The sequence below is a fragment of the Sturnus vulgaris genome, chromosome 1 (assembly GCF_052056855.1).
Source record: "Sturnus vulgaris isolate bStuVul1 chromosome 1, bStuVul1.hap1, whole genome shotgun sequence".
In the NCBI taxonomy this organism is placed as follows: domain Eukaryota; kingdom Metazoa; phylum Chordata; class Aves; order Passeriformes; family Sturnidae; genus Sturnus; species Sturnus vulgaris.
In genome coordinates this window covers 98,062,759-98,206,937 of record NC_142243.1, presented here as the reverse complement: position 1 = coordinate 98,206,937, position 144,179 = coordinate 98,062,759, and the positions used below count along the sequence as shown (strand labels likewise).

Below are 144,179 nucleotides of genomic sequence, written 5' to 3'. Positions count from 1 at the left end.
GATAGTAAAACTTTTAATCGCCTCTTTACTGCAGTGCAAGACTGCTGCTGTCAGAGTCCTGCAGTCAAGCCATGGCCAGCCTGAGCAGGTTTTTTAGAGTTTCATTCTTCATTTGCAGATTTCAGGAATGAAAGGATTGTTCCTAAGAGAGGAAGTTAAAATTTAAATTGCCCAATTTCTTCCTTAGGCTGGCATAAATCAGAGGTATCAATTGAGTTAGGCTGGTGGGAAGAGATGAAAATCTGGTCTGCAGTCTTTAAAAGAAAATGCATTTCTATTGCACATTATTAGAAAATTATTTTTTGTTGCCTTTATAAGACAACAATAAGAAAGAGAGGGAAAATAAAATGTTTTAAGTACTGTACTATGTCCTATGGACTCTTTTTGGAGTACAGTCAGTCACCAGTCCCAAAACAAGGTTCTCCAAGGCTGCAACAGATTCCAGGTATGCAGGAATCCTGAACTCGTGGCCAGAAGCCCAGGGTCCCGACAAGTGACCAGGAAAAAATGGCAGACTTCCACCACAAATCTGTCAAATTTGAAACATTTCCGTGAAGCATTTCAAGTTAAACTAATCATACCTTTTTGAGTTTTGTCCTGGCTCTACTCAGGGGACCTGTAGTTGTGCCAAAAGGTTTCTGTAAGAGAACAGGAAAGTCTGAACCAAACCCATCCAATTTTAGATAAATGTGATCTGTGAAGTCCTGTTCTGAGTCTGGCCTGAGGGGTGTTGCAGCTCTTCCTTTACTGTTTACATTTTTCCCCCTACATTTATTTCAAAAACACAATCTTCTCTTCTAGTCTTGGACTTATTTCATTAACTGAAGGCTGTCTGCCACTCCTGATGACTGACTGATGAAGTATGCTTCTATTTCTAAAATAAAGCCAGTAGCAGACTAAAGCATGCCTGAGCCAGGCTAGGATGAGAGGGATGTTTGAATGAGAGGGATGGTTGCAGTAGAGAAGGGACAAGTCAGACATTCAGGTTCTGTGTTTCTTCTTGGGCTGATTCTGCTCTTTACCAATAAAAGAGGAACAAAACTACCACTGTCCCTGCTGTTCTGCTGCTTTATGGCACAGGAAGAGAGGAAAGAGAAGAATGTATTTGTTTGGAGCATCCATCCACTGTTTAGATCCTGGAACCCACAACCCAGTGTTATGCCCTGGCCACACTGCTACATCCCAGGAACAGCCCTCCTGGGAGAACAAGGCGCTCCTGGCTGCTGCAGTATGTCTGACAGAGTTGGTAGGCAAACTAAGATGGATTTGAACTTTCTCTGAGAACAGGAGGGAAAAAGATTTTAAAAAATGGGCAACAGGATGTCTAATGGTGCTGGTACAATCACTGGCAATATCAGCTGTAATAGAGTCAGCCTTGAAGCGAGCTGCAGAGTAGTGATGTTACTTTATTCTTTGTAATGATCATCGTTAACTAATATTTGTCTGCTGAATGCCCACAGGTCTTTGTCAAGAATCAGGCCCCCACTATGGCTGGCCCTGAATACAACCTAATAAAAAGCTGCCATCCTCCAGAGCTTGAAATTGAAGCACAAGTCAAAAGACAATAAGTGAATTCTGCAAAGAAACAGGTGGACCCCAGGGTAACAACGAGACAAATGTGTCATGACATGGCCTGAAAGTGGCCAAACAGTTACATGCAAGAGAATGAGAAATGCTGCTATTTCTGTTAATTTGAAGAGTCTCCTGGACAGTCTATCTAAGTTAAAGTTGCCAGGTCTTTTGATGCCTTTTCAGAGTTGAAGTCCGCCTCCTGGTAAGCAGCTGTCAGCAAGGCAGGGAAGAGGTATCCTCTCTCTCAAGGTGACATGAAGTGAATGTAGGAGCAGTAATGTTGATACCTAAGGCTAATTCTCTGCACAGAGTCCATTTGAACTGCATCTTCCAGAAGCCAAACTGGACTTCCCAGGCAGCTAATAAAAGGGATTTGTCTTCTGTACAAACTGGCTGCTTCCAAACGGCCGCTGCAGAGTGAGCAGCCAGTCCTTCCCCAGGCTCGCACTCTTCAGAAAATAATGATGGCTTTGCTGTCTCTGCTGACCAGATCTGTACTGAAATGGGAAAGATTCCATACGTGTAATAGGAGCTCAGAGACCATGGTAATGAGTATGGTGTAAAAAATGATAGATAGGTGGATGGACAGATACCTCTTTATCATTTTTCTGAGCCATCCAATTTCCCCAGGCACAGAGTACACCCTGGAGATTTGGGTTTAAGGCAGAGAAAGCTTTACACGATGGATTGAGTGTTGTGTAAATATGTAAATAAAGAATAGCTCTTTAATTTTTTATGAGGAGTGCATTTTAAAGCCCTGCTTTGGTCTTCTTACTCAGGCAAAATTGCCACCTAACAAAATGGCAGTCATACCTGAACAAACATAACTATGTTCTGCACATAAAACACCTGTATTAAAAATTAACTAATGAAAAAATATTTGGATAATTTTAAGAAAAGCAAAAAGCTTGTGCATCAGACAAAAGCTTCCTGGGGTATGAAGTGCATTTGGCTATCAAGATGCTCTTTGTAGGCCACATGCTGCTTGCTGACATGCTTGAATCCTAAATAAAAAGACTTTATACAGGGAAGCTAACAGAGTTCAGGGGCAAGTGGAATGTCACAGCCACCCTACTGCCATGTGTGACGTGTCTGGAGGCGGTCTGTGCACAGCAGCGTGTAGTGGTGGCACCGTACAGGACTGAACTGTTCAGCAGCAAGACTGGCACCTGAGCACCCAAAGATGCCAGGTCCTCAGTATGACTCCTGCAGGACTGTCAAGAAAGACTGCAATGGGATTTAAGCACACCAGCTCCCAAACTGGAAGCTGGCAGAGAGAAGTGAAGGGCTAATCAGTGCCCTCTGGCACCATCTGAGCTGGCTGCAGGGTTCTGGGTCCCAGGCAGGCACATCTGCACCCCACATCTCAAACATACACCCTGTGCCTCAGCATGTCAGCTCAGGGATCTCTGATGTGACCCCAGTTTTTGTGGCTTCCTTTGTCCCCACACAATCCCTCTCTCAGTACTGCAGTAAGGAGGCCTGCATGGCTCGGTTCCCAACTGCACAAAGGAACTGGCATGCTCTTGCCTGCCTGCCTGCCTGCCTTCCCTTGTCCTGGTCTGCCCTTACACATGGAAACCAGGAAGGGAGAGGAAGCGAGCCCCCAGAGCAATGCATTGCAAGTGATTTACATGGAGAATGGCTAAACCAAAGCAAAGTGTGCGTCTGGGAACAATCTTGAGCTGGTAGAAGAGCAGACAACACGTCCAGTCATAATTGCTCCATTCCCCCTCCAGGATCTCCATCAAGATGTGAAAGGTTTCAGCAACTGATCACTATCATTCAAAGGGAAAAAGTAATTTTCAGAGCTCTGGTTCTGCTTGCATGTAAGAAAAAAATCTTAGAACTGTTTTACTGCTAGAAGTCCAAGTGTAAATATCATCCACGAGAACAGACTCTGCCATTAAAACCATCCTTGCTTTGTTCATACCACCAAAGACACAGTGTTCTGCCTAACTAAAGGTCACAAAACAGCAGAAATTTGAATGCTTCCATCAATGCTTCTAGCAATCCAGGAGATTTCACATGAAGCCTGTAATCCATCCAGTAAACATATCTACATACATACATACGTACAAACGTTTATATACACACACATGCACACAATGAAGGAGGAAATATTCCCTTTAATAACATGACCTTGTTGTTTTGTACTACTGCTTAAGAAAGGGATTATTAATGAAGCCAGAAGAAGTGCAGCATTGTTTGTTAAGGCAGCAATTCCTCCTTTTTTTCAGCTGAACTGAAACCCTCACATACATCCACACTCTTGCAGTGTTTAGGTGTAAATAACACCCGGTGTGTACAAAGCTCCCCCTTTCATATTCATTACTGTCATAGCTTTGAAAGGAAAAAAGCAGAGGTCATTTATTAGAGGTTACTTTTCATGCAAAACACCCTGTGGTTGCTGTCATTCAGAACTACTTAGTCTACGCCCTCAGTCATCTATTAGCAGGGCTTCAGGTCATAACCTTTAGTGGCATTTGGAATCCCAGAACCTCTGATTAGTGCAGGATTTACATATCCTTCAGTAAAAAATGCTCAGCTATAGAAATGCATGAAGTGTTGTAAATTTGTTTGGCCTTTTGTCTGGAATACATATGAACTCTGCATTCAAAGTAGGGTGCATTAAACTATATTTGTTTATCGTGTTGTATCTCCTCCGTTAATGTGGTGTCCATTAACCCATTAAAGACAAACTGTCCTTTCAAAATGCGCTCATAATTGAACACAAAGAGGAGGTAGATGCCAGTGCAATTAATAGGTTCAGATCCCACAAACCAAATATTGGTGCTTCTTTGGGCCTGTTCTGTTTTTTTCAGAGAAGTAGCCATGCCTGTACGAAGTTTGATTTAATGGTCTCTGCTGGGATCCATATCACGAAATTTTACTGGAAGGAGTGAAAGTACTACCGAGTTGCTGTCTTGGCAGATGGTAGCAAGGTGTAACCAATGACACATTTTTGAGTTTCAATAGCACAGAAGCATCATTCATTTGCTATATAGGATCAATACATGTTGGGGCTTTTTGTTGCTAGAATTTAGAAATAAAGCCAAATTACACCGTTCTTCTAACAGAAATGCCATTAACAAGCATTAGAATGACTAATTGGCTGGTTTAGTTCAGCAGAGAGGATTTGTCAAACGATACTAAGCCAGTTTCCCAGATATTTGAGTACTTGGGGTGCTCTTCTACATTCGGATGCATTTCAAAGAAGACATATTTAAAGGGCATTCACAGCACATGGCTGGAATCAGTCAGTTGTGCTTTTGGGAGGACCTCAGCTGAACTTAAGTTCTCTAAGCCTTACACAGTGAGAGACCATCTATGTTTTATTTAGGTTGGTTTTGACTTTCTTGCCTGGATGTGAATTCTAATAGTGATAACAAAAATGGTACCCTGTGCAGTGGGGGCTTCCCTGTACCACCACAGAGCTTCACCTGGACATTTCAACCTTTGAGTCAAATGAAAATTCCAGCCAGAAGATCATTTAGCCTGCAGTCTTCCTCCTTGGAAAGCTAATTCAGATGTCAGTGAGTGCCAGTGAGAGCACAGCAAACAGAATACTTGCCAGGAGTATTTTTTTATATATCCATTATGACTTCGTGTGGCTATACATCCCCTCTAGGTAAAGCTGGAGATATTTTCATCAAAAATTTACCAAAATAAATATTATTTTTAAATAATACTAACACCTCCTTATACCAAATGAATACATGACCATGAATACAGGCTGGTGGACATCTCAGGCCTCCAGGTTTTTTTCCATTTATAATCCAACTGAGAGGTGACACTTAAAAATCAGTCTTGAAATTTTTTGTTGAAAGAGCAAGCTCAGCTGCCTCTCTGCTCCATCCTTTTTTCTGCATGCCTTGGTGTTTTATAAACTCAGATATGAGAGGAACTTCTTGATGTCCTGAAAATATCAATGGGAAATACAGCCTGAAGGGATGCTCCCTGCATGGATGGAGCCTTAGCAGACTGATACATGGTCAGCAAGGAAGACATCACCTTTGCATATCAATCACACGTCAACATCCAAATGACTCTCCAGTTCTGCAGATACTCTTTGACTTACTTGCAACAAATTGAGAATGTCAGAATGGCCTACACTCTGAGTATGAAACTTGACTTTTGAGGTTACATCTGTGCATTGCTTCATTCAGAGGCTGCATCTCTGGAAGAGTGAGGTCAGGCCTTTAAAAATATTTCCTGGCTTAAACGAAACTCAGTTATAAGAGGCAGAGAGACTCCACATTGGGAGGATTTGCTGAATGGCTTGGAACCAACCCACATCCCAGGGGAGCAGAAGGACACAAGCTCACCTTTAAATTGGCAGCAATGAGGAAAGACTCAACCTGTTAGCTGCATCTCAGGTGATTATAGTAAACATGACTTTTTCAATTCAGGAAAGTATTTCAAGGCATACAGGCTGAAACCGAGAGCACAGATCTAGACACAGCCCAACAAGAAAACCTGGCCCTTTGTCTCTCTCTTACCGTAGAAAAGCAATACCTTTTCAATTATAAGAGACATCAAAAGGTCTACCTGTGACAGACAGAAGGCTAAAATACTTACCTAGAAAATGTCATTTTCCTGCAACAACAAGTTCTGGCATGGGTATCTTCACTGATCAGGCTTTATAACTCCTCAAGGCTACCAAACTCTTCAGGGTGGAATCATGTGTGCCCATCTGATTTTGCCTTTCATAGTTCCCAGCAGAACCAGATGAAAGGCAGACTGCAATTTTCCATCCTGCAGGATCAGAAAAGAACCTACAATTATGTGAGCTTATGAGCAAAGCTGAGGACATTTCCTGTGGGAATGTGAGGTGGAGAATGATCAACCCCAAGACAAAATGAAAATACTGTCAAAGGTCAAGCCATATCTTCCATTCATTTTTTGAAAGCCTGAAATACTGATTCTTCAAGGCTGTACTCAGAAGTTGTAGGAGGCAAGATACTGCCAGGGGAACGTGACATCTGATACACCTGATCCACACACACACAGAGCCTGAAATGCACTGGAGAAGCTCTCTGCCTCTCTTACCTAGATGTGTTACTGCCCTGGTGCACATTAATACCTGGAGTAAACAACACATTTAAAAGTTCATTAGTAGGTGTCAAGGTTGTTCTACAGGGACACACATGAGAGATAGTTTTCTGAGCTTTCATGGGATTTCAGAAAAAAACCCATCAGTCAGCCTCTGATGAAGTTTCATGCATGGGACAGTGCTCACCACCCACAGAATAAGAGCCCTGGGGGGCATATCAAGGGTAAGGAAGGATTAATAATGGGAAACAACAAAAAGTAATAGAGAATGGAAAGTAAGAAGCAGTAAAAGACATGGAGGAATGGGATCAAAGAAGTAAAATCACTTTGAAAGCAAACTTTCTCACATGATTGGTTGAAAAGAAGAGATGGCACATGGACTTAACTTATTACAGCTTCTTGTCAGCACAACTAAGAAGGCAAGCCTACAGATACCTCTGAGCCCAACAACTTGTGCCTGCCCGTGACATGCACGTTTATTCAAAGTTAAAATGGTTAAAGTAGCACTGTAAAACAGAGATTTTTCTGGTAATATGAAGAAAGAAAACTGGAAACCTCTGTTCCACAGTGATAGAAAAGGTGACCAGCTCCAGCAATTCATAGGAGAATTTGCTTTCTTCTACTATTTACGCTGTTAATCTTCATTCATCAAAGCTTTTACACCAACTTTTAGGCTGTTTAATAACAATAGGACTCTAGCCCACCTTTAATTAAGATGGAACACAGATGTTTTGCTAAAATGACATCCAAGTAAACCATTGCTTATATAGAAGTCAGGGAATGCTTTGTGGCCACCTTCAGTGAAAGAAGACTGAATTCCATGTTGCACAGTTACAAATTGTGTTTTAAAAAATGAGTTTAATTTAGAAATAATTTCATTAAGATAAATACCATTTTTCTTCAGATAAATCCTATATCCTTCATTTTCCTCAAAACCTGGTTATATGAAAGTACAATATTCAGGAAAATATTTTAAATACTGCTATTGTTTAAACTGAAGATTAAATAAATTCAAGTGTTGATCTGTCCCTGCTACTGAACAGGAGGAGCTGCTGTTGAGGTCAGCACAGAGAAGAGCTGTCACCAGATCCCTGCCATGTCCCATCAGTTACTCATGCACTTTTGATGTACCAGACACCCACTGTGGTTTAGTTAAATTAGATGGGTTTAGCTTCTGTTGGACCTCGAATGTGAATCACATATTCTCAACTAAAAAAATAAGGAAATAAAATTAAGTACAATTTTGGTCAACCCTCTAACGGAAGTGAAAGTTTTATGTTTGTATATACAGATTATTAAATCTCCATACATGCATACAATTTTTAGTGGATTATTCTGATTGTCTGTCTTACAGATGCATCACATTTGCTGTGTTTAAGAACACTGTGACCTTCCCCTCCATAGGAGACTGTGACTGCAAGAGAAGACACATCCATATGTTCTCCCCTCTGCTTCTCCCTCCTCTGCTTCCATACTCCCCCACATCCTGACACTTGCTCAGACAAGAAGGTCTGATAATTTTCCCACTTCGCAGGTTAACTCATTACTCTGCCATTCTTCAAAATTCTCCACTGCTGCCCATGTTTGCAGTGTCTGTGCACTGCAGCACCTCCAAATGTAACTCTCCTCTGTCTTAGGGGCTTGTGCACTGACCTAATCAACTTCTCTTGGAACGATAGCCATAAACAGCACTTTAAACATCAGATTTATTAAAAAGCTAAGTGATCAGGACAACCAGAGCTCAGGGAATATGATTTTTCCCTCTGGCTCTCCCACTGACTGGCTATTAAGACTTCATGCAAGTTACTGGGTTCCTCTGTGCTTAAGTTCATTGCTCAGACACGTTTGCTTCTAAACTTCACAGTCTCACAGAGTGACAAGGCCTGTCTTTTGCTCCAGATTTGTAAAATGACTGGCACAGTAAGGCCTTGTTAGTAGCTGGGGTCTGTGGCTATTTTGGCAATACCACAAATGCTGTTAACATTTCAAAATCAAATACTGCACTGCAAATGCATTTAGCACCCGACAGTCAAATAATGTAACGGGTCCCTGCCACATAATCAAGGTTAGATTTCACTTAACAACACTAAAGAAGTCATCTGAGCAGACTTCAGATAGAGCTCTCTCTGACATTTCCCTGGCTTACACAAGTGGTTTTTGCCTTCCATCTGAGCTGCCAAGGCCTGCCTTGTTTGTTCTCATAAGAGAAGGGGTGGTGGGCTTACGGCCACAGTGTCCACAGGGATTTTTTTCAGCCAAACACGTGGGCAGCATGGGTGCTTCTGCCTGAAAAAGGTGTTATGTAGAAATATCCTTACTCAGCAGATGACTGAGAGTGAAGGTGCTCAGCAGAACACAAGGTGAACAAATGGAAATGGGGAAATGGAGGGGGGAGGAAATCACCATCTCCTAAACGACCCTGCAACACCCTGTGCCCAGCCAGGACTCTGCTGTCCCCTCCTGCAAAGAGGAGGTTGCAGTAGCTGTGCAAACATCTACTGACCTCACTGAAACACGTGGCAGAGATGAAGTAGGTGACAAACAGCAAAGGCATGATTTCCTAGACAGCCATATTTATAATTTGTAGGCATACACACACACTGTAGAGCAAAACTGGGACCTAAACAATTTGTGTGCATTGATTTTTGTACTAGACTCAAGCTGTTCAGTTCACCTCTGACATCTCTTAGCTGATTTTTTTTTTAAACTACCATGTGACACGAAGTGAAAAATCCCTGTTGAGCTGTCTCCATCACAAGTGTCTTCACCTCAGTGAACTTTGCCAGTAAAGCATCCAGGAAACACAATGATGCCACTTTTAGTCACTGTCTCATTTCCCAGCTGTTGGTAATGGACACACTGTGCCTTAGCCGATAATGATAAAACTGAAACCACACTCCCTGTGTTTTATAAACCTCTGCTCTTTTGAATTTGTGACATCTATGCTAAAATAGGTCTTTTTTGACTACAACTGGAAAATGCACCAGTAAGACACTAAGCTGAAACATACTTTATCACAAAAAGGTGAGAAGGATTATTTTTAACGAATTTCATAAACAGAATGGTGTATTTTTATGATTTTTAAATACTAGAGATCTATAAAGAAAAACAAAATACAGTTCTATATGGGTTTTGTCTTTCTGTATCATAGGGAAAAATCCTTTGAAATGTTTTAGTTGTAGATGCTGCTCAGTGAAATATCTCCTAAAGTGGTCAGGTTGAGGATTTTTTTGGAGAGGAGAAGTACGAAGCCAGCAAATCCAGTCAGAACAATGTATTTATGTATTGTGTGTAAGCAAACCACAGTGAGTTGGGAATAAGACTGCCTGGTCAAGACCAAGGAAAAAGCTGTGGCCTAGAGTAGGGATGATCCCTCTTTCTGTTCCTGGGAGTCTTGTGCATTGCCATAAAAGATAATCTGAAGGTTTTTCAGAAAGACAGACAGCCGAGGTAGCAAGTGGCATCTTAAAATCAGGTTGTGGCACAGTCCCAGCTTGAGGGACTCCAGCAACAAGGGGCTGATGAGAGAACCCCCTGGATGACTGGGTCACACTTGTGACTACATTAAATTATAGCAGTAATGAACTCTCATTTACAGTGGTCTAAGATTTGGGGGACCTCAAAAATATAATGAAGTGGCCAGTGCCATGCAGCCCCCTGCCCCAGGCTGTGTCAAATGGCCCTTGGGCTGGAATTCCCCAGCAGAATTCTTTTCAAGGCATGCTACCCACCAGAATTACCCCCCATAAACACTGTTCTACATTTATCCCTCTTCTTCCACTACCCACAAGAGCAAATGCAATGCCTGCAAAGGAAAACTTCCAGCTTCTATTCAAAAGCTACCTGTGATAGTATCTAGGAATTACTCCTTTTGTTTTCCTGTTATTATATGCATCAGAGAGGATAACCAGGAGGTGGGGATGGGAGAAGAGAAGAGAAGAGAAGAGAAGAGAAGAGAAGAGAAGAGAAGAGAAGAGAAGAGAAGAGAAGAGAAGAGAAGAGAAGAGAAGAGAAGAGAAGAGAAGAGAAGAGAAGAGAAGAGAAGAGAAGAGAAGAGAAGAGAAGAGAAGAGAAGAGAAGAGAAGAGAAGAGAAGAGAAAGCACCAGTTGTTTCCAAAACTCCCAGCTGATCTTTCTGGAAGATGTCTCACACCTGGGAGAGAAACTGCTGGTGTGTGAATGGCAGTAGTTACTTAATCCCTACACCCTCGGAGAATGAGAGGAGAACAAAAAGGCTGAGATAGTTCTGTTTGTTCCTATTGCCAGACCCTGTTTTAGCAGCCCAGCACCATTCCTCCTTACCTTGCCTCTCCCTCCCCTCTCTCACCCCAATTTCAACTGGAAACCAGTCAAATGTTTTCCTTAGGCCTGCAAGTCTAATGCTTCGTAGGTTTGGATTGTTGGTTTGTGTTGGAGGTTTTTTTTCGGATGAAAATGCCTAGTTATGTTTAACATATGGATTTTATAAAGGTGGTTATGTATTAAAGGTAAAACAGAAAAAGAAAGAACGAAGTTTATTATTTTACACAGTGGAGTAGACACCTCATATGGCTAATTCTTGAGTTAAATGAGTTTTCCAAAAAAATGTTTAGTCTTTCATTGAACAATTATTTTTAAATACTTTGCCACCAAGAAGCAAGGCAGTGGAAGTTTTATGAACATATATATTTTTTTTTTCCTTTCACGGAAACATTTGCCTGACTGATCCCTTATAGTTCCAGAAACAAATACGAGTGCATTTGCTTAAAATAACAAAGCCACACACAATACTTAACTCATTAGGATGATTTACTGGCGGTTCAGTATTTCTTTTGGCTGAATGCTCTGGATGAAATCCCATGTACACAGTCTTGTATTTTATGCTAATACTTTTACTTCAGGTTACACAGTAATCTCTGTCAGGCGCTGTGCCCCAAGTACAGTATTAAAAGCTATCTGCTGGTGGAATGTCTCTGTCAAAAGGGCATGTGCAAAATAGATTCTAAAAATTAAACTTGTTTAATGCATTACACTTCATGGGTGTTAGAGTGGAGAATTAACTGAGATAGTAAACCCATACTCACCACCACTTAAAAGATAAACACAATCACTGAGTGAGGGATATATTTGTAACTATGAGAAAAAAAATTGCCTCAGTTCTAGAAAAACTGTCTCGAACTGTCCTCTTTCCTTTTCATGCCTGACACATATAGAAATTAAACCTGTTAAGTTGTAAATTTATTAAAAGAAACCTCATAAAATATATTAATACAATCTCTAGGAGTACTCCTCTGTACAAAACTTTTATTGGCTTCCCTTTTTTATATGCCAGAATAATCCTTTGTGAAATTCTCCTTAAATATATTTAAGTTATATCTCTCTGGCTGGTGACAGTCACACTTAACATCCCTGCAGTAGGGAGGCAGCTGGCTGTACCCTACACCCTGTTTTGAGTGTGTGGCACAAGTTTTTCCAGATAGAAGTTGCCAAATGCTGTCCTGTGACCCCACAATCCACTGCCTGCTGCTCGTGACAATTTAGGTACCAAAAAGTTACTTTGAGGAAGGGTGATGGAATCCTGACCTAAAGAAGACCATGTAGGCACCTGAAGAATACCACAGGCACCATTCTACCATCCTTCCACAGTTTCCTACTGGCTTAATTAGAGCTGCAGAGGAACTTCTAATTTTTCTGGTCACACTTTATTAACTTCTGATTATTAACCATTAGTCTTCAAGTTTCTCTAGCACTTCGGTTTTTGGACTTTTTATTTTTTTTGGGGGGGGACAACTTGGCACTTTAGGGTTTCTTCGCTTTTTAAAAAATATATATATATTTTTTTTTAATGGCCAGGAATGAGATATATGTTGAAAATCAATTTCCTCTTGACAAAGGAATTGCTAGCTGGGGATGATAACTTCTTTGTTCGGAGCAGATACAGAACTATTGTCTTGGCCTCCTAAATTGGTACGCCATACCCCATGCTGTCTGCAAGCATCACTGTGGAGCCATGCACAGCAGATGCTGAATATCCAATATAACGGTGCTGTCCCTGTCTAACAAAAACTAACTCCTTCTCTTTCTTTATTTTTTTTAATGGAAGAGAAATAATGAGACAACTGCACAGCATTTTAGTCCACATTTCTCTATTTCCTTCTCATAAAAGGTCTCAAAGAAATGCAAAGCACCATTGAAGAGTTCAAAGACATACCTCAGAATGTGACTGCACATTCAAGGCACACTGACATATTCAAGACTGGATAGCTCTATTGGAGGGGGAAAAAAAAGGAAAGAAAGAGAGAAAGAGAAAAGAAAGAAAAAGGCTCAGCATACAAAACACAATACACAATATCTACTTCTACTGTGTGAAACTCACTGCATTCATTTTGCTCACTGAGCAAACTAGGTCCCAGAGTATAACACACACAATAAATCGAGCCTTTTTTTTTCCATAGGAGCTGATTTCAAGAGAAGCTAAAAATTACCCAGTGTAAATGATGCAGAGGCTGATGCAGCTGAATTTATAAATTGGGTTGAAAAGTTTGACGTGTTGAATTAGATTATACTATATAATGCATCACTAAATAATTGATATGTACATTACGTGCAAAGAAAGCCCCGCTAACTCATGTGTAACTTTCTTTTTTTTCCCACATTATTGTGTAACTTGGCCATTGGCTCATTGTCAGTTGAACAAATTTTCAAAGGAGATTTGGTCCGTTATGAGCTGAATAAAAATTTTGTTACATTCAGGATAAAGATACATTTTTAAAAGTAGAAAATAGATGGGAATGCATCAGAGCATCTAAAGCCTCTTTTGTGGCCTTTTTTCCACTTTTAGGGAAGTTTCCCTTACTTTTGCTCAAGAAATGTAAAAGAAAGATGTGCTGTACCAGCACCAACTGGAGAGGTCATCAGAAACTTAAGGGAATGGGGAATATACCATTTCCTCAGCTAAATAATGTAACACAGATTTCTGTCTTCTGGGAGTACACCAGAATTTTTATTGTTAAATCATACCAGAAAGAAATTTCAGTTTGATACTGGCTGTTCAGTATATTTACAGTCTTCTACTGATGATTTGCATTTATTTCAAGTAGATGAGAGCATTTCCCTCTGCAATTACTAGCATTTCTGCTCTGATCCAATGCTGATTGCAGCACAGGGCCTTAAATCTCTGTAATCTGTCTGAAATGTTATTAAATATTAGATTTCACTGTGATTTGTTTTCTTATCACTTTACTTGTAACTTTACTGCCATTCACCGCGAAGAGACCTTGAACTAGAGCCTATGGCTTTAATCTCAATTTGTTATACTAAAATGCAAAATTAAAGAAGAATGAAAAAGTTGAATATTACCAAGGAATGTAATTGATTACACTGTGTCAGTTTTGAGTTTTAATATTATAAACTGAATTTTATTATACTCTACCCTAATAGTGACATATTTAACATTTTAAGACTGGATATAATAATTTTATGGGACAAAATGGGTATTGTTAGAAGGTTATACAGTAGTACTTTATCAAGTCCTTGTATATTAAATACCAAAACACTATGATAAAATAATAGTAAGTCTCACTTCTCCTTGGAGAAGAAAATCTGTCTTTAATATCTCATCTCTGGTTCAAGACCTCCTGGAGGTCTCTGGTCAGGAAGCAGTGCAGTGCAGTACGTGCCACCAAAGCTCTGTGCACAAGGGTATGGACAGAGAGCATTTAGAGTTCTGGCAGTTTTCATTTGAAAATGCAAACCAGGGACATTTTTATATCCTGACAAATTCTGCTTTGCTTCCAGGAAATCCTAGTTTGGTAGGTGCCCAAAGGACATATACGAAAGGGAACAGGCATGAACATGCTTTCAAAGAGTAGAGGAGCAGCCAGGAATGGATGATTTTGTTTTTCCTCCCCTGTTTGACCACTCCCCAAAACAGAGGTTCTTTCTTCCATATCACTGGCCAGACTCAAATTTCCTTACATCCAAGTCCCTCTAATGCATCTCTAAGCATGTTGCTGGTTATGATGCTTGTTGATTTGCATCACATTTTCTTTCCAATCTTCTCTTCCCCTGACCTCCATCTACCTCCCTCTCAGCCCATCCTTAAACTATGGAGAACTTGTTAAAAAAAAAAAAAGTAGAAATCCCAAATCTGTGCTTCAAGTGAGTTACCTTGCCAGAATGTGGCAGGATGTCATCATTTGTAACATTGGTACACATCTGTCATGGCAATTTTCTGGACTGGGAAAAGGGAATAATTCCCTCTTGCCAGGAGTCTGCAATTCAGACAGTGTCCAAATGTAAAATATAACTAAAAAAAAAATTGATAGAAATATTAGATGTTATGACTGCAGTATGGCAGCAGCTCTGGAGATGAGGTATAATATGTGAGGGTACAGATGTATAAAGAGGGAGGATAGCACAGGACTTTCAAACAGGGAAATATCCAGATCAGGATACTAAGCCAGCAGTTCCATTCTCCAGCAGTTCCATTCTGCTTTGTCTGTCTGAATCACCCAAGCAATGTTCCTCCTTAGCAGTTTATCTTTAAAGTGCATATAATAAAACGAGGCCACTGAGACTCGTACATGGCTGGCTCTCTCCACTGATTTTAATTCACTAACTAGAAATGCTGCACAAGGACAGTTTATATGGAAAAATCTGTATCAGCAGAGGCTGACATTGACCCTTCTTTCAGAAGAAAATGGTAGGATTTGAAATTGAGGTTTTATATAGATTGGGAAAAGTGTCCACAGAAAAGAATGGTGACAGCGATTTTATACGGACACATATAAAAATTTTGAAGAGGTGTGCCATGCTTTTAGGGCTCTTTCATGATCCACAAAGATCAAAACAATTCGAAACTGCCAAATAAAAGATGTCTGGGGAAGTTTTCAAGAGGAAGGGAGGGAGGGAGGGAGGGAGGGAGGGAAGGAAGGAAGGAAGGAAGGAAGGAAGGAAGGAAGGAAGGAAGGAAGGAAGGAAGGAAGGAAGGAAGGAAGGAAGGAAGGAAGGAAGGAAGGAAGGAAGGAAGGAAGGAAGGAAGGAAGGAAGGAAGGAAGGAAGGAAGGAAGGAAGGAAGGAAGGAAGGAAGGAAGGAAGGAAGGAAGGAAGGAAGGAAGGAAGGAAGGAAGGAAGGAAGGAAGGAAGGAAGGAAGGAAGGAAGGAAGGAAGGAAGGAAGGAAGGAAGGAAGGAAGAAGGAAGGAAGGAAGGAAGGAAGGAAGGAAGGAAGGAAGGAAGGAAGGAAGGAAGGAAGGAAGGAAGGAAGGAAATCACTAAATATGAAAAGACAATGAACATTTGATGTTCATGAATGGGTTAATATTAGAGTTGGCTGCTCTAGAAAGTTCTGTCCAACAAGTTCAGGTGTCCCTGATGTAGAGTTGCAAGCACAACACTTTACTGCTTATATTTGTCATCTCTTACTGCGATTGCGATTTAGGGACAGATTTAGGGTAAGATTTAGGGACAGAGCTCTTTTCCCAATTCATCTCCACAAAATACAGGTCAACAAAGGTCTTGTTAGCTGCTGTATTTTCATGGTTTGCTTTCAGATTCACATCACAGATGAATACCCTAACACTTGCACTGTCTTTGTCTCTCTCTCCTTCTTCGTGTGCATTTACACACAAAGTGAAACATTCTTCCTTTTAGTCCATCAGAGATATATATTATTTTCAATTTTATTTTTTAATTCTAGAGTATCAGAGGATTGGAAAATGTTAAGAGTAAAATAGGGATGGATGGCTATCTATAGCAAGAGAAAGCCTACTAAAACCTTCAAAAATACAAAGGACAACATTCACCCAAAACAGGATCCAACCAGATTCAGCCTCCATCCATGGACAGTCCTGGAAAAAAAGGTCATAATCATCATCCTCTTGGAAGAGGATCACAAAATAATTTCTGAGATGTTAGTTTCAAACAGACTTCAATCACTCTCCCTGCAATATTATCCCAGGGCTCAGTAGAGAAGAGAAACATTTATTTAAACATGCCAGCTGTGTTCAAAGTGAAAGAAAATTCCCTTAAAAATACTTTCAAAACAGAAATGAACATCAATTAAAAAAAAAAAAAAATAAAAATCAGCCCATATTTATAAAACAAGGGGAGAAATAAAACCTGTCTGATTGCACTGCAGAAGTATGTGCACATTTTGTAGTACAAGCAAAGGAAGTGAAGCTAAAGCTAATTTGCTCTGAGTTTTGTTTCTTTTTATTCTCAGAAAAGAAAGACACCAAAAAAAAGTAAATAAAAAGTGGGTTCAGAAATGCACAGGGAAAAGGAAATGCTCACTCACAAGATGGCTCTCTCTAATTCCACCTTTGGAGGTGTCAGCAAACATAAAAAGCTGTGCCAGCAGTGGGACAGGTCGTTACAAAGATGAGGAGCCACATTTTGCACCAGGCTGAAGTCCCAGGGGAAGTGTGACACCCAAGCAGGAGCAGCTGGAGCTCCCCCAAGGCTTTTGTGCCCGGAGCCAGGAGGGCAGAGCTGGCACTGGAAGGGGCTGGGGCCAGCACCAGGCTGGATTGACTGTCCCAGCATCAGGGCACTGCAGCAAAAGGAAGGGCAGTCTGTGTGCTTGCACACTGTGGGGTGCTGTTCTAAAAATGACTCTTCCTGACACACGCTTGCTGTGGTTTGGCTCGCTGCTCTATCAGAATAAAAACCCAAAATAACCCCCAAAAACCCAATAAACAAAAAAACCAAGGAAAACAAATAAAAAAAAATCCAAAGTCAATCTCGTAGAATAATTCTGTTTACGTTCAACCTGGAGACAAAAACAGAAACACCCAAGAGGTGCACCCCAGAGCTGTAACACCCCAGCAATAATTAAAGGGAACATTTTTGTATTATGGCACAATATAGTCACGGTGTTTGGACTTGTCAAAACAAACAAACCATATTCAGGGAAATCTGTGGTACAAAAGAGCTAAACAAATTATGGGGTAGAGGCAAACATGGCCACACCATCAGCATTCAAGACCTGAAGAAAAGAGTGGAAACTTTCAGGGTCTGAATGCGGGAGTGGAAAAGCTAATTGAGCACAAATGAAAGGATCTATTACGGCTGAAAGAATAAGTGAGAGTACAGGCAGGACAATACTCTCATTTATGATTCAAATATCCATGGATAGTGCAGTACAGCTTTAAATACAATTTACAGCCTTGATTACAAATGACTATGTGCATCAACTTGGAAGCAATGCAAAGACTGTGAGCGGGAGAAAGAGCCTGCCTTGTCAGAAAGGAAGGAGAGGGGGATAAGTGACGGCAGAGCTGGGCTGGACACTCAGAAGCAATTGGAATGTGCAGAATTATGAAATAGGGCTTTTAAAAACCTGAAGATGAACTGATTAGTGGGCAAGAAGGCTCACATTTAGAATAACCGAATTGCCCAGTGATAAGATTATAAAGGGAGATTTATGTTAGATAATCACAGTGAGATCAGGGGCAAAGGACTATCATTCTGTCCCTGTGTCTTCCAAAAGCAAAATATAAATATATGAATGTGGTAAAGATAATAAGTACTGGAAATGAAGAGCAAGGACAGGCTCTTATTTTTATGGAAAGCAGCAGCAGCTTTTTTTCTCAGCCTGCATGAGACCCAAAACTGACCTGAAACCACCCAGGTTGTGGATTACTTTCTACCGAGAAACTGCCTGTATCCTCACTGCATTGTTTTGGGTTTTTTTAAAAGGTATGTTATATTTTATGAACCAAACATTAGTTCTGTTAAATTTCTAAGAGTTGGAAAATTCTAAAAATCTTATGGAAAGCATAAAATTATTTGGGATGTGTAGCAACAAAATTAGCACTGGATGGACATTGGCACCAAAGACAGTGCACCCTGAGGTTCCACACGCTGTATATTTTCATATTTTTTCTATTCCACATCCATTCTGAGCTCCAGCCATTGTGTACCACAGCAGCTAAGAAAAGTCAGGAAAATGCCATCAACCCTCCACAGGTCCCACTTTCTCAGTTCTCTCAGAGCCTGTTTGAAACCAGGAATTCACTAAAAAGCTAATGGTGGGAGTAGACCTCAGTGACAAGGAGACAAGCAGAAGCAAACATCTGAGTGAAGGTGTGACCTTCACACCTGAAGGAGAACATCAGTACCTGAGAACTCAGCCCTGCCACACTTTTCACTAGGACTGGCTAAACCTCTTTCCCTAGGTGGTCCTGAGACGTAGTTTCTTCCAAGTGGAAATCACTCACTCGAAGTGATTTGTGCATCCAGGACTGTCAGTCTTAATCACAGGCAGTACACCACGTTCTCAGAGTGAAACCCAAATTTAAAATGCCTTCATGCCTTGTGCAATATGCAGCAGTCCCTTGACTAAACCAAATTAAGGGGTGGCTAAATGAAATTAAGGAGAGCTGTACATCCCTGCAACATCCCAACCCATTCCCACTGAACACTTGTCAGAATCAGTTTTCAAAATTTACAAGTAGTGAGAACAACCAAACATCAGGAATTACCCCTCCTCTCATAACCAAAAGATCTCAGTAATTATGTACACGGGAGACTGGAACTGTGTAATGAGGAGGAAGAAAATGAGAGGCTTCTGATGGCTGATCCAAGACAATGGAGCCCTCATCTCTGAGCCCAAAGAGAAACCACACAAAGGATAAACCCAAAGTCTCTTCTGTTTCCCTCATAACCATTCACTGCAGAGCACAATAATGCTGGGCCAACTGTGTGTATTTTTTACTTCTTTTGTAAGGATTCAGGTGGCACTTTTCTTAAGCAGGGCAGTTAGCATGAGTAGCCCCACACAGCACCCTTTCTCCACAGTTACTCATTTTTTTAAGGACACTGTTTTTGAAATGAAAAGAGAATGAAACTACATGGCATGCACTCCCAGTCTCAGATCAGGCGTGGAAGAAAATAATGGCCACACACTGCTATACAATTAGGTCTGTCTTGGAAAGAAATTATACTCATGTATTTCTAAGCAATGCCAGGTGGTTTATCCACCACATAATGAGACATTAAATGAATCTAAAAATTCTTGGTGACTGGTAAATGCTTACCTTGGACTCCCTATTCCTCTTTTCAAGAAATGGTTTGCTTTGCCCAGGAGTTTTCTTAAGTAGCTCCTCAGCTGTGATTAAAAGTAACTAACAGTGGTCTGAAGGCTGGTTAACTTACACTTATTTAATGATGCAGCTCAGGGAACTGCAAGTGCACCTCAGATGCCTCATTGATTTAGTAAACAGCTTCAGCCATCACTTGTTTTTAAAGTCCATAATTCCCTTCCAGAAACAGGAAAAAAAATCCCAAACTGTTGTTAACTTTTCTCTTCTTGATCACTGCCCAAAATCCTATTAGAAAAAAATAATTTAATCTTAGCTTCATTACTTGCAAAGGCAACAAAAACATGGGATCTTTTCCCTGACAGTGCAGAAGGAGGGAACACAAGCTCTGGGAACAGGAGGTGGCCAGGTGTGGGCAGCAGCACAGCAAGGACTGGTGGTGTCCACAGCCCAGCAGGGAGCAGGACCAAAGGAGCCAGGCTGGCTCCAGAGCCAAGCAAAGAAGGGTGAGACCATATGTCAGCAGGCTTGTGCAGCCTCTGGGCTCTGCAAATCTGAGGACAAAGAAGGACTTGAGCAGAGCTGCCTCCAGCTCTTGCCCAAGTAAAAGCTGGTGAGGCAGCCAAGGACCTCAGAGCCAACACAGCAATAACTCCCAGGGTCATCCCGTGCCCCAGGGGCCAGAGAAAACCAGCTGAATGATCCCACTGATCACTGGGAAACTCCATGTTCCAACAACAGCTGTCCCATGGTACGACCCCCACCGTGTGCTGCTTCATCTTTGAGAACCAGAGAGTGCTCCAGCTCCAAACAAAACTGACCTTGGGACAGGACCCCTCCTGTACAGGTACAAAGCAATTTAAAGAAACCTGGGGCTCCTAAAGGCAGGCTTAGGTGCAGGCTGATCACTTTTCCCCCTGCTGCACTGGCAGGGGTGGACACCAGCACCCAGCAGGTGACAGCGCTGGAATGTCACTCAGGAAAAAGGCTTTGAAGGAACAAGCCATTTCAGAACTATCAGCAGACAGCAAATAGAGCAGCCGATGGATTTTGCTTCCCTTTCTTTTTGTCAATTTAGGCAGAGAAGCACATTATAAAAATATTAATAATGAAAAAAAATGCTGTGAATAATTCTTCGCTTATGGTTTCTCCTCCAAATATTCAGAATTAGTATTGCTTTGACCATCTTTGTCCGAAGATCGCTCCCATTTCAAAAGATGACTGTTCACAGCCAGAGATTTGGAATTTCGTTTATGTGAATACAAATTGATATTTATGAAAAATCCTACATCTAAAGTACATCTGCTAGAGTAATTTTCTAGAATATTCCACAAAACTCTAAACATACTGAACATCGCAAGGCTTCTCAAGAAGAACTAATTACAATGCCCAAATTAATATTTGAAGAAAATCTTGAAGCAGTGGCTCTGTTCTCATTTAAATATGTGACTACTCTCTTTATAATGTGCAAAGCATTATAACCATTAATATATGTTCCAAGTGATATATTACAGAGTTGAACCTAGATTCCCCTTCTTTTGTTCTGGGTTCATAACCTTGCTGTATTATCTTCCATAACTCTATAGCTTGCTAATGCATAATTCAAGCTTCTCTTATTGACAAAAGGCAGCAGAAAGAAAGAATATTTCAATGCCACTTTCCCACGTAGATAGTATTGCTTTCACTTCAGCTGGTATCATTTCCATACTAAAGCCAAATCTTTTAAAGTACATTAAGTATCATTTTCATAGCTTATTCACAATTGGTTCACTGGGACAACTACATCTGTTTACCTCCATCTTCTGAGACTACTTTATTGCAAGTTTTTTGTTGGGTTTTACTGGGGTGTTTTTTTGAAGTGGGTTTCTTGCCAAAAGAAGAAAATTCGGTTAAAACATTATGCACTAAAGTATGACATCAGCTTCACACTAATCTCTTGATTCAACTAGAGCTTTGCTTTAGGACTAGTGTCACAGTTTCCCCAGATGCAAGTGTGGAGCAGAACCATTTTGCTATCATCCTGAAAACTTTCTTCTAATCCCTTCCCTGTAAACAGGCAAGTATCATGTTCCCATGCATCTCTGAGTAGAGGCCAAATTTGTCCTTACAGTCAGACATGCATCTGTGCAAAAATCCCACTGATGTTAATGCAGTTCCTTCAAATACACACAGGTGGGAAGGAGAAGATAGTTTGCCCCTTTTCCATGTTGGTGATGGAAACAGAGAGCTCCAGTGCTTTTCAGTCTCCTCTGAGAAACAGATTGCCTCCTTCCAATAGTACAAAAGTGACACAGGCCCACAGATAGACAGAATAATTAAAGACAATTAAAGGCTCCAAGAAACAGCCAAGTAATCAACCTTTCCTCATCATTACCTGGGTGGGTTAAGACTGTCAAGTTGTCGTGCTCTCACTAGAGCATTCTTTGGAAGCCTAAAAAAGGACACATCTTCCTTTACAGACCGCTGTAGGGCAGCGAGCAGCCACTCTCCCAGCAGAGACACTGTCACCACCCTCTGTGCATGGAGCTGTGCGAGGCGAGGCTCCTCTGCAGCCTTCCTCCCTACCTGTGCATTTCTCTGAGCTGTGAAACCCTGCTCTCACCTCATCTAACCTGCCTGGGCTCAGACTGCAGCCAGACTGCCTGCACATGGCACCTGCCTTTGCCCACCACCCGGCCACCATTATTTGTGCCATCTCTTGGCTGCTCTAAGAGCAGAGGTTGGGGCAGATCAGCCGAATCCAGGGGTGCCAGGGCCCATTCCCACAGCAGGAAACACCTTTAGAGCACAGCATGTGTGCCCTGTGTGCTGCACCTCGTTTGCCTCAGAGGCAGCTGAAAGGCATTCAAGCAGGTAAGTGCCGTGGTCACAGGGAGAATTTGCCCCCAAGGCTGGTGCAGCATCACTTCTGCATGGCAGCCCACACGCAGCTTTAGCATCAGGAAATGTCTCTTACCATACAGTGCCCAGCAGAGATGGACACCTACCTAAGATTTACCTACTTTATATAAGGAAACTGTAATCTTACAAATTATTCTGCCAAAAGTGGCATGGAGAAGTATCAGGGGAGGCCCTACAAGGCACCTGGACTCCCTGGAATCATATTTACCAAACCAGTCTCAGTAATAACACTATCTAGCTAGGTTTACAGCTCTGGTGCTTCTTTCTGTGCCACATCAGCCACTCACCTGTTTATTCCAAGTTCAGCTTCCTGAAGCACTGAAATTCTGGCTACAGTCAAAATGATTTCTCTAAACTTAGGAGCTTATTTTTTCTAAAAACTCTCAAAAACTAATTTTCTGCAAAATACTCAGAAAACACAGCTTGAGAAGCAAAATTCAGGTGGGTTTAATGGTGCCTCCAGCTGTGCCTCATTTTAAAGTCACTGTTTATTCAACAGAATCCATGCAACGGAGAATTAACTCAAGTTATCAAATACTTTAAATGTCATGGTCTGAAAAAGTAGCAGTTTAGGAGAGTAACACTGCTGCCACTTGGACTATTCCCCTTCTACTTTCCTCACCTTAAAAGCCACGGGATTTCTCCTATCATATGCTGCCAAAGGAGGCAAAATTAAAATAACTTATATAACTTTGTAGGGGATTTCATGTTAGAAGACCCTGAAAGCACTAGTACTTTAAGGGGCAATATAGGAAATGGTCCTGTGAAGTTAATCAGCAGCCTTTCCAGCAGCAAGTAAAAGGCCCATGTAATTTTTGACACTTGCTCATTGCCTGTCATTCCCCCTGGAATTTTGCTTGGGTCTGCCTGGATTTAATTCTAGCACTTGCACTCGACCTAGCTCAGGAAGTTCCTGCAGTTCTCATTCCACCAGAGATGACCCCTGGCCAAATGCTTAACTTGCAGGGGACGAAGAGAGTTGCAGTGAACCTTTTCAGAATGTACTGCCCAGATTCTCAGTTGTTCATCACAATTCGGGGTCCCCCAGAGAGGCCTGAACACCTCTCCAGCTAAAGGAGCACAGGGCTTCTGCATCCTGGGCTGCTCCCATTGCACGGCTGGTGCAAAACAAAAAATCCCAGAACACGGCTGTGCCAAGATACCCTTCTCAATGACAGGGCTGAGACCCCATTTCCCTTCACACCTCTGTCCTGGTGGATGTAGCTCTTGGGATGAGACAGCAGAACCTCCCCATTTGTGGCTGTGAGCTGGGAAGCAAGCAGGCCAGGGGAGGGAGCCCAAGAAGAGCCATGCACGTGTGTCACTGCTGGGGAAACAGCAAGTACAGGTCCCCTTCACTACCTGAATGCCAGCCTAGGGCCAGTGGCAGCAGGCAGCCCTGCTCTCTCAAGGCATAGGGATGGTGAGCAACCAGAGACTGAGATCCTGAGCAAATTTCCACATAATTCCTCCTCCTTGTTAGCAAACTCGCAAAAATCTGTCTTTGTAAAGAGCCCCTAGAAGCTACCACTAGACCTACAGTTCCTAGAGATAAAAAATGTGCTTCATGTCGCACCTGCACTAAGTTCCCTCCTGTCCCTCTAACAACGCAAACACTCCCAAACAAAGACACTCTCTACTCTTGTCAATACTTGAAAAAAAAATCTTGGGAAAAGCCAATCACTCCCATATCCATAGCAGGCTTTTGAACATTATCAGGAGCGTGGCCATACAACTGATCTGCCATTTGTCAGGACAAGCAGCTAGGAAACCCCAGCAGAGGGGACAGGACTGGGCAAGTGGACTGACTTCTTGGAAACAGAAAACTCTTCCCAGCTGCCTGTCCCCACCACCGTTTTGGAAGTGTCACCTCCTCTGTGGTGCAAGCAACCACCCACATCTGTGTTCTCTGAAGGAGGAGAGGAACACAAGGAAGAAAAATCTTGGAAAGCAGTAGCCAGCAAACTGGTTACTATTTTAAGGCCATGGTGTTCTGTGGGTGAGGTGACTGCAGTGACCTCCCATGGGGAAGAACAGACCCAGTGCCGCTGTAGCAGCAGCAGTGTGACTCGTGAAAACACGTGGGAAAAACAAGAAATGGTCTGGTTTGTGACCTACCTTCACCAAGGGAAGTCCCTCACAGAAGAACCGTGTTTATTGGAGCACTGCTCGAGCATTCTGTGACAAGCTGTAGACCTCAGAAACCACCACTGCCTCATGAATTGTCCCACACAAAGCACAACGCTGCCCTGTCTCAGAAAAATAAGCTGAATTCTGGAAGTAAGATGAACTTACTCCCAGAATTCAGGGTCAGGTTCCATTTATTTTCTGTCATATCATAACAATGAATATTTAGAAGACAAAAAAATAATTTTTCTCTGCTTAGTAAAACCTTCTGAGGTTCCTGTGGTACTTTGGGTTGATGATGATGAAAGATGACATGCACAGCTTTTCACTTACCGAAAGGGAACATGGGTAACTCACATTTTCTAAACTCCTGACAAGTAACTCACCTGATGACACAGGAACAAACAAATCAAGCCATCTGTACCAATCTCACATGAACAACTTAAATTTGGGATACAAGGGATTTCACAGAGGAAAGAGCCAAATGTCTGAAGCCATTTTAATATTGGACACTTCATCTTAACAGCTTTAAGCATCTCCAGCTCTTTTATCCAACATACTACAAGGCATCTTAAAACATTCTGTATTACAGAATGCTATCTGAATGTACCCTCTAGCATCCTCAAAGGATTACTCCAGTTCAGCATCTGCTTAAAACACTGAGCCTTCTTGCCTGCCTTTTTTTTTCCCCTTTCCAGCTTGGGGCTAATCAGTCTACTTGTTTCTCTAGAAGAGCAATATGCTTCTCAGAATGCCTTAGGTATTCGAGAGACCCTTCAGTCCACCCTCAACTACTCATCATTACAGTTCTACCTCTGGTTCACTCATCAGTCAAGAAAGCAGAGATCAAAAAAGGCATTCCCTTATTTTCTGTCAGAACATCATTCAGCCTAAGAACATTTTTGCAGAATAAGATGATTCACCGAGATTAAATTATGTGCTTATTTTCAGAAGTTTCCAATCCATCTTCCCAGAAGCTGTCTGCACATTCCTCCTCTCTTTCATTTGAACAGAAGCTCTCTGATAAAGGCATACAACTCTTCTGGTTAGGTTTCAGAGTTTTTGCTCCATCTCCCAATTCTTTTCACCTCTCAAATTTTTGACTTTGCCCTTTCTGGCAACTTTTTCACTCGATGGTGATTTTCCTCTCAATTTCTCACTCCACTTCTGGCCTCTCCTTGATCTTGTTCTCAGCTTTGGCCTTCCTCAGAGACTGCTTTCCATCTACTTAAATTTCAGAGGGTCAAAACGTAGCCCCTTTACTGATCTTTCATGGGCTTTCTTCCTCTTTCTTATGGCCCTATGAGCAACATCCACTGCAGTGTTCCAACCCAAAGAGCTGGAAACAAGACAAACCCCTGGTCTGTGTCTGCTTCCTACTCACAATATACCCCTTCTTCTCTTACTAGCAAAAGCATCCCTTACTTTGACCAGTAACTGGTGGTCAGTTTGGAAACACTTGCTTATACCCAACATATAGGGATTTTTTTTCCCATGTACTATTTACTCTGTGACTACCAGCCTCAAACAAAACAAAAGGGCATTTTTTTCTAGGGTTTTGGGGTGGTTATGGTGTTCTTCCTCCCAAATGCAGTATTAATAAACCGAAGGAAAAACCAAGCAGAAATATCTTTTTAACAACTCCTGTATACTTGGAGATTGCCAATGATGTCATCACATGGGTACAGTCCCTCTTAAAAATGCCAGCATTCCCAGAGTCCCATGGAAAGCAGTTAATAGGGGACCATATCTATGCTTTCAATTATCTTCAATTGCTTTATACCACCTGCTGCTCCAGAAATAGTAATTTCGTAAGTTGTAATAAAAAACTGAAGGGGAAGATTTTTATGTCTATTTCATTTGTGTTACCCTCTACACAGTGGGACCGGGCTGGTGTTCCTTACCTGCAAGCTCTCAGTGAATCCACTTGTGCTTTGCCTCTGAACACTGGACTGCGCTGAAGTATGGGGTTCACAAACACAGCAAAAGAGAAAGGGGAGAGCACAAGTGGAGCTGACTCTGCAATTCAGCACTTTGCACAGAACTGCTGGTTTACAAATAGTGACTTGCACAGAGGCTGGGAAATTTGACTTGTCATAAAATGCAACCTTTCTGTGGACACACACATTTAGAGAGCTAGGGAATTACAGCTTGGAAATTCTTTTCAGGCCTGGATTTCTCCTGACTCTCAGGTCCATTCCCAGGCTGACAAGCTGACTACAGCTTCAGTTAGGAATGAAGTCTCCCAGAGTGATAACATGGTGAAAAACAGAAGGGAATTCATAATAAAGATTAACACCTGGTGTCTTTCCCGTGGGGCATCTGGACATGCTGTCCCAGGGATGTTTTTCCCAATTGTCCAATGAACTACTGTCCTGTCCTAGCTGCACGTAACACACTCCAAATACAGAACGTCTGTACAATAAAGTTGGCCTTTTTTCCCCAAAAGAGGTCCGTGTGTGTTGCTGTCTTTTCTCCCTCTCTGCAGCGCAGTAACCACACCTTTCCCCCAATAATCCAACGCATTTTATGTAATAAGATCCTAATGAAGAATGTACCTCTTGCTTTGCTCTAGGTCTTGTGACAAATCAATTTTTCAAGAACAAATCCTCACCTGTGTCAATGAATTCCAGCATTCCTGGTGGAGCTGCTTAGATACACCTGAGGTAACTCAGCATGGGAATATGGCAAGGAAGAACAAAACCAAGCACAGGCCTGGTCAGAAACTCTTTGGGCATGAGAAGGACTGAACAGTGGGGATGCACTCTCACTAGAATAACAGGATTTTGTAAAATGGCTCCAAACATCATGTACACTCTGATTCCTCCAGTAGGATAAACGAAGGCACCTCACAGCTCCCCAAAGCACGAGAATGCAGCAACACAGCAACACATTTACAGGGATTACCATGAAACCTGCAGGACACCAAGGCCTGGAAATCCTCCCAAGTGAGAAATTTGTATCCTACAATCAATAGCAAACCACTTCTTTCACCAACCAGCAGATGCTGTTTTCTAAAGGATAACACCCAGTTGTTTTCATTAAAGCTCGGTCTTTGATAGGACTGAGGCAGCAATTTATGCCAAGGTTTATCACTAAGGACTTTTAAGACATTTTAAAATACAAACCTAAAAACTGTCTTGGCTTTCCAACTGGCTTAACTTTTTGTAGAATGCACCCATTTACACAGCATTTCTGGAAGAAGGAATTTCAAGAATGCAGCATGGTGGCAACGTAGCTGATCAGCCCTGCGGAGAAAGTTTCTCCAAGCTGGACTTTTGGTTAGTGTACAACATTCAAAAATACTCTGCTGGTCTTTCACTTCAGCAATAATGAAAGAGATCTCCTACACTTTAGCTAAAATAAACCACACACAAACCAGAGAGAGAGGGGGGAGAGAGAGTGAGAGAGAGAGAGAGAGATGGCAGATACACTGAGAATCTGCAGCGTAGATAATCAAACCCTTTATTGTCTAAGTTACATTAGACTTGCAACACCATAAAAACCTGTTAAGAAGAAGAAAACAGTAGATTGGTAGAGGTAGTAGAAAGTCCCTGTAACAGTCATAAAAGGGCTTTACAGGAGTGTGTCATGCCAAAAAAACTTATCACGTTGCTTAAAAGAGCTGATCAAAGCCCATTTGACTAAATAAATAAGAACACAACTCATTTTAAATACTATGGTCTAACTAAAATAACAAATCAATACAATACAATGACAAAAAAAAAAAAAGAAATCGTGGGATTCATTTTCAAAAACAGATGGTCCTTAAGGTTGGTTTTCCCCCACCCACTCTTATTTCTTGTTTAATTAAGTGAAAATCTCACTTCTGTGCTATACACAGCATATAATTATTTAAACTGATTTCCCCTACTGTTGTTCTTCATGAAGCTAAATTATGATTGTAAACTTTGCTGATTAGTACCCTGGTAATGGCAGTGACAGCACTAGCTTCTCTGGCTAGGATTCGGGAAGAAAATTCCAGAAAGAAGGTTTTGGCTCTAAATATTAACTCATATTTTCTAGTTCAGCTTGCCAAAAAAATACAATTTAAAAAAGAGAGAAATTACAAATGTACACTACACTTTTGTGCCATTTTGGGTATAGAAGATTTTTTAATAACTAAACCACAAACAAATAGGTTAAGCAACTAGCTTTTGTGTATTCCTGAACTGTCACCATTACTTTTTCTTATGGAAAATATGACTCAGAAAAGCAACAAAACAAAAATAAAAAGAAAATCAACAAAAAAAAATCAAAAACAAAGAGAAAGCTAGTGCAAACCCAAAATGATAATCATTAAGCAACACAGCAAAATATTTTTTCTTTTTTTTTTTTTTTGGTGTACAATGGAATGTGTCTATGCGACCTCCCTCAAAATAACTTCACAGAACAGTTAATTACAGTCACTTTTAAGTACTTGCACAGACATTCCTAACGACACCGAGACTTACAGAGAACTCTGGTTTACATCTCGTGTAATAGCATAAGGAAAATCTAGTTTAAAAAAAAATAAGTAAGAAAGTTAATTTGCATTGTTGCAAGTGTTGCAAAGTAACAAAACCTGTCAAGTAATTTAAAACAAGTAACAAGTAGTATCCAGTCCAAATTACTGACTAGATTTTTTTTAAAAAGCAACCCCCCCCCGCCCACCTGTTAGAACAGAACTGTTAGAACAGAAAGATCACGTTTTAAGTTTTTTTCTGCTTTTTTTTTTTTTAAACAAATCTTTTGTCAGAAGCCCATTTCTACAAAAACAGCACTATTCCATTACTGTATTAAGTAAACTGTGGTCTCACCTGTATTAAAGGTTAGCATCATTTCTGTACATGTAAAATTATTGCTTTTTTGAAAAATATATTTAGCATGCTAGTTGTTTTTTAACTCCATTTCCTGCCTTTACAAAATGTTACAATTAAAAAAAAAAAACTAGTAAAGCTTTTGCAAAAATTTTCACAGAACATTTTCTTTCAAGGCAGCAGTAACTTTTGATAATGCATAAAATTATATGTGCAAAATCTGAAACTTTCAGAAATATTACCATCACACATAGTGTCACAGCAATAAGAAAACAAAATATTTATATCTGTGGAATACATTTTTAATTGCTTACACTGCATGGTTTAACAACCTGTTATGTGCCACAACCCCACCTTGAAAACTTGCAGTTAAAGAGTTACTGTAGAAGAGGTATATAAAGCTTTTTTTTTTCTTTTTTTTTTTTTTTCTAACACCACCAGTGATCACCAAGTACAAGACATGACACATTTATATGAACATTAACCTGCCACCACAAAAGAAGTTCCTCGTCTTTCCAGAGCATCAGTGGGCCCAAGGAGGAGCGGCAGCTGGTCTGCTGAACCAAATGCAGGAGCAGGAGCACCTTATGGCCCCAGGGCTCCCTGAATCCCTTCAGTGACACCTTTTCTCTTCTAAACAGACAGATCAGCGGTGTTAGACAGCTGAATGTTTTATTTTTTCCTTTTTATTTTTCATTAAGTGAAGACTTCCTTTGTGACCAGGTTGAAGAAAGTAGCCCTGTTACAAAAAAAAGGTCCTGAGAGTAAAACACAGAAGCCTGGTTTTTTTTCTTAGTGTTCAACTAGCTTTTCTTTTCCAAAGCAGAATAGAAGCTTTTCTCTGGAAGTGTTTCAATTTCCATATTCACATACTATTAATGGTGCACAGTCAAGAGCAAGAGCACTAGAAATGCAAGTGGTCCCCAAACTGTAATGAAACAAACCATTGCAGAATGACGGCCTTTCTCTTTAGTCCCTTTAATCCTTCATCAAGCATTGCTTTCTCAGCACCGAATGCCACCTTTTCCCTGCACCCCCCATTCTTCCTCTCTCCGTTGCTGGTTTTTTTTTTTTTTTTTTTAATTTGCTTTTCAGCATGACAGGCAGTGGCAGTTTCATTAATTAATACTTCTCCAGCCCTCGAATCCACTGCTGTTTTTCAAATGTATCAAATAGTCATTGTGAGCATCAGGGAGGTTTTTGTTACAGTGCTTAACTTCTTCATGCTGTCCAAATCACATAAAGTTTAATTTTTCCAGTGTCTCAAACTTCTCTTGATTAATATAGATGCCTTGTGCCGCCACAGTGCTTGCCAACTCCACTGTTTATTATAAAGGAAATAAGGAACCGTGGGACTGATTAGTACGTCAATTTATATATATCTTGTGTAGCATCTTCATTTATTTTAAGATGATTAACAGCGCGGAGGCACCCCGCTCCTGGCAGAGCGCTGCTCCCAGCCTGCGGCGCGCAGCGGCTCCGGGCGCGGCGAGGGCTGCCAGGGGGATGGATGCTCCGGAGCGCGGGGGATGCTCCGCCCGGGATCTAGGTTCCCTTCCGGAGATGCAGCGTGTGGGCCGTGACCTCCGCGCCGCCGTGGTCTCTCCCCTGCAAGAAGGACAACATGGGGAAAAAGCTCATTCTCGCCCCTGCTCCCAGGCACGACCCTCCAGCGAGTTCTGCCGGCATTCGTTACCCTTTATTAGCATCACGTACATTCATCTTGACCCGCCACATGAGAACACTTTGGGGTTTGGGGGGTTTTTTTAAGCATCTCCACCAGGAGCAAAGTGTGTCAGGTCCATATAAAGTCCCTGATGGACTAGAAAAAGAAGTAACAGGATCTGGCGGAGCAGCTCAGAGAAGGCTGAGAACAAGGAGGGAAAGAAGAAGCCTCCAAAAAGTGCAAATTATGTGCTAGCCAAAAGGGATTCACAACTAGATCAGTGCTTTAAAAAGGCTGAAGTTTGAGGTCACAGAAGCAGCTAAATGAAGAAAAACTGAATTCTTGTGCAGGTCTGTCAAATGCTAAGGCGGCTTTTTTCCCCCCTTGTCATCTTCCTTTTATTTTCTTAGACAATTTTCATGAATAATTACCACATTGAAAAAGGAAAAAAAAGCAGGGATATTCTAAAATCAAGTGAAATTAAAGATAACATCATGAATAAGTGGGAGCCTGCAGCTCCCAAGAAAAGCTTTAAAATGACATTTAGAACATCACCGTTGGAACAATGCAGTTTACAATCCTGATCCTAAAACAACATGGCAAGATTAATCTTACATAAATGCATTATCCTTAAGCTAAAGTCTTGATGAAGTGAAACAGACCATTTTAAATTAATGCAACATAAAATACGGCACCCATGTAAAATCCAAGCAAGTTTCAAGCTGTGCCTATGGCAGGCCTCGAAATAGCTAAAGAAAGCCCAGCTCTGGTTGACATAATGTATTAAGTGCATCTCTTTTGTTAATAGATTTAGAAAATTCCTAATTAAACCTGGCCCAAGATTCATGACATTTACCAGTCAAAGTTTGGTTTTAAGTCGGAAAGATTTGCAACAAAATTAAAGAAAAAAAAAGCTGCTGTACAGACCGCAGTATATTTGAAATGTAGGAAACAGTAACTGAATGAGAGATGTGATAAAACTTCCTTAGTTGGATGCTGAATTTCCCGCAGTAAACTAGGAAAGATGCTTTACATTTTTGCGCGGCTGCATCATGCCTGAGAGACACAGGCACAATTCCAGGAGGAGGCATTCATCACTGGAACGCCTCGTATGGAACCGGCTCCACGTACACGGGGGAGCGCGGCACAGCTTCGCCGGGCTGGGGAGGAGGGAGGGAAGGAAGGGGAGGAGGGGAGAGGCGGGCAGGCACCGTGCCCCACTTTCCCTGGTGGGAAACTGAAAAGGGGGGGTGTAATTTAGGGGCGTTCTTTTGGGATGGACGGCCTGCGAGGTGGTGAAGGCGTGCCCTGCATGTCATGGACCACACAGCACAAGGGATGCAGGGAAAGGACAATCCATCCTCTCCACACCTGCAAGGACAGCGCAGCAGGGCTGGAGGTGGTGGGTGGCTGAGCCCCTCTCAGGCACAGCTATGCTCCCAGTTTCGCTGGCAAACAGGACCTGAGCTTCACGTGTGCCAAAACCCACCCAGGGGCTCACCCCACCCCGTCCCAAGCTATGGTCGGATTTTGAACCAGCTGATACAGAGCTGGATTGAATTCTTCCTGAAATAAAAATGTTTTCCCTTGTAAAAAGTAGGCTTCCTTCACTTTCAGTGAAAAGCAGATCTTCACGTGAAACCTAGAGCTTCCATGCCAAAAGCTGCTCTCATAGCAACTTCCAGGGCTTTTCCCCAGTTAACAGGAAAAACCCAGTTTATGTGCATGTTAATATGCTGGAGACAGATCACTGCATGACATTGAAGTAAATTGCAAAGAGCATAGATACCACTGCAGTTTACTACCAAGGGACAAGTGTTGGGACAAGAACTACAGCTCCTAATCCTGTCTCTAATGCTCATAAAGTAACAGACGCAGTACATGCATATTACTCAGATGCCAGTACAGCACCCTCCATGGTTCCTTGATTGTTTGCATTATAATCTCCATATGTATGAACGAGACAAATTAGGTTGCCATTTATTTGTTCATTATCTATTATTTTGATTAATGGAATTCTTGTTCTCAGAATAACTATTTAAAAATAACATTTGCAATAATGAGGACTGAACTATTAATCATGATCTTTGAAGAAACTCTGCAAGGAACTGGGGCAAGACATTTCATATGAACAAATGTCATAAACAGGACTTCTAACAGACAGTACTAGAATTTTGAGTGCAAGAGAAGCCAAACCAGCCAAACTCAGAAACCAATAGTTTAAATGACTTTTTAATCTGCATTATGTTTTTTTTTGCCTCCTCTCCTTCTCTGTAAAGTTGCTTTAGGACAAGCAGAACTATAGTGTTGCTCGATTATAAAAACATTACAGGTAACAGATGTCCCCAGCTTTTCCCCCAAGCTCCTTTACAACACACACATATAGACATGTATTTGGTCTTTTCTTGATGGTTCTTTCCAAACTTGCTATCCCCCAAGTTCGGGCTATTCACATTCATGCTATTTCAAGTATTCAGTATTGAGATAAATATTTTAAAGGACTATTGTGGAGAAAATAAAGGTTTATAGACCCCTTAATGAAGGGTCACACAGTACCCTTGTCACAGTAGGGTGCATGAGCTACTGCACACCTGTCTTTTCAGATAATGAGGCCCAAAAACTGTGGTGTCCAGAGCTGTTTCACAAAAAAGGCCCATCATTGCCTTCTGGCACAGGGAAAGCTTCAGCCAGAGAATTCAGGATACCAACAGTTTGGATTTTTTCCCTGGGCTGCAGCTTCTAATTGGTTTTCTGTAAATGAAAGACTGTTTTTCTGGAGCGGACAAAAGTTACAGTTTTGGGGATTTACCTTGTTTCACTTACACAGAAGATGGAGAACTTCTTGTCTCTGCAAATACACTTCACATACATATACACTCCATTAGGGTGAGTTCTCCCTCACTGCTAACCAGGAAATCATGCCTTTTGAACACCCAATTTCTTGTCCCTTAAAATCTTTAGAGCATATTGACTGACACCGGTAGAGCATAAACAATACTCCTAAAGTGGGATGAGTTTTTATACGGCTTTAAAAAGGCAGAAGGAGAAGTCAAGCACACAATGTGCACGTTAGAAACTGCTACCACTGCTGTCACCACGGTGAAAAAGCAGGCTCCAGACTGACTCCTGCACCACTGGGAATTGTGCTTCTGGCTGCAGCATCAGGCAGTGCCTCTGAAATGACCCCACGCTTTAGGAGAGCCTTGCTTTGAGACACACGTGCTTGCAGTGCCCCTTCTGAAGGGGAGCCAGCTTTTGTCTTGCCATGTATATGCAATTGGAGCGTGCTCCCCGAATTCATGCCTGCTAATTCATGTCTCTGGATGCTGCTTAAGAGTATTCCAAGTTAAGATACATATTCATTGTGGATAAGCAAGTTTAATTATGTATATACTGGGATATTTAGCATTTACAAAAATATTCAGAATATTCAATATGTTTAATATGGCAGCTTTTCAAGAGAATCTACATGACTTAGCACAGATTGTATTGACTTGGAGTATGTAATGAGCATTTTCTGTCCTTTAGATAAAGAGTAGGAAATATTCCTAAGTTCATGGGAAATTAATTTTATGTAAAAATGTCATTTAGTTGGGGTTTTTTAAAGCATTCAGGTAGAAATAAGAAACCACAATAAACAATGTTATGAATGAACATCTTATTTCCCATATTTTATTTGTATTTCATTGGCACTGATAACAAAGTGTGAAACATAGCCCAGTGCTAACAGCAGCAAAACTCTTGTGTGTTTTATCTTTTTTACATGCTCCTATAGGTGACCTCCTTTTCAGGGATGCTGAACACCTGCACCTCCTGTTGGTCGTTCACTACCCTAAAATAGGGCTCTTATTTAGACATCTAAATATAGATTTAGGTGGTTCATTTTTAAAAAAGCCTGGCTGTAGAGCCTATTTTTAACATGCAGAATTAGAATTATTCTGTGATAAAACTGCTATTCAGTGTAGCACTGTTGTAAGCTACCGTGCTGGGGGATTTTAAATGCCCTACCTAACCTTGTTTCCTAAAGGAAACCTTCAGAGATGCTCTTCTGGCTGACTAGAGAAGGGAATGGGGGAACCGTGAAATACTAATGTTAATATTTTTATTCTTTAACAGACTACTCAGGGGAAGATATTTTACCTGTGAGGTGGAAACATTATGTAAAGTGAATCATTTCCACTCGACATCAGAAAAAACCCCTCTTTCCTCCTCAAACTACCGTATAGGTAACCACTGTTTCTTGCTCGGAGCATGTGCATGGCACTTCTGTAACTTGAACTGACTTTACACCATAAACTCTCATGAATAGATCTGTCCCCAATTAAGAAATGAAATGAAGACATGCAGTGACAACGTTTAAAGTGGGAAATGGTAATGTTAACGGAATGCTGCAGGCACCGTTCTCACCGAGAGCTCATTTCTGTTCTTCTGAAGGCCCTACAGCTGCCTGTGGAGATGAGAGCACACAGCACACCTCTGCAATGCCCAGGGACTGTGCAGGTGGAGCCTTCTGGGGCAGCACAGTGCCTGCCTGCCTGCGATGAGAGCTGGTGAAACAGCTGACAACTGAATAATCCCACCCGACACAGACACTGACAAATTGAGACAAAGGCTGGTACTGAGGAGCAAACAAGACAAAAGAAAGGGAACGATCTCCTGCAGAAGTGATCACACCTCATCTTCTGTGGAAGACTGACTGGCACGAGATGGAGCCATTGAAGAAGCTAGCCCCTACTCGGCGTTCTGCTGTGCTGAGAGATGCTGTCACTTAATCAAATGCTTCGAAGGCAGACTGGCAGATGAGAGAGCAAACTACCTTCACCATGGAAGAAGTTAGTCAATAAATTCTGGCATGACAACAGTTTACAAAGACAAGATTTTGAGTCCATTTATCGTGCAGCAATATAACCCAAATTACAATGATGCCAGGCATCAACAAAAAGAGCGCAGACGTGGTCTGAGCTGCTACATTTCCTTTTGGATATGTATGGCCATTCCAGATTTTTTTGGAAATTATTTCCGACTTCGATCTTGTATTGTTTTCTAGAAAAAAGCCCAGATGCCTTCAGAACATCATCTCAACTACACGAGAAAAAAACATGAGCATGGAAATATGAAAGAGCGTTTTAGAAGGTGCTTAGGTTTACTAAATCTATGTTACTAAACTGAGGAGAACCAAAGACTAGCTCAGTGAGTTGGCAGAGCTGCAGTATTTCACTCTGTCACATTGACTGTGTCTATGTCTCTGTTATTCAGAGATGAGTCCTTGCACAAATTTATCAGATAAGCATCCTAAGGGGGACACTGCAGCATAACTTTGTAGCTACTGTCCCACAAAAGCAAAGCAAACCTTGCCCACAACAACAACTAAGTGCTATGCCATCTTGGAAACTTCATGAGAATTGTTGGCCACACCTATGGCTTGGTGTTAATTCAGACCCTGCAGTGACACATGCTGGGCTCTCTGCACAGCCTTTAGGCCAGAAAGATGGAAGGGCACAGAAAAGGTGCCAAGAATCTTCCTGAAGGCATATGAACTAGGCAGTGTAGTGATGCCCAGTTTGAATGTTTACTGAGCAAGTAGGAACCAATTCCTAAACTTCATAATGTTGGGAGTAGCATGTAGATGCATTCTTTAAACATGACTGACAACATCTGCAATGGTTTGGAAAGACACAGGAGGACAGAGGCTGCTATAGCGAAAATTAAACTAAAAAAAAGGAAAAAAGTGAGCGATGCTGGAGGCAGTTCCACAATGAAAGAGAAGTGCCCATGAGAAAGTGTGCTCTGAAACAAACCTGCCAAGCTGCAAATGGAATGGGAAGGCCCAGGCTACAACACTATTCTCCAACAACGTTAAGATACACAAAACAAATTCAGTTTAAAGATCTTCTATGCAACGTCTTTGTCATGTATAATTCAGAGCTCTGAGAAATGTTTGTTAAGACAGGAAACTGTATACTAGAAACAGGAAAGCACACTAACAAGAGTCCATAGAAGCTGGTGGATGAGAGCTTTTCAAAGGCCAGATACTGGATATCAGGGTACAAATACTCTTCAGAAAAATACAGGCTAAACGTCAGTTGTCTTGTTGCAGCAGAAAGTGTGTTAATTGTAAAGGCAAATTTCCAGGAATTCTGTATGTACTACCTCACTATTACACGTCAGTGCATATTACAGAGCTACCTATCCCACCAGTCCCCAGTAAGCCAGTAACATGTTTATTTAAACACTAACTACCTGCTTTACAATTAACTGACTCTCTATATAACAGATTCTGATAAAATGCTTAAAAAATTTAAGAGCTAAAAATTAAGCAACACCATTATTATTTATACATGTTATAAAACAGTCAGTGCTTTAGTGATGAGCATCACTCTGCAATTTTTTCCCAGCTACCACATTAAAAACCAAACACCCAATTAATTGTAAAACATACTTGTTTTGGGGCATCTGCGGAGGTGGTGTGAACTTCAGTACCTCGGAGTCCATTAGACTCAAATACCACTGTGGGAACAAGGGGGCTTGTTAACAGATGAACATTCAAGCTTCGTTAGTGTGTGTACATTATTTGAGACCATTACAGATTAACCACGTTCAAAAAAAGACACCAGCTACTAGCCTGTGGCCGGAAAATACCAATTTACCGTAACACTTACTGTAAGAGAGTGTGCTAATGGCAGCCTAGGGCCACTGCCCTTTTTAATTCAGACTTCAGCGCTGAAGAAAGCAATCACTGACAACATTAATTATCAGTGTACGTGTAAAGGGACCCTCTTCTTGCATTACTTACCATTTGGCTTCTGTCATTTTGCATCAGACTGGCTTATGTATGCATCATTCACACTTTTGAGGAGGAACCTGCTACTCTCACTGTCTCATGCAATGCTCAGGAGGGCTCATGACACTAGTGGCTTCAGCCTCCTATAGCCTCAACCACAGACCACATCAGGTTGAAAAAGGCTGGTAGGGATTTTCCATTTTAGGGCTGACCAGTCTGAGGAAAAATCTCGTTTCCCACAAAAATGTTCCTGTCAACAGCAACGATGAGGCAAGACAAAGCCTTATGTTGTGCTGAAAGGGGTACTTTGATTTCAATTTGTGCTGGTGGCAACAGAATTCATTAGCATATTCATTTCTGAGTACCCTACTCTCTAATTAAAATAAAACATTTGCAAACAGACTTATCTTAAATGCATTGCAATTTTATGGAGTCCGGGCAGGGATCAGGTAAGCAATATTTGGAGAACAAGAGCGATAGTCATAAAAATAAAAAACCTGTCTATTAGATTTAGGTACTGGAATTACTTAGCTTAATATGGTATGTGAAATGCAATTCTTGGCATTTTGTTAGATGAATCTGAAAGCAGGCAAGTGGGAAAGGCAGAAAGCAAGAGCGAGTGTGAAAAGATACCTGTGTGGGACCTCTGATGAGTCCTGAGGTGGCTGGGTTGGGTAAAGCATTTTCCACATTCTCTGCAGACACAGTCTCCTTGGTGTGTTTGTGTCCTGAGCATCCCTGTAGTCAGTAGAGAGAGAGGGAGGAGGGGGGGGGGGTAGGGGGGGAGAGGAGAGAGGAAAGTTGAGAAGAAAACATTATGCCAGAAGAAAACATCATTAGTATGTCTAATGTGTCATTATGTGAGGCTACCTTCAGGCCCTGGATGACAACTGTCAGCCTTCATCTAAGCACTGGCTGACAGGCCAGGCACACACAGGACTGCAAGAATGCATAAATTACATTGAATTAAAAAATGCTCCCCATGATGTGCCCGCACCAGGACTGGCATGTCAGGTGTGCGCTTTTCAGAGCAGCTGGATCCACTTCTCAGCCATCACCCAGCTTTGTCAAGCAGTACATCAGGCAAATCAAAGTGACTCCAGCGTGGCGGAGACAAGTCACATGGATAATAGGAAGTGAGTAGGACCAGAGCCCGACTGTCCCCCCCAGGCGGCAATACCTCAGAGACAAATGCAGAGCGAGCGGAGCCATCGCAGACTGATCAAACCTTTCGCCCCTGCCTACCTGCCTGCCGGTGCTGCTTTGACCCCGGACCTCTGAGGCACAGACGAAAGACATCTGTGAATGAAAGTGTCATTCCGGACATTTTGAGCTGGTAGCAGCATAGCAGCCTTCCCCCAGCCCTGGGTAAACATGTTTTCTAGGCCATTAGCATTTGTGGAAAACCGCTCAAACCTCTCCTTTTTCTCCAAAGGTCAGTTTACAGCATCTGACTTAAAGGGCTGGTCTTTGTCTTTTTGCTGCTGATCAAAAAAGACACATTTGACTTTTATTGGGCTTTTTTATTATTTAAAAAAAAATGTTTGAACATCATCTTTTCTATTTTGGTAAAACACCCTCTTTGGAAGAAAAGAGTTGATGTTTCCATTTGTCACTGGAATACTTTGGCTTTTAAAGAAATTTTGAGAGGGATGTCAACAGAAGTGAAGTTTCAGCTTTTCTTTCATATCCCCGCTCCAGTTACAGCATTTAAAAAGTAAAATTGTGACCAAAAAAGTGGCAACAAAAAACCTCCACACAACTGAAAAATCAACTGCAGGATGCCACAAGATTCATCCGAAATATGGATGCTGTATCTGAAAATGAATGGAGAAGAAGACAGCTGCCATCTACTCTGCTTGTATGACACCAAGCATTCTGGGATGGTTTTCACCAGACCATTTACTGCAAAGAAATGTCTTGCTGCAAAAAAAACTCCAACAAACGCCCCACTCACAGATTGTTTTCTCTTTTTATAACAGCACCTCCTGCAGATGGCAGCACAGTCTGCATAATGCACCTGAACACTCACTCACAAAATTAAGTTTCTGACAGTCAAATACAAGATCGTCATGGGGAAAAATCTGGATCAAGTATATACACACATACACAAAAAAACCCCAAAAAACCCAAACAAACAAAAAACAAACAAAAAAAACCCAAGAAAAAAAGAATTAAAAATCACATATGTGTTCTAAATATCAATGAGAACCTTACTGCACTGTAACGGGACGGGCTTGCCTTGTAAGGCAGTCAAGATTAAAGCAGGATTTCTGAGCTGTTGCAATATTTACCCCTCACTGTCCAGAACTGTAGCTGCAAGCTGGAAGGCAAGGCTGAGGGAAACATTTGGAGGAACCATCTGTGGCCTTTGTAGGAGTGCCATGCTGACTGCTGGACAGGCAGGGATTGGCAGAGCAGCTTTGTGAGGCCCAGGAGAGCTGGGTTCCTCAAGTCACATTCTGACACTTCTAGAACGAAATCTAGCCTCTCTATAACCCACAATTCCTTTTGTAGAAGGGAAATACATTTATCTCAGCAGCCATCATCAACTCAATCCAACAGCCTTCATGGAAGCACTGCTCCCACCCAGGAGGAAAGGTTAAGGATGCTGTTTGTAAACCAATGTATAAACACCAAGGGTTAGTGGCTTAAGACTTCCACCTAACCCCTCCCTAGCACTCACTTTATGGGAGTTATTGAAAAAGCAGGTGGAAAGAATGCTTCCAGGTCTATTTGCCATTGTTGCATTTCCCAGGTAGCACCATAAGGCTTTCAGAGCTTTGAGCTGTAGCTGCCACAAGGCAAAACCCCCATGAGTCATCACTCATGTTATCCTCTAGGTGAGAAAAACGGGGTGGATGACTACAGGTGTTCGCAAATTAAAGTAAATGAACAACACTGTGTGAATAGGAGTTCCTGTGAAATCCATGCTCAAAGCTGGTCTCAAAGGAACCCCCAAGAAAGAGTGTATCTGCTGCTATAACCCATCCTTTCCTCTTTATATATAAATGGCATGAATAAAATAAGTAAGCTCTATTAAATATTAAACCGTAAGATTCTCTCTACAGGCATTTGGGAAGACTGGGCACTGTGAAACAAACCTAGCCTAAGCACAGCAAGCTTCATGTTTGAAGCAGTATCACAACAGTACACACAAAACTCTCTTCCAAGGACACACTGGAACAAACACAAACGTCAAAGAAAGGATCCCAAAAACAAATGCAGCCACTCGAAAGGAAGTCGAACACTGTACTACCACACACTAAAATAATCTAGTGTGATCCAAGATGACATCATATGCCAAAAAACCCCAAGGAAAGTCTATTGGGAATAATCAACTGAGGGGAAAAAACATGACAAATAGTATACCTAAGTAGGATTCTTGGATGTCCTTTATGTCATGGTTGCCATATTCACATTACAGTATTAAGGCTAAATGGGATGATGCATACTGACTCAGAGGACTCAGCCTATCTAGAGCCATATGTTATTTCAGATGAAGTTCAATTACCCTCCTCTGTTTGCAGTTGGTAGGATCTCGTTCCTTTTGCCTGAAGCAGCTTTTTATTTGAGTGCTATGAAAAACAGCCATCATGCCAATTGGTTTGGAGAAACATCAGCAACCTGGAAGTTGTATATAAAATGAAGACAAGCTACATTAAAAAAAAAAGAGGTTTCAAATTCTGAAAACTTGATTGCTGTAAAACACTAGGAATGAAAGAAGAGGTTTCAAAGCAGAGACGGGCACTAAATAACTTCCAGTTAAAGTGTCTCTAGAAATCACTGCCCAGCAAAAACATTTTGGCAATAAAATCCCTCTTTTAAAAAGTAGGTAAATAGAGACCTCTTTAGAAACCCTGCCCCTATTTTACTTTGCTCCGAAAGTCATTATGAATTTTCTGGTCCTTGCCTTCGCTAAGTCATCCTTTATTTCCTAGCTTTTACTGTTCTTCTCTTATCCCTCCTAACATGGCTGGGAGCTCACTGGATCAGTAAGATTTCTGAGCAGGCTGACACAATATACTATTAAATAACATCAAGGAGGGCACCCACGTGAAGGTACCCCAAGTTGAGGGTAGAACAATTAACTGGTACTTAGAGCAGGCAGTGGGCAGGGAGAAACTTTAGACAACAATCCACCGAGATGGCAAAAGCAAAGCTGGCTGGACCAAAAAAACCCTAAAGAATATTGAAACTGTAGTTTTAGAAACTAAGCACGTCTTCCTCTGCTTCTTAACAAAACCAGGAGCCTCATGTTGGCTGCAATCATCACGCAGGCCCTAAGCTCCTGCAAAATCATCTGCTCAATAAATAACAAGCCCCTGCACAGAACCACCTAAGTCACTGAGCAGAACTGACAATGAGGTGGCTGAAAGATGCAACGCACTCATGGACTGTGTCAGGCAGATTCTGCCCTCCTGTCTCCTCCAAAAGGCCCTTCCACCAAGACCTGACCCAACACTCTGGGCTCCTTCCTAGCCTCCACTTGCACTAGACCACAGCTGTCCTTAAGACTACCAGCTTCCAAGTGTCCTGGATTTTGTACCACTTGCAAAAGCTCCATTTCATACATGCTTTTGACAAAACAGAGCGTATTATGTCAAGTGAGGACACTGGAACACCGGCCTCGAATGTGTGCTCTTTTCATGTGGAGTTGATTTGCACGACTTCTACGAAGAGAAGAAAGGTATAAAAAATAGCACCGTCTACAAGTGGTGAGAGGTGAGACTATGGCTCCAATTCTCCTCCCCTACAGACACACACACATCTCATGTGTAATCAATCAGTGTGATTTTCAATTTCCACTGAAACTAACTAATTCTGTCAGATCATCAGAACAGTACAGTTTCAAATGCAAATACATAGGTGTATTCTTACTATATAGCTATTGAACTTTTTAGTCGCCAAACTTTTAAACTGGCTATTTGCACAACTGATTTTTCTCCTTATGTGAATTAGCAGGCACATGTTCAGCTCTACTTCTTTTTAATTATAAGCATACAGACAGATCAAAAGATTCATTTGAAAAATACCTAGTAGTCTTTGATATGGACAAGGAAGATCTTAAGACTTTTGTCAAGAAAGACAAAGGACACTGACAAGCGATTATCCCTCTGTGTTGTTGGAAGACTTGTTTGCAGACAAAATTGAACAAAACCTCGAAAATAACATCACAGATAAGCCCTGGAGGATGTTTATTTTGCCTGAAGCAAAAAGATGATGATGTGTGCCAGCACCAACATATCAGGGGGATCTTCCTGTGACAGCACATCTGTGTAATTCTAGCCTGCTAGAAGCAAGAGGACAAAGGAACAGCACTACTCCAGGTGGAACCAGATACATTTAACCTGCGACAGAAATGTCACACAGTGCACAAGGGGGGATGCTGCAATGTTAAGAGAGAAGTAAACAAACCTATTCAAGCCTATCCAGCAATGATAAAAACAGTGAACTTGTAATCCTAACTGTTAAAGGCAGAAAAGGAAAAAACTGCAAAACAGCATGTCATAGCTCTGAACAAAGACGGAACAAACAAGCTACGTCCTCAGCTATGGAAGGGCTTGTGAAAAATCTTACCTGTGTGATCTAGGACAGGGCTGTTGGCACCACAGGTTTGGTAAAGTGAAGCAAGGTCCTTTGGAATGTACGTCTTAAAGATATTTAAAATGTCCAAATGTTTCTCATGCCCATCTGATCCCAGATCCTGTTTGCCAGAGTGTAAAGCCGGAGGAACTCCCATGGTGCCAGGCTGAGGCTGCAGCACTGGACTGGCTCGTGCTACCGCTGTGCAGTTTGCCAATGTCCTCATCTCATTCCCAGCCTTCACGTGAGGCTCCCTCGGAGGCACCACCGGCTCTTCGAGTTTAGGGTACTGCTCACTTTTACACAGAGGATGGTACTGCAGTGGGGGGTTGTATTTGGCCTTCATGGAGTCGGATGCACAGTGCTTACCTGGAGAGGCAAAACCAGTACTCCCTTGGGGAACCACATACTTTTCCACTTGCTTATTGTTGGTGGGCTGCGTGCTAGGCCTGGATATGACTGTCTGTGTAGGCGTTATGCTTCTGCCATAGGTTCCCATTTGCATAAGTTTGGAATTTGCTTCGTATTTGCTTTTTTGTTGTGCTGCCATGCTGTACTGCTCCTGGGAATGGTGTAACTTGGGCTGTCTGTACCCATCCAGACCTGACACGCGTGAACCACAGTGGCTGAGTGCATCCTTTGAGGGATGCGTACTCCCGCACTTTGCGGCCATCCCGACAGAAAGAGAGCTGGGTTTGGAACCTGGCAACGCACTTGGCACTTGAGTACGTGTAAATCTGGCAATGGGCAAAGGCTGGCATTCCTTACCACCAAGAACAGGAGGGGGGCCAGTGCGCCCACTCCTCACCAGAAAGACCAGGTTGTTTTTAATACTCTTGAATCCATTCTGTTGAACCCACGGGGGTACCATCGAGTTACAGCTGATTTTGTGCAAAATTCTTTTGTGCATCCACAGGACTTCAGGGTAGTAGGTCTTGTGACTGCAGAAAGGACATGGGTAGACAATTAAAGCAGCCTGCAAGGATGTATTCAGATATTTATTGCATGAAGTATCCCTTGTTGATTTTTCACTCAAATCGAGTGGAGCTACCTCTAGAGCTTCAGCACCTTTTTCTATAAGAGGATGCTCCCTGTGCAAGTCTAGCAAATTTTCTCTAGCACGACTAGCCTGCACTTCCAGTGACGTTTTCAAGTCCATGACCATGTCTGAAGATGTCTGGCCTATACTCGAAGCAAAGCTAGCAATATGACTGGAGCAAGGAAGCCCTTGGCAGTGATGAAATACTGGCATCTTTGTGTCTGCAGAGCCTTGGTATTTTGAAAAGGGTTCCTTGATGACACTCTCCAGTGCTGACACAAGAGCAGGAATCTCTGGTTTAGATTCCCTGGTTTCATTTTCTCTGGTGTTGCAGCCTCCCAGCTTTGGGAGCTCATCCAACTGAGATGTTATCATTGGGGTTTCCTCTTCAGGGAACTTGCAGTGGTATGGCTTTCCATCTGAATGGGACAAACAAAAAAACATTGTCATTTTACACAGAAAGAAGCCCAAAAGACAGAGCAGAATTCAGTATTAGAATAAGACAGCAGGAAAAAAAGGTAACTTTGGTATTACTATGGTAATGATGTGCTACAAATGTACTGTATGGGCAAGAAAATCTTGAAATAAGACACAACAGTTCAATTTACTTTTAAAGGTGACTGTGGAGTCTGGATAAACTCTCTAATACTGCATGTTCATGACATTTTGAAGGAAGAACAATTCAATAACATACCCATGTTAAAATTCTGGGACTGCAAGAAAAATAAAACAAATCTGCAACCATTTAATGCTTTAACAAAAGCAAAGATAATGGAGCCAGATAAAACTGACCTAGTTAAAGGTCTGTCAGTGCTTCCATTACAAGCCCCTATTTTCAAAGGGTTTATAACTCAGCAATAAAAATTGGCTTCACACGGAAACCAACCATATAAGCAGGTATACCATACAGAATAAATTGCCCACTTAAGGGGGACTTTTGCAGTGGCAAAGTATAAAAGATGAGTTATGGAGGGTGTAAATTTTGAATTTTCTATCCTTTAGTTTAAAGCAGGTATTTTTCCTTTGGTTTTTTTCAATGTGTTTTCTTTGTAATATATGCTTATGTTTAAGTCAAACTTTAGGAAAATTCTGTGACTGCTCAATCCATAGGAAGAGAAGAATTCAACATTTCAGCCATTTAGATTACAGAACTCAAAACACACTTTTAATTTTCCTCATTTTCTTATTCAGTTCTCAGCTCTCCAGAGTAAATTTATCCACCTAACATATGTCCTGAAAAGGGAACATACTGGCCAGTAATTAAAACTGTTTAGGGGGAAAGAGGAGGTTTTGTTTTGCTGGGAGTGTGGGTACATCTGCCTGCTCTCCCAATGCTGACCTCTGAGAGCCACTGATGAAGCCAATGAATCCCTTTAAATCGGTTCACAGATCAATTCCACAGAGATTTTCATCACAGCAGTAATGCTTACTGCACTGAATCCATTTAGCATGTAACTGAATTGAATCATCTGACAAACTTTCAGTTTCAATTAACACGCGGTTAATGAGCCACTACCAGGCAAGTGTAAGGAGACCGTGCTCCATCTAAAACATCACCAGTCCAAAGTGATCACTGCATCCAGAGGAGGGGTGAGAAGGGGAAAGGAGTGCACTGCTCTGGAGCTGCATATCCTCTCACATCAGCTCAGAAAAGCCAGCCCTCCAGAAAATCGAGCGCCGTTCGTTAGCGCAGGGCAGTGCCACGGGCATTTTTCTGCACGGCTCTATGGAAGAGCCACACTGTTGGCTGGAGCTGCTCTGCACATAAAGTCTACTTAGCCTCACCTTCAATTCAAGCAAAAACATTCTTAAGCTTTTGTTTAATTCGAGGTAATTAGGTTAAAAATAACCCATAGGTTTGCAGCCTCGAAGGGCTGAATGCTCATTCTGCTGATTTTTCTTTCAAACTCTCCAAGGGGGTATATTCCAGGGGGAAAAAATCCTCACAACCCAGAAACTTGTTTTTCCCGTGTTGCAGGCGACAAGGTTTTGGGAAAGCATGTGCCCAGCACTACTAGCCAAATTTACAGTTTGAAACAAAGACACTGCATGCAGCAGTGAAATCTGACACTGCACATTTGTGTTGTTTTCAAAGCATGTCCGTCAAAGCCCAAAATACTTGCGTTCTTAAATAATATTTTAAGGCTTCTCTTTATGATCACAAGGAGTGGCTGCTTTGATCATTGTAGTAAATAACAAAGCAAAGCGAAAACAAATCCTTTGGTTGCAGCAGGACTCGGGGGAGAGAGAACCGACCTGCTGACTGTACTGGGCAGAGGAGGGAGGTGGGAGTTCACTGCCAGCCCCATTCCAGGGACTAGAGAGCTGGGAGGCTCTTGGTCCACCTGTGCAGCTATGATAAAGAGGGGCATCAGCAGAAACCTGCAACTCCCAGGTTGCTCTGTGTACCACAGACATTCCTGCATACTTTCCTGCTTGATCAAAATCTATGTACCAAGCAGTTTCAGCAAGGAGGACAAGGTCAGACTGTGAGAGGTGGCACACGTCAGATCTGGGCTTGGTCTTCAGGTCTGGACTATTCCGTTTAGGTCTGTACTCGGGGAGGGGAGGAGGAGGAGAAAGCAGAGAGTTAGCCCACAGTCCCATGTGCCCCCATAAATCCTGGGACTGCAAATTTTGAGGTGGCTGCAGTCCTTTTTGCCCTATTTCCTAGTGCATCGACCTATGAAAAAGGGATTTTTTCAGGTGGAAAATGTAATGCAGAGCAGAAAAATGATGAAGGCATTTCTGAGGTTATAAGGCTTGCAGTTGCCCCCGTGCTGCCAGTGCATTAGATGAAAATTTGTAAGACTATTACAAAACACAATGATAAGCTTCTAACACCTCTTCAATTCCTCTGATGCCTCACAAGAACAGTAATGAACATACTAGGAATAATTTTAAAGCTTGGATCAGGAGGCTCAATAGCAGTATTTATGCAAATTGCTCAAGCTGTATTTAAAAAGACAAACAAAACAACAACAACAAATGAACAAACAAACAAAAATCCAAGCAAACAAAAAAACCCCACATCCCTACTCCTATTTCCCAAGATTCAGACAGAAAAAATTTTCACCTGCAGGCCAACTCAGACTTCCTTATTTATTTTTTTTTTTACAGCCCATGCTCTTCCCTAGTCCCATCCTGCCCTCTGTAGGGATCCAAAACTACGAATCTCAACACCCAGACTGCCTCATGCCATCCTTCCCATCATGGCAGGTGGTCCAGGCTGGGCAGTGAGCAGGTAACAAAAGCCAGGTAAAACAGGGGATGCAGGCAAGAGCACAAGATGGTAAGCATACTTAAAAATATAGGCAAAGTCTTTTAAGAAAAATAGATTACACTTATTTCTGCCTTCTCCCAGCTACTTGCCCCAGCTGAAAAGTGGTACTAATAATCCTTTTAAATCACTGGTATAAAATATTGTACTAACCAGCCCAGTGCAGGCATTACTGCCACCAGAAATTTTTGAAATTTTATTACAGCCAGGTCAAAGCAAAAAGCCATGAATGAGATGATTCCTGCCTTTCTGCTTGCTCTCCAGAGACCATAACTCATACTCCCCATTGAAAGAGTTCTTGGCTAAGCATGCTCTCACTTTTATCCTACAGTCTCCATCATATCCTTATATTTTGTCTCAATTCCTTTGTTTCTCATCCCAAACAGCTGTTTTCATCTGTTGTACTTTAGAGTGAGAAAGGTCCTTTTATTGAAGGAAAAGTGTTACAGTTTTTCCGTATCACAGATACCTGGGAAACATCTAAAGCAGAGGAATTTTCCAAGGTGTCTAGCTAGGAGATGGCTGCTGATGCCATCTCAGGACTTCAGTTTGGCTGCAACTTCAAGTATCAACAGCATCACAGGCCACAGGGAAAGCAAGGCAGGAGAGTGCAAAACAACTATATGAAAACTATGGTCTAGAAACACAGGAATATTCAGGGATTTGAGCAGTTCCTCAGAAATACACCTAATGCCATCACTCAGTTACTCACACACACAGAAAAAAGCAATTCCCCTTCTCCCTACACACATATATCCCTCTTCTCTCTTTCTCCTCCTCACATGCATAAACTCCACTTGTTTTCTTCCCAGCACCCAGCACTGTTTCTCCACAAAACCGAATTTCAGCATGGGCTGCACAGCTGTTTTGATTCATGAGGCTTCCTATAAAGTAAACCAGGCTACAAGGCTGAGGACAATGAAATCGTGATTTCTATTCAGAAGAGCAGAACTGGCTAGAAATTGGCCCCTTTTCTGGCTAGTGTTACAGCACTAAGAGTCTAAGGAAAAGGAGCAGATGTGGTATGTTTGATTTTCAGTAAACATTTGATAGTGATTTGCACTTTGAGAGATGAATACTGTGTCTTGATTTGAAAACCAACTGCAAATAAATCATGATAAAAGCAAAGGATAACAAGGGAAGAAGGTGCAATATTGCAAAGACCTGTATTAAGTCCTATTTCACTCGGTATTTTCTTTAATGTTCCAGAAGAGATTCTAGACAGCATGCTAACTTAAATCTCCAGGAAATATCACATTTGGAGGAGCTGCAAAAATAATGGGGACAAGGAAATAATGCACAGGGACTCTGAGAAAATAGAAATGCGGTCTGAAAATAATCAAATGAGATTCATTCTGGGAAAGAAAAGAAGACTAAGACAAGTGAAGGGAAATGATCCAAAAAAATCCATGCAGTGGGAAGGCAAAATCTGGGAAGAAGCAATGTTGAAAATAACTGATGTTACAATAGATGGCAAGTTAAATGTGAGTGTACTAGATGAAGTTCTTCAGCTTAGCTTTCAGAAATACAAGCACACATTATAAAACCAAAAATAAAACTACCCCTCTGAAGAAGATACAATGGCCCATGCTGGTCACACTGGGTTTTGAATACACAAAATATATAAAAAAATATATCGAAAATATATCAATATAAATATACACACAACATAATAACAGGCACTACGCAAAAGCCCACAGTAAGCGTAATACAATGGGACCCAGCGGGGGAAAAAAAGGCAAAAAGCAGTTCTGCAGCAAAAAAGCAGGTCCTTTATTCTGTGAAAGGAAGTTTCAACAAAAACAGCCCATGCCCCCAGAGTATCTGTGCAGATCTCTAAATACAGGTAAGTCAGAAGGAGTTCAGAGAAGTGCCACAGGAAGGTAACCCACTGGAAAATAAAGAGTTTCCCCACATGGCTGAGGGAAGACAGAAGGGTGACAGGGCAAAGTCTGCAGCCTCCCCAGGAGTTCAAGCTCCAGAAGAATTATGTCACCCTAAGCACTGGAGTCTATCACCAACAATCAGATACACTCGCATGCAGAAAAACTCATGATTAACAGAAAAAAAAAAGATAATACATATTTGCAGCTTGAGGAATAAATGTCAAGGGAAGAGGCAAAGCACCACTTGGATTGTAAAACCTGTCTGGACAAAAACACTGACTTATCAACACATGAAAATTCATCTTTTTCATGAGGAGGCAGACAGTATGAGTTACTCCTCCCCTCTGCTCTATCAGCACAGCAAAGCAAAACCCCACATTAGCCCAGTATCCCCACACTGTAACTGCTTCACAGACATAAGCCAAGAAACTATCCTTCCCTTCATATTAATTCCAGAAAACACTTAGCTTAAAAAAGGACTCTTGGAGCATTCAATAGTGAGCCCATGACATTCCTTAGCACCAGGTTTATCCTCTGAGCATAGCTCAGGCTGTTCAAAGAGACCTGGTATCTGTTTTTCAGAGGAGGATTTGTCTTAGCTGAGCCATGCCCCCTGTTCTAGCTGCCTGTGAGTCAAGTTTTTACACTCCACACGCTGTCCATCATTCCCTTGCTTTCTGATCCAGTTTTGTCACTCAGCGGATCCCACGTGGTGGAAACGTGGGCATGAGGTGAGAGACAACTCCTACAAACCCTCTTAGGTTTTCTTACAGCACAAGGCCACTTGCCACAAGATACTGGGAAGAAAAAGTTATGCTGTTTTGACAGGAGACACAGCTTCTCATCTGCAAAGCTCCTCTTGCTTTACACATTGTCAGATGTTTTGAGGGGCTCCTACAGGAGCTCCCAAATAATTCAGAGAAAGAGAAGATCAAGGACTAGACTGGAGCACTCAACACCAAAGGATGGGGTAGGTTAGCAGGTAAGAAGGTGACAGTGAGGGTAGAAAGCACACAATCAACTAATATCCCTGCTTTCTCTCCAACTAATTTTAGAATTGATGGTGAGCAGGTTTTGGCTGAGGTTTGAGGTTTTTAACAGAGCAGAAACCCAGCACAGCTCTTGATGCTGGCTGATACAGATGGTTTGTCAGTCAGACAGCACACCCTGTCCCACAGGTTTCCCTTCACTTACACAAAGGGAAAGGAGAGCAATGCTGTCCCATACCACAGCCCAGGAACACATGGAAAGCAAGTCCCAGGTGCTTTGAGATGTCCTGCCTTCATCTGGTCATGAGCAACATGCTTCTGGTTTATTACACTGTATTACACTGCTTCTTTCTTACTATTTTTGAGTATTTTTTCTCTTATTTTTGCTGTAGCTAGTTGTTGGGGAGTTAGTTTTACACTTCCACACAATCAGCTATACATTTCTAGCAACACTACACATCCTTAGCAAATAAACCCAGGCCATGGGTTTACCAGCCAGAATTAGCAGCCCTTTGGTGGTGCAGTTTGCATTCATTGTCTCCCCGTTCTCTTTTTCTACATCTAAATTTTAGTAGTTCCTAAAATGATTTCCCACTGACTTTTTAAACCCATACCCAGTAATTTCAAGCAAAGCATCCCGATGGGAACTCTTTACATTCTACCAAGTATTTATTGGGGAAGGATGATGACGGTGGAAACCCATGATCTCACAAGTAGAGAGGTAAGAACTGCTGTTTTGTTCTGGTTTTCTTGGCAAGGAGAAGAGGGGGATCGGGCCCACAGCGGGAAAACAATTACCTGATGAAAAATATTTAACTGTTTTTAGGCACTGTCCTGGTTTTGGCTAGGACAGGGTTAATTTTTGCAAAATATGGGAGGGAGCATGGCCAGGACCCTAATTTATTCAATACCACCTCAGGTCATTGCTGGGTGGAGGGGAAAGGGACACTTTCTCACTGCTTAGGAAAAGGGAGAAACCTGAAGACCAGACAAGTTGCTGTATTTATTTGCTGCTGGTTTTTTGGTTTTGTTTGGGGTTTTTTTGAGCGTAAATAGTTTCTTTGTCTTATACCTCTTATTATTACTATTGCTTCTTTTTTGGTTTTTTATCCAATTTCCGTTTCTAGTAAATTGCTCATCTCAATCTGTGATTTTTGCTTTTTGTGCTTCATATAGGAAGAGGAGGAAGAAGTGACCAGCAGCCAGCATGATGTTAGCGGGAGTTCCAAATTGGAGAATAATATTTCTAAAACACAACTGGCACCCTAGAGTAACAAAATTTAACATCTTTTACACCATTTACTTCCCAAACAGTACTACTGCTGTTGCCACAAGGACTACCTGACTAAATTTTTTTATGACTTTTTTTTTTTTGGCTTCCCTTTATTTCAAAGTCCCATTTCTTTCATTTCATTAACTTTACTCTCCACAATTTCTCATTTTACCTGAAAGTTACTTTTTACCCTTGCTGTCAAATGCATCACCCTTCTAAGCCTGGAGAGTGCAAACAGCAGAAGGGCCCCATTGCATTGCTCATCTCCTTTCCCCTGCAGAATCGGGGGACACTGCAGGAGACAAAAACAGGACAGGACAGCCAATACCTACACTTCCAATGCTTCCCAGTCTCCATTTGACTGATCTCTCCAGCAGTGTCCAGTAGGAACCTGCTGCTTATGAAAACAAGATCCACAGAGCTCTTACAATCCAGACAGCAAAAAACATGAATAGGTGACCATCAGACATAATAAAGTTTGTTCTGTTCTGGACCGCACATGTTGAGATTTATGAATTATTTTAGATTACTAGTGTTATCATCAGAGATACTGCATTAGTTTTGCATTTCAGAAAGAATCTGGAATGTCACCAAAGTGAGCAGAAAAAAGTACAACTATTTTAGTTGATTACATTTGAAACTAAACCTTTTAAGATGAGTGAAATCTGAATCTGAAAACAGTAACAGTACAGCACACAAAAGACCCCTCTCTACAAAGTATTCCCTAGCTCAGTAAAATTACAAATTCATCTGCACAGCAGAAATGCTTTAGAGTTGTGTCACACTTCAAGATCACTTTTTTTTTCCAATAGAAAAGGGAGGTCTGAAACTATCTCAACACAGCTACAGATGCAAATGCCAGCAAGGTTCTTGGAATTTCAAGCATAATCAAGAGAATAGGCAACAACAAAGTAACCAAGAAACTAGGCTGCAAAGGATATCAGGTCCAAAATCTCTCAGAGTGAAGTGCACATTGTTAGGTACTGGAAAAACAAGCCTGAAAGTTCACAGAGAACTTTCTCTCCAACTACTTGCCTACAATGTTTTCTTTAAGAATATTTGGCTTTGCTGTTATCTGGGGTACTGATGCTACAAGCCTCCGAAAAGTCAACTGGTTGAAAAGCAGCTCCATGTGCAAATCACTCCAATATCCTCTTGCACGGTATCTCTTCATCATCCTCAGCTTTGTACCAGTGCACATCAGGTACAAAAAGCACTGTAGCAAACCCCGAACACACTCCCTCTTCTAGGGCAGATGCTTTGGGATCTGTCTCCCAGGTAACAGCCCTTCCAGAGGCAACACAGTAATGGAGCTTATGGAAGGAAAGTATCCAGAGCAGGGCATGTAATGAAGTGAAAGTGCAAATCTGGGTAAAATGGCTGCTGCTGGCAGTGTGCCACAGACACGACATTTTTAGTGTTCATCACATTTTTCTGTACCTCCTCAGTGGCATTTTTTGGTAAGTCATTCTATACATGGTACACAGCAATTCTGGGCAGTGGCAGAGCTAGTCATGACGTACCAGTCCTTTCACCTGTGTGTTTCTCACAGAGGTCTCTGAGAGTATTCTCTGCCCAGCAGCAGGCAAAAAGCCCCACAAAACAACGTGTACTTATCTGCAGGTGAAACTGTAGCTCCTGTCATCACAGCCTAAGTGCCTTTTTCACCCTTCATCCATATTATATCTACCCAAGGGTAGTGAAGACTTCACTGGGGCTTTCACTATTTGAGAATAAAGTCTGTCTTTTATCTAGAGCTGAGGGCAGGTGACACTGGTCTGACCACTTCTACAAAGCAAGGCTGCAACTAATGCATCTGATCCCCATCCTGATGCCACATCCTGCTCATATCCCCAGCACAGCCCCTTCTGGGACTTGGGACTGGACTTGCTGGTCATGGCCCACAACCCCTCTTTGGGCTGTCTGAGCTTCAAGAGCATTCTGATGTCTTCCTATCTCACAGAGAACTGTTTTAGATACAGTCTGGACCCTGGAAAAAGGTGGAGGAATGGTAACTACTTACCTAAAAATTGTGGGTAAAATAAAGGGCCAGAGAAATACATATACAAACCCAATACGAACAGGGGCTGAAGGGGCTGCTTGCCAAAATGAAACCGTACAATTTGGCATTGCCTTAAACGTTGCTGCTCATAATATACTTAAAGAAAATTATGGGATATAAAACCCCTGGAATGTTCTGCAAAATTAGGAAGTGATTAGGCCAGATGATACCAATTTGACTCTTAACACAGCTTCGCCGTAATTTCAGAGTTAACAGCAATATAGTAAAACTGGTCCAAAACCTAGGCAGAATACCTCCCGTATGCTCTGTAGCTGCCGCACACTTCTCTGTGTGTGGCCTTGCCTGTGAAGTTTGGTGCAGGTAGATGGGGGAGAAAGAAAGGGGCTAAGATCATTAACACAGCAGGATACATAATTAAATTTGAGAGGGCTGGATTTGGACAAGGGCTGTTGTGGTATTGGCTCTTTTCTTTTAGTTTAAGGCACAGGAAGAGAAGCACAATTGCCTTTGATGCATCAAAAATACTTGCAAAGGAGATGGAAAATAATGACTCAGATTTTTTTAACCAAGTGGCAGCTTGCCTGTACAATCCCTCCAAACACGGATCCAAACAGTTGTAAATCTTCCTGGAGATTTTCCCTTCCATTCCAACAGTCAGATTTGCCACAATGTCTGCTCCACAGCATCTTCTTGACCACCACCTGTTCATCTTCCTTCAAGTGCATTAAGGAGGAAGGCTTTCCAGGCCAAGACTATGGACTGGCAGCCGTCCCATACAGCTTAACATTCCTCGTGCACTATTTCATTTCTCCCATCGTTTGTTAAGCACGACTAACGTACTGCCATACATCATAAAGCCCTTTACTACAGCTACTCAATCTAAAAACAGAGGGTACAGCTGTGCTGTCAGCCAGCATCCTGCAGAAATACCTCAGCTACAGCCGGCAAGCCCAGCGTGGTAACAGAGGCAGCAGTCACAGAAATAAGGAGCTCTGCATGACCTAATTTACTTTGTTTCTCCTGCTGAAGGCCACGCTACCATAGCTGGTGACTCTGCTAACAGACTTAAGGCAGTCGAGAATCTCTGCTGTGCATGTCCATCACATAAAATGCAGGAGCACACGAGAGAAAGGGGAACTTAGATTGTAAGTATTACACAGATTTAAAGATTCGGTAGTTATACAGTGCTTGGACAGAAAATATGTTTTCTTGGGCTTATTGTTTTTCTGGCTTTCAGGGGAAAGAGGACTCAGAAAAGAGAATGGAAGAAAATAGGGTTGGACTAGTGAAAGAAGTACACACTGTCAAACCCAAATCACGCTGGACAGAACTATGATTCTTTGACCACCACTGGAAACTGGATGGAAACTGGATGCCCTTGATGAGGTGTGACATTGCTGTATCATAATTAGCACCATTACGTGGTGCTGCAAGCACATGGCAGGAGAGACCAGGGATCAAGCTCTACCGAGTTTTCTCAAGGTAGAAGGAAGACTTATGCTACTGAAAGATTAAAAGTTGAACAACTCTGCTCTAGATGGACCGAAGGGAATCAGGGCTCCTGTGACTGTAGGCACAAGGGCAGCCTTTGGCCACTTGGCCAAAGCCACTGACTCAGTCCCCACTGCAGATGAATTGCACCAAAGGCACTGTCCGTGTGACACAACCTGCAGCCCAGAGCCAAAGGCCTCAAGGGAAGAGGCTGGAGGTGCCAGACCCAGCTCCCCTGTAGCTGTCTCTGGCTCAGCACTGGCAGTGTTTGCCCCTTTTGGCTGCACAGGACATGGTTAGGGTTAGGGTTACCCTTTCCCTTTCCCTTTCCCCTTCCTTCCACTACCCTCCCTTGCGGTAACAATAACAATGGAAGGCACTTCCAGAAAACTAAATGGTCTTCAGACCTGGCTCAAAACAACTCTGTGACAGGCTGATGCAGATCACTAAAGGCATCAGCTACTTACTGGCAACTTGCATAATCCCCTTGGAGAGCTGGTAGACAAAGCAGGCTGGAACCCAGCATCATCAGCACAGCAGCAGAAAGGGCAGCAGTCTGCAGGCAAAATATGCTCGAAAAAGGATTTGGAACTTTAGCAATTTTCCTGACACCGTTCCTTTCATACCAAGACAAATTTGAGAGCTCACGAGAACACGAGAATTCTGGGTTCACTTACATTCTTCCTTTTAAAGTCTCACTATTCTGAAAAATGAGTAAAAGGGAAAAAACCCAACTTTTAAGATGTCATTTAAAAGATAAAATAAATAAATACCAACATCTATTAAATTCTGGTGGAAGAGACAGAGGAAGTCCTCTGTTTGGGAAAGAAGTCAGATGAGAATCATCCCAGGGTGCGTGATGTAACTCAGAAAGGTCAGGAAACAAGGGTCGCAAAGATGTCTTGAAAAAAAGAAGAACCAGATGAAAACTTGTTTTAAGGAATCTTTCAAATAACAGAAACTTTGTTATGTTAAAGGAGGACAGGGAAGATAAATCCATTTGCAAAATGGCAAAAGAAACACATCACTTAAAATGAGCTTCAATGAAGAGACAATGAAAGAGACAATGAAACAATAATTCTGCACCTGTGAGCCATGATTATTTATATCACCGCCTCATTTTAATAACAGCTGTGTGAAAATCCTAAAACATTATTAAATTTGAAACTAACTACTGCTTCTAGCACACAGGGAGCTTCTCCCACTTTCCAATTAGCACCAAGGCTTAAGCGTTAAAAGCAGCAGAAGCAAAAGAAATGCTGAAAAACACTGCCACGGGCTGGCTTAATTCGGAATTTCTCCTTTTCAAATGGATTAAAAACAGAAAACCAAACAACTAAACACACACTTCCAGAAGGGCAGGAAAGTACTTCAGATTTATTTCCTTCCCCCAGCACTCTTTTATTGCATTCCTTACAAGTGAGCAGGTAAGTGTATTTAAGGGCAACTTAAAAACTTGGTTTGCTAGAGAAGAACTTCACATGTACCTGCAGCATTTTGCAAACATCACTTTGGGCGAAAGGCTCTGCTAACCTTGCTGGCATCTCTCACCTCCATATTGAGAGGAAGCCCCATGAAAGATCCCTGGGCCTGCCATAGGATTAACAGAGGAAGAACTTTAAATGCCGATGATCAGCTATTTATGAGGTGTCCTTAAACAGAAGAGATGTCTGACATTTCAGTGCAAAGCTCGCCTGCTCACACATGCAGACCCGGCAGGATGGAAGAGCATCTCACTGTGAACAAGGAACAAGCTGCACCACCTCTTGGGCAAGGGCTGTGGCTTGGTGTATTTTTGTAAGAAGCAGTATTAACACCTCTCCTCTTAAGTGTTAATTATTCCCCGGTGCTAAGGACTTACAGAGACCTGATTTTTTGGAAGCTCAGGAAGGCCATCTGCTTTCCCAGCAGCACACAATAGGTGAGAACAACTCTGCTGGGGAGTGGATGCACTGGGGAGGGATGAGGGGAACTAAGGTAACCAAACCACCCTCATCCCACTGCCCCAGACGTGTATCAATTGCAGGGTCTGTTTTTATGTACATAACACTCCACAGGGGAAAAAAAATTAAAAAAGAAAGATTAAGTTACTAATAGAGTTCCTCAGATCTCGGACATCACTTCCTTTCATTTATCCACACCCTTCTGTTACAAATGGCAGGACACCACCCATCCCAACCACAGTTGGCCCCGTAAGACTACTTCCAGACAGAAATAAAACTTGTCTATGGAAGAATGGTCTTAAGAAAGTAATCTGGTTAATTCAGATTCTTAAATAATAGAAAATCATGCAGAAAAACAGATGTTTGCCCAGATATTTACTAAGAGTGTGTGTGTTCGTCTCCCCAGTAATCGCCTCATAAAGAAGTACTTAGTACCACAACTGCTCTGGCAAAGATACAGATTAGGACAACATCACAAAAATAAAACCATTTTGAAAATCCTTCTCAAAGTCAGAGTCATTTTAAATCTATTCACTGAGAGGTATTTAATCCGCAACTTAATCCAGCCGCACACCTGACTGCACACAAGATCCAGGTGATAACTGGTCCTTATGTACAGCTACCGACCGCACGGAGCCAAGTTCAGCTTTAGTTCCTTGCCCAGAAGAAACACACAGCCTCCAAAGGGACTTTGGGGTGATGTGATGGAGGCTCCATTGCAAATGGAGCTACCTATGCCCGGGGTTCAGCCGTGCGCTCTCGGCACTACTGAGCTCACACCGGCACCTTCACCTGCGCACAGGTAACGCGCTCAGCCGGAATCCCAACCCAGGCCCTTACTGCTATGGGCAGCACACTCAGGCTCCTCCTGCCACCAACACCCCACCGCAGCTCCCCAAAGGGCCCAGGGACGGCAGTTTGCACAGGACATTCCCTGGCAAAGATAGCTCTGGTATGTTCACTGTCACTAAAGGCGCAGTCGTTTTTCCTGCATGCCGATGTCAGTCGGCTTGCTCGGCAGCAAGCAGGCACCGGGCAAGTGTGGGGTGCTGAGCAGGACAGCAGGCCAGACAAGAAGAGAGTGAAGAGGAGGAGGAGGAGAAGGAAGGGGGGAGGAGGAGAAAGGGAGGGAGGTGCGGCGCCGGCCGTGGCCGCCAGGTGGCGCCGCCGCCCAGCGGATGATGGCGGAGCCGCTTCCCCGCTGTTTCCATTGGGAAATGCTGCCCGAGCCTCCTGCTCCAAACACTACCCACGGCCCAACAACCCCCACACATAGAAAAAGCAAACAAACAAGAACAGGGAAAAGGGGGGGGGGGGAAGAAATCCCCACCAAAATTCCCCCTGCCATCCATAACCAAATTAATGTATGTCATTCCACCTGTGTGTACTGGGAACACAAGCTCTTTGGTGGACAAGTGTAGGGCTCCTGTCAGAGAGGCTCCATCGAGTGGCAAACGCGCCCTGCAGGACTGAGGTGTGCTGATGTGGTTGATGATGGCACCCAACTCACACCCTAGGTCAAAGCGCTTGTCTCCATCGAGAAAATACAGCTGTGTTAAGTCCAGCAACTTGGGGTGTAGTTACAGAAAGACCCAAGGTTTTCTACATAATGAACTGTATTACATAATTTTTCTTTTTTTCTTTTTAACCAAAATTCTCTTTATTTAAATAGTTTCTAAGAGGTTAATACAGATTACTTTACAAGGAAGCACCATGCTTGCAGATGGTGGAAAGGCATCCATTTTAACGGAGACAAAACCTCTAGCAGAGACGTTCTGACTTTTCTTCACTGCCCCTACTGTGTAGAAAAACCCCTGTCAAAACAGGCCAAAGTTTGGGCGGTCAGCAGCAGCAGGATGACACTCTTTACAGAGTGTCCTTCTTGATGCATGGTAATCACTTAGCCCACATGCTCCTCTCCACAGGAAAGGATGGCTTGAACTTTCCTAGTGCAGCCACTGGGGAAAACACAGAAACACGGGAGAAGGGAATACAAAGACCTCACAAATGCAAAAACCTCTGCCTGCCAAGTGCTAATTGAGAGAACTTTCTTGCCAATTAAAAAAGTGTTCTGCTAGTGGAGAAGCTTCACTTAGAGCTAACAGGAAAGTAAACTAATAAGCAGTAACTTGCACAAGAAAACAGGTATCTTGTGGAGATAGTAGCCGACATTTGCAATCAGGTCAGCCTTAAACTACTCCAGACTGCTGGTTTGTGGTTACAGGAGGGCAAATTAGGACGTTGCAACAACACATTATTAAATTCAAAATGTTTGGAGCATGCACGTGAATAAAAACTTCAGATTTTGCCAGATGTAGCAAGGAAGTAAAAAAAAGCACAACATCGTGTTCTGAACTCAACTTAGACAAACACCAGGAGAAGGATAAATGGAGCCAACTCTATTCCCAGGAAAAAGAAAATCAATTCTTTAGAGGAAGGAGTCCTGAAATGAAGGCCTAGGTTTTTTTTGAAGCAATGAAAGACTTTGGGGTACTCCTATTTTATGGAATCAAAATTTCCTTCATATGCTTTCATTCACAAGGCATAGTTTCCAGAAGACAAGCACATTTCATCACGTTCTGCAGGATGTGGAAACTCTCTGCCACTGGGCACCCAAGTACACTTGGTTCTCTGGCATTTGTTTTCACTTCTAGCTTATGAAGAAATTAGAGCAAACCACTGACTCTTCCCTGATGCCTCACTTTTCTATTTTACTATCTGGGAATGGAAAGCAACAGTAGCCAAGTCAGAACATACAATTTAAGGATGTTTTAGCTAAGTTTTATAAAAGGCAGCACTTCCAAAGTAAATTCTCAAAAAAAATTGTCTTGGTTTAAAGATTTAGGGTTAATTCACATAATTCCTTCATTATGTCAGAATGAAAGTTCCCTGAAAAATATAAGAGCATAAATAAGAGCATAAATGAGCACTGAATTTACCAGGGACTTTCCAAGACTCTGTCATAATTTCATGTACTTGTTGATGATACTGGCTTTCCCAAGCTCACTGCTGACAATTCCTCCTTCTTAATGAGCCTTTGAAATTTTATTTTGTCTATAATTAAGAAATTCTGCACTATGAGGTACCTCCTTTCATCTTTTTTGGGCTGTGCATGAAGGCTTCCCATGAGAAGGGAATCCTTGGCATGGTTTGTAGATAAGCCAGATCTGTATTTAGGGTCACAGGTGTGAAAGCCACCCTCTCCAGCAGCGTGCAGAGTTCAGCAGCAAGCACTTTCTGCCAACTGTGAGGCTGAGTCAACCTTTCAATCTCCTCCAGTGAAGGACTTTACCCTAAGAGTTTTCTCCTTTGCCCTTCCCATCTGAATCTTCATGGCTGTCTTTCTGTATTTTTTAGCCTCTGGAAAAGCTCATTAGTTAGGTGTAATGCCTTTTACCCTTTATCACAACCATAAAGGTATTTTCTGGACCTCTTTTCCCCACACCCTTCCAGTATCTTCTGAGCACACCCTTCTTGCTAGTCATTAGTATTCTTTCTCCCTCCTTTTGTCTTGCTCCATTCTCTGCTTCACAAGAAAAAAAACTTCGCTCAGATGGTTTTGTAGTTAAAGACAAGGAAGGACATTCCAAGCTACAGTTTTTGGGTTTACTACATACTTTAGTCCCATAAACAACCATGAGAAAGTTGTTCAATCCCTCTGAGATTGAAGTTCTCTATCCTCTGGAGGAGGAGCTCTGTTGCTCAGAAGTCAGAGTGTCTCTTAGCTCCAACTAGCTGAGATTTGTCCTCTACTCAGCTCTGCACACAGAAGTCTCTGTGTTAACTTCAGCTGTGGTTCCTTTATCACCTGCCCTGTCAGGACAGAGAACTTAATAAGCTGGTACACTTCCACTTTTGAAGATGTAAAGCACTAAAAACAGCCTTGCTGATCATAACTCCTCACCACATCTAGTCCTCATCATTTACAACAACTGAGCATTTACATTAGAGTTTGTAAACTCTTACTCCTTCTTTTGGTTATTCCTTCTTTTGACTCTAGTTGCAGTGAAGCTAAGGCAAGCAAAGTCCCAGTCATTATGAAAACAAGGTAAATTTAAAATAAACAAACAGCCTTTTATATTCTCATTACTTTTTTCCTTGTCCCAACATCTCTGAACCCCACTCTTTAGTTCTTCTGTTTTCTTTACACCTTCAGTGCATTGCATTCGCACTCAGGCAAAGTCATACAACTTCCTTTAGGCAGAAACTCTTGCCCAAGAAATTCATGCTCCCTTAACCTAAACATAAAATTCAGACTTCAGTTAAACTATTGTGAATTTCATACAGCTGAGTATTACTGGCACTTGCACTGTGTTAAATGTTTTCTTGCTGCTTAGTGTTGGACTTCAACGGGAAGTACAGTTTTACCCTGGAAATCCTCTCAACAGACAGAACATAAAACTTTTAAGATTATGAGTACTTTCAATATTGTAGTAAAGTACAATCCTCATTTTCAAACAAATCAAGAGTGTAAGTGCCACAGCAGCTCTTCTAAAAATCTCTTTATTTGGTCTACCTAAAAAATGTTATTGCAGTGTCATACTCCTGTACTGACAGTAAGAAGTGCCTTTAAAATGGAGCTGAATTTTTAATGCATATCCTATTTTGGTTCAAAATTGATCTACTGATAGTAAATTTAAACTGTAATGTTAAGAACATAAACCTATATTTTTAATGGAAATAGTTTCTATGTAACCTAATTATCCAGGTTACTATCTGAGTCATCTTGTTACTAGGCTGAAAAAAAAACCCAGGAAAACAAAGCAATACTTTGTCTAACATTACTGAATCACAAGAAATGAATTATTTTCTGTGGAAAGCAGTGGTTTTAGTATTATAGTATCACACTGCTACAAACAATACTTTCAAAATAAGTGTATTTACATTCAGGCTCATTTTAAGTAATTTTTGTGAAATTGTTCTAACCTTCACTTTAAAAGAAAGTATGAGAAATTTAATGTATCCAAATGAGCTCAGTTAAAGTTGCCTCCAAATTCTGTGCTGACGGGTTCTATAATCCAAGTTGAAAGACACAAGGAGGGGTAGTGAGGGGTTTCTCTATCCCTCTGCCAGTCTTCTCAAACTCAAATCCTTGCCAATTTAGTCTTCTCCATTCTACAGACTCCCTCTGCAAGAGATGGCTGCAGCCTCAAAATGGAGAGCCACCAGTGAACAAGTCTCACCTTTTCTTTGAAACTGCCCCTGAGGAGGTTTTCCATTCCCCCAAAGCTGTCAACAGATGATGAACAGCCTCTTTTTTACCAATCTTGTTGCAGGTGGGTGCCATCCTACCTCTTCTAACCAAGCTCCTTCCTGCATCTAAGAGGATCTAAGAAATCCCTCACTTGATGTGGCCTGTCCTCTAAGACATGAAGACTCAGGGTGATAATGGGTCAGCAGGGTCTAAAGATAGATCAGCTTGCTCTAACAGCTTAATAGCTCGTTACAGGCAGCTGTAGCACTTAATGAGGCAAAGAACAACAACTCTGCTCCTTCGAGGTTCTGCTCCCAACTGCTGGGAGTGGCATTTGCCAACTTGGCCAAACAATTTAAGACAATGCAATTAAAAAAAAAAACAACGAAACCAGAACAAAAAAAATCCCAGACAGAAGGAGATTAAGAGAAAAATCATCATTTTACTACTCATCACAAAATTCATCTCAGAGCTGATGACAATATCTGCACATCCCAGATGCAAAGCCTGTGTCTGCTAGGTGAAGCTGGCCAGAGATAGCATAAATCAAGTCTGCCTACTCACTCACTGAACTGGTATCAAGACAGGCTCCCCAGCAAACTGCTGGAAATGGATGCCACCTCCATCACATCTGATGATGAGTTTAAAGGGAAAACAGGAAAGCTGTTGGACTGGCAGCTCTTTCCCTTGCTGAACTCCAAGACCAGATTAGCAGCCTGGCAGACGGTTACAGGTCTTCACCCATTCTCAACCTACGTGTTCTATCAAGCACTGCCAAGAAAGAGCCTGACACGACACTGCAGCCTCGGGATACACGGTTTGGAAGAACGCAGAAGCTCGACCTTCTTAATTACTTCGTTAATTCCCCAGAAGGAGTTCATTCCATGAACATCTGCTCTTCCAGGGAATGTCAAGCTTTGCTGGAAGAAGCAAAACCAGTAACACATCCACAGTATTAACAGGACTGACATTTTAAAATAAAACTTGCATGGCAGTTACTTTAAGGGCCTTTTTCTTTAAGCAACCTTGTCACAACTCATCAGTTTGGGACTCCAGAGGAGAACCAATTACATTGCTGCGACCATCAGTACTCTTGATACACGCCACTTTCAGATTTCAGGTTTGTATTTTGCAGGGAAGAGGTAGTAGAGGAGAAGCAACTGCAGGCATATCTAAGAAAAAAAGTAAAAATGCTAACACTACCGGATCATTGCAGTCATTGGGTTCCAACTTCTTTCCATATTAAAAAGTATGATGATGTTTTGGACCTGATAGGAAATAACCAAAATTTCTTCAGTGCTTCCCCTGTGAGCCAAACAAGTCAGGAATAGAAATGTATGAGCCACTGCCCCAAGTGCTCCAATGGCACTCTGAGGCGCATCAGACTGTGCTGAGCAATGAAGCATCCCTGGAGCGCTGTAAGTTCAGTTAGAACTTGTAATTCAGAAATCTCCCAGTGACCCCATTATCAGCGTAGCATAGAGAAAACAGGGCTGGTCTTCGTATATGAAGGCAATGACTATTCAGGGAGCTTTAATCAGAAAGAATTTAACTGAACAAACAGCCGTGGCTCCCAGAGAAAGGCCGAGTACTTTTAAAAATTGAAAGTAGCTGAGCGTATGCTCTAGAACAATAAGATAGAATTATTATACTAAAACCCTTTAATTAATGCATGCGACAGAAGCTGTGATTTTTAAACCCTAATCTCCCTGTCATTTCAGTTTTTAAGAAATAGTAAGAAGCACCCATCTGCTCAAGCTGCCACATGAGGCCCAAAGTTCTGTTCTCACACCAGTTTTCTGCCGGATGTCTCAATAAATTCACTGCTTATTTACATCAGCCAAAATAGAGAAGAAAGCTGCTGATCTCCTAAGTTTGCCCTCGTGCTAAAACAAAATATATTTTGCTGTTACACACAGCATTCTTCCCCCTAAAAGCAGGGGTTTGTCACCCCTTCCCCCCAAAAAGGAAAACCCATAGGGTATTTCTAAAACCCTGACAGATGTTTAATTACAGAGGCACTAGCAGGCATTATTTTGAGAAGCTCAAACACAGAACGACTGTATCTGACAACCAAATTTCTAAAGTGTCTGCTGTACCACTAGTGAAGCAGAAACTCTGCTAATCCACATTTTGCTAATTCAAACACCTTATAATTCATATGCAAGCAAAAGGTGCCAGTAGCGCAGCACATCTGAATAACCATTTAATAGGAGGGATCTGTGGTGCGATCTCATGTTACCAGGGGTGTACTGGGAAATACAGCAAACAGCAGTCAGAGCTATGTTGTGAAATATCAAACCCAATTCTTACTCTCAGCATCTAAGAACAAAGTATCTTTTGTAATGCAGGTTTCTCTCCAGTTCTGCGTTTATTAATTCATTAACTTCATTCATTTAAATAGGTCCTTTAGTCACTGATGTAAATGAACAGGGAACTACAGTAACGCCTGTGGGCTGTGTGGCAGGAAGAGAATAGAGATGGCACTGCCTTCTCCACTGTTATTTCCAGCTGTTTCTTACAAATTTCTCACTGATTCCCTGGAATTTCTCACACTAGGTTCCAATTAAAAAAAACCTTTGTTTTATTCAGACAGAAAATCCTAGTTAGGCCTATTAAAAAAATAAACAAAATCCAAAAATCCAGTCCCACAGACCTTTGACTAAAACTTCTTGTCTGTGCCTCTGAACGGAGTGGAACCTGCACTTTCTTTGCTGAGTCAAATTCAGAAGTGAATAATCTTCAGTAGTGGATAGTCCTTTATCCAGCCTCAGAGCTGAGTGAGGCGTACGTGCCTTGCTGTGCTGTAGAATTGTGTACCGAGCACGCAGCAACATGAAATATTGTCCTAACAGATTTAAGCATGCCTCAAAGCACATTGTTCTGACAGCGCCTGGGTCTCCGTCATCACTCTCGTAACTATCAATGATTCTGGTTAATTTTACAATCACAAGAGGTACAAGCCTCCATCTGGTTAGTCTACATATTGCTGCAGAGTTGGAATCACACTGATCAACAAAATATGTTGGCTAGTAATGCTCTGTTAAGGTGGACTGATGAGTGGAGAACAGTCCTGCTTCCAGCTACACTAAAGACCCACAGCAAATACAAGGGAGCAGAGCATGAGGATTGGTGTTCCCTGGGGAAAGGTGCCTGACACTCTAGGGCTGCTGGGGGAGGCCAGTCAGATCAGGATTCAGGTGTGCCAGCAGGTTTGCTTGGTAACCTAACACACCAGGTACAGTCTCCTGAACGCCTGCAATGCATAAAGCAACAGCCTGCCACTGCTCTTTCCCTGGAATGAAGCTGAAGAGATTTCCCAGTTTAATGCCTGTGAATGAAACAAACTTGTGAGCACAGGTGGCATGGTTTCCAAATACTTCTTATTCCTCTCTTGCCCAAACCCTAAGTACAACAGCACCCTCACCCGCAAGGGAATTGTGGCGTAGCTGCCACTATAGAGCAAGTCACCACCATCCCTGTCATCCCTCACTAAGAAGCCCTGGCTCACAGATCTTAGGGGGTGTCAATGCATGGATCCTCACACCAAGAGTACCAAGGCTACGTCCGTGCCAGCAGCCAAAACCAGACACCCACGGGACTGTCAGCATGGACGGAGATACCATGGCAAGGCTGCTGTTTGTGTTGTTACAGCCCTTCCTCTAAAGCTCCTCCTCTACACAAAAGCCAGCTGGAAGTGTCACTTGGCTGGCATCTGCACTTGGGGTCCCCTTTCACCAGACCTACAGGGCTCAGAGGGTAACGCTGCTCTAAGCCTAACACACCTAACACAGATAACTCTGCTGGCAGAACCTGCAACGCAGAGTGCACCTAAGTCTCTTCCAGTGAAACAGGTATTTCTCGCTGGTCTTCCAATTCTGGGTTACTTTTGGATGTTGTCACAAAACTAGGACTCCCCTCCATCCCTTCTGTGTTCCAGCACAGTCCTGATTTCTCCCAAGTCTGACTCAATTGTTTTTTTACCTTCTAAACAGGCCCTTTCTGTGAACTCCTGGTAAGCAGCATGTTTAAGTGCAGAACTAAATTTTTACAGATCTTTACCTACAGCTCTTCTCAAACAAATTTGCAAAAACACAAATTACTGTGCTTATATGCAATATACTCCATAAGCAAAAAAAAAAAAAAAAAAAACCAAATTCAAGAGCCTTTTCTCATTCTGGACTTCAGAAACACTTCTTCAAGAAGGCCCTGAGTAAACTGATTTAAATGCTCTTAAAACTTCAGCTTATTCTTAACATTACATTTGCATCTGAGGCTCTTCATAGCACAGTATGTGTAATGTAGGATTATACAATGGAACTCCCTTGTGCAGCAGTTCAGAAGCAAAACACCTCAACCCTTATATTGTTTCAACCTTCTTTTTGCATTTAACCTACAAATCAAACAGAAGCAGTCCATGAGCAAAGGGCAAGCAACACATCTTTCTCTGCTTTTGCTGAGAACTCCCCTTCCCATAGCTCTACTCACTTCTACTCACCATCATGCACAGCACAGAATCCCCAACCATGTTTTATTTCATTCATTTAATACTATTCTAAATACGTACAAGAAGCCTGCTGTGACCTTACGGAAATCCTCGAGGATACAACTAGTAACCTCAAAAGGAAGAGAACTCGTCCGAAGAACATAAATAGATAAAAAGCAGTAAATTCAGAGTCTCTCCTAGCTCTGGACAGCTGGAGTTGTTAAAAACACAGTAGCTCCATAGCTTAAGAAATGAAAAACAGGTTGCAGAACTCAGCAACAGGAATTAATAAAAATGACCAAGGGTCATCTGTAGTCTATCAATCACTGTATCATTTACAGTTCGTATTACAGTAGAAAGGTATGAATGTTGTCAGTGTTATACACTGGCTACTCAGATCTATCATGAATAATTGATAGAGGTCATCCATCTGAGTCCCAGCCTATTAGTCAAAACTCTAAACCTGCTGTTCACCCACAGTAGAGCACTGCAGATGAAGAATAGACGGGCATTTACAGGGAACTATTTTCAATGATGCAAGCAGTTATAAGGGAATGCAGATGACCTGAAAACAAAAGCTGCATTTTTCTGAGACCTAAGACACTACTCTTTGTGGATCAGCAAAACAGCACTTCATGTATACCTATTTTGTACAACTTCTTGTCAAGAATAAAATCCGTAAGGCAAATTTGAACTTGAGGTTTCAGTCTTAAATCTCTTAAAAGCTTGAGAAGGTTTAAGAGTGTTTGAGTTGAAGGCTGGGAAGTGCATTTGCCTCACACTCCCTTAGGTATTTTGCACTGAGCATCTACTACGTCTCATCCTGATAAAGTGACTTTGAACTGAAATCAAAGAATAAAAAAACTTTGCGTGATAGATCGAAGTTTTGATGTTACTTTTAAAATGAGTAAATAATAAACCAGGAATAGCTATATTTATGAATACACTGAGTGTTTGAGGAACTAAGACTTGCAACATGACTTACACTTTATTAACCCTGACACAGACATTACCCAAGTAACTACTCCATGATGGTATTAATTCTAGCAATGGTAGCAAATGGCAACACACCTTTGAAATTTGGAGCAAGGTTAATACTCCAAATAAGCATCTACTAACTACAAACAGTCCTACTAATTAGTGGCTTGTTTATTTACTTGTAATTCACCACGACTGAACTGAGAAATCAACATCCTATCTCAGTCCATACTGCAGGGTGCAGAACAGATCATAATTTCATTTTAGATTTAAGGTCAAGCTCACTGAGCTGCCTTTGTATGGCAGAATAATCCTTTACAACAATGACGCCTGAGACATGGAATAGGATTGTCTACAAACAGCAGCCCCATTTTTTAATCTTTACAACAGCAGTTCAGCAGTGGCATTTGAAACAGCCATGATATAGTTACATCCTGACAAGCAACACCTGAAATGCCTGCCCTATCTTTGCAGATCTCAGGAATCAACAAAAAATGTAACATTTTTTTCCAATAAATATGAGAGGCAGGTAGCCAAAATACAGCTTTCTCTGAAAATTTAGGGATATCAGAGCCTACTTTTAATTCCCTTTGCTGAAATACAAGGCTCTGTCTAGACACCAGCCTTAAGGCACTCTCTTTGCATATAAGGCAGGTCAGGGTAGCATAAGGATTGTCAAAAAACCTGTTTGGGCTTTGGCAAAGTAGTAGTACATGTTCCGTAGACAGCACAGTTCTTAGGCTTCTGTCTGACAGAAGCAAAAAAATGCTACAGTATTTTTGACAAACTCAAACTTTCCTTGCCAAAAGACATCCTCTCCTCAACTCAGCCTGAAGGAGGCAAGTCTCCTGAAAGGAAAACAGCCTGAAGAAGGCACATCTCCACCTTTTCTTACCCAGAGATAAATTTTATTTTGACTGAGTTCTGGAGGCTGCATACTTTGGACTTGCAGATTCCAAGATCAGTAGTACTGGTTTTATACTTGACTTTTTCCACCAATTCAGTGGAGTCACATTTTGTCCAAAAACATCCTCCCTGAACACACCACTAGAGCCTCCTCTCTCATGTTTCCTGTAAAAAGCAAAACCCAATCTCACTCCCATCTTCACTTTAAAATATTTTTCTCACACCAAGCTCTTGTTCAACAGCTTATGTGTAGTGTCAGGCTGCAGATACCTTGCACATGTAGAGTCAGTGGTTGCTTTTGATGGGTCAGACTCTCAGCTATTCCATTCCCAAGGCTTGTAAATACAGACTTCCAGGCAAGTTTGGAATTTGGTTTGAAACACAGGTTTGGAGACAGGATACTTGAAGAGACTGAACAGTTTCCACTAAGAAATTTACACCTGAACTAGCTGAGCGGTTGGTATGGTGGCAGGGTGAGGTAAAAAGAGGGAAACAGATTTGATAGCAAACAAGTAATTTATCACTCACTTAACTCTCTTACTTCCACATAATTCCTCAGTTAGTTAAAATGCCCATACGATATTGACATGGACAGGAAAATACAAACAGCAGCATTTAGTATATCAGTTATTAAGACTAGCTTTGCCTTAGAACAGCTGAGCAAAATAAAAGATATTAAGCTCAAACAAACTTCATAATGTAGGAAAATAACTAGCTGCACTTTAAAGAAAGCCTAGTAAAATTACTACACCATCAGAAGGGAGTAATTTATTAATTATGTGATGATCATGTATTTCTGTTCTTTTTAGCTATGCCTGGAGCTGAAATATGAGCCTTATATGGAAAGGAGCTTTGATGACAGTCATTTATTTGGGAAAGCTTTTCCAGCCGTTTTGTCTCACACAAATGATTTGAATGTTTAAAGTATTGAAATAATTTCATATCTAGGTATTAATAAAGAGATGCTGTCTTTTCCATCTTTCATATTTTTATTAAGCTTTTTTTTTTTGTGAAAATGTGGCTGCTGGCTTATAAGCAATTCAAAAATAATATATATACAAGCAGGCAGCCATTTTCACAGTCTGGCAAGTAACAGATTTCCATAAATAACAAAGAATACAGGGTCATGATATCAGCTGTTCAGAAATTTTAAAAAGTCAGATAGCTTCTATTTTTGCAGTAACTATTTGCTGGATTATTTTTATTTATGGCTTGAAACAGAATCTAGAGATGTTTTCCCTGAACTTTAGACACTATGCTCCTGACTGACTGGCTTTCTCTCTGCTCTTTTTTCACTTGACTTCCATGCATCTGTGTCCAGTCTGAGGGCAAGGAATGGCATTGGCTCAGAAGCTGGGTGTGCAAGGGTCTGTGAATATGCTCCTCCTGCATTTGTATGCCCAGACTGCACAGATATTGGGGTTATTTGCTCACAGGTAGGTGGTCAGCTGCCCTGTTACCTGGCTCTTCAGATGCAGCATTAATTGCTCTGTAATCAGTTTTAGGTAATTAGGCACATCTGTATGCTTGAAAATGCTAACACACAGTGGGAAATCCTTCTGGAAGATTTTGGTCATTAACATTTTCACAGTTCTCAGATATACCATTATCTACTCCTTAATTCCCTGTTTTGATCCCTGTTTAAAGTTTTCTTTTACTTTTCCCTTGGGGACTTTGTCAAGCTTTCCACTTGAAAATGATTCTGTGACATTGTGACTCTGCCTCTTTCTAATAAAAAAAAATCATATCTATAATTCTGTGGAAATGGAATCCATGTCCTTTAAAAATACATAGGAAAAAAAAGTAGTATTTTTAACCAACAGAAGTTGATGGACAAGATGAGGTTGCTGTTTTTTTTCTTTTAAATTACTTATGAAATAATGCATTTCACATACTTCTTCCTCCCTAGAAAAGCTGACCATTTTTCTAGAAAGAGACAGGAAGCTCCTCTTCTGGGAAACAAAACCCTAAAAACAACAAACACCAAAACTGTCTCAGATCTGCTCAATTAATTTTCTTTCACAAACAGAGGTTACAAGCCATGTTATTTTATAATCAGATTTTAACAATCTCATTACCTCATGACCCAGGTAACTAATAAAAAAATAATCAATGCTACAGTTATTCACCAACATTATGAGACTATTCTTGTTATTGCTTATCTGAAAATATAAACAAGCTGGGTCTCAGACATATTGAAAAAATATTTTGTTTCATTTTGTTGTATTGGGACATTGCAAATAAAGAAGGAAGAGATTACACTGGTGATTGTGAAGGCATGAAAACTGAGTGGGCACAAAGGCAGACACAGAAATAAATACAGCAAAAATAAATACAGCAGAATGAAAATTAAACGGGTTCATCCAGTCTGACTGCATATATGGCATCCCAGAACCAGAATACAGTATTAGTTAAAGACAATGATCAAGCGATTTCTTCTTTGGTTTCAGGAGTCCAGTGAGAGGAACACTGTAAGAAGAGCAGTAATAACATGGTAACCTCAGAAATTAGAGAAGTGTATATCACTTTAATTTTGATTCATGAGTGAGGATTTCTTTTCTTCCTTTTTTTTTTTTTCCCTAACTGCCACTAACTGTATTTCTGGTGTTCTGCTTCAAAGGAGCACCAAGTTACGAGGGGATTTCCTAAGTGGGATTACCCGTGTTTCTTCAGTTCCTGCTGGCTGCTTACAGTTGCACCTGTGACAACTTAACCAAGTTGGCTGTCAACGACCTGCAACCAAACATGAGGATTTAAGTTCTCTCAGAAACAAAGCACATGGATGAAAGGTAACCTCAGGGTGGAATTTCTTCCTTTGGCTGAAATCAGTAAGGACTTCCAAGTCCTAAGAAAGAACACAAAATCTAAGCTCGTCTAAAAACTTCCGTCTTTTTGTCAGGAGCCTTGTTTTTCCATTCAGCTTTTGCTGAGGTGTAGTCACAGTGCAAAATATAATTAACTCTTGAGTAAGAGAAGAATGGGAAAACTGTTTCCCTTCTCTTCTCAGGAAAAGCCTTTTGGGGTGGGAGGGTGGGCATCAAAACAGAGCAGCGCCAAAACTTAAAGTAAAGAGAGGCACAATTAAGCTTTCATACAACATCTGTATCACATTTACACATGCACTCACTTCCAGGGAAGCAACAGACATCAAAACTAATGGAGAACATCCCAACTCTCCAAATGCAGGAAGAACGCTGCAGCTTTCCCAGCTGTGCTCTTGGGACTGTAAAACAAGAGATTGGCAAAGGAACCTATTTTTTATTGCTTTTACTATTTGTTTTGGCCAGGTAGGTCACAAAGTTCTTAAACAGAGTTATCCTACTGCACTACGAGAATTACGTACACCACGAGTACTGGAAAACAATAGCTGCAGAATAATCCTCATCATCCTCTGGATGTAACGCATAGTAATTAGTTCCAGGGTCAACACTCTGATGCTACAACAAAGGGCTGTAGCTTAAGGGTAAAGAATAAACAGCAGGAGTTAATGGAAGCTCTGTTAATATATAAATGCTCCCCAAAATGAAAGAAAGGCAGAAAATAAAATATTCTGTATAAACAAAACTGATTATGAATCCAACATGCAACCTTAGCTCTCAACAAGCTGTTAATTTCATTAAAGAAACAGAGCAAATACTTTCAAGTCACTGTAACAAGAAAGCAACACATTAAGATTTTGAAGCTAGTCTGACAAACACTGTGCTTGCCATGGGTGCCAATTTATTTGTGTGAAAAATACAGACAAAGAAAGGTGTCTGAAATTACAGTTTTATTCACAAAATACCACTATTAGGGTATATGCAACTTTGTTCAAAACACCATGTGTGATTGCTCCACTGAATCTAAACATCTGGGGCAAGTTATCCATCTGGCTTTAGTGCCTTTGAAATGACATGCTACATTTAAGCTAAGAGGTCCAGTCACACCAGTTTTAAATAATCATGTTTTCATAGTCCAGCACTTTATCACTTTGAATCTTTCATTCAATAACACTTGATAAAAATATATTTAATCCTTTTCCCCACACACCAGGCAAGTGGAACAGAGGTACAAATTTTTTCTAAGTATTCCTCCAAAAATAACAATTATCTCCTGCCACTCAAGCACTCAGATTAAAAGGTACAAGGATCATTATCCTTGTGATTTGCCAGGTGAAACACTAAGACATGCAACATAGCAAAATGGAACCCCTCATTAGTATGTTTCCCTGTCATTTCTCCTTCCCTTCTCCATTTCCAGTGTTCTCAGGACCTGAAAAAAACTTTTACCTGCTTTTCTTTCACCTGCTCTGCTGCTGTGCAGAGCTTCAGATGCTGGGACTGCTCATGCAGGGGTGTAGCAGGGGCACTGTGTGACCTCCTTCCTCAGTTCACTCCCACCTCCTAATGTGAGCAGGATGACATTGAGCTATAGCACCCTCTTCTTTGGTACTCTACTTTTTCTCAGTGGTCATTCATTTCTTTCCTTTAAACGACACTCTGTTCCCAAACGCCAGCTGTGCCCACATAGGATGAGTTCCCACAGCATGCCAACCTCACTGGCACGTGCTGCTCCAGGCCTTGGCTATCCTCATGGACCTTCTCCCGTTAGCAAGCCAACACTATGACAACATTTATGCCAACACAGCACAATTTTACCTCCAGCTTACTTCCTTGTGCCATTGATTCAGCTTTTTTCCAAGGCTTCTCCAAAGGCTCCTCATTCCTACATAAACCATCCATGGTCTGCAGCTGACAAAAGCCTGAAATCCAGACCCTTCAAGACAAACTCTTCTATCACTTCCTTTGGCTCAGCAACACATGATGGTTGCATCAAAGGAAAAAATACCCCCAGCCAGGTGCCATCCATCACCCAGCTCTCAGCACACTGGCCGGAGTGCCCGGTTTGCCCACAGCAACACAGGGATACATCCTGAAATGGCACTTTGGCTCACTCCCAGCTGGGACCCTGAACAGAAGAAATATAAATTGGTTATCCTACAGTGTATATGCTGTGGCATAATCTTGATATCATGCATCAGATCAAACATGTGCATGTCAGAAAGCAAATTCACAGACAGGGCAGTTACTGCAGAAAACCACATTTCTAGCTTGTGCTTTAGCATGGCTCCCTCTCCCCACTACAACATGGATCTCTGGAGAGCTGTCAGCAGCAGAGATCTGCTTGGAACTATCAATGAGCTTCCAGAAGAACTTATTTACATAATTTGAATGCACCTCTAATAGTAACACGTCATCCCTTTACCATTTAGATCTATTTATCTATACTTGTTATATAAACTCACTTTCTGAATTTTTGTCTTTCCTTTCTCAAACCTTTTTCTGCTTGATGGACTTTTTAATTACATTATAGTTTTGGCCCCTTCCAACCTTCCTTTCCTCCCTAGGTATCAGGTTTCTTTCCTTTTGGCTTCTAAAGGCCTCAAAGAAAGTTGCAGAACTGGAATTTGAGTAAATACTTTATTAAGGGTACCTTCCATGATGCCTTGGTTGAGTGAAGTCAGTATTTCAATTTACTGAATATATTCTAAGAGACTTTTTTTTTTAAATACAATCTTGCTCTAATATAATCGACCAAGAAAGGTCAGTATAGGAGAAAATCTTACTCAGCACATAAAAACTTCATTATGAATTAATAGCACTTCATTTCCACTATAAGCCTTAGTATTAGACATTTGCATGCTGCTAAGACCTAAGATAAAAAATCCTAATAACGTGCAAAATTATATTATTATGTTTGAATTATAACTAATGTGTCATGTCAGTATGTATTAAACTAAAAGAAGCACAACACTCCCTACTTCCACACAAATAACAGCACTGAGGCTTCCTTGTCAAATATATTTAGCATTACAGTAGCAAGTAAGTGATCCTCACTTATGTGCACCCATTTTGTTGTCCCAGAACAATCCAAGTAAAAATTAATTTTTTCCTGTTACAACTTTACTTGTCATTCTGTGTTTGGCTATTTTTAAGGCTTCTGCAGGCTTCAGCAATACTTAAGGTTAAGACATTTTTGGGAAATTACTGTGCATGTGGATACAGACATGTGCAAGGACAAGAAACTTCTGCAAAGTATTATAAGGAGTTTAGGATTAATATGTTCCATGTGCAGCGTAAGCTGTACTTCCTGAATTCTCTTTTTAAGGGAAGAGGCAGATCTGTTTGCTTCATTATTCAGTAAAAAAAGGCTTTACTACCTACTGAATAAATGCTAAATCATGATCATACCCTTGGTTCTATAGTGCTACACACCTACCAAAACATGCAAAAGACAACAAGGAAATACAGCATCTGCTCCACTACCTTGGGGTACAGCAGGCATAGAAAGAAATAAAATCTTTTAAAACCCATTATCATCCTGAATCACTGCATTCAGTCTTTCACGATCCTGACACTGGTGAAAAACCTCTGCTGTCAAAACACCCAGAAAATGTTTCACAGGAGGAGAGAGAGGTGAGAGAAAAAAAAAAAAAAAAAAAAAAAAAAGCCCTTTAGACCTGAGGTTCAGATTTCCCAAAGAACCCATATATTTCCCTTGTGGTTATGCTTTTTTCTCCCTGCCAAATATTTAGGTTTTGCTGACAACAGCTTGCCTCAAATGCTATTTAAGTGGTAAGACATCACAAGACATATGCTATCCCAAGATAACACACACCTCTGAAGTGCTGTTAGGTGTAGCTGATGCCTTCAACTGCCTGATGAATTTGTTATCTCAAAGAAACACAAGGTTTGGGAGTGCCTTATATTACAAACTACCCTAAATTTAGTCTTTAAATAAATAAATAAAATCTTTGATTTTGCATCCTTTGGAAAAAAAAAAAAAAAAAAAAAAGAAAAAGAAGATTTCTGACTTGGAGTAAATCCCTAACTTCTGGCTCCCAAACAAAACTAAACTTTTTAGCTTTATACCTATGATATGACAATCATTTTAATGGCTATTTGTTTTTCTCTTATTTGAAGTTACAGAGATAATGAAGTAATAACTGAGGTTTGAGATTATCAACCTGGAAAACAAAATTCTGAGAGCAGGAGGGCAAATCTTCCCCCATGGGTCCTGCACAAGGATGAGTATCTCATCCTCTAAATCCAAGTTAACCAAGCACCGTATCAAAGTTAGAATAATCATCAACTGAGCGAATACTTTTGTCTTTCACATGGACACTTTCTCAATAGAAATTCTGCACTTTAAAAGGATGAAGGGTTGGATTTTTGTCCTCAGCATTGCTAAACCGTAACCAAATCCATCAACACAGTATCCACAAAAGACAATTCTGAGACTTGCTCCTCCCCTAGTCTTATCCCCTGTAAACTTTGCATGCTACGGTACATTTCAGGATATGCAATTTACACTGGCATTGATTACAGAAAATAAAGATTCCTCTATTCTTCTCTAATCTCAGGCCATTAGGTGCCAAGTGGTTCAACAAAGCAGTTCACAATGATTCCAATCTGACTGCTCGTATGCTTAAAATCAAGCCAGCAGTTGTAACTATTGCTGTATCAGGGCCAAAGTATTCTGCAATTTTCCAGTCCAAACCCATGCTGTCTATAAACAAGAAAAACAAATTCACCATGAAAGTTCCCTACACATTTACAAATCCATTCAGGGAATTGAAAATAATGTCTATCTGTCAGTTACAAAATATGGGACAGTTGCAATCACACACCAAGTACAAGGATCCAAAAGTCTCATTCAAGGCCTAAGGCACTGAAAATTATAATGCAAAACTCGAAGTTTTCCTCCACAGTTTAAATACTATTCACTATATGCTTTTCATGTCCCTAAAAAATAGAGGCTTGCTGACAATAAATCTTGTAAGCAATCAAAAAAAACAGAATAAGAAAAGCTATGGATGCTCCCATCATAAAAAGTTCCCTTAACTGCAGCAAAGTTGCTCTTGACTTCCACTGGTAAGACTGGTACCACAGTCAGGCCCTTCCACAGTAAAGCAACCCGGTGCCGGAATGAGACTACTGGCTTAAAAAGTAATAAAGTGAAGTCAAGTGAGACCTAGTAAAACTTGTATATGTAAACCACACCTGCAGAAAACAAATTATGTACCAAGGCTAGGCCAAAACACACATTACTTTTACACCCTGTGCAGCCCTGAGACTCCCCCACGTTTCAGCTCCCACAGAATTCAGCACACCCCATCCACTGAGAGTGCCTACTGCCAAACCTAATGCATTAAAAAAGATCTGACTCTCAATCAAGGGCAAACTGTGAACCATAATGTTAAGAACAGCAAAAAGATTTAACATTAAAAGACATTTATACAAGCCCCTCGTTAGCAGTCATTTACAGATCAGTAGAATCCCACTAAGCACAGTGACGGAGCTACCAAAGTATTTGGGAATCAGATTAAAACACTACCATCACAATTTTCATTGCCTGAATCTTGTTTTACAAGCTGGGGGGAGACAGTCCTCCCCCACTGATCAGAAACTGCTCGAAAATAAAAGCACTATACAATGTGATCTTTTGACTATAAATGTCACAAAGCAGTATTTCACACGCTATAGTCAGATGTAATAGAAACATCCAGTACAAAGAATTACCAGAGATGCTAAACTGACTTTTACAAGGCAGCACAGCCAGGCAGGTGTCAAGAAGTGAGGGGTTTGTTAAAACTTAGGTTCTATGCAGCTGGATTCCCAAGTGCACATCCCTATATGCAGACATTTATTGTATTTACTGAAGAGGTAAAAGCCTAGTATGAACACTGGAATCCCTGAGCAACTGACTTAAGCATAAAGGGGTATTTTGAATGCACAAACTGAAACCAAGATGATATTAGCCTTCCACCCCCTCAGAAATATTTTTTTTTAAATGCTAGTGTATGGTAAGTGTGGAATGGTGACTGACAGCTCAGGAAGGACTAAACAAAGACACGAGCAATCCTCTGAAGAAACTCTTGGGACAGCATTTCCAGAAACTGTGGAAGTGGTAGTATGAAGAAATAATCTTGAGCATTTTCTATAAGCTTCAGGGCAAAGCTTATCCTACTATCACCTACCTTTAAGAAACCACAATTGCTTCCTTGCTTCATAAGAGATAAAATAAAGGCTGGGTAAACCTATCTCTCTCTTAGCATCTTGTACAATTTTTCTTCCAAGCTGATCTGTGTTTTGGTCATTCATATCACAGAAGTACATCTACAATGAACTGCCTAAATAATACTTCTGTATCACTGTGTCACTTGTTATTGCATATGGTAAACTGCAAAAAAAGGAACACTAACAATTAAAGCTAAATACAACCGAAGTATCTTTGACATGCACAAAGCTCTACACTTAACACCCTCACTGAAATGTTTGCAAGGAATAAAAGTATTGCTACAGTTGGTTTAATAACTTCAAAACGCTGCATAAGAAATTGTATCTGAGCAATAATAAACACAATCTCTCTCACAAGAAGTCATTAATCTACTGAAGTATCCCAAGCTCAGCCAGCAATCCTTAGTTCTGACTTGAGCTGACTGTGTGTTATCTGTTCCTCATCACCATGCCCCATTTCAAGAGGAACTTGAATTGCTGTTTAACACTCTTGCTGGCCACCCACATTACATGGGGCTGAGTAAAACAGGCCTTGGTAATGCTGAGCAAAGTGTGGTAATCAGGAACACAGCTGAATCTACCTAAGATTCCTACAGGGCAATCATTGCATGTTCCTTAGCCCGTATGATGTCAGGTTAATAGACAGCATTAAAGGGTACAGACTGCTTTATGTCAAAGCATTGCTACACTGTTCCAATCAAACACTTTCTGCATGGGTTTCCTGAAGCATAGCTCCCACCATCAGCCTAAAATACATAAGGGACAAGCAGCTTCATGTGTGTGAGGTGCACCTGCCAAGTAAAGTTTTAACCACTTTTTAGATGTCCATGGCTTTTCTCTCTTCCTCTCCTCTCAGTACCCACTGCATTGATCCTGGCTACCAGAACTATTCTTGCTATCAATTTACTTGGGACAATCAGCACAATTTCCATTTTGTTCTGTTTCCTCAGCAGTTCTTCCCATTAAGATCAACCTACAGTTAAAAAGAAATAGAAGCAAAACCAATTGCTGAGGGCAGCACCACAGGAATATACGCTCACATAGGAGATATCACCCACAGTCCTGAGGAGAGTACAAGAGTCCAAAGGGGAGGAAAAAGGTAACAAAGTGCTGCCGTGGAGATACATACAGTCTTGTACTGGTAAAAAAGGATGGTTCAACCTGCAGTGTTTTGCAGAGAAACCTCAGATCATGGCTTTGCTAACATGCATCAGGATTGGACTATGTGCATTACATGAAAGAGAGATTTCGAAATGGTATTAGTAGATGTGTTCAAACTAGGTAACAAACTAGGTAACAGATCTAGTCCAAATCTGCTTTAAGGAACAGCTGAACTCTGCTAAGCCCCAAGCAACATCTAATGGATCTCTTACTGCTAGCACAGGGTCCTTGCCTCTGCTCATCAATTTGCTTGTAATTCCAAGTCCCAGAGTTTCACTGATCTCACTGGAGTTAAGAATCCAAACAATTCATTTGAGTTGTAAAGCTGAAAGTGTTTTATACTGCAACAACCACTCCTCAGCAATGCCCAAATTAACTGGTGAATGTGTAATCACAGCATAACACTCTTATCTTCACAGTTCTGAGACACTGTTCCTTCTTGAAACTGCCTTATTTCTTGGAAGCCTAGGGCAATAGTTACCAATTGTCCAGCATTGAAACATCCTCCAGCTCGTTATATACTCCTTCAGCAAACTAAATATGCTAAATAACTTAAACATACTTAAGAGTGTACATACAGAACAAGATATCATTTAGTGTAAAATGCCCCAAGAGCACTGCCTTTAGCAGCACTATACAGTGGGATTTACAGTAAGTGAGAGTCTGGCATGAGAAGCATCTGAAGTGTAATTAATCAAGATACGTAGCAAAAACGTTTGATATTTATGTAGTGGAGAGACCTCCCCCTGCACACAGAGAAACACTTTTTCATGTAAGAACAATGAAGTCCTGGTACTGGATACTGGCAGCTGTTCCATACACTCATGACAGCAACAGAAAACATCTACTAGAACTAGCTCTGTTCTCTGGAATTACTGTACGTTTTTATTTTTCTAATTTCATTTGCTTAGCTGTTTTATTCTTACTGTTGCTTTCCTCCCAAAAACTACAGTCTTGCTGCTTTACTAAAATATTAAAGCAACTCTAAACAACTTTTACTTTTCAATTATCTTACATCAAAAGACTTCTGAAAAGATGCACGTTTCAAAAAAGTTCCAGCCCTTGGACTTGTTATAATTCATATATGAGCAAAACAAAATCCAAATTTATGCTTCATAAATCTCCCCTACAATTCTTCCTCAGAGCCTGATAATGTTATGTTTCTATTCAAGCATTCCAGTTTACATATAGGATTTTCATATAACAAGCCTGGGATAAATGGTACATGTTACATCCCCAAGACTATATAACCTGTAAGCAATTCATAGGCAGCTCTCTCTTCTTCAGTTTACTATACTAAATCAGTCTCTGGCCATGCTCTTCTAAGAGTTTTTGAAATATAACAAACACAAAGGAAGAGGTCCAGATCTTCTGGCTTTCATACAGAAATCCTACTGGAGTTACCCACCTGAGCACAGCACATCATGAGCCTTCACAGCTTCAGTCCAAGCCACTCAGCATGCTGGCATTGCCTTGGAGGGTTTGACTCCAATGCCATTGCACACCTCTCTTCAGCCCCTCAGCCCCCTTTGAAACCTCATCATTTGGCTCAGGTCCTTCACCAAGGTCGTGTTTCTCTCTGCATTCCCTCATTCCCCTTTCTCTCCACCCTGCACCTTACTCCCATCTCATCCCACTCCTTCATGGGGCTCATGTTCTAAGCAGGTCCCACCACACCACCAGTGATTCCTGACATAAACCAAGCACAGCCACATACCACTGTTTTGTATTCACTGTTTGAGTTTTTCTATATTCTGCACAGTCTTGTGTCCCCCTCAGTCAGGTCACAAGCTCCTTGGACTGAAAGCAGTATTGGTACGGGGCCCAGCACAGCAGTCCTCACTCGCAGTCAGCCCCTTCCTGCACTGGCCAGTGCAGCTGAAACATCATGTGTGCAATACAAGTGAATCAGTCTCTCCTTAAAGCATTTCAAAAATTCAGAGGAGTCTGACAGAAGGGAAAAAAAGACAAAGAGAAGGGAGAGCAGAGGCAGGAGATAATGGAAATAGAATAGACAAGATAGTTTTCACTGGAAGCAGCATTCCAAGGTGATACATCCTCTCCTTTCCCTAATGTCCTTCCCTGACATGGCCATGCTAGAAGTAGCACTCCTCTCCTTGATTCCTATATAACACTCCTTTTCTTTGTTTTCCCCTCCTAGATTAATTTTAACATTTACTTCCCACCCCAGACTGACACTTACACACAAGAGGAAGAACCACTTTTATGGCACTTCCTCACTGGCTGGGCTATCTCAGGTCTGGGCTTTTACCCCGTGCTTGCCAAGAACCAAGAGGTATTTAAATTCTTTTCACTTCTTTTCCTCATCTTTCCACCTGCGAACAGTAGTCACAGCCTCAAAAATTATTCTTCCTTCTTAATTTCAGGACTGACATAAAGCCTATGTAACAAACCCAAATACCTTCGCTGCTAAAACCACCATGGCAATGAAGGGGTTCATGCTTTAAAAATACTAACCTCAAACTACTTTGATATATCTAAAACTAGATTTTAGGTGAGAGGCTGAAAGTAATAAAGACAATGTTTTCCTTTCACTTTTATCCACACAATAAAATCCCTCTCTACTCTCTCAGTCGTATCTTTGGGGTTCTTTTCAGGAAAAATGACAATCATTAAAAAATCCCAACCAAAAACCTCAATTTGGGGAAGCAGTGAGCAACAGAGAGTTCACACAGCTTTGGATGCAACTCAGTGAACCTTCAGGAACAGTTTTGCAAGTGGCTTGTACGATAAATAAAAATGAAGAATCATCTGGGGCAGGAAGACCTCAAAAATATTCAAAGCCTGGTCTCAACAAAGGAAACACGTTCTGAGCCACCTCTTCCCACATGGCTGTCACACAAAACACTAATACTTCATTCCTGATCTCTGCATGACAGGTATCACACAGTACACTATGTGTGACTCCAGAAAACTCGTTTTTATGCTCCCTCCAACCACATGAAGTACGCTTTGCAGTCAGCCACTTTACCCCCGGCAGCTGATAAACTGGGTTTGCAACACTACACCCCGGTGCCTGAGAAATCATGATGTTACTCCACAAAGGCAGCAGGGGCAAATCACAGACTAAGAACAAAGGAGTGCCTGCCCTGGAGGCTCTCAAGCCCAATTCTTGCTCTTCTCCCAGTAAGCCCTGTCAATACTTCCCTGCTCCTGTCACCTTCACCCCTACACCTGCTGGCCCAAAGTGACCACAGAGGTGCCCTGCCAGTTTCCCTGCTGCAAGACACCAGGCGTCAACAGCACTCCTCAGATTATTAAGAATTAAATACACAAAGAAATACTTTCAGCTGAGTCAAGGCCACAACATTCAATACTTGGCAGTCTCAAGGCCTTTTTCTGACACAGGATAACATAGTAATGCGTCAAAGGGGGAAAGAAAGAGTAAAAGATAGGAAAGTAAAAAAAAAAATACCCAACAGATATTATATAAACTTATAAGTAGCACGAGATTTTCCTAATTACGGCCTGAGTAAAAATAATGCTGTAGAAATATTTTCAGGAACAGGAACTGAGAGGCCTGCTTGTCTGCCTCCACTGGGGAAGAAGCCTGTCCATGGGGCTGGAGTTCTATTCTTGATGAAAAATCTTTACCTGGAAGAGTAACTAAAAAAAGCTGCAGCAAAGGATAGCAAACTACAGCAGTTCTAGGACAAAATGTGCTTCAAGGCCATACCAGAACACCTCATTTTTGCAGGCACATACATGAGGGCAGAATCTGGCCTATATTCCATACACCTTAAGTTACTGTTCATAAAGGAGCGGAAAAAACCCTCTTTGAGTTACAGCAGAATCTGCAAAAGAGTAGAATTAATCCTACAGCTTGCTGGACAGAAGCACCCTGTTCCTTAGAACACAATACCAGGGCAGCGCCAATAAACCTGCATGCCAAAAAAGAAATAACTGGGAAACTTTAGTCCTGAACATTTATCTGTGAAAACTCCTTTTAAACATAACAAAAGAAATAAGTAAAAAACCTTAAAATTTCTTTCAAATTAAAAAAACCCTGTCACTTGTAAAAAATGTTCCCTTCATTGAGACAGTGATTTGAGTTAAATAACCTCTATTAATAGGCAACATTTCTCTTGCACTGAAACGTTTCTCATTAGCCAATTAAATACTTGATTAGCTCTTCAGCTGTGATGTTAGCAAATATAAAATGCAGCAACCACCCTCCCAGCCCATCATTGCAAATATATCCCTTTTCCAAAATGTGCCTGTATTCAGGCTCATCAGTTTGCTGCTTCTTTACAATTAAAGCATACAGGCATCAATTTGGTACCCAAAGAAATGAGTTTCCAGTTGCTGGCATCAATTAAGCCAGTAACTTAAATTCCTATGAGAGCCAAGTGCTGAGTGACTCTAACTCTCCCCTTCCACTCCTGCAACAAGGGCTCAAAGCCTGAGTTGAGGCAAGAAGCAGAACAGGCAAAGATATAAGACAACTCCTCTTGTTAGAAATAAAATATGGAGAGCATGTAAGAACAGTTTTCTTATTTGAACATCATACGAGAAGTGCTGCAGTGTTTTTAGCCCACCTCCAGAGAGATGGTTTTCCATCACAGCACTGTACATTACACTGGTGAAACATGGCAGCCCCATTTAACTCTAGACAAAGCTGCAATTTTATCACCACACCTTGTGTCAGCTGTACCCAAATGTTTCAGGTGGCAGCTGATGAACCTGCACACCAAGTAGGCATGTACCCATAAAGAAATGTAAGTGTTCAAGAATCCAACAGCAGATGGGAAAGCCAAATTTTGAGTCTTTTAAACATGTAAGAAGTCATACTGCAAATATTTAAGAATCTGTAAGAATCTAGCTTGTCACTAGATTTTTGGAGTTGTTTATTTATGTGAAGGGGGAAAAGCATTAAAAAATTGGTGTTCTTAGAATAATTTGAATATACCCAACATTATTTCACAAATTCATTAAAAACATGTAACAATTCACAATTCTGGAAAATGTTGCTTTGCTGCTCTGGGGTCTGACGCCAGGAGGAAAGGCAACATTATATAATATCCTGAAAGTACAAGGTAATTGAATAAACCCACTCTCTTCCACAATGGTGCAGATGACTTCATCCACGACGGTCTTGAAAATGAGTTTAACTCCATAGATAACTATGCTCTTCACAACAAAAGGAATGAAAATGAGAGGAAACCGTTTTTGTTCACCAAACAGAAAACAATCAAAAACCAACAGAAGGGCTAGTAAGGAAAGAATGGTTAATCTCACATTTCTAAAAGGGTATTATAAACAAAGCATGGTGAACAACAAAAATAAAGGATTAAAAAAAGAGATATGAAAGTGCTTAATGGTGTTTTTTTAAATATTTACTTTGCTGCTATTTGGAGAATAATTTGTTCCATTTAGTAGCATTGGGCTCAAAGGACTGCTTTAATCCAGAGAGATTAATTATAGCCTTTGGAGTTATAAACACAATTTGGGAAGTGAAGCGTCGAAAAGGAGAGAGACTCCTCTCACGCTGGTGCTTAACAAGTTTTTGTGCTTTGGGGCTACACTACGCAGGCTACACCTGTACACTGCAGGCAGAACACTGCACAGGACCCATGAATTGTGGAAAAACAGCCCCCAAGATATCCAGGGAAAACACTACCCTATGCTACAGCGTTGCTATAGGCAACTAAAATACTTCTCAGGTGTCCTTCATCAAAATACAAGTTCACCGGCACATTACAAAAATGTGATCTCACTTTTATTACCTGCACCAGAAACGAGCTGCCACACTGAGACAAGCAGCGGGCACGGGACCTTTAAAACCTCTCACACGCTTTCACGTATTTCTCCCTCTGGTCATCGCTGTGTCCCACACCAGGAGACACAGGGACCAGCAACAATTATAGGGCAAAGCTGGGAGCGATCTTACCTAGCAAGGGGTTGGCCGCTCCTTCCTCCGAGCTCTCCTCAGCCCCCTCCTCTCCCAAGCCGGAGGTGGCCGAGTCCTCCGGGGCGGATGCAGAGCCAGGGGTGCTGGGCCCGCTGACGGATCCCGAGTCCCCTTCCTCGCTGCTGGAGCCGTAGCGGTCGGGCTGGGCGGCTGTCCCGCCCTCGCTGCAGCTCCGGCGCTCCTTGCGGTGCACCCGCGAGTGCAGCACCATTTGGTGGTAGGTGCGGAAGATCTTCCCGCACTCGAAGCACTCGGTGGACTTGTTCTGGGTGGCCCTGCGGCTCTGGCGAGAGGCAGGGCGATAGTCCAGACCCGCCGGGGCAAGAGGGCAGCTCTCCCCAGCTGGGACACTGCCCGTTTTCTCCAGGCGCCCACCGGTGCAGCTCTTCTTCTTGGGGTTGCTGGGTGAGTCCTGGTCTCGCTTGCGCTTCTCCTGGTTGACAAGGATATACTCCCTCTTATCCTTGTCATAAGTCACATCTGCATCTGCCAGGGCCTCATCCCATCCCACATACTTCACATACTCTGAGGGCTCTACCACTTTTCCTTTGGTGGCCAGCTGCCAAGCTTGGTAGCTGCTGACCGGATCCAGCTCAGCTACTCTTTTCCCAGCCTGTCCTCTCGTAACTCTATCCAGCCCTACAGATGGCAGTAGATTGAGACACTGCAAGAAAAACTGCTTGGTTACGGAGGAGTTCAGGCTCCCATCAGTCAAGCCCTCAGCTCTATCCCCGGTGCTGCCTGGCTGCACACGGTAGTGAACAGCATTATGCGCTTTCAGACTTTCCATATTTGTAAACAGATTTCCACACTTGGTGCAAACTTCATACAGAGATAGGCCTGTCACAATTGTCTCCTCTTGTATCACGTCATTGATAGTGGCAATGAGCTCCAAATCATTTTTTGGTTTGTTTTTGCTCCCAGACCTGGGGCCATGCGACTTCATGTGGTTTTTCAGAAACCAGGGCTCTTTGAATCTCCTGCCACAAATATGGCACCCATGATCAAATGAGCCCCTGTGCTTTTTCATGTGAGCTTTCAAGAACCAGGTTTGACTAAAGGTCTGACCACAGACTTCGCATGGGAACTCGCCCGCATTGAGCTCGCTCTTGCAGTTCTCAGTGTAGGTCTCCCCATTGGGGACCTGAGCTGTTATATGGTCTTTCTCTACGTGGTTTAACAGCGTCTCCTCCCTCAGGGTCATGTAGCTGCACAGCCTGCACTTGAACGGTTTGTGGACCTGCTGCAGGTGCTGCTCCAGGTCCTTCTTCCTTTCGAATTTGTTTTTGCAGAAGGTGCACTGGTAAGAGGTCAGCTTGCCATCGTCCTCAGCTGGTGCCATTTCTGCGACCTCCTTCTTGCTGCTTCTCAGCAAGATCTTGCTGTTATCAACCTGAGCAGTACCATTCAAGATCTTGTTGCAGGCAGATGTACTTTTAGTGGGGCTGGTGCACCCGCCAAGGCCCTCTGAAACGCCCATCTCCCCCAGCTGTGCCTCTCCCATCTCTGCCTCGTGCCCCTGACTTAAAGTGCCTGTCCTGTGACTGCGGATGTGGATCTTCAGGTTGCCCTTTTGGGAAGCTCTGTGATCACAGTAAGGGCATTTGTAGGGCTTCTCACCTGTGTGCTTCCTCATGTGCTGTGACAGGGAGCTCTGAAAAGGGAAACTTTTACCGCAGATGCAACAGCTGTGGCACATGGTCTTGTCAGCATCCATGTCGCTCTTGCTTAGCTTGCCAGGGCTGGAGGATCTCCGTAACTCCATTTCTGCCTCTCTGCTACGATCCATCTGTATTACTGCAACAGCGGGTAAGTGGGGCAGGAGGACAAAAGCATGTCCGGCAGCAGAGGAGGGCTGCACCGCGTTTTCAATCATACGGCTCTGCAGAGAGGTTTTATTGCTTCATTCTCAGGGTAACGTTTCTCCTTTCAGCTGCTCCGCAGACTCCACAGCACCAACTTATTTCCGTCTGCTCTGTAAGTAGATGGCATAGATCACCTGAAACAAGAACAAAATCATACAAATGTACAGATTCTTAAACATATTCAAACCTATTCATGTTTTGAATTCAACGGCTTCCATCACTCACTCCGCACTCACAAGCACACCATATGACAATCTATTGCACCAAAAGGCAGTAGTTTCTCTTTCTGTTGATATTCTAGACTTCAATGACAAGCATAATTACTAAATAAGCAAAATCCATAAAAGAGCAAATACTAATTTCCATACACTGACATCAGTGTCTTGAACAAAGCGCAAACTTTAAAAATACTTTTTGTTTTAAAACCAGGCAGAAGTAGCTAAAAATACACCATAAATGAGGAAAACATTTCTTGTGGGGGTTATTACACTTTAAATCTGTGGCTTTACCACCATGTGTAATTTCATGTAAAATATGTACTTGCCAAAGATAAAAGGCTTTCCTAGAGACTTTAGCAAGTATCATATTCCTGCTGGCAACTGCATTACTTTGAGTCCCAGACAGCTCGGCTGTGCTTGAAGTGGCAGGCACAGAAAGGCGCAAAGGCTGAGGACGCTCAGTACTTTGATTACAGAGCAAACAAGAACGCAGAGCACTGACAAAGCACTCATCAAAACTAAAAGTTATTTCCTGCTGGACAGTGAACTTAAAAAACCCTCCAAGAAAAAAATTTTAGTCTCAAACTAACAAAGCAAAGTGATAACGCAGCTATCAAATTACCTCAAATCTGAGTGATTTATGTCAGCATGACACACAGGAAATGACACCACCACCCACCTCAATGAAATAGAATTTAAACCATAAACAAACAAAAAAACCCAAGAAAAAACTCTTGATTAACAGAGCAGATTAATAAAATTTTAAATAGTTTTCTATCTTTTCATAAATAAATGCAAGGGTGAGTATCTTAGTGCAAGATCAAACACACCAGCACCTTTTATACAGCAAAAAAACAATGATCAAAATCCACATAGGCTGTTTCTCTTCCAATTACTACACTGTAAAACAAAATCTTCCCCCCCTCCTATCCTCATTAAGGACTACAAACACCACATGACTAAGATCAAAGAACACAGACAGCATTCTCTAATGAAGAGAACCGATCTATTGCCACATTAAGAAAACATCAGCTTCTTAAAATGTAGCTAAAAATATGCAGAGCACTAACAAGACCATATATTCCCACATCCATCACTTGACATCTATGACTCAACAAAGAGCTGCAGATCTACAGCTGCAAATCTTAAGATTTCTCACTGTATTCACCTCTGAGTCTCTTCAATACGTAAATAAGCAGTCTAACCACATCACCCGCATGAGCTAAACAAAATGCAAGACTGTTGCAATGCTCATCTCAGTTATGGGCTACAGAAGAACTTCATTTCATTTAATTTAATCCAGCCCTCTTATTTGCTTCAAGACATTCATTTCTGGGCTGGATTTTCTGCATATCTAGTATCCGTTTAGCATGTTAGGAGCTCTCAAACAGCATCAAACCCAAAGTACCTTCTCCTCAGAGAGCTGACAATAACATTTAAGGGATGAGTTACAAAGGCAATTTTATTTTGTGAATGAAGCCTTTTTTTATTATTAAAAAAAACAGATATCTCAAATTCAGAAGTCCATATGAGCAGGAAGTTTACAAACTACAGAATCTAAACTAATCTTTGAAATTAGTAATTTAAAATCAAACTGAGAGACAGCCTCAGAAGATACTTCCTGGGTGAATAAAGGATAACAGCCACTGAAATTCTGGCTGCACCAGAAGGTACAAACACACCAAACAGAAAATACAAGTTTCTATCACCCATCAGTGGATGAAAACAACTTCAAGTAACCTCTTATTTATCTGACCCACAATCTAAAACTGCCAAGCAACAACCCATATTGTCTTATAATCAAAGATTTAACCTAAAAGGCATTAAATCATAAAAAAGAAACACCAGGTTCTTGTTCAAGTATACTGCGCTAAGTGCAAGCAACAGCTTCTTCTGAAATGTTCCACACCATTTCAAAAATTAAAAAAAAAAATTAAAAATAAAGCTTTGGGAACAATTTTTTTTCATTGTATTTTATACAATGTTTTCTACATTGTTAGTTTTCTACAGCTTACACCAGTGAGAATACGGTTTCTATTGGCAGGCTGATTTTTAGACTAACGACTTTTTTCCTTTTTTCTTTTTTTTTTTTTTTTTTTAATTTTAAAATGTAGGGCCCATTTTAACTCAACTTTCTGCTGTGTTTCCTGTCTGCAAGTTCAAAAGAGCTTTAAGAGCCAAGCTTAGACAAGAATGCTGTACACAGCAGTCCAAGCACATGTAGATCCAAAGCTTCAGAGTCCCTTTGTTTACTTGGCCACAGATTCCCTGGGCTTAGTCTTGACATATTTCACTTTAATTATTTATAACATTTTCATTAATGAAACTTAGTTATGAAAATGAGGCTATGAAGAAAGCATTACTTATAAGAAGGGTATTAGCCACTCACAGGAGATCCCCATAGTCCTGTATTAAATTAGGCCTGAGGGGGAAAAATGTCAGACTTAAAAACTACTGAATAATTTTATTAGTCTAAAATATTTAATGGAAGTGCTATCATCTTCACAAAAATATTATGAGAATTTTTTTTTCATCTTTATTACTTTATCCTGCCCAATGCACTCCATTTCTGGCTTTAAAAGTTGAAATAAAGTATTCCTAGACTTGAATTATTCAAATTCATGCACGTGTAAGACTCACAAAATTTCAAGTCTGATATTCCAGGCAAAATCCCAGGGGAGTGAAGGGTGTTTACCCAATCTGAGCTTGCTTTACACAGTATGTGGAGATCAATCTTTGGCTTTGGTAAAATATATGAACAACTCACTTCTCCCTCCTAGTATCATTTGAGTGGCTACTTAGAAGTAATTCTTCCAGAGGGGTCTCTTTGCAGAACAGCGAAGTTGGCTCATTGGAAAGTAGTAAATAAAATCCCAACTTTGAAAAAAAGCTTCAGTTTAGAAGACTGAACTTACAAAAATAAATTACAAAATAAGGAAAAAAACACCTGTAAAGAATCCTAACAATACGAAATAAGATTCTGTCTTAATTTTAACCTCGGGATTAATTACTAAACAAAGATGGCACAATGAATGGAAGATGTCAACTGGTAAATCAAACAGTACCAGTTACTCTTTCATTACAAGTAAAACGTGGCCATAGTTATCTTTGTTTCTTTCTGGCTGTGGTGATAAAATAGTTGTATTTTGAAATAATTCCAAATTTTAAAGTATTCTGAAATAATTCTCTATCAGCACACATGGAATGCAGCCACCTCTAGCTACCCTCAGGCAACTGGAAGTATTTCACCTCTCAGTAATTTCAGGTGGTAACCAGCAGCCTTTCCAAGCTCACCCTGCAGTTCCATGGCACTGGCTCATCACGCAGAATCCACAGCAGTCACACCCAGCCCATAGATTCCTCCAGGACTGTCTCAGCACAGAAATCCCCATCAGCAGAGAGGCAAGCCGTAAGAAAACACAAGTGAATCTAAGCCATAAATTAATATGCAGTCTTTAAAAATGTTTTGTGTGTTTTAGTGGCACTGCAATCTATGCCAAGTGCCATCCAGCTACTTGGAAGAGCTGTCATACTCTAAGGGGCATAGGAACTAGATTTAGTTTATTTTGTTGAACTAGGAATCAGCAGTTCATGCAAGAAACAGCTGGACAGTATCAATGAGGCATTTTCAGCCCCTTTAAAATACACTTATCATCACTGTTTACATGTGAGTTTGGTATATAAAGCAAGATGGAAGGGAAACATGGACAAAGACTCAAAACCAGGAGGCGTGGTGTGCTGGTTGGCCTTTGCACAGCCAAATATTTTAGTTTTAAGGTTTCTTCCTGCATCATTGCCTCACTAGATTCTTTGCCTTGAACCACATGGGAACAAATATGATCTTTTTTTTATTCCCCTGATGTCCCCAAAGGGAAGACAGCTTTCCTACATGCTTAAAGCAAGTACTTGTCAGAATCTACTCTATTTCAAATATTTAGGCATCGAAACTGCTCTTGTTTTTAAAACTAACTTGGATAGAGTTGTTTCCTTTCAGAGAAAGCACATTCGACCAAAGTTACTTGCTCTCACCACAGAGCTCCAGCATCTTTTCCATCATCATCCATGGCTTTCCCAGTGAGACTGTGGAAGTAATTGCAAATTAATTTCTTACATACAAATATGCTGTGCAGTGCAGACAGAGAAAAACACCCAAAATTATTCCTGTTCCAACATAGAACAAGCAAACTACACATTTCTTTTTAATTTCTTCTCAATTAAATATGATTTTTAAAATCATATTGCATGATCTACAGTGGCAAGAAGGGAAAACTCTTCAGGAAGTATTAAAGAAGAAAATACAATTTGGGAAGCTACACAGACCTATTCAAATAGCACAGTGTATCTTTTAAAACAAACTACTTTCTGTCTGGGTGTATTTCAAGTCCCATCTGAAAGATAAATGCACTGGAGAAATAATCACTCTTCTGATCTCCAAGAGGTTTGAACATACACTGCAATTGCTCTACCGTGTTCCTCCGCCAAGAACAACAAGGACTTAAAAAAAAAGAAAACCTATGGGAGGCATAATCTCGTGGAAAAGTATCTTACTGAATTTCCTTCTAGATGATGAAATGATAGGACATAGCATGTAAATATCTAGGTGAATTTGAGGAAGTTGTGTTTTTGAAGAACAGCAACCTGGAGATTTGAGAAGGCTCAGGTTGCCTCTTTGCCATCCAGAGCAAAGACGCCAGACAAGAGCAAAGTGCAAGAAGAGGGGGGAACAAAAGACAGAGAACATTTTACAGCTGCCCTGCCAGCCTTCGAGCTCACTGAACCACACAGACCTTTCTCCCGCTCCGTGTCTTCTCCCTAGGCTACAGACTCTGTCCTCCACACACAGCAGCCTTGCTCTACCTGCACCTCCTCCTCACTTTGTGAGGAGACATGGCTTCTTGTGAACATCCCTTGAGGATCATCAGGGCATCACCCTGAGTAAAGGCTCTATCCTGCCATCCTTATGTACACACCAGTCCTACCCAAATGCAGACCCTCTTACAGACCATATCACCAGATTATGGACCACAGACCACACCAGAGCATGGAAGAGCTTGTCTTTAAACAGTAAGCATGTACCTGAATTTGCAGGAAATTCTGGAATTCTGCACCCTACAAAGGCAAAGGCAGCATAGTTCTAAACTGATTTTTGAGAGTAATACAAAATAACCCAGCAAAGACCTATCCAAAAATCCCAAGCCAGTTGCAGAAGACTGGCAAATTTTCCAAATGTATTCAGTTATCAGAAGTAGCGATCTTGATAACAGACCTCCTGAAGTCTGTTGAAGCCTGCCAAAATTGACACAGGACTGAAAAAGAAAAATAAAAAGCTTCTGGGAAAACAAACAAGAAATTTCTCTTAATCTATTTCCACTTAGGCTTTTAAAATCCTTGGGCAGCATTTTGCAAAACGTTTTCTTTAATTATTTTCAACCAGCCTTCCCCTGCAGCTGGTAAAGCTCTTCCCATTTGCAAAGTTTGTTGCCTGAACCCTGAGATATTATTTTGAGCTTCTCCAAATACATCATGTGTTTTTGTGTCTTTCTCCCTCCATGAGCTAATGACATTTTGCAGCAGGCTCCAAGCAGCAGCCAGGAAAGCAGAGTCAGGCCTTTCCCAATTGACGCTGCACTCTTAGCAGAGGAAGGAATACATGAAATAAAGGTTAAAAACACTAATGCTGAAAAAGCTGGAGGTATGCATTTGCAACGAGGTGATTGCTCTCAAAATGAAGTCCTCAAAACCTCTGTAACCCAGATATTTTGGTGGGTCCTCAGGAATCAGTTCAGGAGCAAGGCTGGGTGGGGGGGAGTTTGTTTTCACACTGCTACAGGGTATGTTGAGAAACACAGAGCTGTCACCCACTCAGTACATACTTTGTGTTTTAGTGCACTGTGCGTGTTTGTCTTCTGAGAGACAAAGAAATGTACTTTACTAGTTACACTGTAGTATTCTAAGCAATGAATTGAAATGTATCATTAACATCCAGGACAAGCTTTATCTTGCTACCAAAACAAAGGGACTATTCTTTGAACAAATTGAGGGGGAAAATCCCATAATGACAATGAAGAGTTCCTCTCCCTAAAAACTGTGCTGCACAACAGTAACAATTACGAGCTTATATTCTACAGACCGAGGTTGAGAATGGCTGCATGAAGTGATGCATTCACTATTGGGAGAGTAAGTACCATTGATGACAAGGCCTTGGGGCTTCTGCTGTTCGCAGACCAATCAATAATCCATTATGAACAAACTACATTTACCCCTAATATGAAGAAATGAATAAAAGGGAACCACTAACACTAGTACTTTCATGGAAAAAAACCCAACAATGCAGAAATCACAAAATGCCATCACAAGACTTAAAACTATTGGTGATGTCTAACACTGACAGAACTACCCACAATAATCCTTTATTTTACAGCAGTTGCTGGAGACCATTACATTATATTTAAAAAAAAAAAAAAAAAAAAAAAAAAGCTTATTTTAACAGCAAAATTTTTTTCCAGGCTACTTATTCTGGCTGCAGCACAAAACAAAAAGCAGCATTAATCTTTCAAGGCAAGGAGGAAAAAATGAACTAACTTCACCCGAACATCTACCAGCTTGCTTCAAACTGTTTTCTAATGCAACGTAAATAAGAACTTCTAATTAGAAATAACTGTCCAAATGTGACTGGTCAACCATAACAAGACTTTATTGCAGCAGCTGCGTTACCATCCAGACATGAGGCCCTGAAACTGTTGTTCTCCCATTGTCATTGTCAGATGCCACAATACAATCAAGAGAGGATCCATTTAAATAACACAACCATAGCAAACCTCAGCATCCTGGGTCCAGTTTCTACCCAGAGCTCTCAGCACTGCACCAGAAGGCAGAAGAGAAAAGCTCTTATGAAAAATTACAGATAAATAAATTAAAAAACCAAGAAGTTACTGATTTTTTGGATGGGTAATAGTAAATTAGACTCAAAGGAAACACTGAGACTGATACTACTAATGCATAAGGCAGTCTATGCCCTTTTTCTGCAATGTAAAGACTAGTAGTTAAAGTTGACCTCGCAGGATGGGGGGCTAGCAGGAATGAATGCACAATGTGATTATTGATCAGCCCTAGAAAAGCCAAGAACTGCACCAGCGCAGATGTGATTTTTCTTTTCCTAGGGTCATTAATGATATATATTGGCAAGTCAAAAGCTCTTATTTTGACATGCTGTAACAGTGTCATTAATTCTGAAAATAAGCATCAACTTAGGTTCCAAAAAAAAGAAAAAAAAAACACTTAAACCCAGTAACAACAACAAAAAAACCCTCCATTTTACTTCAGTAACAGTAATGTTTTGCTATTTGGCCACACCCACCAAAGGAAGTTATTTTAGTGGCTCATTATTCCCGAAATCTAAGATTTTAAAGCTGAAGAAGCATTTACAGTTCTGATAGTTTCAAACAAAAAATAAGTCGGTTACAAGCAAAGTCACCTCAATACTGTGTATCACCTCCTTATTCAAATCGATGGCATTGATGCTGGTTATTCATGCATGTCTATGGAGATGCATATATATATGGGCAGCACAGTATTTTCCCAGCATCCAACAGTGCTTTTATATTTAATGATCTTGTTAGGTTTTCCACTGCAGACCAATTTACACTGAGTTGTAACATGGGCCATTTTAAATCTTCAGGGGGCTGATTTCAAACCGTATGGGTGGGGTATTTTTCTGTCAATATGCCCTGTTCTAAGCTCAGTTTTTATATTTTAACAGTAAAAAAATTTAGAAGTATCTATTTTTATTTACAGTGTCATGACAAGGACATGCTTAGGTTTTTTGCAATTTTTACCTTATCTGTATAGAAGAACAAGGACTGGATCATCAACTAGCAGAAAATACAGGAGTGCAGTATATGGCACACACAGACACATACCCATCCCTTCTTGCTGCCTCTTTCGTTTGCCCCATCAATGCAAGCTACACACAAACCACATCCTCAGCTGCCATAAGTGCACACAGTGCCATGAAATCAATTTGCATCAATTCAGAAGCTGTACATCTAACTAAAATTGGAATGCCTTTGTGCTGTGTACATCAAGACCTGAATGCAAGGAAAACATAAGCATAATTGAAGGTAAGCATTTTGAATTGTTGATTTCCTATCCCAGCGAAAGTTGCACGAAGCAACCTTGCCGTAAGTGCCCAAATTCCACTCTGTCACAACAAACAATTGCACCAGAAAGGAACAAACTTCAGTGCCGTAGTAGACTCATGCAGTGCTGTAACTTGTCCACAGCAGACCTCAAATGCAAAAAGCCTTATGTTTAATACCAAACAAGTTTACTAGCTACAGCCATGTGTTCACCAGGTCAAAGGAAGGTAAATATTGTTTCTACGGGCCACTGCTGCAAGATAAGCTGTGTGAAGAATTAAGAAATTCAAGGTAATAAATTAATTTCACTTAAACCCAATATATCCCACTGCTCAAATTGCAACAGTAAAATCATTACCTTATAAATAGAAGTGTTGCCAAGCGTTAACCTGTTAATAGACTTAGAATTGCAGCACTGTGCTTTGATTAACTATTAATGTCTTACTGTAATAAAAATTATTTAAGTAACACCACCAAGTTGTTTGCTTACTTCTTCCCCCTCCCAATTATCATAAAGGAATTGTAAAGCAGTGAAACAAAAGCAAGAAGAGTGCATTGAAAAAAAAAATTGAGAGGAGGGGAGAAGGAGTGGGACAGAAAGGGCAGAAGGAAAAGGGAGAGGAACTGTGCCCTGAAATACAAGAAAGAATAATCATATGCAATAAACCGTGAAAGCATTCTGTTAAACATTACCTTCTGAGATAGCACTGAGAAGCAACACAAAATTCACAAAACATACACCTGGCAAAAGCTCATTTGCAGATGTTTGGCTTCTTTTTTTTTCTGCATGTGTGTATGTATGTGTGTATGTATATGTGTACAAAGTATTGCACTGTAAGCCCTTGTAAAGCACAAAACAACATAGACAAGCTCTATTTTAGGAAGCTTTCTTAAACTTCTTAAGAACTTAAGCAGGTAATTCATTAAGACTTTCAATCACGGTTTTTCCATTCTCTAAAACATTTCTGAATGTCAAGCATGCAGACAATGCCCAGGCCCAGATGAAGACACTGCACTTCACCACCCAAGCTGCAGGTTGCTCTATACCAGCTGAGACTCAGGACTTACTGTGCTTCTTAAATCACACATCACCACGACACCACCAGTCCCAAACTGGCAGAGGACAGTGCTGAGGGCCAATCTGTGGACAGCCAGTGCCTTAGATATACCTTCATTCCACCTTTTTTACACGAAAGTACACAGTACGCCTGAAGATCAGTCCGTCCACAAGTGTAATTTGTGATGATGAGCTTATCTTACACATAGCAGTAAGACGGGTGACTGCTAGTAGTTTAAAAAAGACAAAATGTTCCCAAGTTCACCAGTAGTTTTAAAGATGAGATGTCAACTGTTGCTTCATTACTCCAACAGTCCATTTTAGAGTCTTCTGCATTTATAATCATTAAAAGTCATTTCCATTACAAATCCAACTTCGAAATACACTGAATCTTGTACTGGCCTATCCCTGCCAGCGCAGAAAAGCAAACACCCATAGCCAGAACAATAAAAGTGGCACAACCATAAAGAATGAGTTGATTTCAACAGTGAAGTAACTACTTTTCTCCTCTTTTTATTCATGTACTTCTTTAAACACAAAGTGAAGAAAGGAATAGTCTTGTATGTCAAATGAATACAAAGCGCAAGATGACTTTTTCTGGATTTCAAACCTTCCAGTTAGGAGAAAAGAAACTAAACCTGAAATCAAATCTTTTAGCTGTCTGTTGGTCTGGCTTATTTTGGTATAAAGTGCTGAATTATCTCTGTGGAACATCGCTGCAGTGTATCACCTAAAAGAGACAAACATTCCATCCCTTCCTTATAAATACAATTTCAAAGCACATTTTACCAACCCTGTAAATTTTGCTTTCATAACAGCACAACGTACAGCATCCTTCAGAATTTGGCAGGTCAGGACATTGTGGAATCACAAGATGAACCCCGATTAACTCTGTTCAGAACTACTCCATACATGTACTTATCTCCTTGCAATTTAATCAAAGACTTGGAACCTTTGGGCCAGTCCTTCACCTAGAGTGCACAAGGCACTTTCCCAGAACTCCAAAGACACACAGAAATTTACCCAAATACAGAGAATGATTCTGCCTTAGATCCTCTGTGAAAAAGAAGGGCCTGGGTGGACATCAATCTCCAAAACCATTCCTGAGCTTGCTGCTGGCCTTTAGTACAGGAAGGTAGAGTTAGGAGCAGAAAAAAAGGAACAAACCCCACCCCTACTTAGATACTCTCATAACAGCCTCAACACTCAAATGCTGAGCAACTACTTCAAAACAAACCAAAACCTCTGAAGTTATCACTCACAGGATGGCAAGTAAGCAAGCCTGCAAGGAAGAAAAGGTCTGCTGCACAGGCTGTTGCTGGTTTATTTATTTTTCCATACACTACAACTATAACTTGCAAGACAAATCTATCAACTGCTAAGAACCTGAATTACATACACCAAGAACACTGATCTGTTTCCATCACAAAGTACCAGTTAGACTTTATTACAGCTCTCAAAGAAATGAGTGTATGTACCACATGCACAGACCAGCACTCTCTCCTCTCACCACTCTTCACAACCGAGACCTCAACACGCCACTGTCACCACACGTGTTGCTGCACCTTCCACCACAGCCCATGTTCCCCTCCATCCCATGTCCCCCTCCATCCCATGTCCCCCTCCATCCCATGTCCCCCTCCATCCCACACCCACACTGCCCCTGTGGCACTCATCTCCTCACTGCTACCCTACCCGGTGCCATCCCACCGCTGTCACACCATGCCTCCTACCCTCAGCTATCCACACACGCTGCCTGCCTGTCACATTCCTTCTCGACCACCTGAGGCCAGCTGCCAGGCTCCCACTCCCTTCCTGGCCAATGCCATCCCACAGATGTATTTTAAAGGCCACGTCTTTTCCCCACTCTTCCCTGTCCATCTGCCTGGCCTCCAGCCCTTTCTCAGTTGTCCCCAACACTTCTGCTTCTCCCAGGAGCACTTTCACTTCCTTCTCTCTCCCAAACCTGTCTGGGCCCTTCATGACTAATTCTTCCATTTGGGCTATCCCTCATTAGCACAGCCTCAGTCCCTGCTCACTGGCTTGTTGTTTGCCAGGACATTCCAGCACACATTCACACGCCTCCTCCTTGCCCCTTCTGTCCTCTTCCCCAGAAGATGCTCACTCTTCAGGCTTTCAAATCCTCAGTTACAACGCAACCATCTCCAGCCTCCAAGCCCGTAACTTGCCCCCTGTGTCTGCTCAGTAACTGATGCTGTCCCAAAAAGGATGCCAACACCCATGTGAAATGCCTCGCGTGTGAGGTTCAAGCACCATTCTTCTTCTTCAAGGACCTACATAGTTCCACCCTACTCTCTTTTGTGTGGGCAGTGACTCACCCTCTCTAATATATCTTTTGTATCAGTTTCCCACTTACGACCTTGTGTTCTGACACTGCATTTAGAAATGGTTTTTCATTATATTTTCATTCATTCTTAAATTATATTTTCCACAAATGACTCAAAATTATTTTCTAAAATTAAATCCATTACTCAGTTTTGTATAGTTTTTTTTTCCCCTAATGCATAGTATGTGTACTACATATTGCTATGTTCTAATTGGTATGTACATTCCTCAAGGCAGGAACTCGAGATCTTTTATATGTGCTCTTTTATGTACTTTTAAACAGTGCCAAATGTTCCAACTTCAAATAATTTCTAAGAGCAAATTATCATTATAAAGTCAAGATGCACCTTTTCAAAGAGTCAAAGTCCCTCTTTTCATCAGAGGTACAGACAGAAATTGAGAAATAGCTTCTTTCCCATGAGCTCCAAAAGTAAACTAACCCCTTCTTCTGCCTACCCAGAGTTCATCTCTTAAGTTAACCAAAAGGACCATCAAACAAATGGTAAAGCTAAGCTAGTAAAGAAACTAACAAGGTATAAATCACGTCACTAACCTCTAGCTTGTCTGCCTTTATGAAACATACACTTCCAGCCAACGCTAGGCATTTGCATTTAATAACAAACAAGAAGCATAATGACAAATAGAATTCAAGTGCTGCACTTCTCTCTCCATTTCAACAGGCAACTGGAAAAAAGTAGGCTATGCAGAACATCAAATTAAAGGGTAAGATCCTTAGAGGTGATGTTCACTTCAGTGACATATTCTTCTTACAGGAGTTAGTCTCTTTCTACACATAGGACTTTAAGTATGATTTAAAAGCTTTTCAAACTCACTTTCCTCCAGCATGAGCATGCTGCTTTATATCACACATTTTACCATTCTGCAAATAGAAAAATACTCCTTCACCCCCTCAGGGCAATGCTGAAGCAAGTAGATTTTCCACCAGAGAAGCAAAACATAACTGTGACTCTTTAACTCCAAGAGCAGAATTTGAGCCACACTGCTAAATCCTTAAACCTGTTACACAACAAATAAGCATGGATTACAGCACGGCTGGCTCATTATGGGATGTTTTGTGATGCTATTCCTAACACACAAACGCCATTTGTCTTGGCCACATAAAGACCATTCTCCTATTTTAGGTTATCCATCTTTACCATTGCTTTCACTTCTCTGCATCTCACCCATTTATTACTCATTTACTCCCCATTTAATGTATTTCTACATCGTAGACAGTGCTAAATAATCATGATGTAGCAGCACAGTATTACATTTGTTCTATATATAAACAACTACTACACCACAGTTACCTGACACTTCTTACTACCAAAACAGACCATTTGTAACTATACCTTTAGTACTTCATGGTTACTCCACTTGGAGCACTAAACAAAGAGTTTACAAATAAAAAGAAGCAATCTACGCCAGGGAGGTTTATATTTCTGTAGAAATAGCAAGCGTAAGTTGTAGAAAATGCCTGACTAAAAGCACATTTTTAGACAGGTGTAATCTAATTTTGGCAGGTTTACAACAGTCAGCTAGAACGTTTGCTAATACTTTAGAGGATTTGGGCTTTATTTTTTTAAACAAGTTTAGATAAGAACACCTGTATTCACTTCCTTAAGTAATGGGTACATTTACCAAAGCTACTGTTTACAATCTGAAGAGATGATTTTCTCACACGTAAAAGTTTGCCATATGTATACAAAAAAATAGCCTCAATTTGACCAACAGTTAAAAAGCACAATCTTGAAAGAAAAACACATACATTATTATTACAGTGTATGGGGTCAAAAGTACAACACCTTATCTATAATCATGTATTTTGTAAAAATAAGGAAACCTTTTCCTTAAACCCTTGTATCAGGTTTGTATTCAAACAGAACAACTCCTTTCAATATCACAACTCTGAAAATACAGGTTTACAACTAAAAGTACTGTCCTTCATTCTGTCACGCTTTCTGACAGGCTTTCAAGTATCTCCTGAACTTGATTAATTCAAGCATGATTCATTCAATTAACATTTAAAATCAAAGTGTTATTTAAATACAATATCCAAAACCAGATATGGATAAAACTTGCAGAGAAAGCACAACAAAAATGATTATTATAGTACTGCCAACTCAGAGCACTAAACCTCAGGGGTCAAGGACTCAAATACCATAGTGCATCCATCAGCTTAGGAGAGGTTTTTTACCATAATTTGGCTGTGGATTCTCTTATTTGTCTTTTGAGCTTTTCTAGGACACTCAGTCATATCTCAGGGTTCTTCCAATAACTGCAAAGTCAAGGAACTTTGTTTTCACAGTCTTACATCTTCTCTTTTGGAGCCACTGAACTGCAGAAAAGGGGGCTTTGGGAAATGAACCCTACCTTCTCCACTGACAAAACTGTAAGTGGGAAAACCGTAACTGAAGCAAACAGATGTGGTATTCTTTTGCTCCTCTGCTTCACTCATAAAATACTCCTCAGAAGGTTCCAAACAGAACAATCCCTCCACATACACAGTCAGTGGATGGATGGTCAAATGCACAGAGCATGCATAGTCTCCACTTACTCCAGGGATTTAGAGGTAATAAAAAATTAGGCACAGAAAGATCTTCTGCCAGAATGTTTCTAGTATAACTCTGAATATAAGAACAGATGGTGACAACAACCATTGTAAGACAAGACAGCTCTGAAAGAGGTGACAAACCCCACTGTATCTCACTGGGTTTGTCATTTGAAGAACTGTGTCTGTCTTGGGTACAGCTAAAGGTAGTAGCAGCATCTGCTAACACCAAAACCAGTAAGAGGTTGTTTCAGCCCAAACTGTTAGGTATCCCATAAAGGAGAAGTCAACAGACCAACCCTCAGAGATTCAGCAATAGCGCTGGAAAATTATGTCTAGAATAGCCTCTGTTTTATCACTTATTCTCTAGCATATTATCAGCTTGGAACTTATGAAAACAACATTCCTTCAGGTAACAAACCAAAGGTGCAAAGGGTGGTCTCATGCTGTTACCTAGATGACTGAACCAAGAGAAGCTGGTCCAGCCTCTGAAATGGTGTTTGGCTATCAACAGGCCCTGACATTGTCAATTGGATACCTCTTGCATGAGGCAACTGCTCTTTGGGAACCCCATTATGGCAGCTGCACACACCTCATTTAATCAAGTTTCTCTCATCTCAGGGCTTGCAAAAAGACTGCCAGCTTACAAGAGGTTTGCACCCACTCAAGGCTTTGAAACTGGGGGTCAAATTCTAACCTGAGTCAGAGAAGTGTCCCTCTGGACTTACTGTGATGACTTTAGCTCTCACTGCACACTTACATCCTCACAAGAAGGGAGACACCAGTCCTTCAGTTTTTGTTTTAAAGTCCAAAGCTGACATTTACCTCCCTTATACATTTAAAACTACTTCATTTTGCACAGGAATTCTTTTTAAACCCTGCGAGCCTACAAGGTGCACGTCAGCTGGAAACCAAGACACAAAATTTTAAGAAAGTTCCCAGTTTGCTGAGCACACCTCACCACTATCTAATCAATTCACATAAGGCTTCATATTGGCAACTGGACAAACTCCAGAAAGAAAAGCTCATCCAGGCTAAGAAACCAAAAAGATTCAGATACGACCTCTAGCTTAGTCACTGAACTGCAAACTGGTCAAACTGGGAGAGCACCCCAAGAGGCTTCTGATGCTCCAAGCACTGCCAGAGTAAAGATAGGGGATGGAGCACGTCAATTTTCAGCCTGACCCAGTTCAGACCCTCTTATGTTCCCATGACTATTAGTAACAAATCCAAAGCCATCTGCTGCTGTACAAGAAAAGGGTGAAGGCCTCCTCGCATTCAGATCTTGCAGCCCAGCCACCTCCAGTCGAAGGGTGGGGAGTCACTTTTATGTGGCCGCAGAATTTCAGGGCAAGGCTTATCTTTCATGGCAAGTTGCAAAACAGCTGGCACTGTAGCCACCCAGGGCACAGCCACCATCTCTGGCACAGCAGCAGGAATGAATACACCTCGGCAAGGTAAAGTGGACTCCCTTCCCTGTCTTTTTATGAACATATGTGAGAGGTCAACAGCGTCCAAAAGAGCTGACAACACAACTTTCAAACTGGGAAAGCAAAAAGTGCTGATTCCCTGGAACAAAAAAAAACAAAAAAAAAAAACCGAAGCTCTAAAAACACACACATCTCCCACTCTGCTACCTGTTCTGTTTGTATGTCACTACTTCCCACCTCACAGGCTGTCAGGAACACAGACACCCCCCCTTACTACAAACCAGACACTGCCTACAAGAGATACCCTCCTTATGTCTCCATCAAATGAACAACTCACAGCAGTTACCTTGCAGCCAAAAGGAAGGAACAAAAACCAAGTTAATAAACTTTGGTAACTAATGATAGAGATTCTTTAAATCTTAAACAATGACATATAAAAAAGATGTCAGTAAGATTTAAAGGGCATTCAGTACACAGATTTTTTGAGTAAAGGGCATGCTACTACGAAGAGAGGACATGATCAGGGTATTTGCGCACACACCAAACTTCACAGCTTTCACTGCTAAACCAATAGTTTCTCTGTTTGAGACAGTGAAGCTCATTTGTAGAGGTTATGCAGCTAACAACCATTTGATTTCACTTTCCAGCAACAATACAGCCATCGTATTACAAATATCATCAAATGAAATTTTAATTATTTTCTAAGAGTCAGTTGGTAGCTATTAATGAAGGCAAACTGTTAGGGAAATCCTGCCAAAAGAAAGTAAAGACCAGATGTGTACCAGTGCAGCAAGGTCGAACTTAACTGAATAACAACTTTAAATCATTAAAAAGTGTTGGACTCATCTATTATCAACCTTCATCCCAACATTTATTTTAAAGTATTTCAACTCAGAATCTATATAAGCCGTTGACCAAAGTAGTTTAGAAATCATTAAATATATGTTAATATCTAAATAAGAGAAAGAGCAGCAATTTTACAGGCTTTTCACATTTAAATTTCAAATTCTTTTGAGTAGCTTCCATTAATCTCTCTTTACAGCTTTTTCAGAGTTCACAATGCTTCCTGCAGCCTAAAATAAAACACTGCAGACATGTGAGAAAGTTATAGATTTAATTACCCGATATTAATAATGTTTGTCATCTACATTAACATTGTAAATGAAAATGACACATGCAGATCCAGAGATGTGCCTGCAATAGTTTGTACCCTTGGCCACCACGCCTGTGCGGCAGCAGCTAATTACAGGAGTGAGCTATGCCAATATGGAGCTCACGCTTGTATTGCAAAAAAGAGCAATTCATAGCCCAGCTTAGGTTTAACTGCACAGCGTGGGGCTTGGAGAAAAGACCCACATTTTGTACTGATATTATTAGAGTGGTATTTTTCACAGAACTGAGACCTGTGTTTCCGTATACATCAAATAAACCAAAAGCGCAACTGAACCTACACCTCCTGTATCATGCTGCATTTCCTTATAAGGGATCTGCAACCCAAAATACTTAAACGACTCTGATAAGCCCCTGATATGAACATACGAAACTCCATGGCATAAAAATACAACATATCTTTAGCACAGCACAGAAATATCAAATTTAAAAGCTATTTCATTTGTAAATGCATCCCTATTAGAAGAATGCTTATTGCTTCACTGGTTCATATTCCCAAGTCTCTGGCCTGTTGAGCAAGTAAGGGAAACATCTATGCATTTTATAATTAAGTTATCTCCACGTTATTGTTCTTGTTCTGCACTGATGAAGGCACTAAAGGAAAAAAATGCAGCTACTGAGCACCAAAAGCACTCCTCATTTTAAGTATCTTACTGAACAAATGCTGAAGTCAAAAGTTGGTCACATTCATTCAGCACAATAAAACCTTTCCCGGGAGAGCTGCCACAATCATCAATAATCCATCATAAAATGTGCAAAAATCACAGTTTTTCACCCTTTAATTCCAGCATCCACAGGTAGATTTTCTGGAAGTGTTACACTTATTTTTATCTATAATTATTTGAATCTAGAGAAATACAATCAAGAGCTGAAGAACTACGTCTAAGATTTTAATTATTTTCTTAGTGTCTTGCCATGAAGTTTGTTCTAACATTTTTCCAGCTAGCCAAGAAAAGCAAACGTGTCAAGGTAAGAAAAAAATACTTGGTTCTTGCTTCATTTGAATTCCAATTCTGGACAACAAAAAAAAAAATCCAGCAATTTAAACAGGAAACTGGCTTAATAGTTCTGAATTCATCTTTTCCATGAATGGAGAAGCAACATGCAGCAAGTCTGTCTGGTTCTGCTTGTTTCATCAATGAGGGAAACAAAAAAATATTTTTAAACCCTCAGATTTGGTCTTGCTTAAGCAGATCTGCAAGCAGTGGCTGAATTTAATAAAGCTAATATTCAGTGAAGCACATGATATGTAAATTGTGGACCACAGTAGTATGTAGCTTCCTAATACTACAGTGTTAGTTTCTAACACGAATTGCAACCTCTTGTACAAAACTTCTGGGGATAACAAAGTGCAAGGGCTGCCAGGTCACCATTTCCTTGTCATACAATTTAGTGTCATTTCAGTGACATTGCAAGCACTCCGTGGCTTTACTATGGTTGACTTCGAGCTTAACTGTTGCAATGATTTGTTTGGTTTTCTTTTTAAATCAGTTTTATTGTAATAAATTCCATTTTGTGACAGACACTGTTAATATTTGGTATCAAAATAACAGAGCATGCACAATCATGAGGACATTTCCTTAAAATCTGAGCCACTATAGCAATGATTCAGATAAAAAAAAAACTTTCTAAAACCAGAGCCATCCTTCATCTTAAGAAAAGTAGTAAGAGATGAGACCAGTACCGCAAGTTCAGAGGGCAAAGTGACTTAGAAGAAGGCAAGAGCATCCTTCTTTGAAAACGTGTCTTCTTGACCTTATGCTTTCAGTAGCCCTCTTAAGCCAAAAGTCATATGTCATAACCTCTCCATTAGTTAGCCTGAGCTGCAATGTTTTACTCTGATAATATCTCAGTATAGTGAGTTCCACAGGTCGAATGTTTTTGAGAGGGCAGCTCATTCTGGCACCCAGCCACATGAAGACAACTCTTATCACTCAAGCCTCACTCCAACTCCACAGGCTGTAAACAGGCAATACTGGGTTTGAATAGAAGTTCAACGTAGAGTATTGGTGAAATAACCTGAGCCTAAAACAATCTTTCCTCAATGACTACATTTAATTTGAAACAGATGTTTAGCCAGTCTTACCATACAGTACATTTTATACACTTGCACATGCACAATACAGGCAGAAAATGAAAGGGGCATAAACCGAAATTTTCAAAGCAGCTGAAGAGTCTTAGAAATGGTGTTATGGAGGTTCCTTTGAAAATTTCGGCTATGCTTTTTGTAAGTCTCCATACTGGCTTTTTAATGCATGAGTTAATCAGATAATTTTGCGATAAGTACTCAAGAATGAGTAACTAGAAAGGAAAAAAGTCTCTAACACACAGGAAGAAGGAGGGAAAAACAGAGGGAGGGAGGTTAGAGTGTTTTTGAGGGAAGTACTTTTTGGTCTACCCTTTAGTGCATGGGAGTTCAGTGGGCTTTAACTGCTACTTTGAAAATGCCCCAATTTGTCTGCAGAGCAAATTAAAAGGTGTCTGAAACCATTAAACTCCAAGGTATTACCCAGAACAACTACATAAAAGGACACAGTGAATCCTGCTTAAAACTTAATAACAAGAAGTATTTTATATTGTCTGAGGAAATCTAGGATGTCCTGAGCTTCATAGCATGTCCATATTGTATGAAACTATTTCAGGATGTATTTAAAACTGCTCATTCATGAATACACTTTCCTAAAATAAGTAGTCTTATCATTTCCATGTTTTGCTGTATATTGCTTGAACAAAATTATTTGTTGCACATTATTCACAGTGTCCTAAAGTGGCCTGCATTTGAGAAAGCCTCATCCATCTTCTCATTCCACATAAAACCATTAAACTGCTCCAAATGGTAAAGTCATTATTTTGTAATTATAATTCTAAATTAAGGCTTTTGTGCTCTTAATTCTCCAGGAAAACTTGCACCTATGTTTTACAATGAAAGGAAAGATATCAAAATACATCATACTAAAGGTTTATGAATGAATCCATTGTATCACTGAAGAAACATGCATAAAGCCAAAATCCGTTCTATTTCCACATCAATTTTTTTCCTTCTACATGAACAGCAGTTGACCTAAAATGATTTTCCTTTCTGAAACCAAATGCAGAGAGGGAGCTGTGCTGTAAATACAGGCTTTTCAGACATCTTAAAAATGAAGTTATTAAGAATGGAACAAAAATAAATTTAAGCCATTAACTGAAACTTTACACAACCCCCAGTTCTGCACACACTTATGCAACTGAGTAATTTCACACACATAAATAATCGGCTTACGTCCAGTGGGGCTACTCTTATTTTCAAAACCATTCAGACTTTTTGAATGTGAGTAGAATCATGACACAGTACATTTAATAAAAAACAAAATCAGAGATTTTACTGGAAAAAATTTTACTGGGAAATTTTTTTCCAAAAGACAGTACTTAAAATACATAATCAAATTCTATTCATCTGCTCCAAGCAAAAATACCTACAAGATCCAGAATTATTTAAAATTAAACCTGAAATTTCCCAAATGATGTGCAAATATTTTTCAAACACTTCATTCACTCTGGAGATATTAACTAGGTTACTAATTTAGGTAAAGAATTTTCATGTCCCGGGTATCTCTACAAACCATCATGTTTAAGGGCTTAACAAGGAAAGCTTGCTTTTTAAAGTGCTTATTATTGCATTTCCCGTTGACTGCAATGGGATTTCCAAGTACTCAGCTCTTCTGAATAAGGGAATACTTAATAACAGGACACAGTGTAAATTAAGAAATCTGTAATTAGGTCATCCAGATTTTACAGTTTTTACCTGAATAACTAATTTGTGCATTGTATTAGAGATGACAAACTATCACACATACAAAAACAAGAGGAAAAAAAACCAAACAAAAACAAACCCCTAGAAATTATGACACAGTAAAATACAAAGCACACGCCCTTGCTATGAGAGAATGCCAAAGAAAGACTGAAGCTTTGATCTTATTTTCAACAGTCACTCATACAGTGGCAGAAATATCCTTAATCCTCCAAAATATATTCAGCCAAGACTAGAAGATGCCAGTGCTTTCTCCATAAGCATTAACTAAAGGATGACTTCACCTGAGAAGTCCTTTAATCCTTCCCATATTACTTAGCTGCCTAAGCACATAGTAAAAACCCTCCTGTCGTACCTCTCCCCAGATCCACAGAGAGCATTCTCTGCAACCTGGATGCAATAAACTGCAGTTCATTTTTCAAGCGTGGAATCAATATTGTTAAGTGGGAATCTGGGTGGGTTTTCCTCCCCTTTCATGAATGCTTGTAACCATTATTGAATCATTTCTCATCTGCTATCTTGCATAACATTGGCATTTGGTCTTTCAAATTTCACCTTTGCTTCTGCTGCATCTCCAGTTTCAGAACCTGCTTCCAGACTCATTTTGGAGGCACTTAGTCATAGCAGGGCGGTAAGATAATTTCTTTGGGATGTTCACTTTCTGCTATGTTAAACAAACAAACAAAAAAAAAGCACATGAAACATATTAAAAAAAAAGGTCACTTCCTGATACTTTCATTGATTTTTTCCTCCTAAACTTTAGGGTGTTAGTGACTCAGCTCCTAAATGAAACTGATGCTGGAAAGCTATCAGGAAACTATATTTATCTGGCAAGTTATTAAGTGTTGCAAATGTTTATGTTGTAATTTAGAGAAATTATCTGTTACCAATACTTAACCGCCTCAATCACTTATTCCCTAATGTTACACACCCATAACCGAAAGACAGATCGATACACATCTGATAATCACCCAACATAAACTGCCCTTTTATAGTATTGATCAGCAGCTTTTTCTACACGTGCAGTAGTTCGAGGGAGTAACAGGCACTTGGCAGTATCAACAGTGCGCTGACAGAAAGAGAAACTGGCTGGCACTGGTGCAACATCGTGTCACTAGATACCACGTCCATCAAACACTGACAGTTTGGCAGATCAGACGCTCTCTGCCATAATGTCATAATGACTTCAATTTACTTCTCCGCAGCACCCAAAGGCTGCGATTTTATGAGCTAAGTCTCTTCTCTTCAAGAACAAGACTCTCTTGCTTTTGCAGCCTTGACAGCTTCATAAATTTCCTTAAAGTTTCCTAGTAGGAATAACCAGAACAGTAAGAAACACAAAGATGTTAACTGATTTCTTTATTATTTATACAAATAACTAAAGTTTTATTCCGCAATTAAGATTTCACTCTCAATATTCAAACAGCGGCAAGTTTCAATTACTGAAAAACAAACAGAAGCAGAAGAAGGAAACCCCATAGAATCCACTAGGACAGCGACTTTTGCAAGCCCAAGGTCAACAGGGCTGCCTTCACTCCTAATTGAAGAGTAAGATGCCAGCATTCACATTCAGGAATCTGCTTCCATGCACCAAGAGGAGGCAACAGCAGTTTGAATCAAGGATAGGAAGTAGCGCAGAGACAAAGCCTAGTGCTCACTCCTGTCCACTGTGGATGGAAGAAAGCCCCAGCAGCAGTGTGTGTTCAGGCACCAGTGGGAGGAAACACACACCAGTGCATGAGGTCACCAAGACACCACCAGCAACCAGGAGATACTCAGCTATTTCCTCACAGTTACTCAGATGCTGCAACAGGGGCAATGATTGTGTCAGTCAACATTTGACCTAAAGCTGCTGTTTGAGTTTTGGCATAAAAACACTACAGGTTCCTTAATCTGCACCAGCATTTTTAATTGAACAGGTACTTTTGTTTTCTCTTCCTTTTTACCTCCTAGCTCCCCCAGGTCTTCTCTGCTGGCCAAGACAATGATTTAAATGCTTTACATGGTCTTGAAAAGTGCAATTTGAATCTTTTCCTTTAAAACTTAACAAGTCGAACAAAAAAATGCAGCATTCTTTTGTAAGAACAGAGAGACTCAAAACTGAGAAATCAAACATGGGTTTCTGCATGCAATTTCTGTTTGACACAGGAAACATTCTGTTCTTGTAAAGCACAGGCACCTAAAGCTACAGTTCTTGTAAAGTGTAGGTAGAAAACCTACCCACCTGAAAGCAAAGACAGGCGAGGAGGCAGGCTTTCCACCAGAGGACTTCAAAGCACTCCCCAACTCAAACAAAAATGTCTCAACGATTCCATGGAGGTGAGCCAACACCTCCAGGCTATATCCCTGCCCTCCTGTCTCCACCTCTTTCACCCCTACCCCTCCACCAGGGCTCTGCCCTCCACTGCACAGCCACTACGACAGACACCAGGACACGAGAGACAGGAGCTCCTTTTGGGAGATTCAGCTGCTCAAGAAGTCTGGCTCATTGGCCTTGAAAGAAGACGAGACCCATATAGCACAAGGCAGAACTTCTATGTTGTTGAATCTACATAAAGCAACAACACCTTTGTTGCAATTTGCACCACTGCAGTGGCTACATCCCTATGTGCAGGGGAAAACTTACCATCTAATTTTATTTAAAAGAAAAATAAACCAACTTTTCATTCATAGTAACAAAAACAATCCTAAAGGAAAGTTTATATAAGCTACAGCGCTTACACCGAAACAAGTGATTGTTATATAAATACAGAGTAATTACATCTTAAACCCCCTGCTTTAAGAGACAGATCCCATTAATCTCAAGTAGGATGCAAACTCTTTTTGTTATGCTGTGCAACCACCACAGACTATTAAATCTGTAAGATCAGGTACTGTATAACCTAGCTCAAACATGCAGATGCCTGCTACACTGCAGGATGCCTCACCTATCAGTAACTACAGAAGAGTAACTAAGCACAGGACAATCAAATCTGACTGCACCCCGGTGACTGCATCCAGTTGGTCTTAGCACACTTCAGCATTCCTGCCTGATTGCTACATCTCAACCAAATCCCTTCCTCCTCAACCTGGCAAAGTTACATAGGACATCTAGTGTGTTAATGATGTTTCTCAGCAGATCTGGTTTTCACCTATGTCAGTGTCACAACAATAAAAGAAAAAAAAAAGTACATGGATTAAATCCAAAAAGAAACCCGAAAAACCACACCTCTTAATATTAAATCAGCCACTCCATACCAAATCTTTCCTCTGAAGGAAGGGGTAAGGGGTACAGCAGGCTGAGGAACCCACTCAGGCCACTAACTCTTGTTAAGGTCATCTCTCCACAAGCAGTCACAATGAAGGGCCATCTCTGTCCCCAGGTGAATCTACAGATGGGCTTAAAGTAATTTAAAAAAAACCAAAATAAAATACCTTTTTGGTTTACCCAAAACCTTTTTTACTTGCAATACCATGTCCGTGATCTGGAGTGTTCTAAACCAAATATTTCATATCAAAACTAATCGCCTCTTCCCAGATATATCCAATGTTGATACACATTTTTGTTAAGTTCATGTAATTTTAATGACGAAGAGTTTGGTTTTATCAAAGAAAACCAAGTAATTCTCACTATCTTCTTTCCTTGCAACCTTTTAACCACACACAAGAGCAGAGTTGTCTTCACAGTGACACCTGCAGTGACTCCCTCTAAGCACATATGCAAGCAGGCAGTGTCAAAACATGCTTCCTAAAGTGATGCCTGAGAGAAGTTTCTGGCCAGAAGACATCCATATAGGAGTTGCAACATGAAAACTTGCAGAGGGGAGCAGATACGTGCTACCGTGCCCAACCGCCCCAGCTGTCACAACGGGGCATGTGGAGCAACTGGGCAACAAGGTCTCACCTATGTTATGTCAGCACTGCATTTATTAAGCTGGCTTCCATTTAGGCAGGTTGGTATCTTAGCCTTCCTAAACCTTCTTTCACATTCCCCTCACTGCTTAGAGAAAAATCCACAGGAACAACTGTTCCTGCCTGCTGACTGTGTACCTGCAGCTCTGCCATCCTTCAGGTACCTGGGCAGAAGCATCAGCTGGGGCTGGAGCCCTCGACCTGCAGCAGGGCTATCCTGCACATTGGTATTGCATCATATGCCCAACGAGGCTCTTTAATCATCCTGATGGTGACAGCTTCCCTTAGGGTAACTTCAATGGGCTGCCTCAGTCCTCTCTGACTGAGCATAAATCACAGGTGACTTGGGAAGAGTACCAAGCTCCTCAATATCTTGAAAAACACAACCACTGGGGAGCTGTAAGGATTAAGACGCTTTATAGATCTGAAAACTACATCTGAGCATCAAATGCTAAATCTAGTGCTCAGGGGCACTGTGGATATCTGACACTTCCAGGAGGACACTGAATACATAAACTTGTGGACGGATTACACACATTCCACTGATACATAAACACAGTGGTTTCATGCAGAAGACAAACTGTTTCTCCTGCCATTTAACATAACTACCTGCTTTTACACCCTAGTTAGGAACAGTTCAAAAAGAAGCACTGATAGCAAAACAATTATGTGAGCTCCAAAATTAGGCAATAGAGAATCACTATCTCTGAAACTAAACCCCAAATTGTACAGACTGACCCACATGATCAAATCTCTGCAGTCAGTTCAACAGACTTCCAAGTGGCCACCAGCATCTGCCTACAGGGATCAGCTTGCCAGACCAAGGAGGAGTGTTAAATTACAAGCTTTGTACTCATGGCAAGCATGTTGATTTTTTAAAAATATATAAATAAGTAAATATCTGTATTATTATTGGCAGCATGGCAGCCCCATGCAAAAACTTCAAAACCTCTTTTCATTTTGAGCTCACTCTAATATTAGTAAAAATAATATCAAATCAACAGCATATTTTAATGTTTAACCAAACAAGCTACACTTGTCCCTGGTTAAACTCTGCCACACTGGAAAAGAACCAGAGATTAATTTCATTGAATGAATTTGGCTTTTAACCTAGACAATAAAATTTTACTAGTATAAAAGCTTAAATCCCAACTGGCAATGTAAGGATGCCTTAGGGTACACTGCTTCTTGCCAACACCACATATCCACCTTTAAAGCTTTAAAATAAATCTCTGACTTTTGTTTCCACATGTATAGGCATATACTATGTTTATACTACAAAAAGTCAACACTGACTTGCACGGGTTAATAATATGATGCTTGCTAATATATAACCTCAAAACTACAGAGGACTACAGATAACCTACTTCTGCAAAACTGGAAATAAGAGAAGGAAAAAAAAATCTGCTCTGTACCAAAACAAAAGAATCAGAAATACTGAATGACAACAGGATTTTGAAGACACTCTATTAAACATTGTTTAATGCCAGAGATAACAATGCAGTAAGTTCATCATACATTTACTACTATTCTAGCAAGCACCTTTTTTAACAATACCTAGCTAGGTGCCTTCCGTCATACTTGAGGAAGTACAGAAAACAGTATCTGTCTCTAAAGCCATCATCATGACAATATTGCCTTCATTTTCCCATTACCCAGCAAGGCATGTACCATTTTCTGGTAACAACTGACCTGTTGTTTAAATAAATATACTCAGAGCAGGCAGGTCTATGTCCTGTATAAACAGAGAACCAAATTGGCCCAGCCTACATCCCTGAACTCTCCATGTCAGTGGGTGGAGACGGCAAAGAGTTGAGGAGAATCCTGCCCACAGTGTCACAAAGGAGGCAAGAGGACAGAAGTACATCACGTTGCACTGCCATAAACACAAAATGTTCCACATCATTATGTGCAGCCAAGAAGGCACGTGTACCTAAGGGGCTGCAGGTATTCTGTTTGCCTGATTTTAAACAGCATCAACAACAGACACAAAACCAACAGTTTCTCTTTTTTTCAAATCCTGGTCAGGTAACAACACTTTTTTTTTTTTTTTTTTTTTTTCTTCTTTGTTCATGTGTATGTGCCCCTGCCCAGGCAATGCCAAACTTAGGGTAAATGAGTCACACCATCACCCTCGGGGGCCAGGCTGGGCCACCACTGCTAACACTGGCAAACTCCTACTCACGGGAAAGTGCCTCTCAAGTCAGCGAGGCTCCTCAGATGAGTAAGAAGTGCTCACTGATGTCAGTGAAGATTACCCAGTGAGGGCTTTGAAGCTGCTATGTTGTAGTGGCGGTGTGTGCGTGTGCACACACACACAGGAGCAGACATGACTCCCTAAAAGCCATGAATTCATCATCAACCTACAAGGCAGTATGGCTTACAGTCAGAAAGTGAGATAATGACCCCATGCCATGACCTCAAGGTAGAAATAACCTGGGCGTAGGCAGTACCTACCGATACCAGGATTAACATGACTCAGGGAATAAAGGGCTGAAATAAAGAATTCAAGAGGCACAAACATGCCATGAGCACATTTCCTTCTGCCAGCCCAGTTCCCTGTCATCCTGCTCCACTTTCTATGCCACAGTGCATGTTCAGCACACCCAATGCAAAGCTCTAGTCCAACGTATGCTGATGAAATTTAAACTAACATGGCCAAAGTAACTGGAGAAACACCACCAAAATGCACAGTAACTGAGCAAGGTTTAGCCTCTGGGGTCAAGCTGATGCAATGTTCTAAAGTGATGGGATATGTATCATTTTCTGACCACCGTCTAGAAGAAATTACAATGCTATTTACGTGTCCATGGGATGTGGCATCACTTCACTTCCAGTTGCACTGCTCAGGAAATACATAAAAGTAATCTTCATAACTGTGCATATTTACTATACCACACAGCTCTTACTAATAGGCTGAATTACCAAAACCAGAAAGTTGCTGCTGCTGTTTGAAAAAGGAAAAGTATCTTTGTAATGAAAGAGAATTCCACATGCAGTACTTTTCCTCAGGGAGGACAGCTGTACTCACATGAGTGTATCCATGATATATGGCATGCTAAACCTTTTCCTCCTTGGTCACTGAGCTCTTATGTGACTTTTCCCTACTACCCCTCTGTAATGGACACAAAGAGAGAGGGCTAAAGAACCATCCTAATATTTTTCAGGTAGCTGGCAAGTTAATTTCTAGAATGACCCAGGGACGCTGACATTGACATTCCTAGGCACCCATGGTGTGATAAAGAACCAGAGCCCCATGGTGCTGTTTTCTTGCAAGCCTGATGCAGGACCAGTTTCTGCACAGAAACCAGCTGTGTTTGGAGGAGAGCAGAGGACATTTCTACAGCATCACCACAAAGGCAGCCTTCAGTACCAGGAAGACTGTGGCCAAATTTTTGCCTGGTATTATGCATACATATTCAAATGCCAGATGAGGATGAAACACCAAAGCTGGCTTCCCCCCACTGTAGTTAAAATGCACAGTAAATTCAATTCTAATAACTTATTATTGTGAAGAAGACTGTGATAATTAACAGACATTTATTAGCATTTAATTTGACAGCAGATATGCTTTGGAGAACTTTAATGACCCCTTAATGGATCCATACAACCACATGTACACAGAGGAGATACAATCAAGTCCTGGAACTTATTCTTACTGTGTGTTTGTACACATCCCAGAACAGCAGTAACAGATCATCATTGCTACTGGGTGCCACCATATGACAACAGCTTATAATTATACTCTCTTGATAAATCATAATCTTCTGTAAGCCTAAACCGCTGACTTTGTGTCAGATAAAAATTGTGTGCTGTGTTCCCACGCACCTTTACCTGACCATCATGTTGTGGTTTGATGTAGAGGATGACTGTTAGCATAAGGAACTGATCAGAGCTACAGAAGCCTGGAAAAGGAAACTGTTGCAACTCCTCATTTTATCTCCTTTTAATGCTAAAAACATAAAGCTATTACTTCTTCTTAAGAGAGCAGGAACAATATACCCAGCACATTCTTTGCAAAAGTCACCAGAGTTAAGGCTGTAGCAGTAGAAGTCATGTCTAGAAAATGTGCTTTCTGGACAGATTCATGACAGTATTCACAGAAAAGACAGGGGATGAACAACAGACTTCCCAAGTGCTTTTTCTTTTGATGGCTGTTTTTGCTGACATGCATCTTTCACAAACCCAGCTAGTCCTAACAAATTCTATTCATTAACAGCAATTGCTTTCTTAAGGAAGTTTGCTACCAGTGCTAAAAATTAATCACTCTTAGGTGGCTGTTCACACCATTCCTGACATCCTCCCAACCCTTCTGTGCCAAGAGCCTGGTTTCTCAGCATAGCTTTATCCTTCTCACAGGCCCCTTGCAACACCTGGATCACTCCCGTTTTCATTCTGAACACAAACCTGCTCCACTTCATATTCCTCCTCCAAAAACTCTCATGCTCAGCATGCCACATCCACCCACTCATCCGAAGTCTCTGCCACCTTCAAGTTCTGAGTGCTGACACAAGCTCAAATTCAGAGATGCACAATAGCCAGGAAAAAGGGACTGCAGAGCAAAGTACGCCTGGGGGACAGGAGACAGGAGGAGTCTACAATAAATGGTGATTTGTGCAGTAGAACAAAGTCTTAAGTCCCTTCAAGAAACCATACAGAAGAAAAATTCAATTACTACATACACATGCAAACACATGTGCTCGGCCAAATTCCTCTTCTTCTGTTTAACATCCCCTCTCTCCATAACCACCACCACTCTAATTTCATCCAGGGCTCCTTGTGATGAAGCAGGACCGCACATGCTAGGCACCAGACGAAACACCAGGCATCTCCCATATCCTGCTCCGACACAGCTCTGCACACACCCCATCCCATTTAGGATGGCAGAGACCACCCAGCAGACCAGTGCCGCAGGAAATGAAATATATCTCAGTCAGACCCCATTAATGCATTCAAGACAGCGACATTCAGCAACACTGTACAGGGACACGATGACCAGGGGAGCTCTGGCCACCACCTCAGCCTCACCACTCATGAAAAAAAGCACCACCAAAGGAAAATTATTCTTTTATTACCTTCACGCAGATAACTACAGGTTCCTGCCACGGTGATTCCTGATGAAAGAAAGACACCCACCTATAGAAACTCAGCATTCCTAGGTATAGGGGAAAGTAGTTCTCCACCTTCAACAGTCTTCCTGGACACCCACAGCTCCTCCAAACACCCATTTCCTCTTCCTTATTTCTGTGCGATCTTGCTACAGTCTTTTTTCCTTTAAAGCTGTGTTCAGCTCATCATGCCCTGTTTTCTTCTCCTCCAGCTTTTGCTGTGCCTGCTGCTTGCACCAGCCCTTCACCACTTCTGAGCAAAGAGACCGACACTGATGCCAGATATGAAACAGCTGAAAGATTTTTACAAGTGAAGCAGTTCATATTGGCATAGCTCCGCTACTCCAGCACAAGGTGTAATTACCTTACTTGTGGGTGGAATTACACAAGGAGTAATTCTGGTCACCTGGTCTTCAATAAACTTCACAGAGCTGCTGTAAGATTCCACAAGAATTGAGTTATGCTAGGTAAAATCCATTAGACCATAACAGCATGGGAGGAAAATAGGGAGCACTGCGTGAAGAGCATTTTTATTATTTGTCCATAAAATTATTCTCCTACATTCACATGCTGCTATACCTACATAGGTATTTTCTTTTTAAAAGGAGATTCAAGTTCAAAACTTCATTTTGCATATTAGAATGAGAAACTGAGATTTCAGCCCTTCAAATACTGTTATCTTCTTCAAAGTGTAAAATACAACGAATAAAGCAGAATAAACTGGGTGTTTAAGAAAACAAAAATCTGTCTCTTGTCTAGCATCTTCTTAGCTGACAGACTCTCAACTCTCATCATCTTGTCCTTTTTCTTGCATGTTGAAGGGAGTTTAGTTTAAGAGATAGTGTTCTTCTTCCACGAGAATCACAGATGACAGAGACTGTACCAAGCAATGAGGGTTTTTTTCTGTTCAGAGGAAGTATCTGTTCAGAGGGTAGCATTCCCAATCCCACTGAGCCAGCAGGACAGCTTTAGGTTCCCTACACACTCCACAGTAACCTGTGCTGGTGTGCAAACTGAACTACAGGAGAAAAGACTCGAACTAAAATTCAGACAAATTTCTTGACCCTATCACTGCCCTGGGCTGCTAATCCTTCATCATCCATGACGCTTGCTCTCCCATCCTCTGGGAGCACAAAACTCACCAAAGAGCCACATTAAGCAGGTAACTTTCTGTCTTCCTCTCCAGTCTGGTGATAGAAGTCTTGATCCTTGGATATCAGTCTTAGAACCTGCAGGAAGCTTGGGCAAGCTTTCTGCAAGGACATAAGAAAACCTAGTCTTTAGAAGGGTAAGGAAATCAGCTTGATGTCTTGCATCTCAAGGTTCCCATTTCTATCCCTTTCACCAGCCTGCCAGATCAGCCAGTCCCCAGAGGATTCCTTTTAAGCTTGTATCTTCCACTCCTCAAACAAACCAAGTCAGCATTTCTCTTCTTGAACTTCTTGTTTTCTCCCTTATCTTCTGTCAGAGCCAAGGACACAGAAACAATTACAGGTCTCTCTACCAATCTTGTTCAGTACTCCACATCTAGCTAAAAAGCTGCAGAAATGTTCACCTGCTATTTCACTACATTTGACTTAGCAAGCATTGAAAAGCAAAATAAATGTCACTATCTTATCTCAAGCTGTACATCAGGAATAGGTAGCACAGAGTGTGAAACTCACAGCATCTCCTGAACTAGACAGCAGAAGGTAAGAGTAATATCTAAAGGGTTCCATCATGGGTGTCATCTTTTCATGAGGACTCAGAGGGGATGCCCTAGTTTGCAACTCTAGCTCAAAGACGTAAGTATGATCTGCAATAGAAAGGTGGCAGTTAAAGGATTTTGTTATGCAGAGGTTAGAGGTTTTGCAGGTTAGAACAGGACATACAAAAGCCATCAGTCTATTGCATAGATTGCGTATCATACACATTGCTGTAAGAAATACCCTGCACCTAAACAGGAGACACAACAGCAGGCACTTAAAATTTTCTTAGTGTCCTGCATGTATTTCACAGATTACTGTTTTCAGACTTTAAACAAGCCAAATCACCCCTTTACAATACCCAGGCTCCTTAGACATCTACCTCAGAATATAAAAATCTGAGGGGAAAGGTTGCCCACAATCCAGAAACCACTTTTGAGCTCCAGACACCCTCCTTCTAACTGCATGAAACTTCGAAGCAAAATATTAGCAATCCTCGCTTTTTGCACTGCTTACTTTTGTGATGGCAACCTATAATCCCTAATCAACCTAGAAAATAAATGACCGATAAACCAATCTGCTTGTAACCCCATTAACAGATTCTGGCTTCAGTATCAACAGGGTAATTTGCTGAGACTATTTTTAATCCCAACTGCTAAACCATTAATCCCACAATTTCCACACAGTACTTCCACCACCCCCCGAATTTACTCAAGGTTACCAACAATTTTGCAACTCATTAAGAAGCAGAAGATAAATAAATAACATTTGCAAATATACACCTCCTGGCACTGGAGAACTGACAGACTCCGATTACTTGGTTGATCCCGTTAAAGCCATTACTTTCTAATTGGAAAGAGTCATTCAGACGCAAAGCTGTGTGTCTGGCATGTCACTTGACACCTGGTATGTACAGCTCACGATAAGAAGAACTCTCCAATATGCCTGCCACAATGAAAAGAAGTGGGTTATTTCATCACACCACTGATAGTCACAGTTCTCTACTAAAATCTGTTCTAATTTAATGGGACCAAGGTTACCAACATAAATTGTCATGTTTTCTCAAACTGGCATTAAAATATTCTCCAACTACCATTATTAATGTCAATATAAATTATGCATTGAAGATCACAGCATTCATTACTGAGGTAAAATTTATCTGGAGGGAAAGAAAAAAGGAGACAAACAGAGCAAATCTAATTCAAGTAAGTATTTATAGATTTGATACAGCTTTTCTCTTTCGTGATGAAAACACTCCTTTAGAAAAGGTCTTAAAATAAGCATTCACAGAGCCATCAAAAACAGTACCAAGAAAGCACTGTGTTAATCAGCTAAAGGTACAGTTACACACAGGATGCTGCAAAGAGACTGATGTGATAATACACGAGCCTGGTAGTTTATCCAAGGATGTATCAACGTGCTAGCACAACAATCTGGAAGGCAGACCCTTGGTTTCACATAAGCAGCTACACACAGGAGGAAAAGCTGTATTTAGTGTTGGAAGGGTGGTGTTTAATGCTCCTTTCAACTTCTATAAATTACAACGTCAGCCATTCCTAATTGGTATACATTAGTATTCAAACACCACGTTGAAATTAGAAGCTTAGCAGTTTTTCGGTACACTTACAGACACTTCACACAAACATATGAATAACCTTGTTGAAATATTTGAGAGACCCAAGGTTAAAAGAAATTACTTTAAGAGACAGATGGTGAGCAACTGGTACCTCAGTGAGGAGTGCCACCGACTTTTGAAAGTTCTCACGCAACACACCGTATGGGGCTAACTCCTATTTACTGCACACTCTGGGATTTTGCAGTAGAGCCCCATCTCCTGAAACCCCCAAGACATACATAGATAGGATGGCACAGGGGAAAGAAAGCCTAAAAATACAACTCCCAGGGAAATCCAAATCCAAAGGGAAAATAAGATACCTTATTTCCTAATTGCATGGTTTAAGTCCTTCCTTAAGTTGCCTGATTCATAGTTTTATCATACTTGTGGCTGCCAATACTGCTACCACCTCACCAATACAGGTGCCTCACAGTCTGCCACAAAGGAAGCCAGAATGCATCCATTAAAACAGACAACTAAGCAACCTCTGTATAAAGACTGGTGGACGGGGGGGGGGGGGAGAGAAAGACTTTGCAAGCACATACTCTACCATCAAAGGAGCAGCTCTAGTTTCAGCCAGCAGAGACTGTAACACCTCGCCCCGCAATCCTTTACAACACACCGTGTCACTGGCTATTGTTCATAACTCTTCCCGCAAACCATTTCAACATTCAGAGAACGACTATTTCGTAAGGAAATTATTTCAGAAGGGAAAAATATTGCTTACTCATGAACCTGGTATCATTGTAACAATGAGGCAAAACAGCTACAGACAATTACATTGCACAATCCTAAATGCATCTTTTATTGTACTAGATTTCAGAAAAAGAACATTCTGAAACACTGAAATAAATCAGAGAATAAATGTGACTTGTTGTCAGCTCATACAATATGGGTTAAATGCTACCATATGGTGAGTGCACACACGTTACCCTTTTAAAAACAAAGAACATGGCTAATTTCATTCCCAAATCTATTTTGAAATAAGTAAACGTGACCATTTTAAAATCAGGCTACAATTGTGACTAGAACACCTCAATTTCCACCAGCTTCTCTCCCTCTTTCTTTACTAAAAACTAACACCACTTCCCAGCTCACCATCTTTTTTAAAAAGACAAGGAAAAATTACTATTCAATCAGCTTTATCCCCGTAATAAGCCAACACAAGCATTTCTACGCAGTGTAAAAATAGTGACAAGCCAACTCACCATTCTTCCTTTATTATACCTGCCGGAAAAGCAAAGCATGCGTGCGTGTGTGTCTGTGTGTGTGTGTGTGCAGTACGTTCAAACTCACTGACATACGATCCGGTTTTCAGCAAACACTCACAACAGGACCTGCCCGACAGACAGAGCTCTCGTTTTCTCTGCATCCCCCAGCATGTACTGAGACATACAGTTTCAGTGCACTCCCAGCCAAAAAAGAACAACAAAAAAAAAGAACCAAAGGCAACACGTATGAAATACACACAAGGGTAGCTGAAGTGGATGTTGTTGATTTGAAAATTGTCTATCTAGCCTCTGTGCTATTTTTTTTTATCATTATACTATAAATGAAACACGTCAGGAGTCTAAAAATAGCTACAAATTGTAATTACATATGCTTTGTAGTTTTTATTTTACTTTGAAAAGAAGATTAAAAGCTAGATAATTTTAGAAACCAGCCTTAAAAGATTTAGGGAGCCACAAAATTATTCTACTTTGCAATTTGAAGTGCACTGCTGGAAAGCATTTCCTTTGGGACATAAATATGACAGCCCCAACATGAAGAAGTAAGCTCCCAACACCACACAGTGAGATGGCAAGAAAGAAACGACAGAGGAGTAGACAAAGGAAAAAGTAATTTCTTAGAGATTCTAAGAGTGCCCTGATTACGGATGTAATACTATAAGCTTTAATTAGGAGCTAAGTGCTTGTGCTAAATTCATCCCCACATCCAGTGCTGTAAATTCAGTCAGCTACTAAAGTTACCTTGGGTTTACCACAACGGTACAACAGCAATGCTAGGCCTACAGCTTCTGCAACAGCCCATAATGAAATGTGGATTTTGTTGAACAAGTGTTAAGCGACACAATATCCTGCTGATAAAAATTTAATTCTTTTCCATAAGCAATCACTTAAATGAAAGGTTAGCAAAAATGAATTTTAAGTAGTCCTCAGAAGGTAAGCAGTCTTGAATCCACAGAAAAGAGCCTCTGTTCTTCCATGACTTGAAACAGTTTATAGACCAGAGTCTTCAGCAGCCGCTGTCCCAGCGTCCCTGCCATGGACACTATGTGCAGCGTTAGCTCACAACTTGGCAGTGGTAAACAAACAACTTATCTTACAGCAGGTGTGTGCTACTGCTATGAGACCTGCTAGAATGTGTTAGGCAATAAATAGTTTGGTAGCAACTTTTGAGATGCAAGTTCTGTCCATCCACGTGCTAATTTAATTTCAGAACACACGCCTAATGCCCCGTGTTCATTTGCAAAAGCGCTGCTGCCATAATGCAGTTTCAGGAATGCAAGGAAAAACTGCTAACACCAAGTGTGGAACAACGCTGATGGGCCTCTGCAGATAACCAAGATGTAAACAACATCAAAAAATGAACAACCAGCGTTGAGTAATTATCACACCAAAAAAAAAGACAGCTCCCCGGCTTCAAATGGCAAAGCAGGTTCAGCAGATCAAGAGACCAAACATTTGCTGACTAACAGTTAGGTAATGAAAGTAAACATCTGTAATGAAGTCATCCTCCTAATGAAAGCCGCAGCAGTGTTAACTACCTGGACCATAATCCACTCGCAAGTTTTAATGCAGGCTCACTAACATAATATTTACCAGAATCGTTCCTGCTGGAAAAGCAAAGGAAGTTTCATTTACTTTTAACATAGAAGTGACAACCAAGAAATACTGCTATCTGTTTAGTCGTTCTAACTCCCAAGTACTGTACCAAGTTTCCGTGCAATTACAGTGGTAACTGAAAAACAGAATTTTGCCTTCAGTATCTGAGTCAGAACAGCTTTATCCTAGCACTGAAGTGTATAAATATTTGCAGCATTTAAGATGTCTGCTTTGAAAAAGCAATGTTGCTCCAAGTTTCAAATATTTATATTGCAGATCTCTAATCAAATAAATGTGACTTTTTTTCCTGCTTTTTTTGCCAAACTGTGATTAGGTATCTGGATTAAGTTTATGGCTAGAGGAAAAAAATGACCATAATAAGTTTTAGCTGATTAACTGCCAATATAACTAAGGATTTCAGATACGCATCTAGAAACTGTAATTCCATCCAGAATCACCCTCATGCAACTCCCAGTAGTCAATGGCAGTTGAAACGGTGCTTATTATGGCGCAGCAGTGGATTCTCAAGCAACAAGTCAATTTTTAGGATGGCTGTACATGCTCTTATCCAAATAAAGAACATCATATGGTTGTGAAAAACAACACTAAGTCCATTTCTCCTTTCTGTGCAGAAATCAAATGCCCATTCAGTCTTAAAAGGTATGTATCTACAAATTCATACTTGTGTCTCAAAAACTTAGGCACTTTTCTTCTGAAATTTACAAGCTTGGACAAGTTGCCTCCTGCAGAATGCCATCACTTTGCATTTCAGCTTTCTATTTTGATGACTTTAGGAAACACTATACTCAAACCCAGATTTCCAGTTTAAGTACACATATACAGACTTCATCACTGGTCTCAACAAAAGCTTAATGCACTGGATCATTCTGCATATTGCATGTAATCCCAGAGAAGTCCTGGAAGTTTTTGGCACGAACTGAAGTCTTCACGGAAATTAGGCCTTTCAAAGCCGACAGGTTTTGGATCATACTAAATATAGATATCCTTCATTAGATGGGACATCAGCATAAAACTTATTAGATCTTAATCACAGAGCATTATAGATAGGTAACTATAGATAACTATAGTCACAGGTAACTACAGACAGGTAATACTTATTGGTAATTTTAACTGTATATATATAACTATATAAGATAATAGTGATAGGTAACTAAAGGTAACTGTTGAAGTCACCTGCACATAAAAAAATCCAAAGAAGCAGACTGCCCCAAGTTCTCAAGAGCTGGTGACCACACTATTTCTCTGAGGATACTCTTCCAGGCTGCCCCCTCTGGTGTAAGCCCCACAGCACGGTGCATTTTAAAAATTATGCATTTTTCAGACGACTGAAGCCAATAGCCCAGCTTCTGAAGGTGATCTGTAAGATGTTAAGACATCCTCCTTTGCTAAAATGAGGATCAATTCAACAGGGAGAGATTCAGAACAATGGAACAATCGTTTTCAAACCCTTCAATAAACACTTCTGTACTGATAATTGCTATTACTACAACTTGGTGACAGCATGATACTATGACCAATTATAAAATCATACAATTAACCTATTTTTTTAAGTAAATACATTAGTCATTGCCACAGGAAAACTTTAATCTACAAAATGTTGCTCCATTATAGGCAGATAGAGTTACTGAGGCCACCTGCAAGTAACAGTAGGTAGGTTTCACCCTAGTGATGTAAACTCTTTTCTATGATGCACAGACAAATAGTCGTTCACATTCATGGAGGGACTAATACATAGTTTGTCTGGTACAGGAGTTTAGAAGGTTGTGCTGAGCTTAGGTGCCCTGCTAACAAAGACCACGTCTTTCTTCAAACATGTTTCAGTTCATTCCTTAGGACAACGTTATTCTCACTGACGCTTTAGCTCTTTTTCCTGTAAGCATTATCTTTGCATATTAATCTAACAGTTTAGAGGGAGGGCTATAATGCCCTATTGTTCACACAGCCTCCACAGTACTTATCACTAACTAGGTGTCACTTCAACACCACTCAGTTTTACAGGAACTAAAGGCTTGAAAACAAACCCCAGGCAAGAATTTCTAGAGATAGCTAAAAACCACTTTACACCAGGAGCTAGTAAAGGTGCGTTTGTGCCAGTAACACAGAGCCCCACGCAAATGACTTTATTATACAGAGCTCACTCAAGATAGCTATGGCAGCTACTCTTGTGAAACTGAAGATGTCTCCTGCGGATGAATATCTGCATCTTGATACTGATTACACCACAGGTGCTCCTACGCAACTTCAGCTTCCAGTTTCAACAGGGGGAAGCTCCAAAAACCACTGTGCCCACCCTGGTGGGACAAAGTCGGGGTGCACAGAGTAGCAGATGACCAGGCTGACTGATGATAGTGGGTTTGCTCTGACAGAAGTGAAGGACACTTTGGCAAAGAAACAAAGCAACAACAACGTTCACTGACAGACAGCTCATCCCGGCCAGCCGCCACAGACAAAACTACTGGAGCAAAACTACCAACATACTCCCCCGCCGAGATTAAACTTTTGCTCCCATCACCAACACCCCTCCCTGGCACTTCTCGCCCGCAAAAAAGCCAACACCTCTCATAATGCAGTAATTTTCAGCCCACTGGCAGCAGCCAGCCTGGGGGACAAGCACATGGGGGCCTCACTAGAGAAGCCCAACATGCACTACTACCCACACCTGCGCATGGGACACAGCCACAAACACAGGGGCATGAGCACACACACACGCACCTGCTTCAATGAAGCATTCCCCCCACCCCGCAGCCATGCGAGCCTCATTCTGTCATGCACACACATCTGGCTCCCATGCAGCAGTGCAACATACCCCATCCCTGCCCTGCATCTGTGCACACACGCTCCTATCCACCTGCCACAACACCCCTCCCGGCCCTATATGCACCTGCCCTGCATGCAGCACCCAGCTCCCCAGCAGGTACACGTACACCCTGCCCCCAGCCCCATCCCTGACGGGGCAGCTGAAGATCACTGCCCCGCCACAGGTCAGCATCCTCCTGCTTGGTCCAGGATGCACAGGGCCGTAAAAAACACCGCTGGAAAACAACGGTCAAAAATCAGGACACACAGAACATCTCACAAAATAAAACTCTAGGCTATCATCCCACCCACATACCATGACCAGGGATGGGGACACAAGCGAAATCTGACAGACGATTTCGAAAAAAAACTCCTCCTCTCAAATCAAAATCAACGCATGCTATGCCACTCAGCTTTTGCTTAAAATTACGCTTTTTGGGATTTTTTAGGGGGGATGGTGGGGGAGAAGCCAACGAAATACACGGTTGCCAAGTCGAGTTAATGAAAAACCCTTTGGCTGTTAACTCATTTAGTGCAGCAAGCATGAAATAAGGTCCGTGGCAAGGGGCCAAAGCGCAGTGGCCCTTTGCCGGGCGGGCTGCTGGGACCTCTCCCCGGCCGCCCAGGAGCCGGCGCTGAGCACGGCGCCCAGCCGCCAGCTTTGGGGACAGACTCTCCAGAAACCGGCGAATCCGCTTCAAAATAATATAATAATATTACAATAAACCCCACTAAAATCAAAATATCGACGGCCCCTCCAGGCCCGGGAAGATGTTTCATAAAGGCGCTTCTGCACCCACTTCCAAAAAAACGCCGTATCCCAGCTGCGGGGGGGAACGGCGAGCAGTAACGAGGCCGGGCCGGGGGTGCGCTCAGGGCAGCGCAAGGCAAGGCAAGGCAGGGCAGGGCAGGGCAGCATGAAGGCCGCGGAAAGGCGGCGGCACGGCGGCTCCTCGTCCCACCTCGCCGCGCCCCGACACCCCGGGGCCGAGCGGAGCGGGGCCGGGCCGGGCCGGGCCGGGCCGGGCGGTGGCGGGGGGCGGGCCCGCGGGCTGGGGCCGCCCCGGCGAGGCGGGGCCGCCGGCGGGCGGGGGCTCGGCTCGGCGTCCGTCCGGCCCCATTCCCCAACCCCCCCTCACCTCGGCACCCCCCGCGTCCCTCCCCGCCGAGGAAACTTCGCTCGCTGGGAGAGTTGGGCTCCCCAGCCGGGGGAGACGCGGGGTGCAAACGGGGAGGCGGCGGGGAGCGCCCGGCGATGGGGAGCGAGGGGAGGAGGAAGAGGAGGAGGAGGCGGCGAGAGTTGCGCCTCTCCCCAAAAAGGGACTTTGACCCCGCACCGCTCTCCGGTGGACCGCGAATTACGTATTTTTGTCACAGGTCGGATCCTAACGCACGTCGACACAGCGTCTAATTTATGAACTCATCAGCCTAATTTCATTATTTAATCATGCGCCCAGCAATCGTGTTTCCTTAAGAAAGGACTGACCTATTTTTGGCTGGAGATAAACGATCATGTTAACAGATGTTAATCTTGTAATCTGTTTTTCCTGTAAGCACTTCGCATACCCGCGTTTCAGACATTTAAAAAAAAATTTAAAAATCTTGCCCAAACGACTTGACGTCACGATTGAGTTCTTATTAAAAAAAAAAAAAAAATCTCGCAGTGGTTTCAAAGACATTAAATCTTTTTCACTTTATAAATGCTGATTTGTTCTGCCTCAACTCCCACAGGCTTTTATTTGCATTTCAAATTCCACAGGTTACACCAGTCGCCTTTTCAGAAAATGTACACCAACAATAAGGCAGCAAATGGGGGGGGGGGAGGGGAACCCTGCATCTGGATTAAATAAAGAACAGAATTAATGTTTCGAAAATAGTCCAAGCAAAATTATATTTGCACGTCCAGTGCCCGAGCGCCTCCGTATCTATAGGGGTAATGTAAAGGATAAGCTGTGGGCACACACAATGCGCATTCCCCAGAAGATCCCTGTCTGCTGCTGGGAGCTTATTAACGCTCCTAATAAATGGTGCTGACTCCAAACCGACACTTTTCGGCTTAAAACACAGGGTTTGTCTCCAGCAGTTAATTGCAGAGGTTAGCTGGTTTTAGGGGAAAAACAACGGCCGGCTGTCATGCTCCACACGCCTCCCCACACGTACTGCCAGTTTTAGCACCCCACCTTCTTCCCTCATAGCAAAGTTTACCCATCCAAACTTTCCTCAACTTGCCCAAGTGCTTAATTCGCATTAGGATCGCGACTCGGCGCTATGCTAATGATCACCGAAGATAGTAATGGGGGGAGGGAGGGAGGGACGAGGAGGAGGAAAGCTTTTATAGCACAAAATGTCTGGAACTGCATTATTTCTATTCTTCTTTTCTCTCCTTCCCTCTCTATCTATCTCTCTCCCCTTCCTTCCCTCCTCTCGACCCCCCTCCCCCCCCCCTTTTTTTTTAGCATGTACATTAAACTCCGTGTCTCCCTCCCCCACCCCACCCGCATCAAACGGGCTATTTTTCCTCTTCTGGAAATAATCGCTACGGAGACATTGTCCTCCGAGTCCTCCTCGCTGTCTATATGTGAATAATTGTTTTCTCTGCCCGCCCACCCCCAACTTCCTTTGATAAACTGTGTACTTCTCTAACGGGGATCACGCAGCCACCGACTCGCCACGGAACCGAGAGCGACTCGCAAACAAGGGGGGGACACACACGGACACAGCCCCGCATCGGGCATTTCACGCACACGCTGGATCAATATTAGCGGGGGCGGGGGGAGAAGGGGGGGCAACAACCCACTGGTAATAATTGAAGTGGCTACTCGGGGCTCGACGACCCATCACCCATCTTCTACAACCGAAGCTTTTTACTTTAAAGTGCGGCAATTTGTTCTTTGTCTCTTAATGGATTAATATCGCAACCCGCCCCCCCCAACGCCCCTGACGGAGCGTACAAAGCCAAAAGACTGCCGGAGCCCGCAGGGCTCCCCCACCCCGGCACCACCACTGCAGCAAACCCGACCTCCTCCTCGCGGAACAGCGCAAAGTTACCATTTTGGAGCTGCTCCGATGACCGGGGGGACAGTCCCCGTACCCCGGGGGAGGCGTGAAGTTGAGAGGTTTTTTTTTTCCCCCAGCGGCACAGCCTCAGGACCCCCCGCCCCCCGGGCCATTCCCCCGCCCCGCCGCCCCTCACCTCCTGCGCGGCCGGCGGCGGCAGCGTTCGGGGAAGGGCGCGCCGAGCCGCTCTGAAGGTGAAACCACGCGCCGCATGCGAGCGGCGCCGCGCTGCACATGATCCGCCGAGCGGCTCCACTGGCGCGGGCGGGGGCGGCCCCGCCGGCCCCCGCCGCGCCCCGCGCCCGCGCACCGCCCCCGCCGCGCCCGCGCCCGCCGCGCCCCGCCCGCCCCGCCGCCGCCGCCGCCGCGCGTCCCCCGGCGGCCGCGCTGGTGTGGCCGGTGCCGAGCCCGCACGCACTCGCCGGGGACCATTGTCTGCGCGGGGCAAAGTTGGGGCGCGGGTGCCGCCGCCCCCGGGCGCTGCGGGAGCGCGGAGGGGAGGAAGGCGGGCGCCGCGTTGTGCGGGAGCGGAGTGGGTCTTCTGCCCCCCGCCGCCCCGGTTCCCACGTACCTCCTCCGCTGCGAAAGGTGCGGGCTGGAGTTGCCCCAGATGCATTTCTATGAGAAACTTTATTTTTTTTCTTTTTATTCCCTTTTTTTTTTTTTGGCGAATTCCACTGGTAAAATATTTATGGATCTATTGAAATGCGCAGAAACAACAACATTAAAGTCCTCAATCAAGATCAAAGAGGAATACTGTTCAACAGCCACGCTGGAGAAGTTGAAAGACCTCCGAACAAATCAATCTGCCATATGGCTTTAGAAATAAAAAAAAAAACAAGCAACAAAAAAGCCCCCCCCCCCGCCCCCCCCCCCTTTCCTATGGCTGAAAAGTTCAATTCTTGTTTTCCTGCCTGTTTGCGAAGCTCGGTTTAATCACGCCAAATCTGTGTGTGCCACAGGCGAGAGGAGTGTGTTTAGTCTATGGCTGGGAAGCCTAATTTAACGCTCGATACTAGACATCAAGGGTGTGGATGGAGCCTTTCTTTTTTTTTCCTTCTTCTTTTCTTTTTTTTTTTCTCTTTTTTTCTTTCTTTGTCTCGTAACGTGCGATGACGTACAATCGAGACGGAGCACTTTTGACGGAGGGACGGTGTTATCTCGACGCCCCGGGCCGGCAGAACCCCGTCATCGCCCCCGGGCACTCCGGCTCCGAGCTCCCCGCCGGAGTCGCCCCCCGCCCCCGGGCCGGCCCTTCCTGGGCGCACCGGCCCCGCTCCGCCCTCCCTCCGTCCTGCACTTGGGACGCGAACTGCTCCCGCAATGAGAAGGAAACAAAATTGGGGCGGGGGGAGGCTTTAAATCCTGCCCTTTCCAGTGCTTATTACAAGAACCCTCGGAATAAAGGGAAGGGGTGGGGGTGGGGGGCAGCGAGCGGGAGGGGAAAGTTGGTAATGAAGGATACACGAATCATAAAATGTAAGCTATGTGTGATTAATGATCTGCACTAATTTGTATAGCAGGCGTGTTAAAGGTCATTGACAATTGTTGCTGCTTTCAGCATGAATGCCTGAGTGGGATGTATTTGGGACAATCAAATTTAATTCTAATTTACAGAAAAAAAAAACAAGTAGACGTGCATAGCAGCTGGTCAAAATACAGGGAGGACGCACTTTAAAAAATGCATGTTGCCTATTCTTCAAAAGCAGCTTCTTTACATTAATGTGGTGTCTTTAAGTGCCTCAATAGTAAATAACACATCTGGAATGTCTGGACTTTGTCCCTTATGCATCAGCATCTTTCCTGCACACTTTTTCAATTCCAGGCCAAATTGGGTTCCCAGTTACTCCAGAAGTGCAGCATTTTGTGGAAATTCCGAGTTCACTGTTGCCAGATTTACCTGTGAGTGGACCAGAGCAAATGTCACCTCTCTGAGCCTGAAGAATCCACCCCAGGCACACGCCTATAACACAAGCGTGTTGATTCTCTAATCACAAAGTATATAGTACTTGAGCATTTCTTTACACAAAGAGTAAGAAATCCATTATAAATCAGCATTCCTGGGCAGTATTTAGAACTACAGTATTAAGCTAACAATTTCCATATGGCAAAAATTGACAAGTCAGAGCAATGAAAGGTGCATGAGACTTCTCAACTCCTCTACCTAAAAATGTGATTTTTATGACCTACTCCTTTTCTCTCGGAGCCTGTACAGATTCTTTTCCTTAGACAGTAAAACAGAAAAATACACAACGCAGTGCTTGCTCTATTACTTGACTGAGTAATTCTTAAAATACTTAATATTTTCCATATTTGGTTCCACAGGGCCCAGTTTTATACTCCTTTTTCTCATAAGAAAATAGGAGGCTACAGGAGTGAAAGGATTGGAGAACCCATCTCAAGCTTAGTACGCAAGGGGTATTCCACTTTAATGGAAAGGCAATTAAAAATTCAGAAGATGCAGAGACCTTAAAAACAATCAAGCGGTATATTAATTTCACGGAAAGTCACCAGCAGAGTTCCTCTGTCCATGTAATTTTAAATAGGAGATTTTCTCACATTTCTTCTGCTGAGCCCAGCACTTCTGGGTTTTAAAAGCAAAACTGAAACAGTGTAAGAATTTATAGACTCAAAAGATATGCAGGATGTATCTGCATAATATCATCGATGTCATTAGAAATTTTGGGTAGAGATGATGTTCTTAATTTTCAATTCGTTAGTAATGTACTATTTCCATGGGTGACTAATTTGTTTGCAGACAGTTTACTCATTTTATCTTTGCCAGAAATCTTTCAGGAGTTGTCCTCCAGTTTCAAATTCTTTAAATTACAGTATTTTGTATGAGAATGTCAGCAATATTAATGGCTCAATACATGTTTTACTATTTATAGACTTGCATGTATAATAATTCTGGCTAATGAAATACTTGGAGCAGGAAAGCATTTATTTACTTTTGCTATGGTCTAATAAATTATTTGTTCAGCATTTGGGACCAGGCTTTCTCAAGTTAGGGAAAATGACAGTTTGATGAAATTCTGTGCGATGACTTGTCTGCATAACTTAGCCTTAGGAGTGATTGGTGGAAGTTTAGATAAGAAAAGGTTCCCAAGAAACACTGGTAGAGTAGTGAGGAAAAAGGCCATCTCTGCAAAAGCAAGGCTGAAAGCATAGATAAATACTTCAAGACAGGCAAACAAGCCAAGTTTGGATTACATTTCATATATATGTGTGTGCATATGTGTGTGTGTACATGTCACAGACACAAATATGGTCTGCGAAATGTAATTTAGGGGAGTCAGTCTCTTTTTCTGGGTGCTTGCTCAGAGTTACTCAGGTTTTGTGCCAATTAATATTTCCAGTTATTACAAATCTATCTGAAATTCTATTTAAATCTAAGAGATTTTGCTCTCAAACTGTGCTTGGTCAGACAAAAGTGCACACAAACTGATGACAAATAATCTTGTATTAATCTTTACATTCTAAACCAGACTTTTTCTTGGTGTATCTGGAGATACAAAAAACTTGTGCAGAAGTTACCAACTGGAAGGTAGCTCTAATACCCATCTATGTCTGCAGATCACCACATATAAGTGTTCCCAGTAATGCTTTTTAAAAAGAAACTCATATTTCTGACTCCAGTTAAAATGGGCCATTCTAACACTGGTGTGCTTCCAGAGTTTCTGTGGGGGGCACGAATTTCACTCTGAAAAAAAAATACTTTAATAGCAAACTTATACACTTGGATTAAATACATTGATTTCTGATGTGCACCACAACAATCTTTCTCTCCTCTCTAACCATGCCCCAGTAGCTGTGCAGTCTTAGGCTGCTTCCAGAGTTTGTACTATGAAAACACATGTCCACCCCTCAAAGTTTTACACACCAGCGTACTCCGGGTCTGCATGGATTGAGGTCAAGCTCTTGCACCCTGTTAATTTAGTCAGGCATAAATCTAGCAAGTAGATTTGAAAATATTTTTCCATTTGGAGACGTGCACATATTTCATGATTTGGTGTGTCTATTAATGTGTAACAGCAATAAGCAACTTGGTCCTATCTGTTGATGAATTGTATCAGGTGTCAGGATGTGGTCATAACCTCTTTACTTTCTGCTCATGCAAGTTGTCCCCTTGCTATGAATGTAATTGCACCAATGATAAAAGATGACTGGTGTTTGTTTCCATCATCTCATTTGTGGCATGTAATGAGCTTTTCCTTATGGCAGAAATAATCTGGAGACCTTTCTTGAAGAATCAACATTTTTAACTCTAATGTCTTTCATATTTGCCCCTACTGCCAACACAGTTGCTAGGAAATAGCCTGATTTTGATTTTTTTGTGCTTTGATCCTCTCAAACCCACATATTTTTTTTAAACTGCATTATCCAATATTGCTTTTACAATGACACTGAGGAAGAGAGCAGAAAAAGTTAATATTGCAAATAAGTACAGCCTCAGCATACACGGCTATTTTAGGTTCATGCTAAATGTACCAACTTTTCCAACCATGGCAGTCAGATTTTCTCACTCATATGTAATTTTATAAACTACATCACAGCTTCACAGCAGGTAGAGAGCCCACAAACCTGTTCTTAATTTCAGCTTAACTGAAAGAATCTCAGCAGCAGCTGGTTTCAGAGTAGTTGATACAGACTTACACAGATGTGGCCCATAATAGGTTCAGAAATAAAAAAGAACTAGGCCACAAAGTAGAATTAATCTCAAGGAAGACAAATTCAATAAGGATGCGACTTTTAAGATTTTTTTTCTTTGAGGCAGAGATCATTGGGAGAGCATATTTCTGTGGCTTGCGTTTTTCCATTCTGTCTACCGACAGTGATACTGCAGTACACTGATTTTCTGGCAGGCTGGACCTAGCTGTTAGCGGGCTGTGCTCTCCCAAAGCAGAAAAACGGGATATTTCTGAGTTTGTGTCGCCTCCTCTCCCCTCCCCCTCGCCCTTCTTATGTTCCTCCAAGCATAACTGATAGTACTGGAGTGCTTGTGCGCTTTTCTAACTGGACCAGACAAAGACGTACAATAGCTAAAAATGACCTGTGATGCTTGGTGAAACTGGGGAAATTGGTTGCCAGCTCTAAACAATGTGTTATCTGGGGCTGTTACACGAACTTTAAATAAAGGACTACAGAAAAACAATAGTTTCACAAATACTCATTTCTGGAGTTTAGCAAGGAGAAGAATTTAAATTATTTATGGAACGGCATGGCAAATACATCGTTGTATATGCTGAGTAAAAAATACCTCAAAAGTAAAAGTGGAACAAAACAGTCACTTGTCCTCGCTAACAAAATTCTCCTTGACATTCTGTGCAGTGGTCTAAAGTGGTTGAATAATCTTAGTTTATATGGTCTTTCAGCTCAGGCATGCGAGGAAAAAGGAACTTCAAAAAGAGAATATTTTACCTGACGTGTACTATTTTAAGGCTTCAGTAATTAGAGAACTGCAAAGGTCAAAATAGCCATCAATATCACAAGCAACAGAGTAGAAGTAACATGTTTGAGAGGAAGTTAGTTGGTTGGCTGTAACATAATATGCCGTAAGCACTCAGATGTGGATCTGCAATGACGAGCAGCAGAAGAAACAGTAAAAGTTAACCAACATCAGATATTTGCTTGGCTGAAAGCACACAAGAACTTGCAGATGAGACATAGAGATGCCCTAGAGTCTAAATCCCAGAGTTTATTGCCTCACTGCAGAGATGCTGCAACTTACACCGAGGTCCATCCACACAGATACATTCACAGGCTGGAGTAAAAATTTGCCAGAGCCTTCTAACCTTTCAATGAGCCAGACAAAAACTCAGCATTCAGAAGCTCCCAAACCTTTTTTCTACCTTCTGGATCTCATTCAAATCAGAAATGTGTGTCATTAGCCTAGTTTTAGCATACTACTGCCCACTCCTAAAGTAAAATCAGGAAATACTAGATTGGGGTGGGTAGCTAAAATGTTGCTGTGTATCTGCTATTCCTGAAACTGTGCGTGCCAGCCTGTATTTCTGAACTGGCATAAATTAAAAATGAGTAAAAGTACAATGATTACATCTGAAGCTGCAGTAGTTTGCAACAGTATAAGTCATAATAAATATACAGAATTTTGGGGAAATTATTTTGAGAACAGGAACTCTTCCAAAAGCTTCCCACTATTTCTTTCATTGCTGATAGACCATTTTTCTTCCCTGCACAATTTTATGCCAAATTGGCTACTTTTCTAATTTCCCTATAAATCACACAAAATTCATGATTCCTTTTTTCATATTTGGATCCACAAATCAACCAACTGAATTTGTTCTAGTGAGAGAAAGAGGCTGAAACAAACACTCGGGATAATTAGCATAAAATTTTTAGCATAAAATTATCCTGACTTATAACAACAAGTTGCAGGCAGCTTCTCATTTGTTGCTTTCATAGGGTTTGAAAGACAGAAGTGAGTTAGGGAAGTTGGTCTACTACAGATCTACAGAGTTTGTGAGGCATTTGCCTTTTTTCCCCCATTAAACTCCAAAGCTAATAAACCTCGAGCATTCAGTAACAAGCAAGGCACTCATGACAACAAAGACCTTACTTAGAGACGGCGAGGTTTTGAGAAGCTTCTGTGGCGAGGATTTGAAGATATTTTAGTCATATGCAGTGCACTTTTGCTTCTCTGTTTCCTACAGTATAATCCCCTTTGCTTTCCCCCCTCTGTGTTTTAAAACGAGCTCAGAAAAGGCTGAGTGTTAAACTACACTATTCAATTGTCTGGTAAGTACACAAATTCTGTTCAAATCAGAACAAACTTTCAAGTAGACAGAAAGGGGTATTTGGATTTCTATTTGGATTTCTATTTTATCCTGGAAACCCTGCTGAACACCAGTGTGATGGGGAATATAGCCATATCAGACCAACAAAAGGCTCCTAATGTAGTGAAGACCTCCTCCCCCCTCCTCTCCAAGGAAGCCGGCTGGCAGAGCTTTTGCTATCGGAATTGTTTGCAGAATAACCAAACTAAAGCAGCTCCCTATGTGGGTACCTCATTCAGGAGTAAGCAGCACTTTTATTCTAAAACACTTATCTAGCTTCCTGAAGAGAACAGGCTATTTGGAAGATATTTCTTTGTTTTGAATGTTCTTGTGGAGCAATACCTTATCTGGGTTTTTTTATTTTTTCCCTTCTATTTACATTTTCATTTGCTTCTCTGACAAAAGCAGAGATGTACTCACTCAATAAAACAGTTATCACATACGCCAGCAACTCTTAGATTCCTTCTGCTGTTCAAAAGGTTCCCAAGAACTGTTTTTATTGCAAAGAATCCCATTAATATCAGTGGTGCAAACATCCTGTTTGCTCCTAGGGGCTTTATGTAATAAAAGGGTTATGCTTTATAAAGTCAAATAGAGTAGGTCTGCATTTCACATCACTAGCATGACAATGTTCTTGCAATGCAAGATATACCACTACTCATACTTTTATTGCTATGAAGTATGTTGCTGTGTAATACTCCACATATTTTTCCCTAAGACATAAGAACATTTCATGCCAAATCCCTCTATCATCTAAGGAGTCCAGGATCCGATTTATTTTGATGGAAGTTGGGGTAATAAAAATAATAGATTGCAAAATAACTGTGGTAACAACTCTGCCAAAAATGCTCGCAGAATGATGCTGTTAATATTGTCCAAGCCAATGTTTTGTCTCTCCAGAGAACACAAGGATGCATGTCAGTGTGTGCTGTCAGCTCCATTTGGTGTCACTAAGGCGAAAGTGTGTGTTGGTTTGTTTGTTTACTTGTGTTACAGAATTGAAGAGAGTTGGGTTCACCGTTTGGTGCTTAACTCTCTGAAAGCTCCACCAGGTAGAAAACTGACACAACACAAACATCTACATCTGTAGTCCACAGGAGAGACACCATGAGGCATAAGTGAGAAGAAGGGGTCAACGGGCTGTGAAGAGAGGCCAGGAGCCCTCTGAAGGTGCTCTCCTGCCTTGTAACTCCAATGAATGTTGTGGTGGTTCCAGTGCCAAGTCTGTGAGAGGCCAGCTACTGGGAGCTGGTGTGGACAGCTGAACATGAACTGCTGCCCTAAGCTGCAGGAACTGAAGAGGGGTGGCTGTTGAGGTCACAGCCAGGAGCTCTGCTGTGGGACCTGGAGCAAAGTCGGTAGTTTTGGCTACCCACTGCCTGGCTCTACATCTGCTCATGGAGGCTCCTCTGTTCCCACCTCTGCTCTTTTCTGGAGAAGGCTGCTTGGCAGAGACATTAACAGTACCTCTACACACTCCTTACTTCATTCACAAGTGCTTCTGCAAGGAATATATAGCTACATTAAGTTTATGTTCAGGAGTTTTCTGCTAAGTTCATACCATTCTCCTGCAGGGCAGGCGTAGTATCCATAATGTGCTTATTAAAAAAGTGCTGGTGAATGGGATATTTGCATGAATGACCTCATTTTTCACTTGCTCACTAGAACATTTTTAAAAGGAAGTATTTGCTTGGTTGGTAGCCAAGTGTTTTCTCCTTGACTACCAAATGTGTTTAGTCCATATTAAGGGTAAAATTCTCTCCAAAGTTCACTGGTAATTTCCAGACCCTGCAAGATTTGCACGCAAGAGACTGACAGGAACATTCTTATTTAATCATTTCCCACCATATTTCAAAAAAAAATGTGGTTTTCCAGATGCTCCTGTCTTCCAAATGCAAAGTGGAAAATGTCCAAAAAAGGCATTACTTCATCTAATATCATTTATTTAGCACGCATACAATCCTTCTGTCCTTCTTCTGCTTTATCAAAAGCAAAGGGATGTGTGACTAGTTTGTATAACTTAAATTTCTTATCTGGATTTGCCTAAGTGAATTCAGCAGCTTCCTCAGATGTACAGTTAATGGGAAATTCCATGAGTTTTACACTTAAACTTAATCAGAGATATGAATGGAAGAATGTAGCCATCAAAGCTATTGTGGAGTCCTTCACTCCCTGAACTTAGGGCCCATAAACCCATGAATAAGTTACATTCATCCATGTACTAACACCTTTTTTTCATCACTAATGCAAAACGGGTTTAGTACTCCAGCTATTAATCCAAGTTGAATTTCACTCAAACCGCTCATGAATGGATATTTAGTCCTTACCAAGGGTTTGTAGGACTCATCCTCTCTTCATCCCATGCAGCACAGGTAAGTGAGGAGAGGGGAAGGACTGCACCCCTGAGCGGAGCTGATGTGAGCTGCTCTCAATCCCAGGCAATTATTGGCTGCCTGTGGCTGCATCTGCGCCTCCCTGTCGGCAGGTGACCTGTGCCATGGTCCCCTCTCCCTGGGTATCACTGCAGCTGCCGCAGCAGGGGATGCAGGAGTAACATCTCTGCCCTGCTCCCACAGCACTGTGCTGGGTCTGACCCCCACTGCAGCCCTATATGCTGGGTTTGGGGAGGACACTCCACTCGCTGCATGAGCCAGTTTTTCCTCTCGCTGAGCCTCCTTTTATTGTAGCTGCAAATTGGGTCAGTACTTTTGGAGAGCTGCGCTCACTATTGCTGTAATGAAAAACCCTGAGACCTTTGCTGACCCTGGCAGAGCAAACCGTGGCACAAGTCATGCTTGGTACCTGTGCTTGGAATTGTGTTTTGGCATTTGTACCTCACACAGCAAGGGTTATATCCATTCAGCAATCTCTGCCGAAAGTGGTTTTGCACCTTTGAGTTGGCTGCGTAACCAGAGTCAGTCACCCAGCTAAAAGAGAACAAATATACTTTGAATAGAGCAGAGACTCTGTCCCAAACGTACACCATAGAAAAGAAAACAAGATCTGCTGCACATCCAGTGCAGGTTTTTTGCAGTGGTCCAAGATGGTAGGTCAGGAAAGTGTAAGAAGGAAGAGCACACTCAGATAAAGACCTCCAAGATAAAAATAACTCTGTCAACACAAACTGAATATGAAAAGATTCAATGGACCAATTGAATTATATTTAGAGGATTTTTCAGTGAAAAGTTTAATGTTTGTGTTCGGATTTGGGAAGTGAATAGGAAAAATATCAATATCAATAAAATAATATAATTTTTTTAAATAGTCCTCATCCCAGCTCTTGTTGATAAAATTTAATTTTTTTGTTTTTAAAAAAAGTTCCATCCTGACACACCTGTAAGCCAAGTTTTGACCTGATGCAATTTGATACAGGTGAGATATTAAACCCCAAAGACCAAGTTAGCAATGGAAACAGTGACAGACAGTTAACAGTAGTAAAGGGTAGTAGCTGCCATTATACTCGTAAGTTACACGCTTTTCACAGCATAGTGGGACAGCTGATAAACCCTGAACCTGCCTTACTGCCTTTAGTTTGCCAGCAGTTTGTTTCCAGGAATGACCTTGTGTTTACTGATTAATTCTGCGACTCACTTCATGGGAATTAGAACAACTAGAAATTTTTTAATATCAAGAGCGTTTTGCCTCATTTCTTCATTGTCTTTGTAATTTAAATATCCTGTTGTGTAAGCCTAAAGGCAGGAAGTGAGCTATAGAAACCCTTACAATAACAGTATTAGGTTGCAGATAAGCCCGTGTGCTCAGTGGTGTTGGGTAATTTTTTTTTTCCCCAAGGTAATACAAGTTCTACCAATACTGTAAGAAATGCTAGAATGCTTTAACACATTTAAATTTTTCAAAATGAGTTTCATCTGTTGCACACACAAAAAATACTCTCCTGATAACAAGAAATTACTTTGGCCCATTATGCCAGGCTTTAATTATTTATCTTCACCCTGTATTTGTGTTTCTGCCGTGAAACCCAAACCTTTTCAGCAGGCAGAGAGACGGTGGTGGGGTAGGTGCCTACCTGTCCTCTCTTCCATTCTTTTCCCTCCAACTCAGCACTGTTTTAATGCAAATCAAACCCTTGGTGCGTACATAGCCAGCGCAGATATCCTTACACTTCATGCACCTGGCAGTTAGCTTTCCTGCCGAGGCTGCTGCAGAACTGGATTGTTTCCTCTTGTGGGGATTACACTTGGGTCTCTGCAATAAAAGACAACAAGAATTTCTTACGGATAATAAACACGAGCCTTCTTTTTTAATATATACCTGGATTTATAGGCCTAAGGGAGAAAATTCTGTTAATGGTAAAATTTAGAATTTCACAAATGAAATAAATAATTTTTGCAAGCCAGACACACAACGAGCATTTCAAACTGTGTGCAAGCCGTGTAACCCAGCAGTGCTGCATTTAACAAAAGTAGGACATGATTTCTGCATCTATTCTCCTTTAATAAGATTATGATCCTGACTGTCCTGTTCTGACTGCAGTTGGAGGTAGCGTTGTTGCTGAGTGGCTCACGAGCAGCAGGCTTGTGTGCTTGCATAACTGATCCCGAATTACACACAGTGACTATCTATAGGTGCTAATCTTGAACATGACAAAACATTTGATCTCTCTGTGTGTATCTGCACAAGCACATTTGCACCCCCGTGCAAATACAGACACACATTCATATCAAACACACGGCATTACGTGTAATGAGATTATTACACGTTTGTGTAGGTGCACTGTGAGAAGGAAAAATTGCCGGATGCTCTACCTTTATAAGGCTGATTTCATAGACAGCTAAATTTTATCAGTTTTCTGCTGTCATTTTGTGCAACATCTAATTTAGGTCCAAATGCTAATGACAATTTCAGCCAAAACTGCTTAGCTGTTTCTGAAACAGAAAGCAGGTTGTTTTGCTTATCAATAAACAGTCTGGATTTTCTCTGGGAATTGTTCTAGCACCTTCACAATTTGAAGCCAGAGTCTGAAAAATCTGAAGTCTCCCTATGCTAAGGCTTTGCCTTTTGCTATTCTTGTTACACATTTGGCTGTGTTAAAAGTCTGTGAAAAATCACAGTTTGCACATGCTCCATCACTACCTCTTCAATTGGAGTTGCTAAATTCTAAGATTCTGCTGTAACTGAGGATGCTCAGGTTTCTCACAGCTGGTAGCACCGACTGAACCACATATGCCACGTCCTCAGTTATAGACTACAGTGTCCCACTATTTCATGCTCGAATATATTATTCTAGGGTAGATTACATGGGCAAAGCCAAAATTTCACTATACTACGAACTCAGAGCAGTAACGTTGGGATGAATTCCAACAGCAACTGCCAAGAGGGAGATAAATTAATTTATGTTCATGAAGCGTTCAAATACTGCAGAACTGGTCACCACAGAAAAGCTCACAAGGAATTTAATTATTTCTTTTTGAGAGAAGCATTTGAATAAAGTTATTATGTGGCTGTGCAATTAAAGACGATACCATAAAGCACACACATAAGGGCCCGAGTGAACAGGCTGAGTATTGGAATCTTCACTGTTGGAACTTTCTACATTCGTTTGTCTACATGACTTACGAACATAGTAAAGAGCCTAGTTCCTTTAATTTATGCATTCACACATCCGCATGTCTATAATCAGCTTGCCTCCAGTTCCAAATAATAAAATAATGGTGGGCGAGGGGTTAATAGTTAAATGCATTTAACAATATGAAAAAGGCAGGAGTAGCTTCTCTGAAGTTATCGGAGACAATGATTTACTAGACATCATGGATAACCCACAGCATAGAGCTTTCAGCTATCCGCCCTGGGATATTAAAATCTGTAATATCAGTGAAGTACAGAGTAAGGGGCTTTCTGGAGTTTCCATTCATGTCTCAGCAGGCTTTTAACAGAACAACCAGGGGGAACTGCCTACAATAAACTTCTCTTTGTCTTCAACTCTTCCAGCTTCAGTATGCAAGGAGCTCCGTTTTCAGCTATGGAAATGAACCATTTCATTTTTATGAGATCTAATTTCAGTAGCCTACTTTGAATAATAAACAACAATTAACTTTCATAGCACAGGGAAAAATGTATCATTTTTAATGCACATCCTGCTTCAAGGACCTCAGGATATAAACTACCTAAGAGCAAGAAATTGTAGAAATAAATGAGAGAGAGCAAAGTTGTTCCCAGTACAGTGAGGCTGTCAGTCTTTATGTACTCCCGCCCTTGTAATTGTATGCGTTGGGCCTGATTCCCTGACTTCATTTGAGACTCCTCGGGAGAAAACTGAAGTAACATACTGTGGGATCGTGTTCTTCTCCCAACATTTGTTTTTTGGAGGGTCAGTCTAGGGTGGTGCTTAAAAGCTTCACATGAGCTGCACAGAGCTTGCATGATTTCTTCTGGTTTTCTGAAGGGGTGAGTACGGTAGAGCTTGTGCAGCATTATTTCCTGAGAGCCTATTTAAGCAGGTTTTAGTGTTAACTTCAACTTCTTAACAAGCTTAAGTATAGCATCACATTTGATTTGGTTTTGCAAATGTCTGGAACTTTTCATGTGGAATTAGCAAATCTCAGTCTTCAAGCCTAATGAACTCAGATAAAACTCAGCAGGATGTCCTGTTGGAAACTAATTTTTTTGTACGAAGACAGCTCTTTGGTCCTCTTTTCTTGCCTTGTGTTTGTTGACTTGTCTCAGAAGCTCATAAGCTATCAGCTCTCTTATTGATCTACTCTAGAGTCACTTGAAAACATAATTTTAAAAGCAGCATTTCAGCACCTCTCCTTGTTTGATCTCGTTGCTGTGGCACAGTTTTTCAAGCACTAGGCTGAAAATCAATGTTGGGGGTTATTTTATGCTTAATAACACATATTTAAAAAAATCTTTACGTCTGTCTAATTTTATTTTAAATGCCTCTCTATATGTTAAATTTTCTGCTTTATTAAAATCGGTCCAAGGATTCACATCCCTTCATTTTAATTTAGTTACAAATTGATTCTTAAAGTATCACATCTAATAGCCTTTGGGGTTTGATGCACAAACTATTCTGACGTCTATTCATAGACCTTTATAATGGGACCCACTCCAGTTTATCCCTTGAACTGTCAGGCTCTTTGGGAAATAATAGCTCCTGACAGTTCTAGAGTTAAAATATAGGATTAATGATCAGCTTTTAATGTGCAAATAGGGTATTCAGCTTTCCTCTTACCCATCCTATTTAATGCAAATTTACTGTTGAAACAGGTAGCATGAATTTCTTCTCTCACTAAACATAGATTAATCTATCAGGGTAAGTCCCTGAATCAAAATAGAAATTTAGGTACACACAGCAAAGTAAATACAGGGCACTGCGTTTGTGCTGATTTATAAGCAAGTATTTTTCTTCTGCCAAGTCCATCATTTATTTTTAAGGTTTCAAAACCTCACTTTCACAAAAATAAAAATAGCTGTGCATTGCAGCAACCAATTTAACCAGCAGGAAGGATTCTGCCTCTCTCTATTAAGTACAGCTATAGAAAGCCCCATGGACTTTGATTTAATTGTTTCTGATAGTCCAAAACAATCAGCAACCTGCACTTAGTGAAAAGTAAAAAAGAAAAAAATACGGGGATTTCTACAGTGAAGCAGGGAGGAGATCAGATGTTTGCATTAGGAGATTAATGACATATTTGTGATTCTTGGCCTTAGGAATTGTATGGTAATTGTTAATTGGGGCATCCTATTAAAAAGCTGCCTATCTATACAAAATTAGACTATTTGTTTAGAAAATGTTATATATTCATGTAATTGGAAAATGCATTTTAAACATAATAAGAATAAGAAGCATTTGTCTATTATGTTCTGCAGTGATAGGCAACACTGTGTCCAAGGAGCAGAGCACGGGGAGGAGATGTTGGGTTGAGGTGACACCTAAAGAACCTTGCACCTGGAAGTATTGGGGGGGGAAAAGGTTTTCAGGGTAACTTAAGTGAAAGTCAGAACATGAAAAGACAAAATAAACACTGAGTCATTCCAAAAAGTCTTTCATATTTAAGGCAGTCACACACCTGCCCATACATCTCTTAAAACCACTAGCTTTCCCAAGCACATGAAACAGAAAGGTGTCCCTCAAGACATAAGCCTTAATCCTTGCAGTGCTTGAATGCCTTAAGCTGCCAATAAAGCAGAGTGAAGTCTGTTGTCTGCAATTATTCCTTTGAAAGGAGTCACATCAGAGCAGCACTCATATATAAGTATCTTGAGAAGCAAAGGAAGAGGGAGAAGAGCAAGAGGAATGCACAGCACATGGCTTGCATTCAACTTTTGTGTCTTCTGTTATTATTGCTGTTACCTTTGCATACATGCTTTAACATACTAACAGGGAAGAATACCGTTAATGTTATTTTGGAAATCTGGTTTCAACAGCATCTAAGTGCCTCCAGGGATTTCTTTTGTTGTTTTGATAACAGTGTCAATTTACATGGATACTTTCCCCCCTGCACCCCCACCCCCCATTTCTAAGAATGCAAAGCAATCTATCATTAATGACTCTTGAGAAACATAAGCTAAATTTAAATTAACCTCACAGACATTGTTTATAACATCCTTGGCTACTCTGCTCGTAATTTTTCGCTGCCTTCTACCTTGTATTCACAGCTGTGCAAGACAAGTCAAAACAGCAGTCAGGCAGCAGTGTTCTGCAG

The 144,179-nt window shown here is 41.4% G+C and overlaps 1 protein-coding gene across 1 annotated transcript; it reads right to left on the bottom strand.

Moving 5' to 3' along the window:
• Window positions 1–30,905: 30,905 nt before the first annotated feature.
• ZNF516 (zinc finger protein 516) lies at window positions 30,906–128,957 on the bottom strand. The gene is made up of 6 exons (XM_014875151.2): window positions 128,850–128,957; window positions 85,130–87,149; window positions 43,505–44,968; window positions 38,558–38,662; window positions 37,583–37,650; window positions 30,906–31,085 (listed from the first exon to the last, which is right to left on the bottom strand). Exons 2-6 carry the CDS (start codon window positions 87,024–87,026, stop codon window positions 31,023–31,025), a joined length of 3,597 nt encoding a protein of 1,198 aa, XP_014730637.2. The 5' UTR covers window positions 87,027–87,149; window positions 128,850–128,957; the 3' UTR covers window positions 30,906–31,022.
• Between the last annotated feature and the right edge of the window lie 15,222 nt (window positions 128,958–144,179).

Excerpts from the sequence above, each read along its gene's own strand:
- ZNF516 (XM_014875151.2), bottom strand. The coding sequence starts at position 87,026 with ATGATTGAAAACGCGGTGCAGCCCTCCTCTGCTGCCGGACATGCTTTT. Across the intron at positions 38,663-43,504 it reads CCCTGTCCTAGATCACACAG|GGATGCTCAGGACACAAACA; the intron begins GTAAGATTTTTC and ends TACTGACTACAG. Across the intron at positions 31,086-37,582 it reads CCGCAGATGCCCCAAAACAA|GGGAGAGACCACGGCGGCGC; the intron begins GTATGTTTTACA and ends TCCTTCTTGCAG.